Genomic DNA, 144,179 nt, shown 5'->3' with positions numbered 1-144,179 from the left:
TTACATTGGGGGACCCCGAATCGGATTGTTTTCCACTTGGGTCACTTCAAAGAACATTTTTTATTTTATTTTTTTTTTAAATGCATTTTTTTAACATATAAATTAGTTTATTCAAGGTAGGTCGATTCTACCAACTCGGCAAAAAATCAGCCAAGTTTTTAAAATACTTGAATCAGCTTATGTTTTGTTTGGTTAAGGGACCGACTTTATCTAAATCAGCCAATTCAGACCAATTTTGATAACATTAAGTAGGGGTGTCAGCGGGTCAGGTTTGGTTCAGACCCAGGTGGAACCATACTTGGAGCAGCTTTTTAGGTATGGTATTAGGTCCAGACCCGGGTCTAATCGGGTTCATTCTAAGAAAAACTATACCCCGACCCGATAAGAAGTACATGAACCAAACCCGAACCATACCTTGTAAAACCATATTTTTTTATCATTTTTACATTGAAAATTTGCGGGTCTTAATTGGAACTTGAGTTGGGTCTAGGTCTAGTATAAAATTTCACAAACTATATATACCCGGGTCCATATATTAATCAGACCTTCAGGTCTAGACCCAGGTCTTAATCGGGTCACTTATTTATCACCATACCCTGACCCTATATAGGGTTTGATTCGGGTCAGGTCTGGGTAAACAAGGCCCGTTGACACCCCTAAGAGAGAGAGAGAGAGAGAGAGAGAGATTGGTTTTAGGAAGAGGGTGTTGGTAGTGATTTGCATGTCAGTTCCTAGGGGGGCATGGCGAGTAGCTTGCAAATTACTCAGTTCCGATTACTGGATCTAGGGAGAGATGATAAGCAGTCAATTCCATCTCAACTTAACCCACTTGAAATTTATTTGACTCGAACTTGCTTTAAACCTGGTCCAATTGGCTGGTCCAGTAGAGTTATCGGTGATTGTTTCTTGTTGGTGGATCCACAGTTAAAAATCACCGTAACTTTTTAGTTAAAAATGACAGGTCTAAAGTCATTCCTTCATTTATGCAGCTATTTTATGAAATCAAATTTTAATTAGAAAAAAACAACGGCTTATAAGTAGTAAAAAAAATATCCAAAAGAGCTCGGCTTATTGCTTATCTGGTGGGTGCCACTCGATAACATAATCAAGTAAGTTTTTTGGATGGTGGCAGGGCGATTTATAACCCCCATAAAAATGCACCCGATGTGAAGGGCTGGTAGCACCAACTCGACCTTCCATACCTCTGGTGGCCGTCATGCTGACGGCATAAAACTATAAAGACAGATCCAGGTCCACACCTAAATCCACACGGTGGAGAGGGCTCCCATCAGCAGGGCCCACACGTTGAGAAGAGACTTACTGGGCCTAACGTTGAGAAATATTCATATTCCACTTATTCCAAAGATTAGGGACTCCATAGAGAACAAAAACTCCTTTCTCGTAAAGAATCACAAGCCAAGAAGAAAAAAGACTCAAAGACTTCAAATCAATGTAAACAAAATGAGTTATATTGTAATTGGGTCACCTCATATATGAAGAAACCCTAAAAAAGTATAAAAGGAGAAGGGACCTCCTCTCTGAGATGTGAAACCCAGAGAGAGTGAGAGATCTCTATAGTGGATGTAGGTCATATTTGGACCGAACCACTCTAAAATTGTGTGTATATGTTTGTGTGTGTTCTTGTGAGATTGTGCGTTCTTAAATTTTATATGGTATCAGAGTATGTCAGTTCTTTCGACTAAGTATTATCATCAGGCGCACCTCGTTTCCAATAAAAGATGGCATCAAGTTTGTCCTCACTGGTAACCAAAATGGAATGTGTTTTCTTCCCTAATGTCCATAAAATTGGATAGAGACAACTATTTGTTGTAGCATTCATAAATAGAATCAATAATGTATAGTCTAAGATCTCATCAAGTATATGGATGGATATTTCCCTTCTCCTTGCCAGTATGTTATATAGAAGGTGAGCAACTCAAAATCAATCCTGAATTTGTTACTTGAAAATGGACACAGATCAACTCACATTGAGTTGGATCAAAGCTACCATTACTCAAATTTTTCTTAGGCAAATTATTTGTATTTCTATTGCTCGGGATACATGAATTGCTTTAGAACAATCATGTGCATCACACTCTAGTCTCAGATTTCTCTAGCTAAAACGTGATCACCAAAACGTCAAGAATGACAAGAGTATGTTGAAATATTTAAATTATGTCAAGTTCCTTGCTGACTCCCTTTTGTATCATTGAAGAATCGTTTTTTTATGTTGATTTGGTTCAATACACTTTGAATGGTCTGTCTCGATAATATGAGAGCTTTATTACTACTGTCACAATGTCCTCTCTAAATACGCTCATTAGTTTCAATGAAATTTTTAATCTCTTGTTGAATCAAGAGAAGAGATTGCAGATGTTGAATCCTAAACCTTCTCAACAAACTAAAACGTCTACAATTATTTTCTTTACTCAAAGAGGCCGTGGTCGAGTCCATGGTGGCTGGGGTGGTCATGGAAGAGGGGCTAGTCTTTTTAATCCCTTCTTCCAAAATTATCAAAATAATCAAGGTTAAGCCAAAACTCTTCAACGTGATGTGGGTCCCAAGGATGACTAAGTTACATGTCCATTCTGTGACCATAAAAATCACACAACTCTCACATGTAAAACCCGAGATTTTTCTTTGATAATTAAAATGAATAAATGATGAATTATCGGTGCATTCATGACTATAATTATGAATTATTGATTTTCTTGATTTTAATTAATTATGAATTTTCATCTTAAATTATGAAGAATATTTCAAGAATAATTAAAAAAGCTAAACTATGTGGACTAAATAAGAAAGTAAATGATTTGTATATTTTAAAATTATGGATTATGGATTATGGATTTGGATATAATTTCATTGGATTAGACCAATAGTATTAGACATCATTATTGTTTTGACAGAATTTTTGGCCGATCAATGACTGATCTATTAAACCGGATTCAATCTTGACATTCATCATTTCAAAGGCATTAAAATAAATTATTTACATGTCAGGCCAAATTGGTATTGATTTGAGCATTTTATCATCGACCAAAGTTCATGCATAATTATAAGTCAAAAATAAACATTTTTCAACATCAACTAAATTTTCTTGTCATTCTGTATGCAAACAATTAAATCTAAGACTGTCACGATGATTTACATTTCAAGGGCTATCAAATCGACTATTTAAACATCCAATTCTGATGAGTCTCTGGGTCTGTAGGCCTCCCAAAATGTTAACATGTCACTAGAGTCCAAGCCAAAGTAAAAAGTTCCTACTTTTCTTTTATAGCTTAAGTAATTTTGAAATTTAATTAATTAGGTCTCATAATTTATTTTTTTATTTTGTTAATAAAATAAATTAATAAATATTAACTTTTTATATTATAAATTGGACTCTTGTCTAAGCCCATTTATAAATAAAGGCTCTCATGAAAATGATTAACAAAGTTAGTTCTCTCTTTTTCTTTCTCTCTTCTTTTTTTTCCTTTTATTTTGTATTTTCTCTCTCCTTCAAAATGTGTAGGAGCTTTGGAGAACCCTTGTACAGCCATTAGACCTACACTTAGTTGTTGGGTGGTGGAATAGGAGTCAGATAATTCATTTCTTCATTCTAACTGTGAAAATCGATCGTAGACAGGTAAGATTTACATAGCTAATGTTTTTACACCCTTGGAGCATGTATGATTAAAGTATTTTGATTTTCAACAACTTTTAATTTATTTTTGATCAATTTTACATGTTTTCTTGGTGGAAAAAAAATATTTCTTGAATTGAAAAATATAAATATTATGCTTTTCTCCAAAAACAATTTTGAGAAACATGCGAAACTAAGGCTTTGTTATTATTTTAGATTAGATCTAATCATATTATGATTCTTTATGGTGTTATTCATGTATTAACCTGTATTAAGTCAGATCAAACAAAAAAATAAACAGATTCTAAAGGTTTTATAATATCAAAAAAGGTTTTTACAAAATTATTTTTTGAGAAACCTAAAGATGTGATGTCTGATAAAATTTTCCTGACCAGTTTCAGAAACAAATTGATAACTCTATGAATACCAATCTGAAAAATCTAAATAAAATCACTACGATCATCTACATATTTTAATTTCGAATTTCGAATCTTGTTTTGCTCATTTTGGATCTGTATTGATATAGATATGCCTATTTTAACAGAGCTCTAATTTTTGGCTCTGTTTATAGAATGATTTTAACCCATTGTTGATAAACATTATAAACGCCTATGAAAAATGACTCCAAATATTTTATAAAAATTTTGGGTGAATATTAATACCTAATATCATACTGTGTAAAAAGGAGTTTGTCAAAAATATTCTAAAAAAATTCAAGAAATCTCTTAATCTGATTAAAATCCTGTAGATTATAGATTCTAGACCAAAACTCTGTTAGAATAGGATTTTGTAAAAGCTTTTTAATTATTTGTGTATTTATTTGTTTTGGGAACTGTTTGTTGGGTTGTATTCTTGACAGGTACAGGTAACCATGGTAAAAATATCATAATTTTATCAGTGTCTGTTATTCTTGATAGATTTTGTAAAATCAGTCAGAGATCTGAATTTATCCTAGAAACTTATACTTGTTTTTATTTAGCAATGTGTTAGAGACTTATGATTTTAATATATTTCTGATATGTATTACATACTATTAGTTATTAAATATCATATTGCATCAAGATTAATGAGTTAGCCATGTGAGAAGATCTGATTGGGTTGTTTATGTGAATCGTATGTATAATACATGACTCCTTTCATACTATTTTGCAAATATATTATTCTGATTGATTCTGAAGGCATATTCCATTGAGATATGAATTGCTTATAGTTTGAATAGCATAAACTAAGTTTAAGTAATGTGTAATATGTACGTAATGTGTGTCATTGTACTTTGGTTTGTGCATACTATATTATTTTGTATATTTATATGAATTTGATACATGATGCACATATAACTACTTTTGTCATGTCATATGTTGGTCAATGAGATTTTGACATACCTTTCTTATGCAATTATATCTAATGTAATATATCAATTCATGTGGTGAAAAATGTATATATGAATTCTATCTTGTGTGCATAACTCAAACTACATAGGAGTTACGAATGTTGAGGTTTAGTTGCTTTGTATTATAAAATATGCATGTTCACATATGCATGCATAAGACTCGTGTTTTGTTTGCACATGCTTTGAGGTTCAATTTACGAAAATACAATATTTCTTATGGTGATGATTGATGTGTAGGATAATATTCTTTTGTATGATATGATTTAAATGTCATGTGATATAAAATTATGAATGCATGCAATAAATGTTTAAGTTCAATAGTGAACTATGATTTATGAAACTTTATTTAGTTAAATGTGTGATTTTATGATTTAAGTGCCATATGAAGTGATGTATGAATGAATATTGATTATATGCATGCTTGTGCCCGTGTTGGTGGCTATCGACCTTGAGATTGGTCAATTGTATTGATGTATGTATCATAATAGATTTCACTGGATATGGTACCCATTGAAGAATTGTTCCTAAAAGATTCTCTGTGTGGGTGTGTATGACCAGATTAGGTAATACGCTAGAGCGATAAGTCATTGTGAGGAAGTGCATTTTTCAAGAGCGAGTAGCCCACAAAGACGGTATATTCCTATGAGAAAATGCATTGTCCAAGATCAGATATGCCATCAGTCTAAGGCACTAACTCCTTGTGAGGTCGTACATTTCTCAAACCAGGTGATCTGGCGTGGATCTCATAAATCTTTATTATGAATAAATGAAATATTGTGATAAATGGTGATGATCTTTTGAGATGATTGAGATAGCTAGGTATGAATCTATAGATTTGACTTTTTTGTTGTAGCATGATTATATATTGAACTCAGATATGATAATCAATTACTTATTGATTTTAGATCTTGATATGAGGTTATGATTGTGATGCTTATGTTAGCGTATAGGTGAGTGACATATCACGCTTATAAATGATAAGGTTGACTTATTAGGTTATAAATGACGCATCACACCTACATAGTTTTGTTACAAATGATTGAATTATGATTGTTTGATTCGAATATATCACACCTATATATCATGATTAATGTATATCATGAATATCTAACTGATTTACTTAGAAAGTATGTGCATGTGTTTTACGCTAGAATGACCAAATATGACTTGACCTATTATTTATAAGAATTATGAATGCATATAAAAATGATACAATGATTTCAATATATGAGAGCAGAAATGAATGATCGTGGTCATCGTTGTGATGTTGGTGTCACGCCCTCGAATATAGTTCTCTCAGAGTGGTCGTTTCCTCTCACGGTTTTGGGCTCCGTCCTTGGGGGATACGACTTAGGGGGTTACTCATGCATAATAAAATACATAGCATAATGAACACCTGAGCTAGTCAGCCTGTTTCGGGTTGGTCTACGCCATACCCAGGTAGACCGAGAAATTCAAGATAAAACATAAATTACTTGCTCACATTACTTTATTGCACTTTGCTTTACTTTATTTTATATTACTGAAAGTTGGTGAATTCATGCTCATTGATATATGTCTTGTTATTATCTGGAGTTTGATGTTAGCATATTTAAGATTATTATTCCATATTTGCCTTGTTGATAGTTAATGCAAAATTCAGAGATACACATATCATGCAAGCTTTATGTGTTGTACATTGCATTAGCTGTGTGAGTTTTACTGAGACTTTTTAGAGTCTCATTCTTTCAAAATAAAATGTTTTTCAGAAAATATGCAATGATCTGAGCAAGTGCAGGAAGTTGAAGGGGGTTGTGCATACTGATGTTTTCAATGATCCCAAGGGCTTCTTTTATTTAAATTTTAATGCTTTCTAAATTGTTAAAGTATTATTTAATTAGAGATTTGATTATTAGTTAAATTCTTAATTTTAATTACTCAATTTCTATTCGGGTATGTGAGGGTAGTAGTTCTCGTAATGTAATGTATCTGAAAATTTAATCAAGAAACCAGTTTATGAAATTGATTTAAAAAATTAATATTTTTCCATTGTGTTTACTCACCTAATAATAATATAAGAATTTTATCATTTGAATGCTTTAACTTAGATCCTTGTTCTATGAAGCGATTAAACGTTGGTGCATGCGCAGACTGACTCCCTAGAGCTTGATTCGATTAAGGTGAAACCAATGATGAAAAACTTGGTATATTAATAAAATTTTTTATATAATTGTTCAATCGAAGTTGCTAATGGATGGTTCCGTATTGAATCTGATACTAAGAGGCTAAGACACACTCGCGCTCAGGCATGTTGTTTAGTACTTGGTACGGTTATAATGAGTTTGTTGATGAGACTGTTGCATTAATATATTTTAGAAAAAAAAATAACAAATAAAAGAGAAGAATAAATTCAACCTTATAAAAAAAAAATTGCCATTTTTTGTTTGAAATTGCTCGGGCCGTTACATCACATGTTATGATATCTCAAAAGCTTTTGTAGTCATGGCTCTTAACAATACACATGATTTTTTTGGTACTCGAATATAAGAGCTACTCATCATATGACTTCTTACGATCAATTTATCGGAAGTAAGTCAGAATATCAAGGGAGTGATAGCGTTATGGTAAGTAATGGTGTGAATCTTCCAATATCAAACATAGGTAATATTTCTTTACCTTCTTATGGTAATCAATTTGAGCTTTTTGATATTCTATATGTTTCATATATAAAGAAAAAATTGTTGTCACTTGCAAGATTTTATCATGATAATAATTATGTTTTTTAATTCAATGTTGACAATTTATGTGTTAAAGATCGAAGAAAAGGGACTTTTCTCCTAAGATGATCGAGTAGAGAAGGATTGTACCACTGACCGACTCAGAGTATGAAGGAGAATCATGTAGTTGTTGTAGGTAAAGCCATTTTTGTTTGTAACACTTATACATTTTTTAAAAATGTTTGGCATTGTCGATTGACTCATGTCAATTTTAAAATTTTAAATTAGCTTGAACATAATGGTTTGATTTCATATGATAAACATAAGTAGTCATGTGATTATTATTTATGCTCCAATTGTATTATAAATAAGATCCATAAACTTTCTTTTGAAAGAGAAAATTTTTCTACTAGCTCGCCATTAGTAGTGTATGCCGACCTGTGGGGGCCTACTTCCTCTCCCTCCATAGAAGAATATGTGTACTACTTGCTTCTGGTAGACAATTTCTCTTATTTTTCATGGAACTTTTTGTTGCTTAGAATACATGATGCAGTGTCATGTTTTGAAAATTTTAAAGTCATAATTGAGAATCAATTGAAAAAAAATTAAAAATTTTCATAATGATGGCGGTGGTGAATTTATAAGTGGTGCTTTCTATGAATTTTTAAAAATAAACATGTGTTAAAAAAGTAACTCACTTGTCCTCATACACCTCAACAAAATGGCATTGTTAAGCCTAAATATAGGCATATCCATGAGATTGTGATGAGTCTCTTGGTGCATTCATCTTTGGATAATAAGTTTTGGCTTGATGTTTTTTGTACTGTTATTTTTTTGATTAATAGACTCCTAAGTTCAAATTTGGGTGACATATCCTCATACAAGTGTGTTGAAATGTGTGCCTAGGTATGACCATCTAAAAAATTTTGGTTGCACGTGTTACCATATCTGAGACCTTATGTTAGATTCAAAAAAAAATTCAAGGTTCAAAGTCTGCGTGTTCATTGGGTATGGTACCAATTACAAGGGTTATATTTGTTATGACCCTACTACAAGAAAAACTTTTATTTCAAGACATTTTTAATGAGTAAAATTTTTTGTATGACAAAAGGGAGAGTACCTATCCTAGACAAAGAAATTGCCTATTGGGTTCAAACCTTAAATCAGTCTCAGTTACCCCTGGACGTCCTTGGTAAAACAAATCTTTGTGTTATTCTACCTGGACCGTGCTATAGTCCTCTTCGACAACTGGATATCTCCCATGAAAACCAAGAGAATGTGAACTCTAATTCAAATATGTCCACATCTTCTACACAGTCCCAAGATGTGCTTAGTCATGAATTAAATCATAACCCAAGTCACCAAGTTACTTAGAAAATCGTTGATACACAGAATCATGTTAGAACCCATCACATGGTAATCAGGTCCCAAGAAAGAACGTTAAAGCCACAGTTATTTTCAGCCATGAAATATCATATACATGTAGAACTCTTGTCTGAAGTATTACAAGAAGAAAATGAACCATACATGTTTGACCAGGACCCAAGGTGAAAACATGATATGGAAAGGAGCAATAGATGTCCTACACATAAACCAAACATGGACCCTTGTTCCACCTACAAGTGCTCATAACCTTTTTTTGCTATAAGTGGATATATAAGATAAAGTGTCATGCTGATGAATCTATTGTCAGACTAGTTGCCAGGGGTACAATTAACATGAATGTTTAGATTATTTTTAAACCTTTAGTACTATTATTAAACTAACTTCTATTAAGATTATTTTGTTTGTTGTTGTTAGTTGTGGTTGACAAATTCATCAGTTGGATGCTAATAATGTGTTTATTTACGACTCTCTGAAAGAGAAAGTCTACATGTAGCAATCTCTAAGATTTGAAGACAACTGCAAACACCATCATGTATACAAACTCAATCGAGCCTTGTATGAGTTGAAACAGGTTCTACACACATGGTTTGAAAGATTAAAAGTATACTTGAAAAAACTAAAGTTTGATGAATCCAGTGTTGACTCATCGTTGTTCATCTGTCATGACCATGATGTAAAACATGAAGCTCTCATCAAGAAGTCAAAAACGTCATCCAAGCATATAAAAAGGAAAGGGCATGAATCGGATCCTCTCACGATCCATTATTTTCCTTTCTTTCTTTCTTCTATTTTCCTCTTTTGTTTCCTCTCTATCTCTTGTAACAGGGCTCAAGAGGATTTTATTATGGTATCAGAGCTTAGGCAAGGATAAGACCCTGCAGAACAGATTAATACCACTGATAAACAATCAGGTTTGCCCATATTCCATCAATCTTTCTTTTCTCCCAAACATACTCTTCTTCTTTGCTCTAATATTCTCCTTAAACCTAAAAATCATTTTGTTATTCATTGTTGGGTTGATTTACTTTAATTTATTTCTCTTTCTTGCTTATTTTACCCTTCGAATTCTAGACTCTTTATTTGTTCAACTCCGTTCATATTCCCTTTTCTTTCTATTGCTTATATTATAGAAGCAAAAAAAAAAACCTAAAACAAAAGAGGCAAGAAGACAAAGTATCTTTCTACACAGGTTTGGGTTTTGATTCTGCTCCATCTGCAAAAAAAAAAAAAAAAGAAACTGCAATTGTCCTTTTCTTGGGTTCCTCTTCTTCTGTGTGCTTCTGCTTTTATTCTATTATCTGCCGTTCTTGCTTTTCAATCTAGTTCCCTTATTTGCCATGGCTTCTAGTCACATCAACTCTTCTTTTGTAAGTCAGTTGGTCACCAATAAATTGCATGAGACCAACTTTATTACCTGGAAAAAACAAATAATACCCTTCATTAGCCGTCGTGATTTGATGGGGCACCTTGATGAATCTGAAACTCCGCCTCCAAAATTTGTCTAAAATACAAGCAGTAGCTAAAGAGGGTTAAGTTGTCAAAATGTCTCAATCAAAGAATCTAGCATACACTTCTTGGTGAAAGAATGATCAAGTTATAGTGGCATATATTATAACAATCCTATCACATGAAGTTCTACTACATATCCCTACGTGGGTGTCTACACATGAATTCTGAAAGATTCTTCATAAATGGTTTTAGCAAATATCAACCCCCAAAATCTACCAACTCAGAACAGAATTTGGTTCATTGCAGAGAGGTGACTCTAGTGTTCTTGACTTCTTGAATAAAGTTAAATACATTGTGGATCAACTGGAAGCTATAGACAGTCCTATGGAGGATCTCAATATATGTACTCAAGCTCTAAAAGGTCTGGGTCCATAATATAATACCTTCATTGCTATGTATACGGGCCAGAAGCCCAAACCACCTTTTGATGAACTCAAGTCCTCAGTTCTTGAATATGAATCTATGCTCAACATATCTGGGAAACGAGACAATCAATCAACTTATCATGAGGTAATGGTGGCCTCTAGTGTTGGTCGTGGCTTCAACAATTTAGTTAGAGGAGTCCGAGGTAGAGGACATGGCGGTTATACAGGTCAAGGAAGAGGTATTCTTCCTAATCCAGCAAGCGGGCAGCATATTAATACTATGTGTCAGATGTGTGGCAAGAAGGGACATACGTGTATAGATTGCTACTGGTGGCATGTTTCGACATTCAAGCCGCCAACCATCCCAACGGTCCTTCCAGAGCAAATACTCCAGGGCAGCAACATGATATAGAGTCTCTTAGTAAATACTCCAGGGCAGTAATTCAGGACTCGTCACATATTGTCTTGACCCAGAGAGAGTATATTGCAAACTTGTTACTAAGAACAAACATGATAGACGGTAAAAGTCCAAACATCTAGCTGTCCAAATATATTAGAAAACTTTTGGAGAATCCTACTTAGTACATAAATATTGTAGGAGCCCTTCAATATACAACATTTACATGACTATATATTGGTTTTGTTGTTAACAAAGCTTGTCAATTCATGCACGACCCCACGCAGGGTCATTAGACTCATGTCAAGCGTATCCTGCGATATCTCAAAGAAACTATTAATTATGGGCTTCACATTAAACAGTCAGATAACCTCAGGCTTGCAGGGTTCTTTAATGCAGACTGAGCAGGTAGCCCAGACGATAAAAAAAATAGTTAGTGAATATCTAACTTATATGGAATCCAAATTGTTGTTATGGAGTTTCTCTAAACAACAAACTGTGACACGATCTAGTACATAAGCCAAATATAAAGCCATAGCTGGTGCAACCTCAAGCTGATGTGGCTTAAATAGCTTCTAAAAGATATGGGGTTCAAGTCAAATCAAGCTCCAATTTTTTTGGTGTGATAATTTGAAAGCTACTTATTTAAGTTTTAATCTAATGTTTTATGTCATAACGAAAAATATGGAAGTTGATTACCACTTTGTTAGAGAAAAGGTTGCTCAGGGTTATTTAGAAGTACAATAATTGGAAGATCAGATATCATATATCCTTACCAAAGCTTTGCTTGGACCGAAATTTCAATACTTTTGAGACAAGCTCAATCTTGGAGACATTGACTCGAGGGGATGTGTGAAGACATATCCACATGATGGAGAGGACTCCCATCAGCACGGCTCACACGTTGAGAAGAGTCATATTGGGCCTCACTTTGAGAAGAAATCATATTCTACAGAATCTAGAGATCAGGTTCTCCATGCAGAACAATGACTCCTTTCCCATAAAGAGTGAGAAGCCAAGAAGAAAAATGACATCATTCAAGAAGATGACTTCGAATGAATGTAAACAAAAGGAGTCACATTGTAATTGGGTCACCTCATATATGAAAGAACACAAAAAACCTGTAACACTTCTGGCGTTCTATAAAAAGAGAAGGGATCTCCTCGCTAGGCGGTGAAACCTAGAGAGAGAGAGAGAGACCTGTAGTGGGCCTATGCCATATTTGGATTGGATTGAACCACTCTAAAATCGTGTGTACGTGTTTATGCCTGTTTGCGTGAGATTGTGCGTTTCTAAATTCTAAAAAACTCTAAAGCTAGAACCCCTGCCCTTGGGACCTATGCTTGGTATCGTCTTATGCAGAGGGATGACACCATGAAAATCAAACCTTCACTGCTCGTCTAGTGGGGAAGGCCCCACCCCAAGTTGATGGGATGTCACCAAATTATAACCCACAGAGAATATCTCTTGCCATTTAATTTGCAAAAGATACCATGCGACATCAAACATTATTGTTGTCCCTACTACCATAAGGACGTTAGGAGGAACCAAACATTATTGTCATAAAATGCAAACAGTGCTAATATTTTATATATTATTATTATTTAAATCTTACTTTACTGGTATGTTTAGCGTGGTTTGTTTAGTAAGTATCAACTTTTGGATATCCCAATTATGACCCTTAAGGCAAACTTTTGAATGACTTCAAAAATCAATAATCTATAAGTTTTTATATCTTTAAGGAGTGGGGAGTAGGTGCCTACCAAAGTTAAGAGCCTATCTCGAGCTAACAGAGGTTTTTGGGCTGCAGATGCGTTCGGCATGATCAATTTGCTAGAAATTGATACTTGTTCATGTTTTTTTTATGAAAAAAAACGTGAATGCTTCGGTCTGAATATTTATGAAAACTGTAGACCGTCTTCAAACCTGACAAAAACCAACCCCTATAAAATCAAGCGGGTAGAACACATCTCTATGATCAGATTTGATAAAAATATAAAGGAAAAAAAAAACCTTTAAAAGACCGATAACTGGCGGTAGGCACCGATCCGAATAAGCAGCTACCTCTACTCACTTTTAAGAGTTAAATGACATATTTTTAATAAAAAAAACACAATCCAAAAGTCGATTTATATGAAATGAACATGTGGAACACATTTTTGGGGTTTGATTTACAAAACTTGCCTCAAAACACCAAAAATTATTACAGTTTGCACCTTATCCTGACATTCATAGGGTGTGGACAATGCTAGTTGTTGTTCAAAAGAGTGTCAGACGAGTAGGAATGGGTCCGGGGTTCGAATCCCGTAGAAGTCATCCCCTTTTACTTAAAAAAACAATAAAATTCTCCTACGCTCTCTCCCATTTGCTGCTCATTACGGTTGAAACTTTGGCTGATGTGTAACTACATGAGCATTCCCTTATTTATTAGGGACGTGTTATTTTACTGGTCCCTACTTAAAGCCACTGCCCTAATTAATTGGGGATGTCTTTTGTATATTTTTGCAGGCCCTCCTGCGTCAACATCCCTTGGCCCGCATTTCACTTAGAAAAAAAAGAAAAGAAAAAGCTGAAATAAATATTATTCTTCTTTTGCCAAAAATGACCTCCAAATTTATACCAGCTCTGAAAGTCTGAACTAAGCTAGGGAGTTGGTCCCTACCAATCAGGTAAGTCTCATGATGGTTGGACCCTAGACCCAGTTTGTGTACATTTATCCAGAGTGTGGATCAGGTCAGAGCTAGGTCACCCTGATGCCGTTCATCCATGCGATGGCATCCAAAACACCATGGTTGGACTCAACATCTCCTAGATAGTTATCACAGTTTTTTTTTTTCAGAACCATTGATGCCCTAGATGAACGGCATCTAGAGTTTGCAAAGTGAACGGCTGAAAACATAGTAAATAGGATATATATTTGCCAGTTGTACCCACTCAATCTCACCATAGATATGTTCAGTATGGTTGGTTAGTTAGAGATGATACATTGGAATATATTTGTTCGATGTACAAATATAATTTTTTGGGTCACGGAATTTTGGTATATTGTAGGATGTTGATTTTTGAAGCTCTTGAAAAACCAACTTATATAATGCAAAACATTATTTTAAACTTGTTTTCTACCAAGGAAATTATATAGATCCCATCTATAGAGTTTGATTTATAAAAAACTGGAAAAAATGTGTAAAAAAGTAGTGTTTTCCACTATATTGCATGTACAAATAATTGTATATAATTTACATTAAATATAGAATCCATGTTAGTATCATTATTCTAATAAGATAATCCATTTTAAAATCAAGTGATTTTGTAGGGGCTTCTCCTTTTTTTTTCAGGAAAATACATATAAATCTTTTGTGTGGTTTTTGGAGTGTTTGCCTCAACAAATTATGTGAAAAGGTTGGAAAAGTTTTCTCTTTGGTTTTTATTTATTTACTTTATTTTTTGTTTGTAGGGAAGTTTGGAAAATGCGCCCCACTAAGGGTACGTTCAGCCCCTCAACTCGGTATTTCAAATCCCAAGGCAAAATATCTCACGGGTTGCCGTGATTTTGAATCAGAATGATACTATGCAGAAAATTGATACGATACTAACCTGAATCGGCTATTTTTTAATAAATATAAAAAATGCTTAAAATTAAAAAAATTAGTATTATTTTAATGGTTCTAACAGTGACACAAAACATTTTTAATTATTTTTAGTCGATTCAGAATTATTCACTTGAGAATCGGTATGGGCCTCAATAACCTGAATCATTGGCCAAACAATTCAGGGCCGATACCGATACTGATAACATTGGTGAACACAACAAACTTATCCAGACCACTGGGAATGCTGGGAAATTGCACAACTTATCCTATTTTTCTGGATAATTGGATATGCACATCTTATCCAAAGAATTAGGAGAAGCTTGGAAATTGCATTATGATGTGCATGCAAATGCCCTCTAAGAGTAAGGAAGAGAACTGAAATTAAGAGCATTAGGTAGTCACTTTGGGGTTCTATCATTTTAAATGAAACCATGACCAAGTCTGCATAAAATCCATTGTAAATACTATCAAGCCAGAAAATGGCTATATTCTTATACATGTTTTTTTAATTAAAACCTGAATCAAAATAGTGAAATTATGACTTATATGCAGGTTTTTCTAAATTTTCAAAAAAACCAATGGCCTACATTATAACATTTTTTTATAATAAAATATAGTCATATTTTTACATAAAAAAACATAATCCAAGCTATGATCCTTTTCAGTGAAGCAGGCTGAACACATATATGGGATCAGATTGTCTCAATACAGCTTTCATGTAGATTTTCAATTAGCTAGGACAGTATATTTGACCTTAAAACATATTTACCTAAAGAAAAAAGAAAAAGAAAGAAAGAATGTAAACAGGTTGGATTGGGTTCAGATCTAGCATAACCTAATTTAGACTCCAAGCCGGATAAGAATAAACCAAAACCAAATCCAGATACGACTAGCTTAAAAACCAACACTTACATGTATTCAAATTTGGATTTTAGTTGGATTCATATTTTGTTCGGATTCGGATACAGAACTCGATATCAAGCCTAGGGCCAATTATTATTCAGATTCGACTCTCACTACTGAATCCAAAACGAATTCGGATTTGATCTGACATCCAACCCATAACCGAACCGGTTACATCCCCGAAAAGGTTAGAAACACCAGCCATCAATTGACAAAAAATATAATTGATAGGAACAAGATACCCTAGAAATTGACTCAATGAAAAGTCCTTTTTCGTCCTTGATCCTCAGGATTATGCCTGTTTCGGTAATTTCATCTATTTTTTTTTTATTTTCTTACGGAAAACGCTTCGGCCCGTGAGAAATGGAGGGAGGGAATCGTCTTCTCCGTCCTTCCTTTCGGGAGACTGTGTCACCGCACGAGTGGCGTGGCGATGGCACGTGAGAGGCGCCGTTTGCTCTCCGTGGAGGAAGGAGTTTATCTGCGTCGTCTCCCACCATTTCTAGGGTTTTCACTGATCCTTCGGGTTAGGGTTTTTCTTTCTTTTTTTGGTACTTCTTTTGCCGCTCGTTTTCTGCTTCGAATTTGGGGAAGAATTTAGGGTTTTTTCGGTTTGTGATGGTGTTGGGTTTGGAAATCTATGATTTGTTGAATCTGAGTTTGTAAAGTTTCGATCTTTCGTCTTCTTTTGGCTTCGATCGTCGGCGAGCGCCCCGTTTTCTGGTGGCAAGTTGGGAGTTTTGGGGTTGATTTGGTGTTTCTGGAGAGCTAGGTTTTGGTTTCTCGATTTTGATCTTTTTCCTATTTGGGGTTTTAGTGGATTTGGTGCGGAAAAGATGGGATTTTGTGTGAATGGTTTTGTTCGTGCGGATCTCCTCATGTTCTGGTTGAGGATTTGAGGATTGCGCTCTTCTGATGATTTTGTGCCAGCGAAACTAGGGTTTTGAGGGCGTTTTCGGACTACCATTTTCTGTTTTAGTTGTCTTCCCTACTATGGCTTTTTGAGTTTTTTTTCCTACTTTATGTGCATGAGGTTGCCTTCCATTCTGAAGTAGATTGCATTTGCTGGTTCATGTTTCAATTTTTTCTGGGCAATCCAATTTCTGCCCTTCCGATCAGTAGCGTTGCGAGATTGCGTCTTTGTAGAGGTTTCCTTGCGAACTTAAAGATTGGAACGGATCTCGCTCGTGCCTCTGTTGAATCTCGTCGTTGTTGTGGTGTTGGGGTATTAGGTTAAACGAGATAGATTTCCTCTGGTTTTTTATATTGGATTGGGTGGACTTAGAATCGTTAGAAGGAAAGAAGTCATCTAGTCATCCTTCTATCTGTCTTTCTTCTTGACAGCCATGGAAGGGAATTTATCAGGGGGGAACATGATTTCTGGTCCATCTTATGGTGTACTGGAGCTACAAGGATCATTGCATCCCCATGTTCATCATCAGCACTCACACCCACACCCACTACATCAAAACCATCAACAGCATCAGCGTTCTGCTGGTCACCAACCTCACCATCTTCAAGATATGTTCCCTTTGTCTGTTACGCCGCACCTCGAATGTGACCAACCATTGGTGGCCCCTGATTTTAGGAGCACCATTAATAGTGCAAAAGTGTGTGCTAGTGATGAAGATGAACCCAGTTTTAATGAGGATGGCATCGATGGCCACCCTGATGATGGCAAGGGAAAGAAGGGGTCGCCTTGGCAGAGAATGAAATGGACTGATGGTATGGTGAAGCTCCTGATTTCGATAGTGTCGTACATTGGAGAAGATGCTGCTTCCGAATGCAATAGCGGGAGGAAGAAGCTTGTGATTTTGCAGAAGAAGGGGAAGTGGAAATCTATCTCTAAAGTTATGGCAGCAAGAGGATGCTATGTTTCTCCGCAACAGTGTGAAGATAAATTCAATGATCTTAATAAGAGGTACAAGAGGCTTACAGATGTGCTCGGCAGGGGGACTTCATGTCGGGTTGTCGAGAACCCAGCGCTTTTGGATACCATGGATCTATCAGAGAAGGCAAAAGAAGATGCGAGAAAGATCTTGAGCTCTAAGCATCTGTTTTATGAAGAAATGTGCTCTTATCACAATGGCAATCGGCTGCACTTGCTAGATGACCCGTCGCTATTTCAGTGTTTGCAGTCTGTTCTCAGAGGAAGAGATCGAAGGGAGATGGGCAAGTCGGCAAGAGATGAAAACGAATGTGAGGATGACGAAGATGAGACTGATGAAGGTGAAGATGATGGGGAGGATGACTTTCATGGTGAAGATGGGGGGTTACTTCAAAAGAGGCCCAAGATTCAAGGAGGTATCGAAGACGCAAACTTGTGGGCAATGCCTAATGCTCATGAACTCTCCAAGCGGGTTGGTTGCGAAAACCTTGTTGGGGAGGTGAACGAGATGACGCAGGAACAAGCGGCTTGGATGCAGAAGGAATGGATAAAAAACCGTATGCTGCAGCTGGAAGAGCAGAAGCTGGGCATTCAAGCTCAAGCTCTGGAGCTGGAGGCGCAGCGCTTCAAGTGGCAGAGATCCAGTAAGAAAAAGGACAGGGAGTTGGATAAACTGAAGCTTCAGAATGAAAGGCTGAAACTTGAAAACGAGCGTTTCTCGTTGGAGTTGAGGAGGAAGGAATTAGAACTGGGGTTCAGTAGAGCAGATGCTTCAATGCCCCCCACTGCTCGTGCCTTAGGCCATTTGCAGCAAGGGAGAGAGCAGAATGAAATTGAAAGAACACAGTGCATCTGATGAATCAGGCCTCTGTAGGATCTTGAATTTTTTTTTGTATGCAGCAACTTTCACAAGAGGGAGGCTTCTCTTACTTGGAATTGGGGATCTCCATTGTTACTGCTTTGAGCCAGTTTTGATAGCGCGTCAGGGTAGCATGTAAACTGTCTTTTTCTGTGTGTAATGTAAATGAACGATACCATTAAGCAAGAAATGGCTGCGTCTCTCTCTCTCTCTCTCTCTCTCTGTTGATAGTATCGTTGAATTGGCCGATTCAGGCGGCCAAAATCGATTCGCAACAAGCTGATTCAAAATGTTGGTAATATATGACTACTGAAGCCACTTATCAGTTCAGCAGCACAAGTGCTTTCCTCATCCAACCAAAATCTGGTAGCTTTGATTCCTCCCAAATATTGTACGTGTTCTCATATTGTTAGAATCATAAGCCAGTGGAGTGTCGAATTTTTTTTAAACTAGTGATGTGAGAAAAACTTGCAATTTTATTTGAAACTGTGCCTCTGATTCTCAGAACCTTGAGTACATAAAGGAAGAAAGAAGGCTGGAGGATTGGTCGACATTCTCTCATCTTCTCACTTGCACTTCATGCATGAACCTTTGTAGGTTATTCTTTTATAGATTCGGAGACATTTCTCCCTTAAGTTTAGCATCCTGTGATAGAATAACTTCTATAATGGGTGCTACTTTGGCTAGATGGTTGCCACATGTCATGCAACCACTTACGCCACTTCTTGCCTCCCTACTTTACAGGAACCAGCAACCACTTACGCTACTTCTTGCCTCCCTACTTTACAGGAACCAACAACCACATGGGTGGCTACCATGATGAAAACTCATTTATATATATCATTTTCAGTTTTACCTAACTTGCAAGTCAGTTAAAATGTGATTTTTTCTTCAACTTGCACAAGTTGTGCAAGTAGGGTGAATATTAAAAAACTTGCATAGTGCAAGTCATGGTTAAAAGAGAGCTTTTTACCTCTTTACTACAACTTGGAATGATAGTCTATGTGGCCATAAACCGCATAGACCGGTTTCATCCACGAACAAGGGCCCGTTCGTGGATGAACAGTGGACCATTTTTCTAAACTATTTTTCAAAAGCATGCTTATCAAAATCCTGGTCCTTCGAAATCCTCTCCCAGCTGGCGCAATTGCTCGCCGAGTCTGAGAGAATCCAAGAGAGAAAGCAGCCTATAAAGAGGTGTGCTCGGCATACAGAAATAGAAAAAGAATATGAAACTCTCTTGAAGCAAACCCCCAAAAGGCATTCCACCTTTTTCTTTCATTGTCCTTTTTGTTATTCTTTCAGGCTGTTGTTGCGAGATTCCTCCTTCAACAGAGGTCCAACAGTGGTATCAGAGCGAGGCTAGGTCCCGAATCGTAGCCTGCGGTCTGAAGCAGTCAAACTCTCCTCTGATCCCTGCATATCAGCGTCTGCAAAAACCAGGTAAGATTTTTTCCTTTTGGGTTAAAAGGATTTTTTTAAAGGGGTTGTGTGTGCGAAATAGCACACCAAAGCTCATCTGAAACTGCTCAAATCTCTATCAGGACCTCGACATACAGAGGCCATTTTTTATAAATTATCCTGTATATATTTCAAGCATGTCAATTAGCTAATGTTAGACATAAAATAAACATATATATATATATACATACATATATATTCTGTCGGTAGAATACATTCAGGTCGACACTGTTTTCTAGCATCCACCTTGAAAACTCTGCCCTTTTTTTTATGTTCCTCTCTCTGAACGCCTGGTTGGTAGACAACCATCGGCGTATCCATAAAACCCCTAAGACCGGCTGGAAGATAACCACTGGCATACTGAACCTTAACCCACAACTGGGAAGCTCGTTAAAAGAAAAAATAAAATAACAACACAGAGAAACATAGGCAGACGTGAAACAAGGTTTTTACCGAAGTCATCTAAGGTTGGGGCTCAAAAAATAGAAGCTTGCAACCGGATCTACAAACCTAAAACCTCTGTTGAGATGGAGTGTTGCCGAAAAAATCTTCGGCAGACCTGTACCTCTGAGAAATTGAGAGAGGAAAGAGGAAAAACATCAAAACACTAAGAAAATAGAAGCCTGCAACCGGATCTACAAACCCAAGCCTTCAGCAAGCAGGAGGGTCGTTGGGATCGGTCGGAAAGACCACCGACAACCCTATCGCCCTGAAGTCGGTCAAGAGAGGAGAGAGAACCAGCGAAAAAAAAAACTGAAAAAAAAAATCTTGAAAAGGTTTTTTTTATACCCGGTTCTAAAAAATTTCAATTTCACCCTGAAATTTTCGAGTATTTTAAAAATCGGGTTAAAGTTTAAAACATTTTATCCCGCATTCTTTTCTTTTCAGAAATTGCAAAACGCGGTTTGCAATTTTTTTGAAATTTCAAAAACCATTTTAGTTTTTTAAGAATTTACTTCTAAGTACCTATTTTTTTCTGAAAATCTCAAAAAGAGGTTTATCGAAAATAAATAAATAAATATATATATATATATATATAACAAAAATTATACGTAAAGGGGCGGTTTTTTCTAAGAGAGTGTATTCTTCTAAGTTTTCTTTTAAGTCATGGATTAATTCATTAATTTTCTGTTTTTCTTTGTCTGAATTTGTTGAACTTGTCAAAATCAATAGTCTTAAGAAAATGGTCAGTCGAGTGTGTGCTTCTGAACTAGCCAAAACTGACAAATTGAGTGGATCAAACTTTTCCATCTGAAAAAGACGTATACCCTTAGCTCTTACCTTAGAAGGTCTAGAGTACGTCCTAAATGCCCCTGTACCTAAACCTGAAGAACCCCCAACTAAGGATGAAAAAGACAAATATGAAAAGTTTTTGAAAAATGACTTAATGACTAAGATAATCATGCTTACATACATGGATGACGACCTAATTAGGGTGTTTGAAGACTTCACCTCAGCAAAGGATATGATAAAAGCAATTGCTGCAAAATACGACACAACATCTGAGGTTCACATCCAGCTACTGTTAGAGCAATATAACTCATATAGAATGAAAGAAAATGAGAGTGTAATGGACCATGTAAATAGGATGTTAGTCATGGCAAAAGACCTAGCCATAGCCGGGAATGTTATCCCAGATCGTATGCAAGTATCCACTATCCTGAACAGCCTAACATCCTCCTGTAAGATGGTAACTACTGCCCTTAGGTTAAACTCCAAAAATCTTAACCTAACTGAGTTGCCCCTGCAGTTAGCTATAGAACATGAACACATGAACAAAGAGAAAAAAATTGAGTTGTTGATTGCCCAAGAGACACCCACTAGTAGTCGAGTACCTTGTAAAACCAATAATTTTAAGAAAAAAGGAAATAGCAAGTTCAACAAAGGATAGAGCTTAGGGTTTCGTAAACCTCAAAGGAACAATGGCTCCCAAGTCAAATGTTTCAAGTGTAGAAAATTGGGCCACATCCAGGGAAACTGCAGATCCAAGATTTCAAACAACAAGACTTATGAGAATAATCGGTACAACAGCAACAACCATAAGAAAAATGACAATAAAGAGATTGTTTGTGTTGTGTCGAAATGCCACTTTGCAAATGAGGAGCTTTCAGGGTAGTGGGTAGACTCAGAAGCTACTCGTCACATAGCCAAGACTGCCGATGGTGTTGTGGATCTAAAAGAGCTGAAACCTGGTGAACATAAAGTCTATATGGGAAACAATTTCTATTGCGATGTGCTAGGATTTGGATCCTATAGGTTGAACATTGGTAGAACAAGTGTCATGTTTAATGATGTTCTGTATGTACTTTCTATGAAAAGGAATCTAGTGTTTGTGCCAGCCCTCACTGGAAAAGGGTTTGAGGTTAGGTTTGTCCCAGAAAAGGTCATTGTGCGTAAACATGGAAGAATCTTATTTGAGGGTAAATATGTAAAAGAACATAATATCTTCAAACTATGTGACAATAAAGAAACTCTTTCTGTTTATATTGATTGTGCCTTTAGCATTGATATAAATACATGGGATAAAAGATTAGGTCACATAAGTATTAAAAAGATGAAGAAAATGGCCCAACAAGGCATTATTCCTGCTTTTAATGAGTCTCACTTTGAAAAATGTGAGTCTTGTATATATAGAAAGATGGCAAGAAAACCCTTTTCATCAAATGTTGTGCGAGCTAATAAACTATTAAAAATAATTCATAAAGACGTTTGTGGACCATTCAGGGTCCAAACTCACAGTGACATATTATATTATATAACATTCATTGATGATTTCTTGAGGTATGGATACTTATATCTTATCAGACAAAAATCTGAAGCACTCGAAAAATTCAAAATATATAAAAGTGAAGTTGAAAGACAACTTGGTAGAAACATAAAGAATACAGATAGAGTCGATGAATACACGTCTAATGAATTCAGTGAGTTCTGTAAAGATCTTGGCATTGACAGGCAAAGAACCATGCCAAGAATACCTCAACAAAATGGTGTTGCTGAAAGATGTAACAAAACACTTTTGAAGATGGTCAGATCTATGTTGGCAGGTGCACAGTTACCCAAAGTATTTTGGGGAGAAGTTGTGAGTACAACTATGTATACAATGAACTATGTGCCCTGCAAAGTTGTTTCAACCACACCTTACAAAAGATGGACTGGTATGAAACCAGACTTAGCTCATCTCAAAAGATGGAGATCTGTAGCACATGCTAAGATTCTAGATCCTACTATGAATAAACTGGACAATAGATCTGCTAGATGCATTTTTATTGGTTATCCTAAAGGATCAAAAGGCTATAGGTTATATCATCAAAGGTTGGGACTGATCGAAAGTAGAGATGTAGAGTTTCTTGAAGAACTCAATAATGAATCCAGTGATCAAGGTGAAGACTTGTTTGATTTACTGGATGATGATGAGCAGTTAGGCAATGAACCAACTGCAGAAAAGTCTGGTAATGAACCAACTGCAGAACAGTCAGGCAATGAACCTACTGATTTTGATCCCTCTACTTCTCAAAGAATGAGTGGTCATAAAAGTTCTAGAGCTCCTCCATCCTATTTGGATGATTACTATGTATTTTTGTCGGAGGCGCTATGTTACTTATTAGACCTGGATGAAATGACCGATAACTTGTCATATTCTGATGCAATAAAATCACATGAAGCTTTAGAATGGAAGAAAGCTATGGATGGGGAAATATAATTTATTGAAAAAAATAAGGTCTGGGAATTGACCGATCTCCCTGAAGGAAGAAAACCTGTTGGATGCAAGTGGGTCCTAAAGAAAAAATACAAATCTGATGGAACCATGAAAAAATTTAAGGCTAGACTGGTTGCTAAAGGTTTTTCCTAAAAAGAGAGAATTGATTACACTGAAACCTATTCACCATTGGCCAAGTTTGCATCCATAAGAATAATTTTGTCCATAGCGGCTTTCTTCGATCTTGATGTATGGCAGATGGATGTAAAAACTGTCTTCTTGAATGGTGACTTAAAAGATACTATTTATATGGTCTAGGTAGAGGGGTATGTCACAGATAGCGACAAAGTATACAAGTTGAAAAAATCCTTGTACGGACTTAAACAAACACCAAAACAATGATATTTGGCTATTCATAATGCAATAACCAAGATTGAGTATGTAGCCAATCAGTTAGATCACTGTGTGTATGTTTGGAAAAGTGGGAGTCACTTTTGCATTCTATCATTATACGTAGATGACATATTATTAATCGGAAATAATAGCCAACTCAAAAAGTTGGTTGTATACTAACTTTGAAATGAAAGATATGGGTAAAGCCTCGTATATTCTAGGCATTAAAATTACCCGAGACAGAAAATAAAAAATTCTCAGCTTAAATCAAGAAAGATACATTGACTATATCTTAAAGAAATATAGAATACATGACTCAAAACTCATTGGTATTCCTGTTGCCAAAGGAGTAAATCTAAGTAAAAGTGACTGGTCATCAGAAGGCCAACAGAAACTGGACGTGCCATACGCTCAAGCTGTTGGAAGCCTAATGTATCTTATGTTGTGTACAAGACCGGATATAAGCTTTGTTGTTGGTCTTGTAAGTAGATATCAAAGTAATCCTGGTTGACCTCACTAAAAATCAGTGAAAAAAATATTCTGATACTTAAAAGGCTCTAAAGGCCTACAACTAAGCTTTCAAGCTAACAACCTTGATTTAATTGGACATTCTGATGCCGACTTTGCAGGATGCAAAGATGATAGCAAATCTACCTCTGGCTACATCTTCCTCTTTGGAGGAGGAGTTGTTGCATGGTCCTGTAAGCAACAGGGTTGTGTGGCTCAGCATACTCAAGAGGCTGAGTATATCGCGTGTAATGCAACTGCGACATTTGCAGTGTGGATCAGTAGGTTCATAAATGATTTAAAACTAAATCTAGAAGTTGAACATGTGCAACTATTTTGTGACAGTCAAGCTGCCATTTTCTTAATGAAAAGTGGAGCTGATAGCTCAAAAAGCAAGCATATAATGGTAAAATACCATTACATACATGATATGATTGAGCAAAATAAGATAATTGTTGATTATATACCAACATCAGACATGATAGCTAATCCTCTAACAAAAGGAATCCCTGGTGATCTATTTTCAAAACATGTTGCTCATATGGGTTTAAGATATTTATGATTACGATGAAAACCCTTAAAAAGGAAAAACCGTAATCTTCAAGGAAAAACCCATAAAAGTGGGTGCAAGCCCAACAAATTTATGGCCAAGTGGGAGCTGATAGTCTATGTGGCCATAAACCGCATAGACCGGTTTCATCCACGAACAAGGGCCCGTTCGTGGATGAACCGTGGACCGTTTTTCTAAATTGCTTTTCAAAAGCATGCTTATCAAAATCTTGGTCCTCCGAAATTCTCTCCCAGCTGGCTCAACTGCTCGTCGAGTCAGCATACAGAAATAGAAAAAGAATCTGAAGCTCTCTTGAAGCAAACCCCCAAAAGGCATTCCACCTTCTTCTTTCACTGTCCTTTTTGTTGTTCTTTCAGGCTGCTGCTGCGAGATTCCTCCTTCAACATAGGTTCAACATGCAAGAGGTCACTTAAAATTATAACTTTACCGTAACTTGGATATGTTATGAAAGTTAGGCTTGGGTTGCATTTACCTCAACTTGTAAGATGGTAATGCAAGTTGAAATTACAATTTAACTTGCACGTGTTGTGCAAGTGAGGTTTTAATTTATTTATATGTTTTTTATATTTAATTTAGTTATCATCCTTTTCTTTTTGGTGCAAACAGTTTGGCCCTGGATTTGTTTATGTTTGAAAGTAATTTTAGACATGAAGAAATCACATTCATTTAGCCTCATTTTTTTTGCTAAATGAATGATTTTTGTTACTTTGGATCATGGATTTGACATAGGTTCCATTAACAATTGGATTTGAATTCAGAATTGGTTTAGATTTGGATTGAACTTGTTTTTGGATCTGAGGTGTTGGATCTAGATCCATTTGTGTCCCTTTTTTGGTGAACTGGTTCAGACCAACTAGGATTTCCTTTTTTTTACAAGGGTAATAACCTAATAGATAAGAATTGGCCAAGCCTTCATTATTTAACCTAATTAGGACTCTTCACAAAAGTTTTGCCTCACGTAGGTTTCTTATGTTTTCTAGTTGGTTCTTTTTCTTTTAAGGCATATGTTTGGTAACTAAGACTTTCTGTACCTTTAAGGCTATGTTTGGGAGCACTGAATAGAGGAAGCAGATCAGGTCATGCTGAACACGAGTTTTTTTGCTCATGCCAACATCGTGGCCCTCCGTTTTGTATTTTGAAAAGTTAAAAAGTCAATGGAACAGTTATATGCTACGTGGCATTCATCCAAATTGCAAACAGACGGTCACGATGTTGGCATGAGCAAAACGCTCATGTTCAGCATGACCTGATCTGCTTCCCTGAATAGAAGTTGTGTTGTGGTTTCTGCCATGCTCCCATACTCTCTTGCTGTTTGGGAGCAGCAGGGTTGCTGAAACAATGCGTTGGGACTGGTGTTGGCAGGCCCAACACCTTTCACAAGATGTTTTTGGCAATTCCATCTCAACATCATGCATTGGCAAAATGATATTTTGACAACACAATAAAACCCGTGTTTCCATCCCATTGCAAGGCTCCCAAACATAGCCTATGTTACCAAGTTGGATAGAAAGAAGATTCTCTTTTGTTTTTTTATTAGTTAGGATCACGCCATGCTCTCCCATCCATTTGAGGAAACCAATTGGAAGCTTGTTTTCAAGGTTTTCCAGCCATTAAAATGTCCCTGCTCTACGTTTAGGTTGTTGGCAGACTTGCAACACCTTCATCATCAACGTTGTTAGGCTTGGCTGCATAAGATCACCTCCTTTTTTTTTTTACTGGAGATGCATCTTGCATGTGTGTGAAGTGTTTGGGGCTTCATGTACATGCGGATCATCATAAACCTTTCTCACGTTTTGCCATCATGCACATAAAGAGAAAATATAAATCTCTCTATGGTGCAGAGACCACCTTCTTTTAATGGTTTTCATTCATGTAAGCCACATGGTCATGGGTTTGTTTGCTGTGATATTTTTTTTGGTTGGCTCTATTGTTGGTGGCTGCCAGCAATCCCGAACTGCCATCGACTCTTAGAGATGCTGCAACTGTGACGTTTTGGCCATAGCTTCAAAGGCAATAGGTATCTATAAATCTTCAGCTTCTGTTCCTTTTTCTTTTGGTGTCTCAATCATGCACATCATGATTTGTTGTGCCATATGTAGGTTGAAATCCCCCTTCTCAACTTCTTGCTCTATTCATACTTGCAGCACCTAGTCATCATCAATGATATATTTTTAGGAAACCTTGTTTTGAACGGGCTATGTTTTGCTAAAAGAACCCAATCATTGATTTTTTCTTTTTATGAAAAGACTCCTGTAGCATAGCATGCAGATGTTCATCACCTTTGGATGAAACCAGAACTGCACAAGCTGTGTGCAAGTCAGGGATGGTATTAGATGCATTTTTTTTATTTCTGGGTTGTGAAGCCAATCAGCACTCTCAGTCTTTTTGAGTCAGGATCAGGTGCCATCAGATGGCACACTTTTGAGTGTGCCGCTGCACCTGGTGCCCTCCATCTTTGGCTGACAGTCTGACAGTTGTGGCTCCCAAAAGCAGATGGAGGGCAGCCAGGTGCAAAGGCACACTAGTGTGCCATGTCATGGCACCTGATCCTGACTCCTCTTCTTTTGACTTTTGCTCAAGCAAAGGATACTGTTGTTAACAAACACTGCTCTGAAGTAGCATTGCTGCTTGTAACAAGGGGCGAGTCTAAAATACTGACAGATATGACCTTTTTTTTTTAGGTCCAGAACTGGCGTTGTACATTGAGGAAGCAAGAATATTTATCTTAAGAGACCCTAAGCCCATTGGAATGGTCTGACCTATATCCATGTGCCTCAATGCCATGTCCAATGATTTCTTTTAATTTGTCCTGCCAAAGCCAATATCATCAAAATGTCCACTATGATAAGGCAAACTTCATAGCTGGGATCGATAACTTGATATGGGCCTTCTTTGTTCAGAAGAGTAAGTGTTGTGATTGAAGACACTTTGAAAATATCATAAACAATCACGAACCATAGCACTCTAGTAACTTCCAAGCTTGTCTCAGGCTTCTCTTTTCATTACTGTAAGTTCAGTAAAGTCTCCAATTATCAAGGATGAGTCCCGAGACACACAGATTGAATGCCAATGAAGTCAATTTTGTGTAGGAATTGTGCATGCTGTTGCTGTGCCCACAGAACCCACCAAAGCATGCGGCACCTTGATCATGGAGTTTAATTTAGACATTGTTTTCATGAGTTGTACTGGAGCTTGTAAAATCAATTTCTTTGATTGTCAAGTGCTCAATCTGCTACTAACCCAGTGGTTCATGTCTGGTAAGGGCTTGTTTGATGGCTTGTCCAGGATTGGACGAAATGAACAAAAAAAATGGGATAGAACACTGGTTCTGTTTGTTCCGTAACAATTGTACCAAGTCCAACGTTTGTTTGGACCGTACTCGGATGCTGTGTTTTAAATGTCCGTTGTTTGATGACGAGGTGCAGACAACTTGGACAGACATGGATAATGGGTTGGATTACTGGGTTTTGGATCGTATAACCCGATTCGCCCACTATTTTACATGTTTTAACAAGTTTATTATGGATTTTTTGCCCAAATATGGATCTAATTACGAAGGTTTGTCTAAAATCATGGATTTTTGCCCCAAATGTGGATTTTGAATTGGATCCAAATACCAAAACATAAAAATACATATGTAAAACAAATATGCAACAATTGTTCAGATATCCCGACATTATAATTGGTATCGAATATAGATCCAATTACAAAGGTATGTATAAAATCATGGATTTTTTATCCGAATATGGATCTCGAATTGGATCCAAATACCAAAACATAAAAAAACATATGTAAAACAAATATGCAATAATTTTTTTGTCTCTATGTTGTAAGATAAGGAGTGAAACATGGGCATACAAACTCCCTGCTCCCTGCAATAGTTTGAAATTTTTAAACCCACCAAGCTTAGTAGGACTTTTGTGCTAACATGAATAACACTTCAGAAACCTTCCATTATTAACCAAGTTGAGTGCTATAATGACTTGCTTTGTTTCTTATTTATGTGCTTCCTGTGGGTCTCTTGCTTCTCTATTGTTGCAATGCAATGTTCGGTTGGATAGAAATTGTTTTCTCCTACTGGTAGATATTTCAGTTGTACACTGCGTTGGTACTATTTTGAGTATTGTAATGGTTGCTTCATTTCTTATTTATGTACTGCCTCTAGGTGCCTTGCTTCTGCTATTGCTGCCAATGCTATCTCAGTCCTACTTTTCTTCTATGGATCACTGTTCCATGGATCAGAATAATAAAACTCGAGCAAGAAGAATAGTCATAGCCAAAAGCAGTAGAAGCAGATGAGAAACAATCTAGCAGATCAGCAAGGGCATTTTACCCGAAGAATAGAAGTGGAGTAGGGTATTCAAGGCTCTAGGTATACGATAAGCATAAAAGCTTAAATAAAATTGCAAAAATGGTATAAGATATACAATACTAATTAAGCATTTATAAGCAGAAAATGTCAAAGAGCATACAATCAGATACATCTCAAAGATGTACAATACTAACACGAAGACTTCAACTTGTTCTTTATTTTTTCTAAGGTAAATTCAGCCCCAAACTTCTCCTTCATCCAACTCTCCACCACCCTCATGGCCTTCTCTTTCAATCCCCCCCGAACATTTCATTCCAAGTATTTTAGACTGCTTTAACATAAAGTCAAATAAGAAGTCTACCTGGGGTGTACTCCATTGTATTTACCTCACTCATTACAGACATTCTAGATTCTAATATACATGCAAAGAAAGGAGATATTGTATGCAAACTCCATTCATTCAAAAATCAATAGATTGCAAAAATAACATTTAAAAGGCAAGCCTAGAATATAACCGAATAAGAAAGTCATTTATAAGTTCTAACAACAATCAGGGAGACACTGTGAAGTAGTAAAGAAAGCCAAGTCTCAATTCCACAATACGCACACATACAAAATGCCAGAGAGGTTGTAATCAATTTAATCTCCTAACAATGCTAAACATCGACAAAGTGTGCAGGTCTGCTTGATTTGGAATTGGTAGGTCCTAACCAAATTAATTTCCTGTGGTTAGGAAAGCATAGTTGTAGGTATTTGCTTAATTTGGAACTTGTATATTCATTCTCTATAACTTAGCATAAAACACATATCAGGTTATGTATTTTTCATGTTCATATGTGTTTTCAGAGAGATAAAAAATCAACAAAAATGAACAACTCATGTTGAGCTAAGACTTTGTGATGAAAAATTCAAAATGTTCTCTAAATTAATTCAAACCAAATCACTTCAGTCTATAAGCACTAACCAACACATTTACAGACTTGACGAAGAAAAAATAATTCTTGCAATGATAATATCATCAAGGTGTTTATAATTTTACATAGTTCTTTTTTATATCACATCTCAAATCAATTAAAAGGTTTCAGATAGCAAAAAAATAGCAGAATCAGACAATTATTGTAGGCAAGCCTAGAAATGAAAGCATAAAAGAATATCCAAACACTAAAACTAAAAAGAAGTAAACACTATGTCCATCTAAAGCCAAATTTTCAAAAGCACCATATATCTCCTCCTGCACTAGAAGAGATAACACTAATAAAAGGCACCTCAGGTTCATTCTTTCATATTCAAATAGGGAACCATGAAAACAAAATTCATAAATAAAGAACGGTGATATGCACAAAAATCTACAAATTCCTAAAATCTACTTACAAAATCCCTAAAATCTATGCTTATTTGAAACAAAGATAACTGATCAAGCATGCATTCACCCAAAAAATGAAAAAAGAGGGTTTAAGATATAAAATCCCTACAATCTAAGCATGAAAAAAAAAAGGTTTAAGAAACAAAATCCTTAAAATCTATTGGATTTAGCATGTATTCACTCAATAGATTGTAAAAATAGCATTTAAAAAGCAAAAACCCATGAGCATACTAAAAAAATTGAACCCTATAATCAGGTTAGGGTTAATTCTATCTATAAGAAAGAGAGAGGGAGAGGAAGGGAGATCACCCTAATCCTACAAAAATAGCGTTTAAAATGCAAAAACCCCTAAGAATACTAAAAAAAATAGATTGAATAAACCCTAACCTGAAAATTGGATTAAGGTTAGTTCTACCCATGAGAGAGAGAGAGAGATAGAGAGAAAGGGAGAGCACCTACAACACCATAGAGAGCGTGAGATATACATACGTCAGATTACTTCGTAACAACGTCAGAGGTTCGTCGCTCACTGGAGAGATGTTCACGAAAACACAGAGAGAGTGAGGGGAGTAAAGTGGTTGGGGGCCGAGTGGAGAGACAGAGCGTAGGGGCGAGAGAATGAGGAGAGGAAAGTGGTTGGGGGCTAAGTGGAGAGAGAGAGAGTTTTTTTTTGGGGGGGGAGGGGGGAGGGGCGGTGGAGGGTCATTCACTTTTTAAAAAAAAAAATGGTTCCCCCATCCCTGTTCTTTTCATAACAAGAGGTGGAACTGAAATAACACCTAAAAATAGACGCTGCAGATGCCATTCTGCATGTCTGTCGCATCCGTCGTTTGTGGATTACACTGTCCCATTTTGTGTGGGGGACGCTGCATCAAGCATACCCTAAATATACCATGAAATTAAACTTCCAACTTGAAGTAGGCTGCATGATGACACATGTTTACATAGGCCTTGCCACGACGGAGTTCATCCAGCTTCTCAGTAGACATGAGAGGGGCATGTAGGAAACATGTTCACTGGTATGTCGAACCCTCCAATATCGAGTACATGTTATTACAAACCTCCATTTAAGTGGTGTATCTTGTTTCCTTTTGACTCTGGTAAATGCCTCATGCATATATTGCAATAGTATCACACTTTTCACGGGTGAGAGTTTTCTCTTTTTCTTTTTTCTTTTTCTTTTTGGTCATAGGGTTGCTGCATGTTTCTTACAAAACTTCATTTTCTTGGTTGTGCTTATGATAACAACCATTTCTTTTGGATAACAATCAAATGTAGGTCTGAATGCATCAGATTTTTTTAAGGGTCTTCACACATCTTGAGACCATTTATGTTTTGTATGTCTCAATTCACACATGGTTTTGTTGTTATTCCAGCTTTAACACGCCTGAGCATAGCCCTTCTCCAACTGCTTTCATTAAATCATCATCACATCAAATCCATTGGGTAATGGATCTTTTAAAACTTTGCAAACCAATATTGGGCTTTTAAATCCAAAAGTGGTGCCCAATATTATAACTACTAAAATATGGATTTTTTTCTTTGTATGGTTTTGAATCCCTTGTTTACAGATCCTTTTTTATTTTTGGAACCAAAAAGATTTGGTTTGGATCTTCACTCACTTCTCGAAAGAGCATGAGTTATGGTCGCTTTACTTTTTGAACTCAAGAAGAATTGAATTGGATCTTCACCCACTTCTCAAAAGGGCATGAGTTATGGACCTTCATACTTCTTGGACCCAAGAGAGCCTAGATTGGATCTTCACGCACTTCCCTAAAGGGTGTCACTTATGAATCCATTTACTTCTTGGACTGGATTGGGTCTGAATTAGATCCTCACTTACTTTTCGAAAGGGCATGAATTATGGATGAATTTACTTTTTTTACTCAAGAGGGCCTGGATTGGATCTTCACTCACTTCTCGAAAGGGGGTGACTTATGGATCCATTTACTTCTTGTACTTGACAAGGTCTGGATTGGATCCTCACTTACTTCCCGAAAGGGCATGAATTATGGATGCATTTACTTCTTTAATCTGAAAAAGTCTGGATTAGATCTTCATTCACTTCTCAAAAGGGTGTGAATTATGGATCTATTTACTTTTTGAACCCGAAAAGAGTTTGGATTGGATCTTCACTCACTTCTTGAAAAGGAATGAGTTATTGATCCAGGATTGGATCTTTACTCACTTCTCGAAAGAGCATGACTTATAGATCCATTTACTTCTTGGGCCCTAGAGGACCTGGATTGAATTTTCACTCACTTTTTGAAAGGACATGAGTTATGGATCCATTTACTTCTTGCATCTGAGAGGGTCTAGCTTGAATTTTTACTCACTTCTTGAAAGAGAGCGAGCAATGGATTTTCTTTGCTTCTTGGACCTGAGAGGGTTTGGATTCGATCTTCACTCACTTCTTGAAAGGATGTGAGTTATGGATCCATTTACCTCTTGGACTTTAGAGGGCTTGGATTGGATATTCGCTCACTTCTTGAAAGGGCATGAATTATGGATCCATTTACTTCTTACACCCGAGATGGCCCGGATTACATTTCTATTCACTTCTTGAATGTGCGTGAGTAATGGATTTCCTTTATTTCTTGGGCTCAAAAGGGCTTGGATTGGATCTTCACTCACTTCTCGAAAGGGCATGAGTTATGGATCAATTTACTTCTTAGACCCGGGAGGATTGGATCTTCACTCACTTCTCAAAAGGGCGTGAGTTATGGATCCATTTTGCTTCTTGAACCTGAGAGGGTCTAGATTGGATTTTTAAGTACTTCTTGAAAAGGTATGAGTTATTGATCTCCTTTTCTTTTTGGACTTGAAAGAACCTAGATTGGATCTTCACTCACTTCCTAAAAGAGTGTGTTATGGATCTCTTTACTTCTTGGACCCTAAAGAGCCTGGATTGGATCTTCACTCCTTGAAAGGACATGAGTTAGTGATCTCTTTACTTTTTGAACCCGAAAGGACTTAGATTGAATCTTCATACAGTTCTTGAAAGGGTGTGTAATATCAGCTTGGAGTCACCCTCATGATTCTCTTTGTGTTTGTATTTTTTGTTTGGGTGGGTTTAAATATCTCTCATATTAGAAACTTATGGATTTGATGATCCAAGTGGGTGCATAGGGTATTAGAGGATACTAAGAGAGATACAACAGTCTTTTAAGGTCAATAAGGGTTTCATGTATATTATTTTAATTGTAAGGGGTAAGGATATCCTTCTGTCAAACTCAATGCCTCACTAGGGGCAACAAAGTCTTCGTATCTAGGGGTATTGTCGACTTTTTGCTTGAGGACACAATCTCTCCTAGAGATATTCCAAGGTGGAACAGACAGGTGGGATAGGGGTCTATAAATACCTGTAAGGCAATGGTGTAAGGATTCTATTCAGATTCCTAATTAAATTGAGGTTTCTCAATTTGTCCAACTAATCTTTTTTGGTAGAATTGACTCTTTTCTTAGAAAATAGATTGCTCCCTTAGATTCTTGCCAAAGGAGATTTCCTCAATTCCATCTCCCTTCCCGAAATGTGATTGCTCTCTCTCTCACCTTCTCTAACCCCTGGGTTTCTATCATTTTGGTATCTAAGCTGGATAGAAGCTAAATTTAACATTCTCACTGTTGGATTTGTCTAAAACAAGCCTAGAAACAAAGTTCTACTTTTTATGAAAGCATAGCAACAACCAGTCTATCATCTAATCATCATCAAGGTTGGAATTCTCCTTCATAACCATTCTAGATCAGATAAATCATTGATCTATGTAGGGTGTAAGGCTACAACCATTCGGAAACAAACTTGGTCTCCATAGTCAAAGTAGCGATTAGATCTGGTTAGATCCAGCTATGACTAAACACCTAGATGTGTTTGATCCACCCCAATCTACAACATTCAAATCTAAAGCTGAAATTTTGAGTAATTATTCTTCACACCCCAACTCGTGAATCAAATTTTGTTTCGCCTAAATCGAAGTTGTATAGGCCCTAATCTGCTTGTCCCAAGTTAGACATATGTTTTAACTGATGTAGTGTAGGTATGGACAGGGGCCGAATCAGGTTCCTAGATTCCAAATAAAAATTGAACAATCCAGAGGCCTAAAAATTGCCCAAAAAATCATTGTGATCTTGTTTGCACCTATAGAAATGAGGGTAAAAATATCATACTCATATCTACTACACATCAATCCTGGTTCACTCCTTATTGCAGACGGGTCATACCTGCTCACTGAACCCATACTCGACTTCTGATCATTTCCATTCGAAGATCCTTCCAACAAAAAATCTAAAATTTTAGGATAAAATAGCCTTCCTGTTTTGAATCCGACCCAAGTTACAGTTTGAAAAAATCATATCTTAGTCCTGAGATATAGCTGAAATAATGTACCCTATCAACTTGTGACTGACGAATAATGAATCTGTCATAAAACCATCGCATGTAGTATAGTTAGTTTTCAGCCATAAAATCATTAAAAATCCCAAAAAATACTTGCACCTTAACTCATACCTCAGACATCAAGATCAACTTGTTACCCAACCTAGAACCTCACCTAGACCCCAGAACCAACATGTTATCCTTGATAGTAGTACCTTGTCCTGTGTATAGACCAGCCTAATTTGACGCAATGGTGACCCGTGGAGCCCAATAACTTGTGGAATCAATGAGGACTGACACCAAACACCAAATGAATGAACTTAACAACAAGATTAATGGTCTAGCTGCCATGATGCGTGAATTCATGAACAACCAAGCCTTTGGAAATTCTGGAGGGTTCATCCAACATGGATCGAAAAAATATGACAATCACTCGAGAAATTTAATGAGGAACAACCAAATGCAGCAACCTCGATTAAATATTCCCTTATTTGATGGTAAGGATCCTACTAGCTAGATCTTCAAGGTGGAACATTACTTTCGGGGAATGCAAACCCTAGAAATAGATAAAATATCGATTGCTTCCATCTATTTAGAGGAAGATATGGTGTGTTGGTATCATTGATTCAAAATGAACCTAGGAATGTCCACCTGGGATGCATTTTCATGTGCCCTAGTGTTGCGACTTGGGTCATTTGCCTATGTCAACCATAATGTATCTCTCGAAAATCTATCAAATGGGCAGCGTGATGGAGTACCAATCTAAGTTTGAACGACTCAGTAACTTAGTATGAGATTGGCCACAAGAGGCTCTGACAGGGACATTCATAGTCGGCTTTCGCTATGAGCTACAAATCAAAGTGTAGGCCAGTCGTCCTACCAGCATCATGGAGTGCTATCAGCAGACCCGATTGGATGAATAAAAATTGCCAAAATAGTTTAAAAAAAGTATTCAAAATGGGTTCTTCCTCCATGAGTGGATCAAGCAGGTCTAATACAACCACCAGCAGAGACGGTTCCAGATATGATTTCAAAACCTCCTTTGATAGTTCTAAAATATAAAATTTCATATAAAAAATTATCAAATGATGCAATGGTTGAAAGATAAAAAATGAGTTATGTTATCATTGTAATGAAATATGGTGTCCCGGCCACAAATGTAAGACCATGCACATGTACTATGTATCTAATAGTGAAAATAAAAGTGAGGAGAAAGGAGACAAGGAGGAAAAGGAGAATGAGGATGACCCATGAGAAGAAGTCATGGAGATATCTTTCTAGGCACTTGTTGGAGTGGAAGTGACCCAAACCATGAGGGTTTAAGGGACTCTCAAAGGCACCATGATTTCCATCCTCATAGACACGACAACGCACACAATTTCATACGCGCCCAAATGGTAAAAAAAGCTAAGTGGCCAACCACTTCACACACTCCTTTTGAAGTCATTGTTGGAAATGGCAGCAAGCTATGTTGTCAAGCCAAATGCAGCAATTTGGCTCTTGAGATCCAAATCACTACTTTTTGATTGGATTTGTTTGTCCTTTCCGTGAAAGGGGCAAACTTGGTTCTGGGGGTGCAATGGTTGCAAACCTTAAGACCCATTATGTGGGACTTTAAGTTCATGAAGATGACGTTCGAGCATGAGAACCAACATGTGGAGATCGTGGCTACTCGGTCTTCCCCAAAGATAATAGGTTCCAAACCTATGCTAAAGGCTATGCGCCAAGGTGGGCAATTGTTCCTGCTTCACACCTTAGATATAGGTTCCCAAGAAATCATTACTCCCAAATTGAAACAGATACTCGACAGATATGAGAAAGTTTTCTCATAGCCCAAGGAGCTCCCACCGAAAAGGTCCCATGGCCATCACTTACCAATTATAGTAGGGGCCCAACTGGCAAATATCAGACCTTACTGGTATGCCCAAGTGAAAAAGGATGAAATTGAAAAGCAAGTTAAAGAGATGCTCTAATTAGGCATAATCCAGGCCAACAAGAGTCATTTCTCTTCTCCGGTGCTTCTTCTAAAAAAGGATGGATCTTGGAGGTTCTGCGTCGACTATTGGTCTCTTAACAAAATCACTATCAAGGACAAATATTCAATTCCCGTGATAGAAGAGCTTCGGGATGAACTCTACGAGGCAGCCTACTTCACCAAACTGGACCTAAGATCTAGTTATCATCAGATCCATGTGGTCCAAGAAGATGTGCACAAGAGCACATTTTGAACTCATGATGGGTACTATGAGTTAGTAGTTATGCCCTTTGGGATCTCTAACACCCCTGCAACCTTCCAGAGTCTAATGGATGAGATCTTTAGACCCTACCTGTTGCGATTCATTTTGGTATTCTTTGATGATATTGTGATCTATAATCAAACATGAGAGTCACACTTGGAACATATTCAATTAGTCCTGGGTCTTCTGAAGGAACACAAGCTCTTTGTAAAAAAAAACAAGTGCGATTTAGGACAGTCACGTTCACTACTTGGGCCATGTCATCTCCAAACAAGGGGTAGAGGTTGACCCTAAGAAGATTTAGATCATGGTTGCTTGGCAAATTTTGTGGATCCTCAAGGCCTTGAGGGGATTTTTGAGGCTCATTGGGTACTACCAAAAATTTATGCAAAACTATGCCCAAATATCTTGTCCTTTAACTTGTCTCCTCAAGAAGAATGCTTTCTCTTGGGATGACAAGGTGACTTTTGTCTTCAAAATACTTAAGAAGACTATGAGTATCACTCCAGTACTGACCCTGCCAGACTTCCAACAAACCTTTGTGGTTGACATCAATGCATCTGGATGTGGGATAGGCAGCAAGATTCTAGATGAGAGGAAGAAAGGCATGTTCACTTATGAAAGAGTTTCTGACAATCATCATGGAGGTCCATAAATGGAGACCCTACCTTTGGGTTGTCACTTCATTGTCCGTACAGACCACAAGAGTCTGAAGTTCATGGTGAACCAATGGATCTTTGCCCCTATGCAACACAAATGGATCTCCAAACTAATGGGGTATGACTTTGAGATTCAGAACCGAAAGTGGATAGGGCAGTTGATGCCCTATCCTGAAGAGAACAACCCAAATGGGAGCTACTCACAGTCTTTATGGTACAGTTTCCCTTCCTAGAAGAGTTATCACAAAAGTACCGATAGGATAAGAGCCTTGCCAAACTTAAGGCCCAACTAGAGAAGCAACCTAAGCATAACTATGAGTTGCAGGGAGCCTTTATACTTTACAAAGGAAGAATCCTATTGCGAGAAAGTCCTTACTCATTCTCTGACTTCTAGAGCACTTCCATAACTCCCTTACTGTAGAGCATGAGAGGTTTGAGAAAATGTACCATCTAGTCAACCTGGAATTCTATTGGACAGGGATGAAAAAGGATATAAAGGAACATGTGCACCAGTGTGACATGTGCCAATGTGTCAAGTATGAGATTACGTCTCTAGTTGGGCTTATGTAGCCCCTATCGATTCCTATGCAGGTTTGAGAATAAATTTCCTTGGTCTACCACCTATCCACGGTTATACCACTATCTTGGTCATTGTGGATCGACTCATGAAGTTTGGGCATTTTATTACCTTATAGCACATCCCTACACGCCCTGAACCATGGCAAAAATGTTTGTTCAACATATCTTCAAGCTCCATGGGATGACATGAGTCATTGTGAGTGACTGTAACCTTACCTTATTGAGTTCCTTCTTCATAGAGTTTTTTAAACTTCAAGGAACCAAGTTGGTCATGAGTACTTCTTACCACCCTCAAACAGACGACCAAACTGATATATTGAATCAATGCCTAGAAACATACTTACGGGCTTTCGTGGGTGACCAACCCAAGTAGTGAGTCAAACTACTTCCATGAGATGAGTAGTCTTATAACACTAGCCAACATTGCGCTATCCATAATGACTCCATTCAAAACATTATATGGAAGACAACTTCCTTTCATAGTCCGTTATATAGACAAGTCTACATGAACCGAGTTCATAAATTCACTGCTCATTGAAAGAGACCAGCTCTTGAGCAAACATAGGCTTCACCTACAAGGAGCCCAAAACAGGATGCAGCAACATAACAAACACAGGCGGGGAACTCCAAGTAGGAGATTGGGTGTTGTTGAAACTACCACCCCGCCGAAAGATGACCCTAAGAAGGGCCCATAACCATAAGTTATCTCCTCAATTTTATGGACCTTACCCAATATTAGAGCAAATTTGAAATGTGCCTTACAAGCTCTAACTTTCATCAGAGGCTAGAGTGCATCCTATATTTCATGTATCAAGACTAAAGCCCTATATCAGTACATCTCCTGAGATTTTTTTAGCCCTGCCTGACTTAGGAGAGCTAGCATAACCTATTCCTTCCCACATATTGAAGAAAAGGAGAAGACGAATCCATGGTCAAACTACTACAGAGGTTCTCGTGCAATGGAGTGAATTAGGATCAATTGACGTTGCGTGGGAGGTAGAGGACCAGCTGATAGAGAACTTTCTTGAGTTCCCACCTTGAGGACAAGGCTTATTTGAAGCAGGTGAGATTGATAGCAACATGGCATCACCCTCGTGATTATCTTTGTGTTTGTATTTTCTGTTTGGGTGGGTTTGGATATCTCTTATTAGGAACTTATGGATCTGATGATCCAAGTGGGTGTATAAAGTATTAGGGGATACTGAAAGGGATACAAGAGTCTTATAGGGTTAATAAGAGTTGCATGAGTATTATTTGAATTATAAGAGGGCAAGGAGGTCCTTCTATTAGACTCAATGCCACACTAGGGGCATGAAGTCTTTTTATCTGGCTCAACGCCCCTTAGGAGCATTGCCAACTTTCTGCATGAGGAGACAATCTCACCTAGAGATATTCCAAGGTGGAACAACTAGGTGAGATTGGGGCTTATAAATATCTATAAGGCAATGGCGTAAGGATTATATTCAGATTCCTAACTCAATTGAGGTTTCTCAATTTGCCTTACTAATATTTTTTTTATAGGATTCACTCTTTCCTTAGAAAAGAGATTGGCACCCTTGGATTCTTGCTGAAGGAGATTCTCCCATTCCTTCTCCCTTCCAAAAAATGTGTAGGTCTCTATCTATCTTCCTCTCTCTCTCCCTCTCACACCTCTCTCTCTCTCTCTCCAATCCATTGGCTGTTATCCACGTGAGTTATAGATCTCTTTACTTATTGAACCTGAAAGGGCTTGGATTGGATTTTTGCTCACTTCTTGAAAAGGCATGAGTTATGGATCATTTTACTTCTTGAAACCAAACCGGTTTGGATTGGTTCTTTATACACCTTAAAAGGGTATGAGTTGTGAATTTTTTTACTTTGGATTTGAAGTTAGAAGACCACAAATCTAGACTCGAAAGAGCTCAGGTTGGAAATGAACTTGAAGGTTTGTGGTTCGCAGATCTAGATTGCATTCTCAAAGAGGCTTGGGTTGGATCCGAATCTTAAAGCATATAAATCATGGATCTGGACCTAAAGGCATATGGACAATGGATCTTAACCCAATTCCTAGAAAGGCTTAGGTGTCACCCAAAGGTGTGTTTTGAGAGTCCATCCAATCTATCAAGTATGATTGTAGTTTACAAGTTTTGTATACTTCATAAAGCCCATGAACAATCTACAATCTCTTAGTCCAAAATCTACAATGATTTAGTCCTTTAATGATTCCCCTAAACAACAGAACTTTAACTCTATTATCAGCATCCAGTGAATTTACATTATTCACGAGAAACTTTACCAAAAGTAAAAGAATGTTGTAGTCCTTTAATAATGAATGCTAGCATACCGCTAGCAACACTAAAGGCGAATTATTCAAGCCCTGAATGACCATTTTTTTTCTTTGGTGTATTCAGGCTGAGATTTTTTTATTGGTAATGGAGAACTAATACTTGCATAATTTGTTAATGCTTTCAGTTTTGTTTTGTTGTTTCCAAGGATGTTCTCTATTTCATACTTTGGATGCTTCTTTAACAAATTTTTTTGTGCTTTTTGTTGCTCATGAAAAAATCATATTAGTTATTAGGACCTAATAAGAACCATGTCGTTTAACCTCATGCAACAAGGAGGATAAACTACTTAAGTTAAACTGCAAGGCAATTTGCATGGAATTACTACATTTGAAAGCAAAAGTAAGATACTTTTTATATTATTTGATGCCCCTAGGAAGTTTATACTTGTGCAAGGCATTCCTGGAGTATACCTTCATGTAGTTTATACTTGTGTGGTAGGAGTTTTCGTCCATGTTGTTTAAGCTCATGCAAAAAAGAACATTGCTTTTTTTGAAAAATAATTCTTCAAAAAATGGCCATTTACAACAGAAACAACATATCTGCCATCTAGAGATGCCACTTTATAAGCTCCATTTGCAAACACCGCTTGCAGCATATACATTCCATCCCATTTATGTTTGAACTTGTCGTGCAAACATCAAGACAGAATAATAGGGTATCGCATAATCAACACCAAATCTCCTTTTTGAATGACCTATACCTCATATTTTGATCGTAAGCATTGGCCATTCAAGCTTGATAAGCTTATAGTGATTGATGAGCTTGCAAGTTTCTTTCATCCAAAGCATCTAGTTCAACATAACGAATTTGATCTCTTCCTTTTTGAGTTAGTGAGTTGTTGAGTGCTACCCTTAGCAATTTCAATCGGACTTCTAAGGGTTGTTTCAAAACCGTAGACGAGAATACGGTGTACAGTTGGCGATCATTATATATGTTGTCTGATACACCCAAAAAGCTTCACCCAACTTTTCATACCAATTTCTTTTGTTATCTCTAACCATCTTTTTCAAAAACTTGTACAAAGTTTTATTAAATGCCTCAACCAACCCATTTGCTAGGGGATGGTAACGCGATGAAAATTTCTGCTTGATTTTGAACTTTGTGCAAAGTTTATCTACCACATGATTCATAAATGGAGTCTCATTGTTAGAAGTTATCGACTCTTGAATTCCAAATCAAATCAGCTACAGTCGCTTTTGTTAATGTTCTGATAGGTATAGCTTCAGCTCATTTAGAAAAATAATAAGTGGCTGCCAGAATATATTGATAATTTGCTAATGACTTGGGAGCAATAGGACCAATAACATCTATGACCCAAGCAACAAAAGGCCAAGATAAGGTAGTGGCATGTATGTGGTTAGTGTATATGGTTCCCATGAATTTAGCAAATCCTACAACTCTTTGCAAACTTGATTTCATCTGATACCATGGTGGGACAATAGTAGCTCATTCTTTGCAATTGATTGCCCAATTTTGGACCCGGTTGATGAGCACTACTAGATCCTTAATGTACTTGTAAAGCTATAATAGCTCCACTTTTTGTGAGACACCTTAGAAGAATTCCATCATAGGATCCTCAATAGAGTGTGTCATTAAGCAACACAAATTGAGGGGCCATCCTTCTGATTTTAATGTGTTCTTCTCACTCTTGAGGCAATCACCCATTTTGTACATAGTCATAAATAGCTGGTTGTCAATCCTCTTCAAGGTATTATACTATTACCATATTGACAGAGGCACCTTCATCATTGTCAGGGGTTGGTGAACAACTATCTTGTGAACCTTGAACTTCTACAAATTATGGATATTGTACATTATCTTGTATGGTTTGAGGGACAATTTGACTTTGCCCTGATTGATAGGCTTCTCTATACCCTACTCGACTAACTTTGCCAGCTCCTTGTGGTGGTGCTACCTGTCTCATTACATTGCCCTCGGGTTTGATATTTCCTGGCATGTAATTGGGCATAAATGGTATCAACATAGGATTATGTATGATGAGATTATGCATAATAAGATTAAGCACAATCAGCAAGACTGCCCAATTGGGTACTTATGCTTATCTAGAATTCGCCTTCTTCTAGAATTGAGGCTCTTTTTGCATATTGTGCCAACGGTAGAGCATGATTAAGTGAGACCGGATCATTTTTACCAAAGGTTAGGACATCAAATGAATTTGCTAAATCCTTGAGTATCCTATGGTAAATGAAAAATTGAGGCCATTTAATGTCATTTAAGGCATCAATATGTGCATTCTTGACTTGATAGTCTCCATGAATAATGAGACATCATATTCTCTTTTTTGTGGTCGTTCTTAATTCAACTATCAATGCCCCATATCTTGCTGAAAGCAAATCTTTTATGGTTGCAAGGGTGAAGACATGTAAATACTTTCTTTCCTAGATAGAATGATGACAGCATATCCTCCTTGCATGCATATCACTTTGTAATACAATTTTTATATAAATTCTTCTCTAGGAATGTCACCCACATCCATGTCATCCACATAAGTAATGACATTTGTAGATGAAGTATGAACTTGTTATTGACTTGGTTTTGGAATTTTCATTTCTTGATATTTTGGTAATTTACTTCTTTGCCAATGTCAAATGATGTTGCTAACTTTACTTGAGAATTGAAACTTCTCAATATATGAGTAATGCTGACTTCATTAAAATTATTTAGTAAACCTTTTACCTTTAAATAATGAGGCACAATAGTGATATATGCCTTTCAATTGGTTGATTACCAATTGTGAGTCACCATAAATCTCAATATACTCAGCCTCATTATTAGAACAAGCAACATTGAATGTATATGCATGGGGAATTATAGTGCTATCAGGTGTAACCAATACTACGTCGACTTTGGCTTTATTGTTTTGTAAATTATCTGAGATTGGATGGGCAGTGAAATAATCTGTCAAAACTTACTCCTTGATTGCTTTTTGAAAGACAAAAGAAATGCTAAATTTTGATAGCATCATTGCCCATTTTGCAAGTCTACCAGACAAGATAGTTTTTAGAGTAGATGCTTAAGAGGGTCTACCTTAGAGACTAGTTGGTGCTGGTATGCTTCAGCTAGTTGGTGATGTCATCTTCTTGGTCGATGATGTCACCTTTACTAGCACATGAGCTTTGATTGGTTGGTGATGTCACTTTTATCAACACAGGTGCTTGCTGGTACTTTTGGCTAGTAGGTGATGTCACTTTTATTGACACAAGGATTTGGAGAGCTTTGATTGATTGATGATGTCAGCTTTTAGTTGATGATGTCACCTTTACTGGTACAAGTGCTAGTACTTTTGGTTCGTAAGTGATGCACGAGTGCTAGAATGCTTTGCCTGATTGGCAATGTCATTTTTTTAGCTGATGATCACCTTTACTAGCACAAGTGCTGATACTTTTGGCTGGTAGGTGATGCATGTGCATGGCCGGATTTGAGGTTTTGAACTCTCAAGAGGCCAAGGCAAACCATGGCTTGAGGAGCCGCTTTTGTCTTTTTGCTTGCTTAGGTGGAGGCCTACTTGGCTAAGATGATTGATCAAATAAAATTTGTCTTATTTTTAAATAGAAAATGGGTGTAATGGGTCTTTTGGGGATAGGATTAGGGGAGCTAAGCTCCAAGGTCCAACTAGGGCCTTATAAATGTCTTTTTATGACTTGAATGAATACATGAATAGTGAATACCCAACTTTTCTTTACCTCTTCTTCTCCTTGTTTTCCTCTCTTCTCTCTTCCCACTTCTCTAATTCTCTATTAATCTTCGTCCCTTGGACGTGGATCTTCCAAGGTTGTGCATGAGAGCACCTGCCGGCATGGTTCTCCGGCTAGTGCTTCTACAAATTATGGTGACCTCCATTAGTCCTAACCAATTTTGGGATGCTGGACTACGACTCTGGAGGTCCATCTGAGCCTTAGTTGTAGCCGATTAATCGTGGAACTGCAAGGGTCAAAACCGCAGGGTATTTGCCTTCCATCTCCTTCCTCATATTCGGTGAATTGGCTTAATTACCTATGTTAGTCTTCCTACTTTTCCCATTTGTGTTTGTGCAGCTTTGGTAATCCACCCTTGGGCAAAGGATTGAGCTCTTAATCGAGTTCCCCATTGCATAAAGTCACTTGGGCTTATGCTTTATCATTGGTCGCTTTCTTGATTATTTCAGTGAATGCCTTATAATTTTTGGTCATTCTCAGTTGGTGGGCCATTGGAGGCAACTGTAAGCTTCTCTAGGCTCCTCGGCATCCTCTAAGCCCAATTGAGCATGTGTTAGGCTGCACAAACTCACTATGTTCGTGTGAGGCATTGCAGCTCACATAGAGCCCTTATCTTTCAACATTAGGACCTTCTGTGTGATGCCACCGCCTGCTACTCGCTGGCGGTCATGTGCTAGATTCGGTGAGGTTCATGTTTCCGCTCTCCCAAGCCCTGCTATCCTTGCAACGGTGCCAAAATTCTCTTCGGTGATGGCCGGTGGACTCCCATTGTGGTCGTTTGACACCCTGCGTGCAGAGTCCCTTACACATAGCATTGGCCTTTTGACCCCTTGTGTGCACGTGCCATGACTTGTGCCACAATCCTTGCACTTGCCAGCCATGTGAGGGCCTTTTCTATGTGCACATGAGGTGCTTTGTTCCTGCGCACACACAACTGTGCATGTCACCGCACATGTGCGAGCGTATCAGCATGCATAGCCGAGTTGTTGCTCCTACCACCCTTGGCCGCAGCTATCGCCGCTGCCACCACTGGTTCACCTTCGACCATCTAGCGTGCAGACCTCTAAAGTGTTGAACGTGTCTGGCGAACTCACCAGAATTGTCAACACTCTTGGTGTTGCACCTTGTTGTGACAGCCCTTGTTGCCGCCTTGACATTCACCCCAGAGCCAACTTTGGTTGGGTCCCTTGTTGTCTCCCAGCCACTACTTCTGGCATCCTTGGGTTCGTTGTTTTCCCTCTATGTGGTGCTTCCAACTCACCAATCATCGCCAGAAACACACGGGCCAATTCATCGATGTTTGCACCCAAAGTGGGCCATTCAATCACAGTCGCAAGGATTGTGCCACCACACGTGCACCTACCAGGAGAGTGCCACCTGCACGGCTTGGCAGTCGTGGCCCATGGTGCAGCCCACGCTCTCGATGTCGAAATGTGATACATATTTGTGTGAACGGTTCCCTAGGGCTTTGTTTGGTGCATGCGGCGGGACATCAACCACGTATTAGGGTCGCCTATCAAATGTGTATGAGGTTGGATCTACAGAGGAGAGGGCCTAGACAAGTGGATGGTGACCTCTAGACTCTCTAAAAATATCAGCAAAACCGTCCAACACCTTTTGGAATTCTGGTAAAACTGACTCATCGTGCTTGCCTTGATCAGGTAGGGCAACCGGTTGCATCACTAACCAAGTTGCCTCACCCGACCGTCTTAACAACTTTAGGGCTCTCTTGGCTAAAACATCTACCGGTTGCATCACTAACCAAGTTGCATCAATGTGACCTTGGTGTTACCCTTCTGAAAAATCATATGCATTTGGCCAAAATCCCAAGTCATTGTTCCCAACGAACGAAGCCAACACATGCTAAGAACAACATCCACTCATTGCATCGTGAGCACATAGAGGTCAACCTCAAAATCGGCTTCTTGGAGCCTCAATATAATATCATAGCACACTTTAGAACACACTAGTTCATCTCGGATGAAGTTATGAGTCAAGCCCGTATCTATAAGTACTTTAATACAATGCTCATTCATAACCCCATCAAACCTCATGTAATAGGAGGTTGTCATACCAGACAAGGCATGGAAGGAGATCCCCAAATTTGGGTAATCAAGGCCTTCGAATTTGGTCTCCTCACCGCCCTCATCGTTTCCCTCTTTGGCCTCATCCACCATCATGCATATAGTTTTACATTTGTGACTCAGCTCTCACTTTTTATCACAAGTGAAACATAAGCCTTTCTTCCTATTTTCTTTCATGGAAACCTCTTTTCCTCCATAGCAACATGACTCAAATGTTCCACCCTTGGAAGCATGGATCCCTGACCAGTTTGGGAGGCCGCTCGCAAGGATGGGTGCCTCGGGTGTCGAGGAGTCTAGTCGGCTTTTGCAAAGTTGTGAGTTTTTTATTCCTCTCCTTGATGCATCAAGAGAGAAAGAAGAAATCCCTCAAAGTACGGGGGTTGTAAAACAACTCCACCCGTATCTCCTTAAGTGTACCCACATACGCACCCATGAGTGCGTTCTATGCCCAACCGTGCATCATGCTACTAAGATCTTCGCATGGAATTCTTGCATGGTTTCGTTGAACGGTGGTCTATCAGGCACCTCAAGCCATCTAAAGGGTGACTCGGTGTGTCGTAGGGGTATATCAGCATACCCAATCCATGAGGGGATGTCTGGCCAGCCATGGAAGGCCCCTGCAACACCTTATAGAGTCGCCCTAAGAATCAGAGTCCTGAAAGACTCCTTGTGTCAATGGGAGGGGACGGCTTGTTGCTCGGGCATTTTCTTGAACACCAAGCAGTTAGAGGTTGGCACAACCCCCATGTGGCCGTGTTGTGGCCTCTTCTCTTGTTGCATACACCACCTCTAAAGGGTCGCGGTGTGAATCTCATGGCAGTCTAGCCATTTCTCCAAGGAGGCATGCATCTCATTTATGGAGGTGTGCAATTCACTCATCATATGAATCATATCACCCAAGTTAAGGGGGGTGTTACCTTGCCTGGCTGAGGGGGTGTCCTGATACCAAACTGGTGCATTTGTGTGAACGCGAAGCAGGTTATATGTTCCCCCCCCCCCCCCCCCCCGAACAGGGCAGTTAGCTACATCTCATGATCGGGGGTCCCAAAGAGCACCACGTATGTAAGCATGTGCGTCTCGTATCCCCATGTTTGTCAGCATTAATTAGCGTTGGAGTTTGATAAGATTGCAAAGACTTAAGTACCCTCTCCTCCATTGGTGCAAAAAAAAATGACGGTTCTTGAAAAGGAGTGGTTGTAAAGACTTAAGTGCCCCGAAGATGATTATTTAAGACCCAGTCTCTGCACTGCAGGATTATCCGAGAAAGAAATCTCCCCTGGAGGAGGCCATGAACATCAACCCTCTCACTCTCTCTCTCCCTTCTATTTCTGCTTCTGTGCACATCCATTAGAAGATCATACATTGCTCCATCAAGCACCGACTGACCTATACATTGACTCTTGTGAAGCCTGATTCAGAGTTTTTACCCTTACAGGAGGAGGGTTTGGGGGCTCCTCCCAGCGTGGGTATCATCATTCAACTAAATGAGTTGTAGATCCTGATTCAGAGTTTTTACCCTTACAAGAGAGGGGTAAAACCTCATCTCACTCTCTCTCCCTTCTCTCTCTACTTCTATGCACATCCAACAAACGATCCAACATTTCTCCATCAAACACCGACTGACCTGCACATTAACTGTAGCATCGTTCAACTTGATGAGTTGTGGACCCTGATTTAGAGTTTTTGCCCTTACAGGAGGGGGGTTTGGGGGCTCCTCCCAGCGTGGGTAGCATCATTCAACTTGAAGAGTTGTGGAGTCTGATTCAAAGTTTTTATCCATTCATATTTTAAGGCATTAGATCTCATTTTTGAACATCCACGCATGTGCAGTTTGCTTTCATCATATTCAGTTGCTTTCTAGATTATACTTTGAATTCTTGTGCATTTTAGATCTATCGATTTGTATGTAAACAGAGCTCATTTTAACTTGAATTTTTTACTGCACCTTCATGCATATGTCTTCATGCTCTCCACCAAAAATCAGATCATTCTGAGTTTGTTTAACCCACTTTAAAAATCGAGATTCAAAACTTGTTATTTTGTACCGTCGGGATTTTAGCAGAATCAGGACCAACTTGCGGAAGTGATTTCTCCCTAACCAGAGATGATTTTTCCGATCCGTAAAAAGGGTTGTTTTCTAAATTAAATCTAGTTTGTTCATACCAAATTTCAGCGATTTCTATGGTGTTTTCGTACCAGTTTCAGGTCAAAAACCATAACCCTGTCACCCTGTGTCATTTTAACGGCTCAGATTTTGATCCATTTTTTTTGAATTTTATTTTTCTAATGAAAGATCATTTTTCAATTCTGTAAAACGGGTTCTCTTCGTTTCTGTGTCTAGTTCATCCCTGTAAATTTTTAGAATTTTTCATGGTCAGTTACTATTTTATTTTGATTAAATACCAGAACCTTGTATCCAGATTTTATAAATGTTCTGATTTTAGCCCCCATATCATGACTGTTGTAGCACTTCTTCAACAAATCGTTATTTGATTGGAAATATTCTTCAGCAAATTATTGTTATGATTTTTTTGAGTCTCTACTATGATTTGTAGTATTTTTGGGTCTCCAACGAGCCTCATAATGATTTATAGTGTTGTTCGATCTTTTAACTATGATTTATAGTGCTTTGGGGTCTCCAACGAGCTCCACAACGATTTGTAGTGTTTTTTGGTCTTTTAACTATGATTTATAGTGTTTTCGGGTCTCTAACGAGACCCACAGCGATTTATAGTGTTATTGGACCTCGCTATAGCGATTTGTAGTGTTTCTCGCTAAACACTACAGCGATTTGTGATACAAATCGCTATCTGAATCAAGATCAACTTGTCAGGGTCATATCTCTCTAACCAGAGATCGGATTTCAAATCCGTAAAAAGTGGTGTCTTTGTTATGAAGTCTAGTTTATTCCTGTAAATTTTCAGCGATTTCTATAGTCATTTGATACCTCATTTGGATCTAAAACCAGACCCCTATCAGTCTGCCTTATTTGAGTGACATAGGTTTTTATTTCATTTTGTAAGAGTCATATCTCCCCAACGAAAGATCATTTTTCAAATCCGTAAAAAGGGTTTTTTTTCTCTATGTGTCTAGTTTATATCTGGAAAGTTTTATAACTTTTTATGCTCATTTGATATTTCAAACCTGTTAAAAACCGAGACATGTTATAAAATGTTATAAAACTTAAAAAGTTTGAAACTTCCTCTATGTGTCTCAATTTTTAACAGGTTTGAAATATCAAATGAGCATAAAAAGTTATAAAACTTTCCAAATATAAACTAGACACATAGAGAAAGAAAACCCTTTTTACGGATTTGGAAAATGATCTTCCGTTGGGGAGATATGACTCTTACAAAATGAAATAAAAACCTATGTCACTCAAATAAGATAGACTGATAGGGGTCTGGTTTTAGATCCAAATGGGGTATCAAATGACCATAGAAATTGCTGAAAATTTACAGGAATAAACTAAACTTCATAACGAAGACACTACTTTTTACGGATTTGAAATCCGATCTCTAGTTAGGGAGATATGACCCTGACAAGTTGGTCCTGATTCGAATAGCGATTTGTATCACAAATCGCTGTAGTGTTTAGCAAGAAACACTACAAATCGCTAAACACTACAGCGATTTGTGATACAAATCGCTATCCGAATCAGGATCAACTTGTCAAGACCATATCTCCCTAACCAGAGATCGGATTTCAAATCCGTAAAAAGTAGTGTCTTCGTTATGAAGTCTAGTTTATTCCTATAAATTTTCAGCGATTTCTATAGTCATTTGATACCCCATGTGGATCTAAAACCAGACCCCTATCAGTCTGTCTTATTTGAGTGACATAGGTTTTTATTTCATTTTGTAAGAGTCATATCTCCCCAACGGAAGATCATTTTCCAAATCCGTAAAAAGGGTTTTCTTCCTCTATGTGTCTAGTTTATATCTGGAAATTTTTATAACTTTTTATGCTCATTTGATATTTCAAACCTGTTAAAAATTGAGACACATAGAGGAAATTTCAAACTTCTTAAGTTTTATAATATTTTATAACATGTCTCGGTTTTTAACAGGTTCGAAATATCAAATGAGCATAAAAAGTTATAAAACTTTCCAGATATAAACTAGACACATAGAGGAAGAAAACCCTTTTTACGGATTTGAAAAATGATCTTCCGTTGGGGAGATATGACTCTTACAAAATAAAATAAAAACCTATGTCACTCAAATAAGGCAGACTGATAGGGGTCTGGTTTTAGATCCAAATAAGGTATCAAATGACCATAGAAATCGCTAAAAATTTATAGGAATAAACTAGACTTCATAACGAAGACACCACTTTTTACGGATTTGAAATCTGATCTCTGGTTAGAGAGATATGACCCTGAGAAGTTGGTCATGATTCGGATAGCGATTTGTATCACAAATCGCTGTAGTGTTTTGCGAAAAATACTACAGCGATTTGTGATACAAATCGCTATCTGAATCATGACCAACTTGTCAGGGCCATATCTCCCTAACCAGAGATCGGATTTCAAATCCGTAAAAAGTGGTGTCTTCGTTATGAAGTCTAGTTTATTCCTGTAAATTTTCAGCGATTTCTATGGTCATTTGATGCCCCATTTGGATCTAAAATCAGACCCCTATCAGTCTGCCTTATTTGAGTGACATAGGTTTTTATTTCATTTTTTAATAGTCATATCTCCCCAACGGAAGATCATTTTTCAAATCCGTAAAAAGGGTTTTCTTCCTCTATGTGTCTAGTTTTAATCTGGAAAGTTTTATAACTTTTTATGCTCATTTGATATTTCAAACCTGTTAAAATCGAGACACATAGAAGAAGTTTCAAACTTTTTAAGTTTTATAACATGTCTCGGTTTTTAACAGGTTCGAAATATCAAATAAGCATAAAAAGTTATAAAACTTTCCAGATATAAACTAGACACATAGAGGAAAAAAACCCTTTTTACGGATTTGAAAAATGATCTTCCGTTGGGGAGATATGACTATTACAAAATGAAATAAAAAACCTATGTCACTCAAATAAGGCAAACTGATAGGGGTCTGGTTTTAGATTCAAATAGGGTATCAAATGACCATAGAAATCGCTGAAAATTTACAGGGATAAACTAGACTTCATAACGAAGACACCACTTTTTACGGATTTGAAATCCGATCTCTGGTTAGGGAGATATGACACTGACAAGTTGGTCATGATTCAGATAGCGATTTGTATCACAAATCGCTGTAGTGTTTAGCGAGAAACACTACAAATCGCTATAGCGAGGTCCAACAACACTATAAATCATTGTGGGTCTCGTTAGAGACCCGAAAACACTATAAATAATAGTTAAAAGACTGAAAAATACTACAAATCGTTGTGGGGCTCGTTGGAGACCACAAAGCACTATAAATCATAGTTAAAAGATCGAACTACACTATAAATCATTGTGAGGCTCGTTGGAGACCCAAAAATACTACAAATCATAGTAGAGACTCATTAGAGACTCAAAAAAATCATAACAATAATTTTCTGAAGAATATTGTCAATCAAATAACGATTTGTTAAAGAAGTGCTACAACAGTCATGATATGGGGGCCAAAATCAGAACATTTATAAAATCTGGATACAAGGTTCTGGTATTTAATCAAAATAAAATAGTAATTGACCATGAAAAATTCTAAAAATTTACAGGGATGAACTAGACACATAAACAAAGAGAACCCGTTTTACAGAATTGAAAAATGATCTTTCATTAGGAAAATAAAATTCAAACAAAATGGATTAAAATCTGAGCCATTAAAATGACACAGGGTGACAGGGTTATGGTTTTTGACCCGAAACTGGTACGAAAACACCATAGAAATCGCTGAAATTTGGTATGAACAAACTAGATTCAATTTAGAAAACAACCCTTTTTACGGATCGGAAAAATCATCTTTGGTTAGGGAGAAATCAGTTTCGCAAGTTGGTCCTGATTCTGCTAAAATCCTGACGGTGCAAAATAACAGGTTTTGAATCTCGATTTTTAAAGTGGGTCAAACAAACTCAGAATGATCTGATTTTTGGTAGAGAGCATGAAGACATATGCATGAAGTTGCAGTAAAAATTTAAAATTAAAATGAGCTCTGGTTACATACAAATCGATAGATCTAAAATGCACAAGAATTCAAAGTATAATCTAGAAAGCAACTGAACATGATGAAAGCAAACTGCACATGCGTGGATGTTCAAACATGAGATCTAATGTCTTAAAATATGAATGGGTAAAAACTTTGAATCAGACTCCACAACTCTTCAAGTTGAATGATGCTACCCACGTTGGGAGGAGCCCCCAGACCCCTCTCCTGTAAGGGCAAAAACTCTAAATCAGGCACATAAGTAGAGAGAGAAGGGAGAGAGAGTGAGAGGGTTGATGTTCATGGCCTTCTCCAGGAGGAACCCTTTACCTCCCTTGATTTCTTCTCTAGAGAGAGAGAGGGTTTTACAGTGTTTTACGAAGAAGGAAGAAGAAGAAGATGACGATGGAGCAATGTAGGATCGTCTGTTGGATGTGCACAGAAGTAGAGAGAGAATAGAGAGAGAGTGAGAGGGTTGTTGTTCATGGCCTTCTCCAGGAAGAACTCTTTGTTTTCCTTGATTTCTCTAGAGAGAGAGAGGGTTTTATAGTGTTTTACGGAGAAAGAAGAAGAAGACATGTTTGTCCTTTTTTTGAACAGAAAAAGAAGAAGACTTTGAAGAGTCAACATCATCCTTGACTTTCTGGATGGAGGACATGTTTGTCCTTTTTTTGAACTGTTTGTTTTTTCTTTTTTGAATGAAGGGCATTTTTATCATTCTCAAACCATCACTTTATGAGAAGAATAGCAAGAAAGGGTACTTAAGTCTTTGCAACAACACCAGAGTCCGATGTAAAGTTATGTCAACATACACGGGAATACGAGCCCCATGTGCTTGTATACGTGGTGCTCATTCAAAGCCCCGAACACAGACGTGGGATTCAGTGAATCATCGGGGGCGAACATACACAACCCTCTCGTGTGAACGGGTCACCTGTGGCTTTGTTTGACGCTTGCAGCAAGACATCCATTGTGTGTTTGAATCCCAATGCCTCTCAAATGTGTATGGGATGTTCGATTTACTGTGGGGTGGCCTAGACATGTGGATGGTGACCCCTAGACGTCACCCACAAGTGGAGGGGCATACGTCAATTGGGAATGTGCTTATGATACACTCAATACATGCGTCGGAGCCCCTAAAGTCTTACTGATTCCCCAGGAAGTAGTCAGGCCCTCCATTGACCCAAGCAAACCCATGGTGTGTTACTGCACCCTCTTATCAACCTTTGGGAAGTCTAATCTGATGTGGGGAAGTCTTTTACACGCTGATGGTGCATATCTGGATGCCCAGCACGAACAGAGGTGGCAGTCTCCATGGACCGCTACTGGCACTATCTACGCGCAAGGCAGAACCTCCGAGAGGCTTACGATGGCATTGTAAGAGTACCCCAGCCCTCATGTCACCCCTGAGAATACCTTAGGGTGTTGCAACTACAAGGAAAAGAGAGGCAGATATAAAAAAGGAGAAGGGAGAGAGGCGTGAATGAGAGAGGGGGAAAGACAACTAGAGAGGAAAGAAAGGGCGCCCATGGGAGGAAAAGGGGAAGAAAGAGGGAGAGGGAGGAGGCAAGTGAGAAAGAGTGGAGCATCCTAAGGGAGAGAAGGAAAGTAAGAGAGGGAGAGAGGAAAGAGAGGGGAAGAGAGCTAATTACTAAAAATAGTCCATTAAATTCATAAGCATGCTTGGGCTTTCTCATAAGGTCCTTATATAGGGAGACAAATGCCTTAATTAGATCCAGGTCTCCACAAGTTGGAGCTTGGATCTTATTCCAACTAATCTAAACCCATAATAAAATAATTTAAAAGAATAAAATCCAAAAGTTAGGCCTAATGGCCTAAGGTGCCCAGTGTCTAGCCGAGTGAGGGTGTGCCTACAGTAGGGGCATGGGTGCATGTCCCTGGGCTTTATCAACCGATGCCTAGTGTGTGAGGCCTTCTTCCAAGTGCCCAGACCCTTCAGTGGGGTTCTTCTTTCTTTGACCTTCATCCTTTATCCTTCCACCTTCTGCCTTACCTAGTGACTCCTATGTAAGGCCCACGCTACACACCACAACTGCAACCATAAGGAGACATGTGAGGCAAGCTCTCCGGTGGCGAGACACCCCTCAACAAGCTCCATGAGGCAAGTCTGCCAGGTCAATCATCTACGAGAGTTTGGCCTTGAGCTCGTTCATCTTCTATGATTGGCCACTTCTCTTGCAAGTGGAGGCTGAGTTGCACTAGCCACATCTTGAGGTCGCACCACAAGTGCTGATACATTTTGGTTGGTAAGTGATGTTGCTTTTATCAGCAGAGGTGATGGAACATTTTGGTTGGTAGGTGATGTCATCCTTACGAGCACAGGTGTTTTCTCTACTTGCATCATTGTAGCACTAAGCACTAGCATCATACTTTTCATAAGTCTTTTTCGCAAAGAGTGCACTTTTTTAGGAAGACACATTTTGGTATCTTCTCCTGAACGTAAGAGTAACCTTCTTTTCTTTAATGACATATAAGAGCCTTTTGGCATCTTATTTTCAAGAGAGCCTTTTAATATTTCTTCTCTTGGTAAAGGTGCAGAGCCTTTCGGCATCCATCTGCCTCTCATTTTTTGGTGAAAGGGAGGAGCCTTTTAGCATCCTCTTTACAAGAGAGCCTTTCGGCATCTCATTTTTTGCTAAAAGGAATGAGCTTTTCAGTATCCTCTTTGTCGGAAAGCCTTTCGACATCTCACTCTTATTTTCAGTGAGTGTTCAAAAAATTTTGAACACTCAAATTGTTTGCTTGTGACTTACATTGTAAAGTTGCGTCTAGAGTCTGTTTTGCTTTTGTTGAGTCTGATGTAAGCTTCCCGGTTCAGGTGAATCAATACCCCAAAGGGGCAGCCCGTATACTTGAACTGTAATAGCCTGTGGGCAAAATTGTGAATGAATCAAATGTGTTGAGTTTTCTTTTGTTCACCCTCGTTGTGATTGATTCTTGTGATTGCAATTCTTCTCCCTCTATTCTCTCTTGCTCTCTTGCACTCTAATTACAAGCTTTTGCGACTGGCAAGCGAGCTGACAAGTAGGCTTGCGGCGGTAAGGAAGGACCATCGCGCTGCGCTGGCCTATTAAAGAAAATAAGCTCGTGACACAAATAGTGATGTGAGAAAAACTTGCAGTTTTATTAGGAACTTTTTGTCTTTACAACAACCTCTAATTCTCGTAACCTTGAGTACATAGTGGGAAGAGAGAAAGGAAAAAGAGAGATAAGGGGAGAAACAAAGCTGGAGGATTGGCTGACTCCTTGTGTCTACAGCTCTTTTGGATGCACCGACACTTGGGTAGATTCTCTCCTCACTTGCACTTCATGCCACCTTCGTAGGTTCTTCTTTTATATATTTGAATTCCCACGATGGAAAAACTTTCATCATAAGTGCTACTTGGCTAGATGGTTGTCACCTGTCATGCAACCACTTTCACTACTCCTTACCTCCCTACTTTATGGGAACCAACTACTGACATGGGTGGGTACTTGGGAGTTATAATAAGCAATAGATCATTGCCACATAAGGTAAAGGTCTTTTACTTTTACCTATCTTTCATAGTGTTTAAGTGCAAGTTAAAGACAATTTTTACCCTAACTATCACAAGTCATGCAAGTTGGAATGGAACCTTAGACTAGCCTACCATGATTGAAGCCCATTTACATATCATTTTCATTTTTATCCGACTTGCAAGTCTGTTAAAATGAGATTTTAACCCCAATTTGCACAAGTCGTGCAAGTAGGGTGAATATCCAAAACTTGCATAGTGTGTTTTGTTCTTTGTTGAATCATCGTGGTTCTAAGTCATGGTTAAAGGAGAGGTTTCTACCTCTTTACCACAACTTGCAAGCAAGGTAAGTGAATTAAAATTATAATTTCATCTTTACTTGTACATGTATGCAAGGCTTGAATTGCATTTACCTTAACTTACAAGCATGATAATACAAGTTGAAATTATAATTTTATGTAACTTGCACATGTGAAAAGTGAGACTTTAATTTATATATATTTTCTAATGATATTTAATTTAGTTATCATCATTTTCTTTTTAGTGCAGTCAGTTTCAGCATCTTTGCCTACCAATCTCTCTCTCTCTCTCTCTCTCTCTCTCTCTCTCTCTCTCTCTCTCTCTCTTGAAGGAAACTAAAGTAGTGGAGAGTTCCAAAATTACAAAACCTTCATGTGCACATTAACCCCACAATTTTGAGTGCATAGAAATGGAAATTTTGTTTGCCCTTAGCAGGAATCACTTCATCACTAAGGGCATGTTTGGTATCGTCTCATGAGATTCAGATTCTCATCCAAATGAGAGAATGAATCTCATTTGCACAAGAAACCAAACATCAGAAAATAAGCTATGAGAAATGGACTCTTATTTGCCGTTCTCATTTATGTGAGTTCAGAATCACAGAAGACCTCATGTAATTCTGAATCATATGACTCCAAATCAAATTTGATTTGGAGTCATATGGGGCCAGCAAAACCAAACGTACCATAAGAAGCTCTCTTTGTTTTTATTAGTAGAAACTACTTCAATAAACCGTCGGGGGGCTCCGCTTGTCTGGCACGAGCAGTCAGTGCAGGTCACCTTCATCAGGGTCTCCACTTGTCTGGCAGGAGCAGTTAGTGCAGGTCACCTTGTGTTGGAACGTTGCAAGTTTGAACCCCAATGGTTTGGTTGTATAACTGACTAACCCCAGCTTTCTCGGTCTAAAAAAAAAACAAATACATCAATAAGATTCATGAGAGAGACCTCGATACTGTGGTACGAAAAAACGCTCAATAATCATGAAGGCAGTGGTTTCTCTCAAGCCAAGCAGCATAAATGGCACTCTCAAAGCAGGATGACTAGCAATTTATTTACATAAATATTTGATTAAAAAACCAAAAGACAAGGCCGAAGACTGATGCAGGCACTAATGGCACGTTTGATGCACCATCTCCCGCCCGGTCTCCCACCCGAAATGTGATGGTACAATCCACAAACATTGAACACAGTGACCACACGAAACACCTTCCACTGCATCTATTTTATGATGTTAATTTTGTTCCACCCCCTGTTACGAAAAGAACAAGGACGAGGGAAACCGATTTTAAACAAATATCTCTTGCCATCGACGCTCTCTAGCCCGTCGGCCCCCGATGTTCTCTCTCACCTGTCGGCCCCCTATCACTTTCCTCTCACTCTCTCTCTCTGCACTTCCATCCCCCCGACGCTCTCTTCCCATGTGCTCTCCCTTCCTCTCTCTCTTTCATGAATTAACCCTAACCTGATTTTAGGGTTACATTTTTAGGGATTTGAAAGATTTTGGAGATTTTAATGTTAGGGTTTATGATTATTTTCTTGTCTTCATTTTGTTTAGAGATTTTAGTGTTAGGGTTTATGATGTTTTGATCCAATTCAAAATCCACATTCGGAGCACAAATCCATAATAAACTTGTTAAAACATGTAAAATACTGGATCAGGTCATGTGATCCAAAACTAATTAATCTGACCTATTATCCATGTCCGCACATCATCATCAAACAACAAACATTCAGAACACAGCATCCTAGTACGATCCAAGCAAACGTTGAACTTGGTACAGTTGTTACGGAATCTGTTCCGTCGAGACCATTCATTTCGTTCAATCCTGGACAAGCCATCAAACAAGTCCCAAGTGTCACATGATCTTGCCGGAAAAGGAGAAAAGAATGCACTTTTTACATGGAAAAATTTACTGTGCTGATTGGAAAGCTAAACCTACAAGATTAGTAATCATTCTACAAAGTAAAGCCAAGCAGATTCTCTCACACTTATAAACTAGGAAGACTTTCCCGATTTAGATGGGCTTGTGGAGGAAACATGGTCGATGTCTTGCTGGATCTTGCTTCTCTTCATCTTGGCTTTAACCCTTGATTTTGCCCTAAGAGTCTGAAGCGTGTTTACAAAATTCCCCACTGCCATTACAACCAGCAGAGTTCCACAAGCAACAACCTGAATGGCAGCACGACCATCGATGTTAAAAGTGCTACTGAACGTGCTCCATACCTGCTAAACAGGTGTGTGTGTGTGTGTGGGGGGGGGGGGGGCAGGCATGTACTTACCTGCCATTCAGAAGCAACACCAGCAAATGTAGTCTGAAGCAGCAATAGTCCAACATATGCCTCAGAAATCTGAGAATAACACGCGGTTAGAAGTCTAACAAATTCATCATCAATGACAAGAAGGTATGAAAGGCCGAAATTCAAGTTAATGTCAGCATGACATGCCACCATATGCCTCAAAAGTTCAAGAATAACATGCACTTAGAAGTTTAACAAGTTTGCTGATTCAGAAACAATGATAATAAGGTGTTTAAGTCCAAACATCATGTTAATGACTGCATGACATGCCACCATAATGCTGAACCATTGCATAGTTTAGCAATCCGTGAAATGGCAAAAAATTGTTAACATTATTTGAAAGGTTTCTCATTCAAAAAGATGGCTGAAAAAAATGACCTAAAGCAATAGTTGCAAAAAAATCAGCAAACAATACATATAGGTTTAATTAGGTTTTATTATAAAACTGGATCAATGAAATGGACATAGATATGAAACTTTTCCTTCAAAATCAAGTTAGGATACAGGAAGTCTGAGATTTAGATTCAAGAACTATTGTGATCCCACCCAATTGGATCCATAATGGAGTTTCTCTGAAAAGTACTTTTTTTTAATAAATTTTTCGTGTTCTAAACATTTCTCTCGAGATTATTTTTTAAACAATTACATTTGTTTTACCTATTTTCAAAGTTTTATTGAAAAAAACATGAGCTGAACGGAATTTTGCTAACTATGATACATCATCCCCAGACACACTGCAAGCCAACCCACTTGTAGAGTCAATTGTGTAGGCAGATTCCCAGCCTGAGATGGTGGGAACAACCAAGTAAATGGTGCCATTTGGATAAGGAACTGGACCACCCAAGATCAGTCAGGTGTCCAGAACTTTTATGCAGTCCTATCCGTTTCCATGTGTGTAACATAAAATATAATGAAATGATTGAATGAGATGAAAGATGTTCGCATTTAAGTCCCATTAACGTTACAGTGATTTAGGAAACATGCTGCAGTTTTAATTACCTGTAGTATAAAAAGGATAGGGTATAAAAGCCACAGTTGACCTTGCACACCAGCAGTTTCACCCCATACAACATCCATTCTCCTAGACTGCAAAAGTGAGATAAGCCAACTACCAACACATCAGACTGTGAAACGAAGAGGCAGTAAAATACTTCATAGCTTCCTGATATTCTACAAGCGATGAATCAGTAAAAGATATAGTATTAGATAACTTGATACGTGGAAAACCTTTACTTCAATCCTAGTAGAGTCCTAAGGAGTTGAACCTAGCATCAGCAAGCCAATATGCCATAAGTATGGCAAGAAGTTACAGATCTCCTACACAATATCAAGTACCGACTAGATCACCACTTACTGAGAAGATCAGCGTCAAATATAAGAAATGGATTGGAGAAAATCTGCACAATTTCCACCAAACACTAAACATGCATAGCAAAGGTGAATAATTTGGACCAGAGGACAAATAGAACATCTGAAAACCTACATTATATAGATGGATGCAGATGTCAGTGCTGGACATGGGTCTCTCTCTCTCTCTCTCTCTCTCTCTATATATATATATATATATATATATATATATATTCAAACAAAAGATACATGCATTAATGTATAAATATTTGTAAATATTCAACGTAGTTACATAGAGCTCAGAACCAAAACCATTAGCACGATCTTAGTGCTACAATTACAGTAAGAAGGCTAATGTAACACCACAATGAGTAAATTGAAACTCAGTCTTTAAATATAATGTTCCACGGAGGAAAAAAATCAAGCCAATCAATTGTATATCAAGAGAGAACTACCTTTCCTAATGCAATACGAGTATACAACCTTTGGCGTTGATATCTGTTCTGTAGAAGCATTGCAACACCTTGCATCATTGCCGATACTAAAAAGAGCTGAACTCCTCTCTACACAAGATTCGATTGGGAAAAGTAGTTGAAATCAATCCAATAATGAGCAATTAAGGTACAAGAAGAGTACCTGTTTTTGTGCACAATCAGGTTCTCCCTTTATCTCCCATGTGAGACTGATGACAGCCATTGCCATAGCACAGTAATGGTGGTATATCCACCTATCCAGGACAAACAAAAGCATATAATAAGATGACATCAGTTTTTTCATAATATATATAAGATATATCAGAAAGCAAATAATATATTGAAATAAAGCGAATAACAATCACGACGGAATGCCACTGAGGGCTACAAGAGATCACAAATGTACAAAGGCCTCTATTGGGTCAAATACAATCTCACAAAGGAGACACAAGATCACAATCTCATAAGAACACGATATAAAAATAAATATTTTTTATATCACCACACATATGCTTGTAAAAGGCATAAGAATGCATGAAGAAGTGAGGCCCTATTTATAGAGCCCCACAAGCAAGAGAAGGAGGCAATCCGACTAGTTGGACTGCTTCCAAACAGTCATGTTGACTTACAATTAAAAAAACAGAAAAATAAAAATAGATAAAAAGACTCTTCTAGTTGCTTCACCTGCTTCTTATTATGGCGGCTATGTTGGCGTGGCGGAAATGCACTAAAAGCGAGATGAACGTGATGGAAATCAATTGATAAATTGCATGATCTGTTCTGGTAGATCGAATTAGATAGTGCTCCATGGTGCAATAGGGAATAAAAAAGAATGATTTTTTTGTCCATAAGAAAGAGAAATGGTTCGAGTCTACATCGTACATAGAGCGCCCAAGCGTTTTTTGGGCCAATGATTAAAGATTGAAAACTAAAACTGCCCATTCCTTGTCCACAAAGTAAGCTGTTAGAAAAACGAATTATCCAAATCTTGAGAACCATGAAAATCAGCATTACAACCTAAGAAATGCATGAAAGAAAATTTTTACCAAAAGAGTTAAACTGAGTTACACATCCATGCTCCAGAAGAAACATAATGGCAAACAGAGTGAAGCCAAAACTAGAAAAATATAATTTACCAAGGGCGAATATCACTCCCATTTACTCTTAATATATTCTCCCGCATGGCTAAACGCGTATATAGAAAAAGCAGCCAGGCCTGAGAAAGAAATTATACCTTGTATCAAGTTTTTGATGAAGAATAAATCCTAGCAGAAGATTTAATTTTTTCTTTTTAAGTATCTAACAAGGAACAGATGATACCTGGTATAACTGAACCGGAAGTATAGGAAAGCATCCATTCCACATCCAATTTCTTAAAAGGAGCAGTATGCACGGGAATAGCAGAAACAAAATGGCTGTTTGGTCCTGCCCACAATAACTGATAATACCATCAATACAACTACAGAAGTATTAACATTTCATCATGTATACATGTGACATTTACATGCAAACTTGGATAAACAACCGATAGCAATGGACATGATACATAAAATGGACAGTTTGAAATAAAACTGTACACATTAGTGAATATGGAAAAAAAATGAAAGGGAAGTGAAACAAGAGTATGAATTGGCTGCCAATAAGGAATGAATAGAACTTATGGATTGATCCCTTACTCTATTGTTCATAATGCTCTTTTGCAGTTATTTGTGGAATATATCATCGGGTTGGAATAAATCAAACTATAAAATATTCTCAACTAGCTCATTCCTAACCAACCCACTCAACAATGAGCATGGAGATCATCATGGACGTTTGTTTCTCAATCTACAGAAGAAAATCTGTGAACAAATCTGCAATATGACGCTCAATCTACCAAAGCAAGGTTGAATCTCAATGTCAAATTTCATCTGAACAAAACTTTCCCCCAATTCAACATGCTTATTTTTCAATATTTAACTTGATTCTTAAAAAAGGGAAAAATCTATAGGTCTTGTTTTCAAATTTCACTAAATAAAAAGGTTTTTGACTATTTTCCTTTGCAGACCAAATAAATGGTGAGCTTATGAGACTTCAGCACTAACAGCTCCCAAATCTAGGTATTCAGCCCGTATACCAGATTGAGGGACATTACTTTGCTTCTTGTTGGACTCTCGCACCAAATGATTACCAAGACATGTGAGCCTACACATAGAGGGTTCTTGATGCAGTGGTGATGGTCAGCTGCAACGTATTTGCTGGCTGGAAGAGGGAGTGTGACTCTCACGATCAACAATGGGCAGAAATAAGAGAAACAGTCACCCAAAATGATGGTGACTGGGTTAACCCTCCTTTTATTGAAATAGAGAACCCCAATGAACAAGTACAGTGTTGAACGATAAATGAAATAACAAACAATGCAAAGGAATGAGACAATAGGTAAAGAAAGTAAAAAAAAATGCTGGAACGAAAAAAGGCTGCTGCCCAAAAAAAACAATCTCTGCCTTCGTAAAACCCTAGGAGAGGGTTTTAAATATTCAGCTGGCGGATCCGGGTCTCGGGTCCAGTCATGGACGCGAGACGAGATCCGGGTCTTCTTCTTGATGGATCTGGATCCAGGTCATGGGTCTTGGGGTAGGGTCTGGGTCCATCCTGCCCTGCATCATTCTCCCTAGGTGGGAAAGAAGTCAGCTCTGACGACTTGTTGTCTCCACAGTAAGCATATAGATCAGACACATTAGATGTAGGAGAAAGGTGTCAAGTTTCGGGCAGCCCAAGGAGGGAAGATCGGTCAACTAGGCCCGCTAGCCGGGGCAACCCGGTCTCCTTGGTGGGAAGGAGAACTATCCTATGACCCTGAAAGACAAATGTGTACGTATTCCTACGGCCATCATGGATGGTCGTACGGTCAAACTGCCAGGGACGTCCCAATAGGATGTGACACGCACTCATGGGCGCCACGTCACACCACACTTCATCGTGGTAATGCTCCCCCATAGAGAACTGAACTAGACAACGCAGGGTAATTGACACCTCGTTGCCTTTCTTGAACCATGCCATTTTATAAGGTTGGGACAATTTTTCTGTTTTTAGGTTCAAGGTGGACACGACACTCTCGGACACCATATTCTCGCACGCTCCAGTATCAATGATAACATCACATGCACGCCCCTCACAGTTACACCAGGTTCTAAAAATATTATTTCGCAACCATTTTGTGGGGGTCGACTCTCGGGATGTGGTCAACACATGACGAATGGTTAACAAATTTTCGATGCTGCCATCGAACTCTATGACTTTCACCTCGTCATTCCCCTCAACAAGCGACTCACCCTCGCTCTCACTATCGGACGCAGACTCAACAATGCCCTCTGCTAGATGAGTGTTCTTATTCATGGTGGGACACTTGGATGCAATATGACCTAACTCTTGACACCTAAAACAACGAAAAATGGACTCATTGGGCTTACCCTTGGATCTGGTGTGGTACGCAGGTCCAGACTGATCGGGTTTGCTAGGGTCGACCCCTTGGACGGACTTTGAGTCTTCTTTCCTAGGGGAGCTCGCTCCCCTGATTGGGAAACTCGACTTTGGTTGACTGGACTGATCACTACGGGATGTCCTATGTTCCTGCCTCCTTTTCAGTTTCTCCTCTATATTCATAGCATAACTACTTGCCTGATCCAGTGACTCGACTGTGATACAAGTGAAGTCGTCAGAAATAGCAGGACGGAGACCAGAAATATACCTCGTGACCTGCTGACGGGCGGTCTCCTCGATCTGCACTCATAGGGAAAGACGATGGAACTCCGCAGTGTAATCCACCACAGTATTGGTGCCTTGACGCAGGGTCAGGTATTCCTTGTAGGCTCTCTCGGCGTGATCTGACGGCACAAACTTAGACTGCATCAACCGCTGCATCTCTTCCCAAGTCTGTACACGCTCTAATCCCTGTCGTTCCCTCGACCGCTGCATCTCAACCCACCATGTCTGTGCTAGGCCTCTCAACCGAGTAGAGGCTAGGGAGACACGACGGTGCTGGGTGACATCGTGGTAGTCGAAGAAGAATTGGACGGCATATGACCAATCAAAGAACTGCACTGCATCGAACCAACTTGCGAACTCTGAAAGCTCTAACTTCACCCCATACGTGGAGGGGCGCTCTGGTGCTCTCTGCTGACGGGCCTCCACCATGCGTGCAGGGTATTCATCCCAAAAAGTATCGTCCCACACTGCTCTATCATCGCGGTTATGCTCACCTGGCTGTTGGCGTTGTGCTACTCCAATGACGTGTGGGGGGCGCTCAGGTCGCGCCGGTCCCTGCTGAATCTGCCTCGGTCTGGCTGGCCCATGGGCGGGAGCCATCTGTGTCCGACGTTGGGGTACCGGTATGACAGGTGGTCCTGCGATAGGCAGAAGGGTTGGTCGGGTCTCGAGCTCTAGGTGGGTAGAAATTGGATAGTATGGGTTTGGGTTATAGGTCGGGTTAGGATAATGGTATTGGGTAGGGTATGGTATTGGGTTTTGGATCTGGGGTGGGTTACCGGGTTGGTTCTGGTTCGGGTATCTGGTTGGGTTGGTATTGGACTGAGATGATTCGCCCGACTGGATATCGATCGGGCCTAATCCTAGACTATTCGTCGGACCCAAATTTGAATAGGTTGAATCGGGGATCGAGTTGTGGGGGTAAAAGGCTTGGTTTGAACTCGATCCACGATCCCTACAATTATGGGTCTGGTTTTGACCCGGCTCAACATCAAACTGGAGCTCCGTCCGGGTCCGATACAGGTTTGGGTCGGTATGGGGTCCCATTTGGGGTTCGAAAATAACGGGTTGGGCCGGATTCGTAGTAAACTGCAATCCAAACCCAACTGGGTAGGCTGGATATGGGTTTGCAGGACCCATACCCGCCACCGGGAACCCAAAGAGTGGTCCCTGGAAATCGGGTATGGGTCCGATCCTAGTGGGATCTCGACCGGACCCTGCTGGAGCAAGTCCGGTCCATAGGGGTTCAGTCCCCTTGGTCTGCAAATGTGCTGCAACAGCGCCCCCGCGCACAGGTGCTGGGAAAACTGACAGACCCACCCCAGTCTGGGCTGAGGTGGGTGTGTTTGCAGCTTGACTCGGCATCAGGTTCGGCCCACGCAGACCGTCCCAATTGGCAGCCCCTGCTGCGTGGGTCGTTGCTCTACTTGCGCACCCACGTTGCTGATGGGCAGGCTTTGGGGTAACGGCTGGCCGACGTCCCTGCATAACTCCTTCCTGTATCACCAGATGGCACGACTAACGGGAAGTGTTGTTGGGTCACAGCCACATATTCGACAGGGACGACACCAACCTGCTGAGTAGACGCTGAGGGTGGTACTGATGGTGAATCAGTCGCTGCAACTCGACTCTCCACCCCATCCAATCGCCGTGATATACTTGCCACGTCCCGGCTGACTCGCAATACGCTTTATTGCATCTTCGTCATCATTTCCATCATCCGTAGTATTGGGTCCGTATTGCCGACATCCTCCTGCTCGATCTCTGTCACCGGATCGCCCCCCACCTCCGAACTCATCTTGTTGTCGGGGAGAAAAGGCGTTGACTCTGATACCAACTGATGCAGTGGTGATGGTCGGCTGCAACGTATCTGCTGGCTGGAAGAGGCAGTGCGACTCTCACGATTAACAATGGGCAGAAATAAGAGAAACAGTCACCCAAAATGATGGGGATTGGGTTAACCCTCATTTTATTGAAATAAAGAACCCCAATGAACAAGTACAGTGTTGAACAATAAATGAAATAACAAACAATACAAAGGAATGAGACAATAGGTAAAGAAAGTAAAAAAAAATGTTGGAACGAAAAAAGGCTGCTGCCCAAAAAAATCAATCTCTGCCTTCGTAAAACCCTAGGAGAGGGTTTTAAATATTCAACTGGCGGATCTGGGTCTCGGGTCCAGTCATGGACCCGAGACGAGATCCGGGTCTTCTTCTTGATGGATCTGGATCCAGGTCACGGGTCTTGGGGTAGGGTCTGGGTCCATCCTGCCCTGCATCAGTTCTCCTGCCTAGTCTAACTGTAAATAAACTACCGCAACCACTGGCATTAATCTTCTATAACCAGTAACAGTGAGGCATTTCACTTGTTCTGGTTTCACATAAACCAGCCCATCTGCAAATTGTTTTCTTGACATACCTTAGCATTCTAACCTCCATGTGAATTTGTCTTGGAAAACCTTTTTGCCACACTCAAACATTTTCACATGGAGGTTAGAATGCTAAGGTATGTTAATACCGTTCTTAATGAAAAATTTCACAAAAAAAGGTGTGCCCTGCATCCTTTTTCCCGTGTCTTTGTGACATAGATCCTCATCAATATGTTAATTGCATGTTTATGATGAACTAAAACAAAATGTAAACTGTAATATATATATATATATATATATATTATATTTTCTTTTATTATTTTCTTTTTCTATTTTTCTTTATTTTCTTTTTTAGCATCTAGTTCAATAGAAACTAGATATTTGATCCAGTCAAGTTCCTGTTGGAACTTGACTGTGCAAATAGCTGTTGGACTGTAGTCCAACAGCTATAATAAATGTTGTTGGACTGTAGTCCAACAGCTATAATAAGAGACGTTGGACTGCAGTCCAACGTCTCTTTTGGAGAGCTCAAAATGAGCTCTCCTCTCTCTTCCACTTTTTTGTATATATAGGGGTGAACCCCTTCAATGTAAATTACTATGCTTCTTAAGCATTTTTGTTCATGAATAAAGTATTATTTATTTTTCAAGTGTTCTTCCTTTTATACCCTTTCAAGGGTCATGCTTGTAGTGTCTCCAATAGACACTTGTTTGTGAGTTATTCGTGCATTTGTTGAAGACCATCATTTCATTACATGGTATCAGAGCTACGAAATCCTTAGATCTTGAAGTGCTTCCGCCTCGATTTTTGTGCCACATTTACAAAAGGTGTTTCATCACCTTGTTCTTGGCTCAAGAAGATTTGTTTGAAGAAAGGCGAACTTGTGCTACAAAAAAAATTGGTTTTGTATCCTCTCTTATTCCCTTGTCTACTCTTTTTCTTTTCTTTTTATTTTTTTTTCTCTCTCTCCTATTTATTTCTCTCTTACCCTTGTAAAAGTTGGATGACAATGATAAGATCACCATCATTCCTATGAAGCTAAATGATACTAACTATGTAATGTGAGCTTCGATTATGAAGCACCACATTTGGGGAAAAGGTTTATGGGGTATAGTGGATGGTTCCGATTTGGAACCTAAACTATCTCTTACCAAGAAAGAGGGTGATAAAGAGGTTCCTCTAACGGAAGAAGAGAAGAGTAAGGCGTTAGCCACTTATGAAAAGAAATTGAAAGAGTGGAGGATAGGGCATGCAAAAATTATGTCATGGCTCATCAATAGCATAGACATTAAAAAATGCTTTAGTCTAGCTAAGTTTGAGCATGCCGATAAGGCTTGGGAATACCTCAAAAACATGTATTCCCTTAAAGATATTGCACATGTATGCAATTTACAAGACAAGGTTCGGACAATGACTCAAAAAGATAAAACTATTCGAGAATATTATAATGAGTTGTCCGAACTTTGAGAAGAGTTTGCTCTTCTTGAGCCCAAATGGCATTGTACCGAAGATATCGAGCTTCGCCAAAAGCAACTCGATATGGAACATTTCTATCAATTTGTGAATGGTCTAAGGCCGGAGTTTGAATCCACCAAATCGGCCCTATTACATCGTGGAAAAATTCCTTCTATTGTTGATACTATAGAAGAGCTCACTACGGAAGAAAATAGACTTAGAAAAAGTACTTCAAAAGTTGATGATGACTCAGTTTTAGTTGTATCTAGACCGGGGAATCATACTCGTACTTACAAGCCGCCTCATTTTGTGAGGCAAAACGGCGACTTTGATAAAAGAAAAGTTATTTGTCATCATTGTCATGAACCGGAGCACTATAGGCCTCAATGTCCAAAGTTAAAAAGAAGAGAAGAAAAAAGAGTTGCATCTGTTGAATCTGAGTCAAAAGATCAAGATGCACCTGTGTCTATGGCTCAACTGATGGAAATCCTTCAACCTCTTCTCAAAGGGGTATCCTCCTCAACTGAAGCCTCAACTGGAGCGGCAGTTGCATCTTTCTCCCGTCCAGGTAACTTTCCTTGGCTTTTAGATTCTGGTGCTTCTTTTCACATGACCCCAAATGTTAATAGTCTATCCGAATGTCTTAAAAATAACTCAAGTGTGTCAAAGGTTTTTACAGCCAATGGCATATCTCTTGAAGTAAAAGGAATAGGATGTTTTGAAAATCTTCAAAAATCCAAAAAAAAATTTATCCCAAAAGTTAGATATATCCCTAAACTTAATTTAAATCTCTTATCTGTCTCGCAAATATCTGATTATGGATGTAATATCTCCTTCTCTTCTCATGCTTGTTGGGTACAGGATCGTCAGTCAGGGAAGCTGATTGAGGAAGGCCATAGAGAAGGAGGACTCTATTACATGGACTTTTTGGAATTACCCAAGAATGCATTTTGTTATAATATTCAGAAATTAGAATTGGATTTATGGCACAAAAGACTTAGCCATCCTCGTATCTCTAAAATTCAATATTTTCCAAGTTTGAAAAAATTTTGTAATTCTGAAAATTTTTCTTGTAAAGACTGCATTCTTGGCAAAATGAAAAGGTTACCATTTCTTAGTAGAACTTTTGTTTCCTCACGACCACTTGAGTTAATACATTCGGATGTTTGGGGCCCCGCACCAGTTATTTCCAAAGGTGGTTATACATATTATGTCATTTTTGTTGATGACTTTTCTAGACATACTTGGATTTATTTTCTTAAACATAAATCCGATGTCTTTGCTAACTTCCAAATATTTCATAAAATGGTTAAAAATAAGTTTCAAAATGATATTTCCGTTTTTCGCACTGATTCAGGGGGAGAGTTTATGTCCAACGAATTCAAAGACTATCTCAATTTACATGGTATTACACATCAAAGATCATGTTCACACACTCCACAGCAGAATGGCCTAGCCGAACGCAAACATCGGCACATTATGGAAACTACTAGGACATTGCTAATTGCAAATCAAGTTCCAAAAAGGTTTTGGGCTGAAGCGGTCCTAACTGCCACCTACCTCATTAATAGGATGTCATCTTCCTCATTAAAGAATACAACTCCAATAGAAAAGCTTGTTAATTTAACTCCAGATTATTCTAGATTAAGAGTCTTTGGATGCAAATGTTTTGTTTTCACCAACAAAAATGACAAACTCTCTCCTCGTGCAATCCCATGTGCCTTTTTAGGATATGCTGATAATCAAAAAGGCTACAGGTGTTTCGATTTTCAAAATGACAAATTATATGTGTCAAGAAATGTATCTTTTTTGGAAAAAGAAAGCTTCTTTGAATTTGAAAAATCCAAGGATGCCACTGAATACTCGTTTTTAATTGATCCAACTTCAAAATCCAATGAATGTGATGTTGGATGTGACCTTGACAATGATCAAAGTCCTACTGTTGTTAAAAATGATGATAATAAAGAGCAAATCCATAGAGATGTTAGTCTACAATATTCAAGACGTAGAGAGCAAAATCTTTCATGTGCATTACAAAAATACTCTGAAGTCTCGCCTAGAAGAACGTCTAGAATCTCTAGACCTCCAGAAAAATTTGTGTCTTATGAATCTTTTTCACCCACGTATAGGGTACATTAATACAATCATATGTTGAACCATCATCCTATTCTCAAGCCAAAAATCATATAGAATGGATAGAAGCCATGAAAATAGAATTGAATGCACTAGAAAAGGCCAATACTTGGACGATCCAAGATATCCCTCCAGGTAAAAAACCTATAGGCTGTAGGTGGGTATACAAAGTCAAAACCAAAAGTGATGGGACCCTGGAAAGATATAAGGCCCGTTTAGTAGCAAAAGGATATGCCCAAGAGTATGACATCGATTATGAAGAAACATTTGCTCTTGTGGCCCGTATGACCACTGTTAGAACTTTAATAGCCTTGACTTCCATTAGAACATGGCCTATCTTTCAATTAGATGTCAAAAATGCTTTCCTGAATGGGAATCTCATTGAAGAAGTATACATGGAAGCCCCACTTGGTATTAGTATCCCTAAGGGTAAAGCTCTTCGTCTAGAAAAAGCTCTTTATGGTCTTAAACAGGCTCCAAAAGCCTGGTATGATCGATTTAGTCATGTTATGCTTGATATTGGTTTTCAACCTTGTTTAACTGACACTGCTTTGTTTGTTAAAAAATTTGATGCAGGCAGCATTCTTCTTCTTCTCTATGTGAACAATATGATCATCACCGGAGGCGACAAACAGGGAGTTGCAAATATCAAATCTCTTCTTAAAACTCACTTTGAAATGACTGACTTAGGTTTATTAAGATATTTTTTAGGCATTGAAGTTGCTTATTCCCCTCGGAGGTATTTGATATCTCAATCTAAATTTGTTCTTAATATTGTTTCCAGGTCTGGAATTACAGATGATAAGAAAGTAGACACTCTAGAAGTTGTCAATGTTAAAATGAAAATTGATGATGGAGAACTTCTTGATGATCCTACTCCTTATAGACAGCTTGTTGGAGCTCTTTCTTATCTTTCCATTACTAGGCCAGATATAACTCATGCGGTTCATACAGCCAGTCAGTTTCAGCATGCTCCCACCTCCGTGCATATAGGAGCAATTTTGCGTATTATTAGATACTTAAAATCCTCTCTTTCACGAGGACTCTTCTTGCATGCTTCATCTTCATTAAATTTAATTGCATATACTGATGCTGACTGGGGAAGTGATCCCAATAATAGACATTCAACTACTGGTTTTTGTGTATTCCTAGGTGAAGCCTTAATTTCGTGGAGGTGCAAGAAGCAACAAAAAGTCTCTTTTTCCTCCACCGAAGCTGAATACAGAGCCATGGCAACCACCACTATGGAGGTTGTTTGGCTCAGACGATTGCTAGCGGATATGGAGTTAAAGCAACGCAAGCTTCAAAGATGTGTTGTGACAACAAAAGTGCGATCTACATTGCAAGCAACCGGACATTCCATGAGCGCACTAAACACATTGAGATGGACTGTCACTATGTGTGAGAGGAATACTTACATGGAACCATTGATCTGCCATATGTTACATCAGAATATCAATTAGCATACTTCTTCACCAAGCCTCTCGCTGCTCCCAGATTTCACTTCCTCTTAGACAAACTTTCACTCATTGTACCGTAAGTTTGAGGGGGAGTGTTAAAATGTAAACTGTAATATATATATATATATATATATATATAATTTAATATTATTATATTTTCTTTTATTATTTTCTTTTTCTATTTTTCTTTATTTTCTTTTTTAGCATCTAGTTCAATAGAAACTAGATATTTGATGACTGTGCAAATAGTTGTTGGACTGTAGTCCAACAGCTATAATAAATGTTGTTGGACTGTAGTCCAACAGCTATAATAAGAGACGTTGGGCTGCAGTCCAACGTCTCTTTTGGAGAGCTCAAAATGAGCTCTCCTCTCTCTTCCACTTTTTTGTATATATAGGGGTGAACCCCTTCAATGTAAATTACTATGCTTCTTAAGCATTTTTGTTCATGAATAAAGTATTATTTATTTTTCAAGTGTTCTTCCTTTTATACCCTTTCAAGGGTCATGCTTGTAGTGTCTCCAATAGACACTTGTTTGTGAGTTATTCGTGCATTTGTTGAAGACCACCATTTCATTACAGGAATAACTTCAACAACCTTAAATCCTTCAAATTCACAATGAAATTACTTTCAACCATGAACACAAGAATACATTTTGGCAAATGTTTTCCGAATAAAAAATGAGAATAATCCACAGACTAAGATAAAAGCCAAAGGATCGCGAATTCATAACATATTACATAAGGTGTCAAACCTTAGCCTGAAAGTTTAGTCCAGAACAAACATATTGCCGGAAAACATGATGCCAACAGAACACCTAACCTGACAGCCTTCTCACTGTTCAATCTGGCCAACGAGAGAGCTGGCTTAGGCCATATCACCATTCACAGCTAACTGTTGGTTGTGTATGGCACTCCTGGCGGGTAGTGCCACCCCTTATAACAGCCGGCAGGCCTTCAAGCAAGCAAACCTGCTGGCCAGCCCCTTATTTTCCAAGTAAATCTTGCACTGGCGGAAATCCAATCAGCGACCCACTGCTGGCCAGATGTCTCCGGCAGCCCCCTTCCTAGCCGACCACAGTGGTGGCCCTGATGATGACTCCGGCGGTGGGTGGGTTTCCTAACTCCAACCCACCACTAACAACTCCCCACTCATGGGTGGAGGACCCATATCCCACAATGGTGTCTGAATCGATTCAGCTCCAACACTCATGGCTCCTTTGCTTCTTAATCCCTTTGAGCCAACACTGGCAACAATTCAAGGGTATAGAACCAGCTCAACACTCATTTAATCCATCTAACATGATTCCAAATCTAGTATTGTTCTCAAATCTACCTGATTCAACCCAAATCAACTAAAATACCTGCATAAATCCTTCGAATCGAATCTAAATCCAGTTTTTTTCATTCACCAATTCCAATTTGCTACAATCCAAATACTTTGTTCAACCCACCAAGACCTGCTCAAACCCATGTAGATCTTGTTAAACTTGAACTGGATGCAAGGGCATCTTCAGTTGGATCATTCTAGCTAGGTCCAGTTACTGTATGCAGATCCTTTTGTATCCTTCTTCATCAACCACCCAAAAATAGGAGCCATGTAGTCTTCAGACGGGGGACATCTACGAGACGAATTTTGCCATTGACATATGCTCTTGATCCACACATAACATATCTATATTCACAAGAAACTGCATCAATTCAACGGAAGGGTCGAAAGAAACTAAAAGAGGTGCAAGCAACAGTCTACACCAAGGTTGTTTGTATCGTGCTGTATCGTACGATACATATCATTACTTTTGGGGTTTACGATACAATACACACTCGTATCGCGATACAAGTGTGTATTGTACCCATATCAGGTGTATCGTACGATATACCCCTGTATCATGCCGTATTGTACAATACACCCTTGTATCATATGATACGGGTGTGGTGCACTTAAAAAGGACCCGAAACTTGATTTTTTTGTTTTGGGTTTAAAAACCTCTTAAGGGCCGAATTCTACATATGGGTTAAGGTAAAAAAATCTTTATTATGAGTAAAATTACAAAGCTACTCTCCAAAAAAAATTCTCTTACAACCCCCCGCCAACTTACCGCAAAGTTGGATCCGCGAAAATTAAATATTTATATCGAGGTAGAAATTAGGCTCCACACTCATCCAACAAAGATGACATAAGATGATCCGGCATGCCAATGGCGCACTCAAGTAATGAGTGAAAACTGATTGAAAATCGAGGGAAACTATTGTCATAATATTTTTGTTTATTTAATATGAAAGTATGAGTCTTGTGGCATGTTCTTATTTACAAAATATTTAATATTTTGCATTGTTCTTGTAAGATTTGCATGCAATATTATCTATGATTCTATATTAGTTGATGTTTGATGATGTCTTATGCGGCTCATAGAAACATAAATGATCCATATGTGATTTTTATGGTTGTATTTTGTGCAATTCGTCATTGTTTCATGTGATGTGATTTTTTTCATAATTTTTGCCAATTTTCTTAATTTTTTTGGATTTTTTGAAAAAAAAATATTAAAAATTTATTATACAATATGATAGCCCAACCGATATGGGTAACAATACAATACTTACAACCTTGATCTACACCCAAATGTGAGTCTTTGTCTAACCCCTAAAAGAATGATGCAAATAAGGAGCAGGATGCAACCCAGGTACATAGGATCCATATGGATCTATTTTATTATTTGAATTTTTGAGCCTTTTGTCTTAAAGTTGATCCATATCTAAAATTAAGTAGCTTATTTGAATTAGGAAAGTTTATCTTAAATGGAAAGATTATCAATATTAGGAAGTTTGAGCAGAATCAAAATGCTTCCATCTATAAATAGATGAGAGATGTAGAAGTTTAGTCTTGGTTTTGTTTTGAATCTGCGGGCTTCAGGAATGACCTTCTTGCAAACCTACATCATGCGTTATACCCTTTCAACTAGACAAGTACATAAGGCATAAAAAATTAAAGGCCTGTCCTATGCATGCTTGTAGGCTCCAACCTTGCATATTAAGAAGTCTCTGTAAACAGCAATAAAGCAAGTCGATAAACTGCACAACAAAATTAGGTTACAAGTCGAGGAAGGTTGAAATTGGTACTTGAGAAAGGCCATCGGCAAAGGATCACAAGTATATGACCAAACTGGCCAAAGATCAAAGATAGTCCTATATTATATTCCAACAAAGCCCCTCTTTGCAGTCAACTCAAACCATCCAAGACTGGTTAGCCAATTTTGTAGCTCAACTTGCTTGACTTGCCTTTTTGTTGCCTTTTTAAGCCATCTTGTTGTTCAAGGCTCCACAAATCACATACATTTTTGACATCTCCAACAGCATATGCATGTTAATACTGACTGGCAAGTTATGTGGTTCCTCGTCTCCACATTTTTCTCAATTGTTCTATCATACCTTAAAAATGCAATAAGCTAGGATATAATTTCCAAGTTTGCCATGGTAACCGCACCACAGGCAGTGCAACTACTTGTTGGCTCACTTCATCAAAGTCATATAGACTTAGACATCTTAGCATATGGCTTCACGTCTTTCTGTTGCGAGAGCCCACTACCATCATCTTAACACGCTAATGAACAGTGCCATAGGCACACTAAACATAACAAAATAAAGTACCATCATATAAGGTTTAAAGAATAAGATCAAATAAGAGAAGCAATATAATTAAGTACCATCCAATTGTCAAATTATGTTACGAAACTTTGTAATCTTATATATTTTATATATATAAAGGATGATACACATATATATGATATATATATATACGTATTTATCCATTTATATATATAAAATATATATTTTCTTATTTTAGTCATAAAGGTAGTTTAGTCATTTCCACTGTTTTACGCACATTCACTTTTATGAATGTGATTGTAACTTATTTTTATTTTTTTTCTTTCTTTTCTTTTAAGTACCAAAAGGTACCTTGGAGGGGGGGGGGGCACTCAAATAGACGTTGGGCCCCTCCAACGGTCACATTTGTGACCGTTGGAGGGGCTCCAACGTCTATGAGTGGAGCCCCTCCAAGGCTCCTTTTGGTTGTTATAAATAGGAGCTTTTCCCTTTGTATTTCTTCATGGCTTTGGGTCAAAGCCCAAGCATTCAATAAAGTTTCTATTCATTTTTTAGTGCATTTGTGAGATTGTTTGATTTGTGCTTTTGTGCACAAGTGTTCTTTGTGTTCTTATTGTGCATGTGTGCACTTGTCTTTCATCAAGAACATTGGGTCTTGATTATAGTATCTTGTTGGAGATACTTTTACATGGTATCAGAGCTTGGTTGAAGAAGAAAAAAAATTATGCATTCTCCACTTTCTTGGGTGCCTCGAAAAGTGTGCCTTCAAGACATTAAAGATTTGAGTGGATCATTTTCTTCGGCCAATATTTTAGAAGTCTTCTTTGTCAAGAGAGACTTAAAAATCTATTGAGGTACGTGTTTTTTCTTTATTTCTATCCTCTCTAATGAGCGAAAAAGACTCCTACTTCTCCCTCGTGTTTAAACTCAATGGTTCGAACTATCATATTTGGGCCGGTAATATGGAAGCCTATATTAAAAGAAAGGGGTTTTGGGGGTATGTTTAAGGTTCGATACCGAAACCCGAACCAAAAATTACTATTATGGAAAAAGAAGATATAAAGATTCTTGAAGGAGAAGAAAGGCAAAGAGCTCTTGAAGATTATTCAAAGAAACATGACGAATGCGAAATGAAAAATTTTAAGATCTTATCGTGGTTTTTCTCATCTGTTGTGTAGAAGGTAGATGATATGCGCAGACACCTAGGTAGAGAGAGAGAGAGAGAGAAAGAGACGGCTGCAAAATTAAGAGAACTCGTTTAAGTGTTATTAGGGCTAATCTTTATGTTAAATAGAGAGGCCAAAAGAAGAAATTACATATAAGTCCATCATTAAATTAAATTTTCAAATAACCTCTAATCTAAGAAAACTTAAACTTAAAACCTCATAATCTCAACACTCTCCCTCAAGCTAGAGCATAGATATCAATCATGCTCAGCTTGTCACAACATTTTGAGAAATTTGGTCTAGCAAGAGGCTTTGTAAACATATCTGCAACTTGGTCCTCCGACTTTAGATATTTGGTAGAGATATAACCAGCTTGAACCATATCTCTTACATAGTGACAATCAACCTCAATGTGCTTTGTTCTCTCATGAAAGACAGGGTTGTTAGCTATATATGTGGCAGCCTTGTTATCACACATCATGGTCATAGGAGAGGAAACCTTCACCTGAAGGTCATGAAGAACAGTACGAACCCACAAACAGGGATATTCTCCAACACAGCAGGGAATCACGCCTGCTGTTTCCACGACAGAAAGACAACTGATACTAACATCCTTCTTTCACAGCACGCATGTTAAAAAAAACACGACACAGTAGGGAATCACGACTGCTGAAATCCATATTCTGAAATAAAACCAACCAACTGAAATAAAACAACCAACTAAAATCCAGGGAATCACGACCAACGATAATATGCAGAAGCAGAAAAAAAAATCACGACAGCTGCTGCTCCCAGACATATAAAGCTCGACAGCCAACAAGAATCTCAGTTCTTCAGGGCACAGTTAAACAAATCAGTCATATCTCGATCACAAGCAACAACACAGGAAATCGCGGCAACAAGATTGTCGCTGCTCCCAAACAGCAGGAACTTACGGCAAGAAGAAATTCAAAACTCAGGGGCTCGAGGGTTACAACTACTAGACCAAAGACACGCATCCATATCTGCTCCCTTAGATCTGATGACAGATCTAGGTCATGACGTTAGTCAGATCCCAGATCTGTTATCAGATCTTACACAAAGAAAAAATTGCACACCTGATTCCAAAAAAAAAAAATCGTTGGTGTAGATCAATCACTATCGATCACGCTCCCGAGATCAGAGGCTCTGATACCATGTAGAAGGTAGATGATATGCGCAGACACCTAGGTAGAGAGAGAGAGAGAGAGAAAGAGACGGCTGCAAAATTAAGAGAACTTGTTTAAGTGTTATTAGGGCTAATCTCTATGTTAAATAGAGAGAGGCCAAAAGAAGAAATTACATATAAGTCCATCATTAAATTAAAATTTCAAATACCCTCTAGTCTAAGAAAACTTAAACTTAAAACCTCCTAATCTCAACACGTTGAAACTAAGATCAATGTCAACATCATCAAGTTCAAGAAAGCTTCTGAAGCTTGGCTATATCTTGAAAAAATGTATACATCAAGAGATTTATCGCACAAGTACTACCTTCAAAAGAGGGCATTAACCCTACAACAAAATGAGATGACTATTCGGGAATACTTTGCCGAATTGTCTTCCATTTGAGACAAGCTTGCTATGCTTGAACCCAAATGGAGTGGTGAAGCTATCGAGCTTAGACACAAGCAACTTGAGGAAGATCATTTTTTTAACTTCCTAAATGGCCTTAGACCCGAATTTGAACAAATTCGGTCATTTCTTCTTTCTTCTTTCACGTCTCCCTCCATTGAAGATGTTATCACTAAATTGAGTAGGGAAGAAACCCGTATGGGTATTAGTAAGAGCAAACCTATCATCCTTGCTACCTCTTCTATTCAAGAAGAAAGTGAAGGAGTGAATGTTGTTTGAGGACCGGGTAACAATGTAAGAACTTACAAACCTCCTCACTTCAAGAATCAAAATCAAGGAAGAAATGGGCAAAATGGAAAAAGATATTATAGCAAACTTACTTGTCATTTTTGTAAAGAACCGGGGCATATCAAACCTATTTGCCCAAAATGGAAGAAATTGCTTGCAATGGCTACCACATCTCAACCGAGAGAACGGCCATCCTCTTCCAATGGGTCTCTCTCTTTACAACAAATTATGGATGCTCTGCAACCTCTTCTCAAAGGAGGAACTTCTGGAGGCGCTATGACAACATCTTCACCCCCCGGTAAGATATCTTGGCTTTTAGATTCCGGTGCATCATTTCATATGACTCCAAGTGTTTGTTCTTTTTCCGAATATTCTAAAAACTCTTTTTCATCTTTTGTCTCAACGGTGGATGGAACATCTCTTGAAATTAAAGGAACAGGCAATTTCAAAAAACAAGATTTTTTTATTTCAAAAATTAGATTCATACCGAAACTAAATTTGAATTTGATTTCGGTTTCTCAACTCTCGGACCATGGTTGCGATATAAAATTCTCTTTTGATAAATGTTGGATACAGGATCGCCGGTCCGAGAGGTTAATTGGGAAAGGCTCTAGGAGAGGAGATTTCTACTATGTTGACTCTCTCCAAGTTTTCAAGAATCAATTTTGTAATGTTGTCCAAAACAAGGATATTCATATATGGCATAAGAGACTTGAACATCCCAACATTGTTAAAATTTCATATTTACCTTTTGTTAAACACCTTTGTAAAGGAGATTTTGTATGTAATGAATGTATTCTTGGGAAAATGAAAAGTTTACCATTTTATCAAAGATCCATGTTTACAACAAAACCTTTTGAAATCGTTCATTCTGATGTATGGGGTCCGGCTCCTGTGATATCTAAAGGAGGATTCTCATATTATGTGATTTTTGTTAACACTAGGTATTGATGGATATATTTTCTCAAACATAAACATGAAGTTTTTTCGATTTTTAAAACTTTTCATATGATGATTTTAAATCAATTTAATGAAAACTTAAAAGTTCTTAGATCCGACTCCGGAGGATAATACCTCTCAAATGAATTCAAGAGTTATCTTGAAAGTTGTGGTATTCTCCATCAAAAATCTTGCCCAAAAACTCCTCAACAAAATTGATTAGCCGAACGAAAGCATAGGCATATTATTGAAACGACTCAAACTTTGCTTATTTCTCAAAACATTCCAAAAAACCTTTAGGCTGAGGCAACCCTTACTTCGGTCTATCTCATAAATAGACTTTCATCAAAGAATTTGAACAAAATTTTCCCTTTTGAAAAATTATACGAGAAGAAACCTGACTATAGTAGGTTAAGGGTTTTTTGTTGTAAATGTTTTGTCCTGGGTTTTTGGTTGTAAATGTTTTGTCTTTACGGATAAAAATGATAAGCTTTCTCCAAAGGTCATTCCTTGTGCATTTCTTGGTTATTCGGAAACCTAAAAAGGTTTTAGGTGTTATGATGCTAGGAATGACAAATTATATGTATCCAGAAATGTGAGTTTTTTGGAAAATCTTAGTGGTTTCGAAAGTCTTAAAACTCATAATGAGAATATGGATTATTCCTTTCTATTTGAATTATTAGCTAAAGATGATGATACAAGTGATGATGAGTCAACTCAAAATGACTCAAGTGATAATGAAATTGAGGAAACTATCACCCCTCCGTATTAACATATCGATGAGGGAACATCTAGAGATCCCATCACCTATGTTCATAGAAATAAAAATACCTTTTGAAGTGCTCTTGAAAGATATGATGAAACCAGTAGGACTGTCTCTCTAAGAGAGGAGAACCTGCGAAGAACCGAAAGACCTAGAAAAGCTCCCTCTAGGTTTATCTCATATGACTCTTTTTCACCTAAATACAGGGCATGTCTTAGTGTCATTCATGCTTATGTAGAACCTAAAAATTTTGAGGAAGCACGAAAATGTTCTGAATGGATAGAAGCTATGGAGAATGAACTTGGTACTCTAAGAAGAGCCAAAACATGGGAGTTTCAAGATCTCCCTAGGGGTAAGAAAGCAATAGGATGTAGATGGGTATTTAAGGTAAAAACTAAGAGTGAGGGATTTCTTGAGAGATATAAGACTCGATTAGTAGCAAAGGTATATAGTCAAGAATATGGGATTAACTATAAAGAAACTTTTGCCCCTGTAGCCCGTATGGTCACTGTCCGATGTCTCATCACCGTTGCCTCAATCAACAAATGGAACATCTATCAAATGGATGTTAAAAACGCCTTCCTAAATGGTGATCTGAATGAAAAACTATATATGGATGCTCCACCAGGAATGAAGACTCCCAAAGAGAAAGTGTTTCGCCTTCGTAAAGCACTTTATGGTTTAAAACAAACCCCCAAGGCTTGGTATGATAGGTTTAACTCCGTAATGTTAGAAAATGGTTTTTCATCCTGTTTCACTGACACTGCCTTATTTGTTAGAAAAACCAATGCAGGGATTGTCATTCTGCTTTTATATGTGGATGATATACTTATAACCGGAAGTGATTCTAAATGGGTTAAAAGTATAAAATCAATTTTGAAGGATAAATTTAAAATATCTGATCTGGGATTCCTAACTTATTTTTTTGGTATTGAAATAGCATACTCTTATAGAGGGTATTTTTTATCTCCAACTAAGCTTGCCTCTGAGATTATTGGCAGGTCAGGTATTACAGATGATAAGGTTTATGAAACTCCTGCTATAGTAAGAGCCAAAATGAAGATTGATTATGGTATTCCTCTCTCTGATCCCACCCCCTACAGACAGCTTGTGGGATTTTTAATGTATCTGAGTATTACTAGACCAGATATCTCTCATGCAGTTCATATTGCAAGTCAGTTTCAACATGCACCGACATCTGTCCACATGAGTGTCATCTTACGGGTCGTAAGATACATAAAGGGCACACTAAATAAGGGAGTATTTTTGTCCTCTTCTTCTAAATTAAAATTAATTGCTTATACTGACTCTGATTGGAGAAGTGACCCAAATAACCGTCACTCCACCACTGGTTTTTGTGTGTTTTTAGGAGACTCGCTGATCTCATAGAAATGTAAGAAGCAGCAAAAAGTGTCTCTATCCTCAACAGAAACTGAATATCGTACCATGGCAACTACTGCCATAAAAATTGTATGGATTCACCAGCTATTAAAAGACATAGGAATCACAATAGAAGGGCCCACCAAACTATGTTGTGATAACAAGAGTGCAATATACATTGCCAAGAATCATACTTTTCATGAGCGGACGAAACACATTGAGATGGACTGTCACTATGTTCGAGAAGCGTATCTGAAAGGAGCTATAGATCTTCCATATGTAACTTCAGAATATCAGTTGGCAGATTTTTTTACCAAAGCTTTGTGTGCTCCGCGGTTCAATTTCCTCCTTAGCAAACTTTCGGTCATCCTACCGTAAGTTTGAGGGGGGGTGTCAAATTATGTTACGAAACCTTTTAATCTTATATATTTTATATATATAAAGGATGATACACACATATATATATATGATATATATATATCCATTTATATATATATAAAATATATATTTTCTTATTTTAGCCATAGGGGTAGTTTAGTCATTTTCACAATTTTACGCACATTCACTTTTATGAATGTGATTGTAACTTATTTTTATTTTTTTTCTTTCTTTTATTTTTTCTTTCTTTTCTTTTAAGTACCAAAAGGTAGCTTGGGGGGGCACTCAAATAGACGTTGGGCCCCTCCAACGGTCACATTTGTGACCGTTGGAGGGGCTCCAACGTCTATGAGTGGAGCCCCTCCAAGGCTCCTTTTGGTTGTTATAAATAGGGGTTCTCCCCTTTGTATTTCTTCATGGCTTTGGGTCAAAGCCCAAGCATTCAATAAAGTTTCTATTCATTTTTTAGTGCATTTGTGAGATTGCTTGATTTGTGCTTTTGTGCACAAGTGTTCTTTGTGTTCTTATTGTGCATGTGTGCACTTGTCTTTCATCAAGAACATTGGGTCTTGATTATAGTATCCTGTTGGAGATACTTTTACACCAATAAGTCTTAAAGCACAAGATCAAATATGAGAATATCATGAAGTGACAAGCCAATCATTTATGTTAGGAAGTTTCTTTGCAAGAGAAGCTCCAGTAACACAAATATGCAATGTCTATCTGCATGTGCACTAAAAGGTAAAACCCACTTTTCTTCCTGCCAAAATTGTACTACAACCTGTCTAAGGCAACTAGTTTATTTGAAAACAAAAAACACCAATGTTGAATCTGATAAGGACAACACAATAATTGCATCTTTTAATTGTGTAACACAGGTAAGCATAATATATACCATATGGATCAATATGCAACCTACAACATTATTGACAGTTTCCTAGCCCATGATACTTTACAAAACCAAATAAACTCTATCAGATACAACAGTCAACTCATCTCTCCAATAAGAAAAGTCATATAATACCAATAAATCCATGATTTTAAAAATAACGCTAGTGGAGTAAACACTTGCCCGGAAACTGTTGTACTCCTCCTTCACTTTCAACTGAACATCCTTTCTGCTCGCCATTACATTAATAGGACCAAGAAACATTCTAAGAAATGTACCTATACATCAACAGCAATATTAATCATAAAGATTTTGATTACAAATAAGAACACCTACCATCATGTAACTCCCAATGCCATTATGGCACCACTATGACATGCATGCATGCATGCAAGCATACATACATATATATGTGAAACTGTTTTGTACTAAAGAAGGTACAGAACTCTTGAGCTGGAAATCAAAGGTGCAAGCTGCATCGACTCAATCTAACCACATAGACATGTGTTCAGCATGGTTTGTTTGCTCAGGATCAAACCTTCAATTGTGTTTTTCACATGTAGGAACACAATTTTTTGAGTTGTCATATTTTGGCACATTATGGAACCTTTTTACATGTCACAATCACATTATTCAAGACCCATTTCCTACTAAGCAAACCTTGCAGATCACATCTATGGGGTCTGATCTACAAAAAAATCAAAAGAACATAAGAAGGTGATTTCTAGTAAATAGTTTCATACCTTCATTAGTACCACACATTTACTATATATATATATATATATATATATATATATATATATATATATATATATATATATATATTGGTTTAATTGGTCAGTCCTCCCTAATTTGATTATGGACATGGTATCCACCATATTGTTTTTTGATGTTATGCAACATGTTTTTATGAAACAAACCCTACAAATGAGTTCTTTAGTTGAAAAAGTGGAGAACATCTACTGGATGAGGAATTTCTCAAGTTAAGATAGGTTTCTAGAAGAATCTAAAAATCAAAGACATATTACACCGATACTTTGTGATGAAAAAAACAAGCTTTTTTATCAAAACAAATTTGATCCAAACCATATTTTTCTAGTAAATAAATTGATGATAAACACATCTATGGAATTAGATTAAGCAAAAAGCTCCTGCAGCTAGTCTTATAGAAGTGGACCATACCAAGTCTATACTTGAATTAGGGAGGACAGAGTATCAAAAATATTCCCGTAACAGTTTGAACAAGGGAACTAGTAGAGTCCCCTAGTGAAAATGGCACTGAAATGATGCTAAAATTAAGAGGGAACAGTATTTCCTGTCCACTGGTTCAAAATGTTATAGGAAAACTGCTGAAATCACTAGGTGATGCAGTTTCTTTCCATAAGCCCCCATGAGAATATAATGTGTGTGCTGTATGTTCCTTAAGACCCCATTCTCATTAAGACCCATTAGGTCCACTTACGAACACACACACACACACACACACAGATATATATATATACACACACAGAGAGAGAGAGGTTTTGGGATGAAGGCGTAGTTGTTGTTGTTGTTGTATATACAGAGAGAGAGATGTGTATCTTTTAGACCATTTATCTCCCAGATCGTCCCAGACCCCTTTAAAAAACATAGTTACATGTGTTTTTTGTTCAATCTAAACCCATAGATGTGATCTATATACTTGATTTAGTAGAAAACATGTATTAGTTTAAACATTTTTCATATTTAGATGTGTTTTTAGCTCCATAAAAAATCAATGGTATATATTATAGCGAAAATTTGATTAACTAAAAATCAAGATTTTTGTTAAATTGATTTGATCCAAAGCATGATTTTTAGTAAATAGGCAATAATAAATACATCTACAGGTTTGGATTATGCAAAAAACTCATGCAAGCATGTTTTTTAATGAAGTCTAGGATGGTTTGGGAGATACACATTACTCTCTCTCTCTCTCTGTATATATATATATATGAAATCATAGTTGTAGTTGCATCTTCTCAATTAGACCTTATAGGTGTACTTGACATGTTTTATTTTATTTTGGATCATGTTTTTTGGACATCAAAATAAGTTTTTTTTAAGTCATGAAATTTTGGTACATTGTGAGCCGTTGATTTTTGAAGATCTTAAAAAACCTACATGTATGCCATAATCATATGATCTTAAACTTTTTTTCCACTAAATAACGATTGTAGATTATATTTATAGGGTCTGATCAATGAAAAAAGCACTCAAATTTTGAAATTTTGAAGCTTCTGTTAGGTGGGAGTAGGTGCTCCGGGAGCACCCTATTATTACTATATATATATATATATATATGAAAAAATCGTAATTTCTCAATCCATAGGTACTCAACCCGCACTCAATCGCGTATGCGTGATGGACGGTCAGCACGCAAAAACAAGCAAAAAAATGCAAAAACATGTTTTTTTTTGCTTAAAAAGCCCTTTAGCGGCATTTCGAAACGCCCCTAAAAGCCCAGCGGGGAAACGTGCGGGATTAATTTTTTTGCTTTTATGGTGTTTTGAAGCGCCACTAAAGGGCTTTTTTTGCCCGTTTTTGTGTTTGCACATTTTTTTGTGTTGTTTGTGCGTTGTTCGTCCATCACGGGCGCGATTGACAGTCAGCACCAATGTTGTGAAAAGCATTGAGGCATAGCAAAGCGCTCTGCCAAAAATTGTGGCAAGGCGTAAGCCTCAGGCGTAAAGCGTAAGCCTCAAAAAAAAATTAACTTAAAAAAAACTTTTAAAAAATATCTAAAAATACAAATAAATAAAAGAAATGTTTTATTGATGAAGCAACAACCAATAAGAAGTAGAAAAACTCAAATAAGAAATGCTTTATTGAATTATATAATATATATGTAATATACACCTGTCCAAACACAGAATATATATGTATATAACTAAAAAACAGATTATATAACTGAGTAGAAACAGATTATACATGAATTATATAATATATATATATATATATATATATATATATATATATATGTAATATACACTTGTCCAAACACAATATATATGTATACAACTGAAAATGAAAAAAAGAGAAAAGGAAGGAAAAAAAAAGAAGAAGAAGAAGACAGAAACTGAAAATGGTTTCCCAGAATAATCACCCACTCTTGGCTGCTATGACCCAACCAACATTCTTCCCCTCTTCCAAAAGTACTTTATGAGGTAGAATCCACATAGTCAAGAAGGGACAGCAAATAAAAAATAAGTGAATCAAACCAAAGTTGTACATACAAAAACAAACTGGGAAACCATTGCAAATGCAAATTCATTTTCAGACTGTTACTCTATCATCTGAAGCAAATATAGATAGTTAGATGCTGCATACATTGCCAAGAATTGTGACTCAAAGAGAACCAAATGTATGCAGACCATCATTACTTAGTTGGAAAACCTTTATCGCATGTATAACCTTAGACGGAAATCTCAAAGCATAGCATCGCACGTATTCCATGTCCAGCCATGAGTTAGAGAGAGGGAAGAGCAGTGGTCTATGTTGCAAACATTGCCAAGAATGCGATATTTTTCCACAAAAATCTCAGGGCTTGAAAAAAAAGTAAAAAATATATAAAAATAACAAAAATAAGTAAGAAAATATCATGTTTAGATAATAAAATACATATATGATAAAATAAATAAGTAAAAATTCAAAATAAAGAAAAAAAAGTAAAAACACATTTAATATGTAGAAAATAAATAAAAACAATAACAATAATTGATAATATCATGATATTCTCGTGATAATATCAAATTGGCAATATTTTCAAAATATCATGATATTTTACCTATAATATCATTTGCTGAAAATACAGTGATAATATCATGATATTTTCAAAATATCATGATATTTTACCTATAATATCATTTGCTGAATATATATATATATATATATATATATATATATTATAGTCACAAATATCAGCGATATTTTCAAAATATCGTGATATTATCACTGTATTTTCAGCAAATGATATTATAGGTAAAATATCATGATATTTTTCGCAAATCTGGCCCTGCAAATGAAAACATGTACTGTCGAACGAGCTCGGATGCGTCAAAAAAATTTCAAAAAATGAGTTTTTAGCAGCGGTTTTTTACCGCTGCTAAAAACTGTAAAACAAAAAAAAACGTCTGTTTTGTGACGGACGACTTACCTGTTTGATGATACGGGTTACTCTGCCTAGCACTTTTCTAGCCTACCGCAAGCCAATAGTGTTTTCGGGTTGTTTTTCGCAAATCTGGCCCTGCAATTGTGTTTGGCATGGTCGATTTGCTACGAAACGATACTTGGATCATGTTTTTCGATAAAAAAACATGATTTTGAAGCCTTGAATATTTATGTAAATCTTAGACCGTTGATTTTTAAACCTTATAAAAACCTATCTGTGTACCAGAATCGGATAATCCAAGAGTTGATTCCTATAAAATTAAGCATGTATAACACATATGTACGGTCAGATTTAAAGAAAACATGGAAAAAACCCTTCAAAAGCTCAGTAGGCTGGTTGGCTGGTAGGCTAGAAAAGTGGTAGGCAGCTATCACCTACTCATGAGTGATATATATATATATATATATATATATATATATATATATATATATATATATATATATATATATATATATATATATATATATATATATATATATAGCTAAAGGTGTGTTTTCATTAATTTGAATTCTGAACCTGTGGATGTCTTTATCATTGCTTATTTACTAAAAAACATGCTTTGAATCAAATTGGTTTATTGAAAAATCTTGAATCTTTTATCATCATTTTTTAGCGCAAAACAAGCCATTGTTTTCTTATCTCTCTGAAAACACATCTAAAATATCAAAAAGACTAATCTACTACATGTTTTCTTCCAAACAAACTATGATCAACACATCCATATGGTCATATTAGGCACAGAACAACTGCAACTGCGATTTTGTTAATGGACCTAACAAGACTAAAACGAAAATGGGTCCTAAAGCTCAGAAAACGGTACCATTGGTTTTGGTGGGGAGAAACAAAGAAACATCGCCATCTCTCATCACACACTTGGCTTTGTACAATTCTTCCTCCACCTTCAACAACATAAATAACACAAAATTAAAGAAGGAAAATGACCAATCACAATGCATTAGATTGAATTGAAGGGAAAGGAATCCCATCGAATTAATCGGCCCGAAACCCAATGGAATTACGAGAGATTCGCCCACCTAAAGCTCAATCGACAACGAAAGAAAGACGATGATGATGACAAAGAAGAAGAAGAAGAAAACAGCCGGAGAAAAAACGAAGCCGAGAAGCAACACCTTATCGACGGCCACCGGGTCGACGGCGCCGCTCTTCTCGGCGGCGTCGAGGGATCGCCGGAGCCTCTGGATGTCGGAATCGATGGCGAGGGCTCGCTGGCAGAGCGATTTCTCCTCCTCCTTGGCCCTGGCGACGAGGGACGACGCCGAGTCCTGCAACTCCCTCGCCAGCTCCAACACCCGAGCTGCCTCCTTGATCAGGCCGCCCTCTCCGGCGGACTCCGCCATTCCTCTCGCCGGAAATGCGTTCTTTTTTTCTCGCCGGTGATCGGAGGAAGGGAATTCGATCACGCACCTTAGAGGGAGAGGAGAGGAGGAGAGAAGCCGAACCTCCTGGGCTGTCAATATTTAGTGCTGCCGTACATTTTTCTTCCTACGGTAAAGCGTGGTATTTACTCTAGTGTGCAGGCGGCGGAGGTTTTTAACCGTAAAATAGCGGAGTTTAACTGCTTGAAATCGGGTATATCGCTCGGTGCGCGTTCACATCGAAGGATGCCTACATGGAGACACGAGTCGGGCACGCTGACATGACTCTAACAACGAAAGAATATTATTTTCATATTATTAATAATATATCAATAAAAATACATTTTTATATATTAAAATATCAAATTTTATTTTTTATTGATTACAATTTTTTTATTTTTCAAACGCTTCAAAATGGTGTTACGTGTAGGACGCAAGGACACGATTTTTTTTTTTAATCAATAGAAAGCTAATTTTTTATATTTAAATGTTAAAATGCATTTTATTACAATAAAACATTAAAATACTAAAGAATAATAAAATAAAATTAAAATATTGTCAGTATGTGTCGGTGTGTCCGAGCGTGTCCACTTGTGTCACCAGCGATATGCCACCAAAATGTGGTGAGAGAGTGTATTTAGGTTGGTAGTTTATGCCTATAACTGGAAATTGACATTTGGATCGTACGAATATCCGAAATAAATCCAACCAGGTCACTAACAAGTAACAACCTACGTACATGACAAGGGGTGACCACCACTCAATCTTTATTTTCAAATTCAAAATAACGTTATATTGAAATTCAACATGGTTAACCCTATATATATTTTTAAGATCAAGTTAGCACATCAATAACAGTGTCAGGCCTTGGGACGAACCATATGTGTAATCTGGTCCAACTTTGCAGACGCTACTGGACCTTATTATTTGGTTGAGTGGATCCGAGTCCAAATCTCATGTTCTCTACACATAATAAAGGAGCAGAATCTCATTCCGGACAGGAATCTAACTTATAAATATGCCCACATCCGCCAACCTGAATCAATAAACCTGGGGTCCCACTTAGGTTGGTCCAGTTCTGGTTCATAATCATACTCGTAATTAGGGGTGTCAATGGGTCGGGTTTGGTTTGGACACCCAGGTGGTACAGATTTGGACCTGGTTTTTTGGTATGGTATCAGGTCCGGACCTGGGTCTAATTGGGTTCATTATAAGAAAAAACATACCGGGACCCGATAAGAACTTCATGAACCAAGCCCAGATCATACCCCGTAAAACCATTTTTTTTTATCATTTTTACTTTGAAAAAAATTGCGGGTCTTAATCAGAACTCAGGTCGGGTCTGGGTCTGGTAAAAAATTTCACAAATTATACCCAGGTCCATGTATTAATCAGACCTTCGGGTTTGGAGTCGGGTCTTATCATCATCATACCCGGACCCTATAGGGTTTGGTTCCGATCCGGGTAACTCAGACCCGTTGACACCCCTACTCATAGTATTCTTTATTAGCACCTGTCATTTCCGAATCCATATGAATAACATGCAGGTCGGGTTTGAGAAAATGGTTTTTGTCAGATATCCAATCCAACCCGACCCAACATGAGTATCATATATGTATTTTAAAGGTAAAATGTGCGTTTTGATCATTTCTTTTTCTGGACCCAATATACCCCAAATCCAAACCCAACTGTATGTTATATCTAGGTGGATATGGGTATACCCTAATGGGATGGATATCCAACCCGTTGACAGACCTGAGATGCCCCTCGTTGGTGTGTTTGTCAATTAAGCCAAAAAGTATTTCAATTGCTTTAAGCTAAATAGATCTTGTATATGAATATGGATACCCAAGGTTCCCTAAAAAAAACAGAGAAAAAATGGACACCCTAAGAAGTAACCAATTTGAGTATAGGGTGAGATTGTGAGAATTCTGTATGGATATTCCAGCTCCATCCAGATCCAAATTGCACGCATTGTTGGTCAGTTGCATGAAACAATAGTATGTGTCTTTATATGGATTTTACAGTCAGATTATATGATTATAGGAGACGCAAATAAAGTTGCTTGGACAATGCAGATGCTAATGTCTCATTTTACAAACTAACAAATTGGATATGAATCTCCACGAGGTCCATGCTTCATGTTGGTCAGTCCATGAGAATGTATACGCGTCTTTGGGACCATCTATGGAGCCAATCCAATGGATCCGTATATGTACTGCCATTGTAACTTGGATATAGATTACTTTGTAATAAATCATACCTCCATATACTGAGAATGAAAGCATCAAAAAATAAGTGGCGGTGGTTGGCCCAATGGCCCACTAACTTGGTCCACTCCCCACCATAATCAAACATTGGCGCTCCACTACCTATAGCCGATCCAATCTTTCCTCAAGACATTCTAAATTTTGAAAAAACCAGGATGATATATATATATATATATATTAGTTTTTTCTAATTTTGGCGTGTTTGTTACATGCGAACCTGTGAAAAGTATGGTGTCAAACATGCACTTTCGTATGAAAAGTCATTCTCCAGGGCATGCAACCTCTTTTCGTATTAAAAATGAAGGCCCACAATTTAATTTGTGGACCCTGCACCCATTTTCCCACGGAAGTGTTCAATTCGCCCTGCAAAAGAGACCATCTTTCATATGAAAGGGGTTCAAACAAAAACCTGTTAGAAAATCATGTGGGTCTACATACGTTGAACCACACATCGTAAATATGTCTTAGGTTCAGGCCTAGTTTATGTGGTCTAATCCGGATGGGCCCTGTGGTATCTCAAATGATATAAAATACTATGTGGAAAGACCTGTCATGTCTAAAACTTTATAATGAGTTAAGTTGGAGACAGATTTCTAAATGCATTAGGTTATGATTCCCAAACCTTATATAAAAGTTTTCCTTTTTCAGATTCTCTATAAGTAAGAAAGAGATTGAGTTCCTCTTATCAGGTCTAGAGAAAGGAAAATAGCCAAATATATAGGTTTTGGAAGATCATACCTGTCAACGATCAATCAGAGCGCTATGGATTCAAGTATAGCTTTCGCTTTTGGTTTTATTTTGTTCATGATTTCAACGGTTTAGTGAGAGCATGTTATCGTTTTAGTATTCAGTGAATTTAAATCTAACAATTGGTATCAATTGGTATCAGAGTCTTGAATCGTTGAAAATATATGATTTTATGTAATTTGTATTTTTTTTTGTTTTCCGGCGATGATCCATTCTAATCGATGGATCGTAGTCTCGCGGCATGGGGTTTTATTTCCCATTCAGATTGCCGAGAAAGAACGGCCATTGGGCCCTTCATTATGCTGATGATGTTATGGTGACACCGTTTTTCCCTGATCATCGGACCATCGTCAGGTGAAGTAGGGGTTTGCTCCTATCCAGTCCACCAGACATGTGCTCGTCCGGTCTAATCGCCGGATTATTAGAGATAATGCCTATTCAGGATTCGCATAAGGGTTTTTTTCCTTTCTCAGTTCTCAGGTAGGTTGTTATCGGATCTCATTGCCAAAATCGTATCGATTCATGGCCGGATTCGGCGTCCGCCGAACTCGTTGGAGTCGTTGGCACCCAGACCGGATTTGATCATCATCGGCTAACAGGAAGGTGAGCACCTGGTAAGCCTTGTGTATGCCGACATCCGGGGTTGATCTAGACCATAGTCGAATATGTTCTACTCACTGGCTTTTCATCGGGTTCCTCTATCGCCCTCCATCGACAGCAGTCAGATTCTGGTTTTGGTCTTCCCCCCTCCCCGCCGGTAGGTGATCGTATGAGGGATCACACTTTTTTCTTTTCCAAACGACCAGATGGCAAAGGTTCTCCCTTTGATTTGTACATCGAACGGGGTGTCACCCGATCTGGCCATCGAACAGGCGGTTGGTTGTCCTGTTCGCCGATCGCAGTGGGTCACGCAAGGCCGAATGACATTAGCCAGTGGTTTGGGCATGCGGTTTTTGCCAGCCATTGTCGACGACCATTTGGGGATTGTTGTGTCCGGTGACGGCACATTGGGGCATCCGGCTCGCCCCAGCCACTATTGCCAGGTGGTTGAGAGACGCCTGTGCCTTGTGAAGGTCAGCGGAAAGTGACATCGGGTTCCACTCTTCGTCGTCGGCATCTCACCATCAGCTGAGTCATTCGGGTTCGCTCAGGCATCAGGCGTTACGAAGAGTCGGGTGATACAGTAAAACATATCACTGTGTAGGCCGGTTCACCTTTGGCATGGGACAGTTCAGGAGTGCCTGAACTGGTTCAGTTACCTGCATAGGGGGCGGTTCGACAATGTGTTTTACTTGATCCAGCTGGTTCGGCCTTCTACCTATGTGACCAGTGCGGTTCAGTTACATTCAGGACTGATTCAGCTGTCAGGAATAGACTATTTCGGTATTTTGGTTTTGGCTGGGTCGACCCTAATACACTGGACCAGTTCGATCCAGTATGCAGTGGGCTCTGGTTTCACTGGCAACATGAGCCAGTTTGATTCCTAGTCAGGGTCCGAACTGGCTAAGGTTGCATTCGGAGGGTGCAAACTTGCAACCTCGTTCAACCCCATTTGGTTATAAGGGTTGAACCGAGTCTAGTGAGCCCAGGTTGAGCCTTGTTTGATGTCACATTGCGGAGGCCAACACACGGACCAGGTTCATAGGGTTTGACCCAATTCAGGTCAGACCTACTTCAGGACCTGCAGGTGGGTCCGGCCAGGCCCGACTGGTCGGACCCGTGCACTAAGACTTATAAAAAAAATAAGGATTTTATAGAGCTATTTGGCATGCATTATGGGTCACTTTGGCAGGCCTGTTTTCGGTTACCCTACGGCCTATGCTTGTTATGATTATGCTTGATTATATTCATATGCATGAGTAGACATATTTGGGCATTATTTCTGATTATGGGTCCAATATTTTAAATTAAATTAATTGAATCAATATGTTGTCAAAGCAACCTCTGTTGTGTAGGTTAGTTCATTTTAGAATATTGTGATGGCGATATATTTGCGGTTCATGGAAATAGTGATCGGCCCAAAGGAAGATTACTATTTGGCTGAGCTCAAATGTATACTTTCAGTAATAAATATGGGGTAATCATTCAGTTTTTCATGTGAATAACGAGTCGGTCTAAAGAAAGGCTCGTTGTTTGACAGAACTGGCTGTCCATGTTTTGATTACTATATTGAAAGTACCACTTACAAGTTGACACTTCTGTTTAAAGACTAAGTGTCAATGTTATGTTGGGTATCTTGTAATGAGGTTCATCGTTGTTTAATATGTCATTTTATGTCATTGCATATGAAAATATATATTAATCGTGAGTTTGTTTGTTCTTTATTCAGTTAATACCTCTGCTTCTATGATATCTGTAAACATTAATTTTATCCATATTTTAAGCGATTCTAATTTTAAGAACAAGGAAAAAATGTTATGATTGTGCTTGGTTGTATGGAGTTGGACCTTGCACTACAAGAAGATCAACCACATGCTCTTATGGATAAGAGTTCTGCTGAGGATAAAAAGAACTTTAAGCGATGAGATCGATCTAATCACATGAGTCTCATGATTATAAAACGTGCAATTCCAGAATCCCTCAGGGGCACCATGTCCAAATAGGCCAATGTCAAACATTTTCTTAAAGAAATTGAAAAACATTTTGTGAAAAATGAAAAGGCTGAGACAAGTACCCTTCTTTCGAGTCTTGTCTTAATGAGGTATAAGAGCAAAGGAAACATTCGGGAGTATATCATGGAGATGTCTCATCTTGCTTCAAAACTTAAGGCACTAAGGTTAGAGTTGTCTGAGGACTTACTCGTGCACTTGGTTTTAATAACCCTTCCTGCACAGTACAACCAGTTTATGATCAGTTATAACTGCCATAAGGAAAAATAGATTCTTAATGAGTTCATTTCTTACTGTGTGCAAGAAGATGATAAGATGAACAAGAGAAGACTGAAAGTGATCATCTGACAGTAACCTCTAAGGACAGGTTTAAGAAAAAGAAGAGGGCTAAGAAAGCTGCAGTTGACCCTCAATCGCAGAAGAAACAAAAATGACATTAGGACCCAAAGTCTAGTTGTTTCTTTTGCAAAGGAATGGGTCACATGAAGAAGGACTGTACCAAGTATCATGTTTGACGTGAGAAGAAAGGTATGCTCCTTACTTTGGTTTGTTCTAAAGTTAATTTGACTTATGTGCCCGAACACACTTGGTGGATGGATTATGGTGCTACCACTCAAATAAGTGTATCTTTGCAGGGTTTTCTAAGTTGTCAACCGTCAATTGATACTAAAAGATTTATCTATGTGGGCGATGACAAAACAATTGACGTTGAGGCAATAGGGACATTTAGGTTGTCATTAAAGATAAAAAATTATTTAGATTTGAAAGAAACATTTAATTTGACATCTTTTAGGCGGAATTTGGTTTCTATTTCCATTTTAAACAAATACAGTTATTCTTGTTTATTTGGAAATAATGAATTTAAATTATTTCTTGACTCAAATCTTATTGAAACCGGCACTTTATCTACAGTTGACAGCCTTTATATGCTTGATATTATTGTCTCATTTAATAAAACCTTGTAATTAAGTTCTCGTGGTACAAAACGAAAATTAACAAATGAGAATTCTGTTTTGTTATGGCATAAGCGCTTAGGTCATATTTCTAAACAAAGAATTAAAAGGATTGTGTCAAATGAGATTCTTGGTTCCCTTGATTTCACTGACTTTCAGGTTTGTGTTGAATGTATAAAAAGAAAATAAACAAACATAAGAAAATTAAATGCCGAAAAGGAGAACAAACATCTTAGAACTAATTTATACAGATATTTGTGGACCCTTCTTTACGGCTTCTTGAAATGGTCAACAATATTTTATTACGTTCATAAATGACTATTCTCATTATGGGTACCTATATTTAATTCATGAAAAGTCTCAATCCTTAAATGTGTTCAAATCATATAAGGCCGAAGTTGAAAACCAACTTGACAAAAGAATTAAGGTCGTCATATCTGACCATGGTAGTGAGTACTATGGCAGATATGATGGATCAAGTGAACAATGTTCAGGGCCTTTTGCTAAATTTCTAGAGGAATATGAGATTGTCTCTCAGTATACCATGTTAGGCACCCCTAGCATAAATAGTGTTGTTGAAAGATGAAATAGGACTCTTAAGGATATGGTAAGGAGTATGATTTCTCATTCTACCTTACCAGAGTCCTTTTGGCGAGAAGCATTAAAAACTGTAGCTTATATTTTGAATAGAGTACCATCTAAAGCAGACACTAAGACCCCATATGAATTGTGGACAGGCCGAAAGCCTAGTATGAAACATTTTCATATTTGGGGATGTCCAACTCAGGCTAGGCCCTATAGGCCATATGAAAAAAAACTGGATTCCAAAATGGTTAGCTACTATTTTGTTGGGTATTCTAAAAGGTCTAGAATCTATAAGTTTTATGACCCTACGAATAAGTCCTTTTTCGAAATGAGAAACGCTTGTTTCTTTGATAGTGCTGAGTTTGGAGGGAGTGATAAAGTAAAAGACATTCTTTTAAAGAAGAGTCTCTTTCTCTTCCTACAGTTGTGGATGGCAATAATTAGATTCTCATTCCTGACATTGTTTCCACAATTTCGGATCAAGGTAATGTTTCAGATCTCCTTATCCAAAATCAAGTTTTTACTTCTGAAGTTTAAACTCAACAACATCAAGAACCAGTGCCATTAAGGAAATCCACTAGAGAGAGAAGAAGGACAATTTTGGATGATTATATTGTCTTTCTACAAGAACATGAGGGTGATACTTGAAAGTGTTGTAAGATCGAGGCAACGAGCACTAGAGGGAGGCTAAATAGTGCTTTTAAATATCGTCTACAGAATTTTGAAGGATTTTGAGATTCGCAAAGCAATTATACAAAGAACACAAGAATTTATTCCGGTTCGGTCTTTCAGACCTACATCCAGTCCCCAAACAAAACTCGCTTGAGATTTCCACTATCAACCTTGTGTAACCACAAGAACATATAGATCAAATCTGGTCCCACTTTCAGTAACAACTCTACTGAAAGCAAACAACTCCTTTAAACTAAAAAGTCATTTCCTTTTATAGAAAAATATAAGTAAGCAAACTTGCAATCAACCTACGAGCCTTTTCTTATAAATGCAGATGAAATGTAATTGGCTTCTGAGGTTGTTGAAATACTCAACTCATAAATTCACTATCTCTCAAAGGAATTTCAGTAAAAAATTGGAGTGAAAATATCAAGTGAGTGAGAAAACAAATACTTGAATGAATAGGAGTGAAAAACAAAGAATTCAATCTTTGTAATTCAATATAATTTGATTAGATTTGATGTTTTTGAGTGTGGAATGCACTCATATTTATAATTGAAAGATTCCATACGTTGAGGGTATGAAGAGGTGTCAAAACAGTCACTTTTGAACGGTCAATTCATTTAAAAAATGAAGACATTTTAAAAGTTACAGAAAATGACAATATTAGTCAACTGGAACAGTAGTTAGTCGATTGAAATTAAATATTAGCAGACTGACAATTATCGTCAGTCGACTACTGTGTTTAACAGAGCCGTTTTAAAATATGGAGTTTGAAACTTAGTCGACTAAAGAAAAGTTAGTCGACTGATGAAAATCATCAGTAGATTGAAAAACCTTTCAGTCGACTACTGCTAAAATTTCAGAAATCAAACATTCTGTCTGGTCGACTAAGAGTCGATTAGTCGACTAATTCAGAAAGTTGACATTTTTGCTTTAAACAATTGGCTCGAGAAAGTTGGTTGACTGGTGAGTCTGTTGGTCGACTAATAAACATGAAAAATTAAGTAAAGAGTTTTTTAAAACAATTTTCATGAAGGGTTCTTTTAGAAAAGTTTTTTTAAAGTCTTTTTCGGTGAAATGCAATTAAAATATGCACTCTAAGTAAGGCTCTTACAAGAATCTACGACATTTAATTAAATTTATATTTGCACATATGTCTTCAAAGATTCTTCATTGAATTCTTCAATTCTTGTCATCTTTCTTCATTGCCTTAGCTGAAATGCAGTTGATTCACTTATTCATCATAAAAATCTAGTTCTAAAAATGTCATATACGGCTTCGTTGTTGTAACAATCTCACCATTTTTTATAATGACAAACTAGTCAAAGATGGATCATTTAAATGCATAGATGGAGATTTTACTCCCCCTATCAATATGTTGTAAAACATAAGAAGTTATCACAATCAAAGCATATATATATATATATATATATATATATATATATATATATATATATATATCACATATTGATTGTTTTGCATATTCATTATTACTTCATGCATTGCAATTTTCTTTTTCTCCCCCTTTGTCATAATCAAAAGGAGTAAGTGCAGTCATAGCATAAGCAAAATGCAAATTCAAGTCCAAAATATTACAACCCAGGAATTATCAAAGTTCATGAAAAGAAAGGTTGCAATAACTGTAAACAAAGTTCAAGAGAAGTGTTGCTTGATCATCTCTTTGAGTTCAACAATATCATTCTGAATTGACAAAAGTTGTTGAGTCACATCCTCACGAAAAGTGTGTTGATGTAGCTTCAAAGCTTCTATTCGTTGTAAAACTTCATCATGATCTGGATCAATAGTGACTTTCTTTCGTTTTACTTGAGATGGGGGTGTCATAGGAGACGGTGATGGTTCAGAGGATGTAGGAGATCTAAAATTTGCAGGAGGTAGATAGGTGAGTTTCATTCGTTTACAAACAGTTTGATCAAAGTATTCATTTTATTCAATATATTTTTCATTGGTTAGGGGTACTTTGAAATATTTGAAAATACGGGTAATAAGACATCCATACGGAATAAAGAGTTTTTGTTTCCACAATGTAGTAAAATACACATTGGCCCAATTTACAGAAATATTTCTAAATAAGACGTAAAGAGCCGTAGAGAGATCTGTGGAGTAGTAATCAAAAGATCCAGTTTTAGGTAAGACATTATGGGCAAGAATTCATCAAGCAATGCGAGCGCGAGTTTGAAGATTGGTATTCTTGAAGGGAGGACAATGAGGTGTACCGGAAATAAAAATTTGTTCAAAAATTCTTTCATCATTAAGTTTAATAGTGTTGAAAAGAGTTTCTAAAGGTGGAATATCTAGGATTTGTCTAAGAAGTTTAGAATCAAACTTAATTTCAACATCGCGAACAAGAGAGAAAAGAAATCCAGTTTTATGATCAATTTGTAAATTAGTGTAAAACAAATGGATCAATAAAGGATAATAAAATTGGTCAGAACCGGCATCAAAAAGATGTGAAATGCCTGTGAATAGTTCTTTTATATTATAGCGAGAAAATAGGTGAAACAAAACATTTCGATCGGGTAATATAGGGAGTGTAGAAATCCATCCAAAAGTATTGTATAGAATGGGATTTCTGAGTAGTCTAAGAGAAAATCCATGACGTGCTTGTGGTGTAGATGAAGAGGAATCTTGTGCAGAGGTTGTTTTCTGAGGAGGCATGGTTGTGAAGAATCAAAATGAAACAGATGAACCTGTCGAAGAGAATCGTTGTCGCAAAGAGTAGCTGATCGACGAGGTTGAGACGTTGTTGATGATGGCTTCTGACGAGGCAGTGAGGATGTCAGACGAGTCAAGAAGATTTTGGTGAGTGGAAGATGGTAACTTGTTGTTGAAGAGACTAGAGTGGCCTTCGTGCAATGCGAACAATGCTTCGTTGATTGCCGGGGAGAATATGATGGATAGTAGGTCGTCCACGATCACAACCTCCGTTAGTGGCCAAAACAAGCAGTGAGGGCAGTCCACCGAAAGAGGGATGTCAATTTTTCAAGGGTTTTAAGAAAGAGGGAAGAGGCGGCAGAGGGTTCGGCAGTTACAAAGATCGATGAGTCCTCAGAGAGGAACAAGCAAAGATGCTATGGATGTCGGCTTTCCAACGCTGCAATAGATGTCATCTGGCACATGAATGAGAACAAATGTTGCTGGTGCAGAGAAATGGTCGTCTGGCATCACAGACGTGAGCTATTGTAGAAGCACTCTGTCGCAGCAAGAAGGTTCCAACAAGGAGGAGGAGTTCATCCGACAGGGTATTTGAACTCCTAGGGTTTGTAGAAGATGGACAGAAATGACAGAGAAGAGGGAGTGTGTTCGGCTTCTAAAGAGGGAAAAACACACGGGCATAAAAAAAATATCGACTGCCCTTTTAAACAAAACCAAGGGGTATCAACAACAACCATCAGTCGACTAATCGATTTTTATCGATCGACTAAAAAGTTTGATTTTAAGATTTTTCAAAAATAAAACATTTTAAAAAATAAATTTTTAATTTTAAAAATAAGCAAATGCCTAGTTCTCTCCTAATTCTCATAAAATCTTCATTTTTAAGTGGTTTAGTGAAGATATTGGCATATTGTGCATTAGTGGGTATAAAATTTAATAAAATATCTCTTTTTAACACATGATCTCGTAAGAAATGATGTCTTACTTCAATATGCTTAGTTCTTGAGTGTTAAACAAGATTTTTTGAGAGATTTATAGCACTAGTGTTATCACAATAAATAGTTGTTGTGGAGTAATTCAAGCAAAATCTTTTAAGGTTTGTTTCATCCATAGTACTTGTGAACACGCTAAACTAGCCGTTATATATTTCGTTTCAGTTGTTGAGAGTGACACTGAATTTTTCTTTTTACTAAACCAAGAGACTAAAGAATGTCCTAAGAAATGACAAGTTCCACTAGTACTCTTGCGATCAGATTTGCTTCCAGCAAAATATGCATCACTATATGAAACTAAATCGAAGGAAGATGATTTCGGGTAAAACAAACCAAAGTCTGAAGTATCTTTCAAGTATCGAAGAATTTGTTTTACAACAATTAAGTATAATTCCTTCGAATTAGCTTGAAATCTAGCACACATACAAACACTAAACATTATATCAGGTCGACTAGCAGTTAAGTATAATAGAGATCCAATCATACCTCTGTAGAGCTTAGTATCTATATTTTTACCATTTTCATCTTTGTCAAGAGAAGTAATTGTGCTCATAGGATTTCTTTTTGATTTCGATGAGTCCATGCCAAATTTTTTAAGAAGTTCTTTTATATACTTACCTTGGTTGATGAAGATTCTTTCTTCACTTTGCTTTATTTGAAGTCCAAGGAAGTAGTTCAATTCTCCCATCAAGCTCATTTCAAACTCTTCCTGCATAGCTTTAGCAAATTCTTTACAAAAAAATTTATTAGTAGAACCAAATATTATGTCATCAACATAAATTTGTATAATAAGAATATATGAATTAAGATTTTTAATAAATAAAGTAGAGTCTACCCGACCAATGAAAAAACCAGATTGTTTTAGAAAATTTTGTAGTCTTTCATACCACACTCTTGGTGCTTGTTTGAGTTCATACAAAGCTCTTTTTAATTTATAGACTTTTTCTGGATATTTCTCATTTTCAAAGCCTGGAGGTTGCTTTACATAAACTTCTTCATTAATGTATCCATTTAAGAATGCACTCTTAACATCAATTTGATATAACTTAAAATTCATGTAACTAGCAAAAGCAAACATCATACGAATTGACTCTAATCGAGCCACCGATGCATAGGTTTTATCAAAATCTATGTCTTCTTCTTGATTATAGCCTTGTGCTACTAGCCTTGCTTTGTTTCGAATGACTTTGCCATTTTCGTTCAGCTTATTTCGGAAGATCCATCTTGTTTCAATTATGTAAACACCCCAAATTTTCCTCATCCATTCTCAAACAACCCTCCTCGTGTAGTGCCAACCCTGTTAGGTCAGTGTAGGAGTCAAACCCCGAGTCAGTTTCAGAAAATCACCATTTTACCCATTTTTATTAGGAAAATTACCATTTTACCCCTAGGTCATCCCGGACCCCAGTCAGTCGGAGTCAACCAAGCTCATTGGTCAGTTCAAGACAGTTAGAATATCAGTTATCTCAAGCACATCTGAGCTCATAATGAATAAACCATTTTCATTTCTGACCATTCCTGCCAAAATGGGATCATTTCTTCAGAAATGAGCTCATTTTTCACTCAAATCCAAGCCAATTGTCTCCAAGTCAGTCATTTACAGTCAGTCATGTTCCCCAGAGTCTAACTTGAGCTCACCAGGAGTTCAAGCGCTCCAGTTTCAGTTCAAAACCATTTCCAAGTGTCCAGGAGCCCATTTTAGTCCGTTTCAGCTCTTTCAGCTGAAACTGAGCCGAGTTTAGTCAGTTGAGCCAGTATTTGAGCCTCGATTTTAGTTCATCTCAGTATTACTGACCTTTGTTTCAGCTCAAACCCAGTTCAGGTTCGTAATTCACTTCATTCCAATGATCATTCCATACCATTTCTCTAAAAATGATGGCTTTTCTTGAAAATTCAGTTGGAAAGGTCAGTTGAGTCAGTGCCTAGTCAGTTCATTTGAGTTCTGAAACTCTAAAACCCAGCTCAATCCAGTTCATTTCAGTTTAATCTAGCTCAAACCCTAATTTCCAGTGTCACTCTAGCTTGGCAGAGCTCGAAAATCATTTCTTCAACCATTTTGCAAATTTTATCAGTTTTTATGCTTTTTGAACTGGTACAACTGTCAATCGGGGTCTAACATCCAAAATTCTTCATTCAGGGTTAGCATTTCGCATAGCATTTCATGTCATTTCTCATAATTTCATATCATTTCTTAGCATTTCATAACATTTCATCACATTTCATTCCATTTTCGAAGTCCAGAACTCCAGTTTTATAAATTTCAATCCAGATTGAGTTTTAAAAACTTTTTAGAAATCAATTTCAAACCCCGGGTTTCCAAAATTGACATTTTTACCCCCGGGAGTCTAAATTTGGAAATATTTTCTCAAGAACAATAATCTGGATTTATTTCAAACTCAAAATTTTCAAATTCTACACTCGATTTGCTTTGCAACGAGCTATTAAACTTCAAAATCTAAGCTCGTTTCAAAAACTGCCAAAAATAGCTCATTTCGTTTGGAAATATTTTCTCGAGAAAAACAATCTGGATTTCTTTCAAAATCAAATTTTCAAATTCTACACTGAATTTGCTTCGCAACGGGGTATTGAACTTCAAAATCCGAGCTCGTTTCAAAAACTGCCAAAAATAGCTCGTTTTGTTTGGAATTTTTTTTTGAAAAGACTATTTTACCCCTTTAATCGTCAAAATGAATTTCAAAAGTGGAATTTGGACCCGCTCTGAGATGGCCCATCCATTTGCATTTTCTTGTTTTAATTTATAAGAAAAGAAAAAAAAATTTCTTTTTCTTTATTTTTTTGGTTTGTTTTATTTTATTTATTTTAATTTTTTTTTAATTATTTTATTCTTTCTAAGGTGGGACCCACAAGGGGGTCACCCAAACCTCCATCCCATTTCCTTTCTTTCTTCCTCCATTTTCTTTTTTTTATATATTTTTTTTATTTTTATTTTCTTTTCTTTTCTTCTTTATTTCTTTTCTTTCTTTTTCTTTCTTTCTTTCTTTCCTCTCCAGCACACTCACGTAAACCCCTTCTTCTTCTTCTTTCCCTCTCCTTTCTTCCCCTCTTCTTTCATTTTCCTTCCCTTCCTTCTTTCCCCTTTCTTCTTTACCTCCTTTCCATCTTTTTCAAAACCCAAATGGCTACAACCAATTCACGTAGGCTGTTTCATGAGACAATATTAGAAACTTAGGTTTTGATTTTTATCAAAACCTAAGTTGTCATAAGAAGAAAAAAAAAAGAACGGCTGCCAAGGATTCCGATCTCACGTCTTTCTCCCTCTCTCTCTCTCTCTCTCTCCCTTGAACTCTCTCTTTCTCACCCCTTGGCTGCAACTTCCAGCCATTGAAACCCTATTCTTGCAGCCCTTACACAGCCACCAGCTGGGCCTCCATCATAACCTTCTTTGGTGGCAGCAAGAGCCCAGCCACCAACAGCTTTTCTTCAGCCACCACAGCAACCAGCAACCTCCAGCAGTGCAGCAGCAAGCCTCCTTCAGTCCCTTTGCTTCAACCTCCTTCAACGTTGGCAACATCATACGGCAGCAACCTCCAATGTTTCAGCCCACCTCCAGCAAGATCAGTAGGCCCCTTTGAAGCAATCACCACCATCGTCATCACCTTCAGGCCTCCATTGCTGCAGTAGGAGCAAGATTAATTTCTTCATACCAACCCTCACTGCCACAGCTCCTTGCTGCAGCTACTACCTTCATATCAAAGCGGTCGTCAAGCTCCAGCCGGTGCAACAAGGCAGCCTCCTCATCGCTGCAATTCCCTCCAAGGCTGTACCACTGAAGCAAATCAACTCCCTTAGTGCATCCATTTTCAACTTCCCTTTTGTTGCAAAGATTTCCAGATTCCTTCAACTAATCCAAGCAAAACCTCCATCTTCTTCAAGCTAGCAGCAACACCATTGCTATAGCTTACCTTCAACCAATCCAAGGTAAGATCTTCATTTTTTTTCTTCTTCTTTTTTACTCTTTTATTTCCTTTATTGTCATGCTTAAGGCTACATGGAGTAGGGAATCCGTCCAATGAATGGACTGGATTTTTCCTTTTCACAGCAACATCAAACATAAGAGTTCGTGTACCCCCTCGTGATGGTTTTGATTTTCATGTTTTATATAATTTCATATTTAAAAATTGCATTTTCATTATGCATTTTTTTGATGTAGAATCCATAGAATTTCAGTTTTGCGCAAAGTCTATACGTTATGTCATGTGAGTTATTGCACCAATAAATTCTGTAAATTTTAGAGTAATTGGGTCTACATATCTTTGTTTTACTGCCGAAAATTTGATTCTATTCGGGTTTTGGAACCCTTCTAAATCAATCAAACCCTATATCGGGTTTTCTGTCCCTCAGAATTTCCAGTTTGCGCTTTAGCGGACAAGAACCTCCGGCACCACCCTCATGGGAAATCCAAATCGTCCTTCAAAAATCACAGTGGATTCATAATGGAATCTACTAGTGATCTGAAAATTTTGAGGTTTTTCCAATTAGTTTTGATCTTTGTAAAAAATCAGATTTCTCAGACCCCTGGGAAAATCTCGATTTTCTTTCGTTAGGGTATAGACAGACTCTAATGCATCAAGTCCACCCAATCCGTAGCCCGTCTGCAAAAACTTTCAATATGAAATTTGTTCCTAACATGTTTTCCTGTCATTTCTCAAAATTTGGGAATTTTTTGATGTGTTTCATTATTTTTCCCGAATTTTCCATTTCTGTCTAACAGATTCCAATGTCCAGAAATTCCAGAGATTTAGGTCTCTAATAACAGTATGGCCTTTTTCAAACCGTAACCCGACTCCCAAGGATGTCAAAATATCAAATCTTTATCTGTTTGTTAGGGACATTTTCCCATGCTTTCAGCCATTTTCCCATCCGTCTTTCATTTTTCCCACATTTTCTACCGAAACCTGTCTGTTTCCCCTAAATCCTAGAGTTGCCGGATTCCGATCCAACTTGCCGGAGTGGTACATCTCCGACCGTAGGTCAAAACCAGAAAGTGTTAAAGTAAAAAATCCTTGGATTACTGTCCTCTGTCACCCCATAAAATTTGGGAAATTTTTATGGAAGTTTGATATCCTAAACCCCCTTTAGAATCAACATTTTAGGCAAAAATCACAAAATTTAGGGTTTTTATTTGAATTTCCATATTTAAAAATATAGATTTTCGAGATCCATTATGTTTCTAGGGTTATTTTAGGTGTCCATGCCAAATTTGGTTTAATTCCAAGTTCATTTGCTCCATGTGTTAGTTTATCTTTAAATTCAGAAGCGAAAATCAGGCAAAAATTAGGTTAAATTTGATATTTATGATATTTTCGCCATTTTAGGGTTTTTATCATGTACATAAGCATGTAGAATCATATTAGGGTTAATCTTAATGTCATTTTCATTTCATATTTTTCAATTTTACAAAATTTATTTCAGAAAACCCTGGTTTCAAGGCCATAGTCTTGTTATCGGGGGTATTTTGGACATTTTGGCCTAAATTTCGAAATTTCAATTTCTAATTTTCCAAAATTTCATGCATATCATCATATTTTATCATATTATGTTTGATTTATTTCATTTGATTTTCAAAATTCCAAAATTTACAAAAATTCTTTCACAAAACCCTGATTTCAAGGTCATCAGGGGTATTTTGGTCATTTTGAACCTCAATTTCGAATTTTCAAGTTTTTTTTCAAACTTTATTCATTATTTATTATGTTTATATCATAGGGTGGTATGAATTTGGGTTTATCTCTGAATAATATCCGATAATTTCTCATATTTTCGGATAAATTCAGAATAACCTACATTTTTGTGCTAACCTTGTTTTCTAGTTTTGCAGGAACATTAAAAAAGAAGACTTAGATTTTATTTTTTTTATTTCAATTCAATGTAACCTCAAATGTAATAATTTGGAATAAGAGTTACTTTTCTGCTTAGAATAGGGCTGCATTGCATATAGTTTAATTTATGCAAATTTCGATATTTGATGTATGATTCATGTGCATTTATTTCAAATCCACTATGGTTTACACGAATGACACGTGCACAAGCTTTTATAGAGTTTATAAACTCAGTGGAATTCGTATTTATGGCCATAGTCAGAATACGAAGAAAACCAAGATTTATGATCTTTATATCAGCCACATTCAGCCTACACTCTTAGGCTAACTTCAAAAATGCACTGCATTTCTCAAAGTTTCAAAAGTAATTTTCAAAACAATTTTCAAAACTTTGGTCGAGTTTGACTCGCAAATTCGTTTCTCTCTCGCAAGGGAGGGAAATTTTTTTTTGCGATGATAACAGCTTTGGCGACCGAGATGGGACCTGTCTTCGCCTGATCAAGTACGTGCTTTAACTTAGCTCAATTATCAAAATTAGGCTCTATGGAATGTCAGCTTTTAATTTCTGATATCATGTGAACCTAGGAGCCTAGACTTGAACCCAGCTGACATGGATTGCATGTAGACTAGGCATGGTTTGGTAGGACCATATTGAGGAGAATTATGCATGCTCACATAGACTTAGGTCTGAAATACAACACTCCTCAATCTAGGACTGGTATGAAAACAATGTTTGCTTCTTCAAAAGTTTTCAAAATTCTATCTCTTTAGGACTTAGAGCCCTCTGTTTGCCTGCATGTGATCATATTTTAAAAACCACCCCACCTATGTCTACCCGGTCTTCACGTTGCTGGGCTCTCTTCCAGAACCATAGTTTGGGACAGAGCCTCACAACTGGGCCACTTATTTGGGCTAACGCCCCCCTGCCACGTACCAAGGGCCATAGTTCAACGTATATCGGCAGGCGCTCAAGAATGTTGGGAAAACACAAGCCTAGACCCGGAGATGAGTTTTATGCCACGTACATCGAGCCTCGGCTCGAGTATATCGGCATAGCATGATTGGACACAGTTGATCTAAGCCTAGAGTCAGGATTAGGGTCCTAAAGCTCTTTTTAAATCAATGCATTTAGAGTCAGCTTCTTAGGGATTGTTGTATGTGCATAATTGTTTGTGATTGAATGTATTCATTTTCGTCTTATTTTCTCATATTTCTCCAATTTTTCTAAAATATCAGACAATTTTCCAAAATACCTCATTTTCCATCTTTTGTGAAATATCTCCCTTTTCTCAAAAAAAAAAACCTAGGCGATTTTTCCAAATTATCCACCTTTTCTTCAAAACTCCAGGAGATTTTCCATTCTTTCGTTCCTCTGGACTTCGAATTTCCAGCTTTCATTTTATCCTGCCTGCAATTTTCAAAATTCTTGCATTTTTCCAAAGTTTAATTCCAGTCTTCTTGTCTTTCAATCCAATGGCATCCAGTCAGCTCGATTCTGTTTTTCCTGAGGGTCACATCTTCTACAAGGTGCGACAAAGTCTTCTTGAGCATCGCTCTCTTAGCACCGGACCCTTCTTCCCCCGGTGGTACTATGTCTGGTTCAAAAACTTCTCTCATATGTTTCCGGACCACTTGAGCGATTGCGGCTTGGAATTGGCATCTGCAGTGGGAAAGTTGACAGTCGACGACAATCTGATTCATGCACTGGCAGAGCGGTGGAATCCGCGCACTTGCACGTTCTGGTTCCCGTGGGGCGAGATGACCCTACTGATGGATAAATTTTCAGAGATTATGGGACTGCCCGAGCCAACCGGTCAGCCTGGAGATCCATTAGAGCAACAATTTCTGATCAATGTCAAGGGTCTAGACCCTAAAGATGTCGTGGCTCGCATGACAGGGCGTAAGTCTTGGCCACTGATTGAAGAAAATGAGAATGAGTACGTGAGCCTGATCGAGATCTACCGACAGTATGGAGAATTCGCAGAAGAAAGCACGCTGTCCAGAACAACTCGAGAAAGAATCCAGCATGCAATGGTTCTGTGCACTGAAGGGCTCGCCTTCTTCCCAAATATACATATGTGTATGGCAAGCAGTTCAAGCTACTTAGCCCATTTTTCTGTACCTACTACTATCCAGAGTGATGTGTCAGGCAATTTTCTCAGAGACAAAAGCGCGTAGAAGCTCGACTACTATCAGGGGTTATGCTAGAGTTCAACCTTGTATCAGCGCAGTGGTCTGGAACATACCATTTTGCCAGATATGACTGGGATTATTTCATCATTCTCACTCTTTTCTCGGGTCCTCGTGTCTCTGCTGATCATTAAGAGTGGTGGCAGACTGTCTATATGCTCCCTCTTTCTCAAGTCCACTAGTGATGCAATCATATTTTTTTTCTTCAATAAACAAAAAAATTCCTTCAACTTTCATTCTATCATGGTTTGACGACCTCGCCTAGGTGACAAGGCATATTTGCAGTTGTTCGTTCTCCTTGCAAAGAATGGCAACATAATTGTCGTGACTCCAACGGCGACCCAATCCCTAGTAATGGGATATTCTTTCAATTATCTACCAAATTCTCATCAAATATTCTTCTTATATTCATTTCTATCCTGAATCTTCATCATCAAAATTTAATTATCCATCTCATTCTGCAGAGAATATCGGTATTTCCAAGTGGTTCAGGTCAGATCAAGCAAGAAGACACCACTGTATCAGTGCATCAGTGATCTTAGAAGCAGACAAGAAGAAATGGATCCTCCAAGATCTGCCAGAAGATAGATTCTAAATGATAGGGATGACATTGATTCTACTGTATATCAGATGTTCAAGAAAATGATGATTAGGATGATGTTTGAGCAAGCTGAAGACAGTCTTAGAAAGGCTCCCATCAAGGAGATGACATATGTCTCATTCTCTCAGAATATCACTGGCAAGAGTAACGAGCGATTTGATGCGTGTCTGCCCGATATTTTATTCTCGCTGATGTCCTCTATCATCATGGATTCAGTTCTGAGTATTCTAGATGTCTGAACGAAGAAGAAGCCAAAGAAATTATGCGATAGGTACACTAAGGCATTTGCGGTGATCACGTCGGCTACCAAACTCTTATCAAGCAAATCATCCGGACATGATATTATTGGAAGACTATGCAGCAAGATTGCTACCATTTTGTGAAGAAGTGTGCTCTATGCCAGATACATGCACCTTCTATTCATGCGCCAGCAACATATTTGCGAATCGCCATCTCTCCATGGCTATTTTCTATGTGGGCCCCATCACTCCTGCTTCAAACAACTACAAATATTTTCTTGCCGCAACAGAATATTTCACTAAATGGGTCGAAGCTATCACTTTGCGTATAATAGAAGGTCGACACATGGTCTTATTCATCCACAAGAATATCCTTTGTTGTTTCGGCATACCGCACGATATCGTGTCAGACAATGAGAGTCATTTCAAGAATAAGAGAATGAGGACATTTGACTTAAAGTTCAGAATTCAACATCATTTCTCCGCTCCCTATTATCCTCAAAGGAATGGTCAGGCAAAGGCCACCAATAAGATTCTGATTCGAATCCTGGAGCGAACTTTGGAAACAGACTACGATTGGCATGAGAAGATCCATGATGCATTGTGAGCATACAGAACCACCATTCGAACTCCAATTAATGCTACTCCGTCAGAACTTGTCTACGGAACTGAAGTAGTGCTGCCTCTACATGTTCAGAAACCTGCCTTGAAGTTCGCATCACTGCTGGAGTTACCGCTTGATCAGTATTAGCAGCAGCGACTGATACAACTTGATTTGCTCAATGAAAGAAGGCTCCGAGCAGCAGAGCACGCTCAATCATATCGTCAGAGGATAGCCAGGCAATATGCAAAATTTTTTATTAAAAGAAAATTCTGAGTCAATGATCTAGTGATCAGATCAACTACCTATCTCAAGCACCGCCTGGGTGGCAAATGGTCGTCGAATTGGGAAGGTCCCTATGTTGTCAAAGAGGCATTACATCATAACTCATATCGGCTCGTCAATGCCGACGGAGTGGAATTATCAGGCCCCATCAATGCTCAACATTCGAAAATTTTCTATACTTAAATTCCCTATTCCATCCTTTGTAATTCCTCAATATATTTTCTTCAAGAATGGTCAAATTCTTCTTTCCCAGTTACACTGGGGCATTATTTTGAAAATTGTTTTCAAAACATCTTGTATGCAGGCAGGATCAAACAAATCTCTCATTTTGCATGCATGTGCATCATTTTGCATGCATGTGCATCATTTCACATTCATTTGCATACATTCGCATTCATCTGCATCAATTTGCATTTGCATCGAACTTCCTCTTCAGGTTAAGGGATAAATCCTGAGACCCCGACAGTTGTCCAAGTCGTCGTGAGGGTGAAGACTGAAAATCTTCTATCAAAATCAATTAGTAAATTCTCAAAAATCCAGTGTTCGTGCTGGTAAGATTTTCAAAATACAGTATTCGTGCTGGTAAAAATTTTTCTAAATCAAGTGTTCGTGCTGGTAAATTTTCAAAAATCCAGTGTTCGTGCTGATAAGATTTTCAAAATCCAGAGTTCGTGCTGGTAAATTCTTCTAAATCCAGTGTTTGTGCTGGTAAATTTTCAAAATTCAGTGTTCGTGCTGGTAAATTTTTTTTAAAATCCAGTGTTCGTGCTGGTAAATTCTTCAAAATCCAATGTTCGTGCTGGTAATTCTTCCAAAAACAGTATTCATTTTCAAAATCCAGTACTTATACTGGTTCATTTCCAAAATCCGGTATTCACACTGGTACATCTTTCAAAATCCAATTTTTATTGATCAAACTTTCTAAATCTGGTTTTACTGGTTAATGTTTTCAAACCTAATCCATGCTGATCTAGTCTTCTTGCGGGATTCGAGTTTCGACTCGAATTTTCTTTCCTCTGGGATTCGAGTTTCAACTCGAATTTCTTTTCCTTCTGAATTGGTCTATAAGATTAGAGTTCTGACTCTAATCTTCTTCCAAATCCAATTCAAATGTCCTAGAATTGGTCTAGAAGATTAGAGTTCTGACTCGAATCTTCTTCCAAATCCAATTCAAATGTCCTAGAAATAGTTTAGAAGATTAGAGTTCTGACTCGAATCTTCTTCCAAATCCAATTTCAAATACCAAATTTTAAATTTCTAATTTCCAATTTCCAATTTCCAATTTCCAATTTCCAATTTCCAATTTCCAATTTCCAATTTCCAATTTCCAATTTCCAATTTCCAATTTTGACATCCGGGTCACCCAACTCTCTATTTCAACCTTCGGGTCACTCGATTTATAATTTTGACCTTCGGGTCATTCAAATCCTCAATTTCGACCTTCGGGTTATTCAATCCTTCAATCTCAACCTTTGATTTCCCATTTTGACCCCTTGTGTCATTTGACTCCCAATTTCGACCTTCGGGTCATGTAATTCTCAAATCTTGACCTTCGGGTCATCCAATTTAATCAATCAGGCCTCTGGGACGTCCACTCTATCAAATTCTCAATTCAAGCTTTTGGGTTACGATCTTACCAACATCAATCATTCTCCTGCCTTCGGTTTACAACTTTGTCAATATCTATCACTTTTCAAGCCTTCGGGTTACAATTTCATTAATGTCAATCATTTTTAAATCAACAAAATCTTGCTTTCGAGCTGGTCGGTCAACAAATCCTGCTTTCTAGCTGGTCGGTCAACAAATCCTGCTTTCTAGCTGGTCGGTCAACAAATCCTGCTTTCGAGCTGGTAGTTCAACAAATCCTGCTTTCGAGCTGGTAGTTCAACAAATCCTGCTTTCGAGCCGGTCGGTCAACAAATCCTGCTTTCGAGCTGGTCGGTTAACAAATCCTGCTTTCGAGCTGGTCGGTCAACAAATCCTGCTTTCGAGCTGGTCGGTCAACAAATCCTGCTTTCGAGCTGGTAGTTCAACAAATCCTGCTTTCGAGATGGTAGTTCAACAAATCCTGCTTTCGAGTTGGTAGTTCAACAAATCCTGCTTTCGAGACGGTCGGTCAATAAATCCTGCTTTCGAGCTGGTTAGTCAAAACAAAACCCAACTTTCAAGTTGATCTTTCACTGAGTCTTTTCAGGACTCAATTTGGTCATGGATGTGTCAATTAGACCTCAAGCAATTTCTTTCACCAAGGATTTCAAGAACATTTTGCCAATTTGCCATTAAATATTTGTTGATTTCAAAATTTTTATTGCACAAAAACATTACCTCAGAATACCTTCAATATTATTTTCGAAAGGTCAAAGCTTTTGTGAAAAAGGATTCAAAATTCAAATTCTTTCTATTGGCCAACCAAAAGGATGAAGAATAAATCCTCGATATAGCCAGCAAAAGAAAATTCAATGTTGTTGCAAAGCCATAAGTGATCGGTATTGATCGCAGTCAATGACACATTTTTAAAGATCATTCTTGAAAAATAAAGCAGTCGAAATATCATGGGTGATACAGAAAAATCTATTAAATCCCTATATCTCCTCAATCACCTAAGCTGCAATTAAATATCTGCAAAAGTGATCTCTCAATTGTCGTCAAGATGAAGGCGAATTAGGCGAGTAGACCCCCGGGGCCAAAGAAGATTTGAATCATCTCCAAGATGACGGAGTTTGTAACGGATCCTTCCAGGGAAAGTTCAGAGCACCGTCAAGATAAAGGCGACTGTGATGAGCCTCCCGACAAACCCTAAAGGATATTCAATTTCCGCTATCATCAAGAGATTTCCAACAAATGAGCCAATAACCATCGATATAATCCCTGAGAGAAAAAGAAGAATCGGAACATCTCCAAGATGAAGGAGTTTGTGACGTACCCTTCCAAAAAAAAAAAGAGAGAGAAAAGTCAGGACATCTCCAAAATGAAGGATGATGTAATAAAATCCCCAAAAACCTAAGAGAGCTCTAATTCTGTCAAAAAAGAAAAAAAAAGTGGGCAGAAAGATCATCATGAGGAAAGAATCCCAGGATATTAGACTGCCAAATTTGCCAAAGAATCTTCTTTAATTTTGTGAAATTCTATTATCAATATTCTTTCACCAATTGCTCTCACAATATCAAGAATACTATCTTTTCTGCTCATATCAAGGAAATTGATAGCTTCCTTGAAAAAAAAAAGCCAATTGCAAGCAATTTGAATTCGAATCTTGATTCTATAGAGTTAAGTCCAGTCAGAGGTAATACTTCAGGTAGAAAAGAGGAAAGATTTTCATACCAATATACATCAATTTCAAGCATTTTGAATCAACAAACAATTTTTAACATTTTGGCAATATTTTCTTACTATCTTGACATGAAGTGAAGAGCTCGATGTCCATCTTGACACATCCTGATATCACCTTTTACCTCCTTGAGAGAGTAACCTTTATCATCTTTCGCGTTGTTGAAAGATTAGCCTTTTCTATGAAAGGATCGCCTTTGTTATCTTTCGCGTTGTTAAAAGAATTCATCTTTTGCGTTGTCGAAAGAATTCATCTTTTGCGTTGTCAAAGGAATCGCCTTGCTCCTTTGGATCGCCTTATCATCTTTCGCGTTGTTGAAAGAATCGCCTTGTTCCTTTGGATCGCCTTTTTCCATATTTCGCGTTGTTCAAAGAATTCATCTTTTGCGTTGTCAAAAGAATCGCCTTACTCCTTTGGATCGCCTTGTCGTCTTTCGCGTTGTTGAAAGAATCGCCTTGTTCCTTTGGATCGCCTTTTTCCATCTTTCGCGTTGTCGAAAGAATTCATCTTTTGCGTTGTCAAAAGAATCGCCTTGCTCCTTTGGATCGCCTTATCATCTTTCGCGTTGTTGAAAGAATGACCTTGTTCCTTTGGATCGCCTTTTTCCATCTTTCGCGTTGTCGAAAGAATTCATCTTTTGCGTTGTCAAAAGAATCGCCTTACTCCTTTGGATCGCCTTGTCGTCTTTCGCGTTGTTGAAAGAATCGCCTTGTTCTTTTGGATCGCCTTTTTCCGTCTTTCGCGTTGTCGAAAGAATTCATCTTTTGCGTTGTCAAAAGAATCGCCTTGCTCCTTTGGATCGCCTTGTCATCTTTCACGTTGTTGAAAGAATCGCCTTGTTCCTTTGGGTCGCCTTTCCCATCTTTCGCGTTGTCGAAAGAATTCTTCTTTTGCGTTGTCAAAAGAATCGCCTTACTCCTTTGGATCGCCTTGTCATCTTTCGCGTTGTTGAAAGAATCGCCTTGTTCCTTTGGATCGCCTTATTATCTTTCGCGTTGTCGAAAGAATTCATCTTTCGTGTTGTTGAAAGAGTCACCTTATTCCTCTTCAAGAAAATTGTCTTATTCACCATCCAACTTACCATTTCGTTTCCAATCAGGTTAAGGGTATAAACCTGAGCCTCCTTTGATGAGGTATTTCATTTTCTGTCCAATCAGGATAAGGGTACAAACCTGAGCCTCCTTTGATGAGGTATTTCATTTTCCGCCCCATCAGGATAAGGGTACAAACCTGAGCCTCCTTTGATGAGGTATTTCATTTTCCGCCCAATCAGGATAAGGGTACAAACCTGAGCCCCCTTTGATAAGGTATTTCATTTTCCGCCCAATCAGGATAAGGGTACAAACCTGAGTTTCCTTTGATGAGGTATTTCATTGCCCAATCAGGATAAGGGTACAAACCTGAGCCTCCTTTGATGAGGTATTTCATTTTCTGCCCAATCAGGATAAGGGTATAAACCTGAGCCTCCTTTGATGAGGTATTTCATTTTCCTCCCAATCAGGATAAGGGTACAAACCTGAGCTTCCTTTGATGAGGTATTTCATTCCCCGGTCAAGTTAAGGGTTAAACCTGAGCTTCGTTTCTACATGAGGTATTTTTTTGTCCCATCCAGGTTAAGGGCAAAACTTGAATCTCACTTCCTTTTGAAGTAAAATTTTCTTCTTTATTCTTTAGTTCATATCTACCATTTTCATCAGGGCTAATTTCTTCATACCTAGTCAGATCCTTCAAACTGGGGCATTTTTATGGCCAAAATTTGGTGTGTTTTTCTTTGCCACTAAGCCCGTCTTCAAGCCGGCTTAGTAGCAAAGAGGGGCATCTGTAAACACCCCAAATTTTCCTCATCCATTCTCAAACAACCCTCCTCGTGTAGTGTCAACCCTGTTAGGTCAGTGTAGGAGTCAAACCCCGAGTCAGTTTCAGAAAATCACCATTTTACCCATTTTCATTAGGAAAATTACCATTTTACCCCTAGGTCATCCCGGACCCCAGTCAGTCGGAGTCAACCAAGCTCATTGGTCAGTTCAAGACAGTTAGAATATCAGTCATCTCAAGCACATCTGAGCTCATAATGAATAAACCATTTTCATTTCTGACCATTCCTGCCAAAATGGGATCATTTCTTCAGAAATGAGCTCATTTCTCACTCAAATCCAAGCCAATTGTCTCCAAGTCAGTCATTTACAGTCAGTCATGTTCCCCAGAGTCTAACTTGAGCTCACCAGGAGTTCAAGCGCTCCAGTTTCAGTTCAAAACCATTTCCAAGTGTCCAGGAGCCCATTTTAGTCCGTTTCAGCTCTTTCAGCTGAAACTGAGCCGACTTTAGTCAGTTGAGCCAGTATTTGAGCCTCGATTTTAGTTCATCTCAGTATTACTGACCTTTGTTTCAGCTCAAACCCAGTTCAGGTTCGTAATTCACTTCATTCCAATGATCATTCCATACCATTTCTCTAAAAATGATGGCTTTTCTTGAAAATTCAGTTGGAAAGGTCAGTTGAGTCAGTGCCTAGTCAGTTCATTTGAGTTCTGAAACTCTAAAACCCAGCTCAATCCAGTTCATTTCAGTTTAATCTAGCTCAAACCCTAATTTCCAGTGTCACTCTAGCTTGGCAGAGCTCGAAAATCATTTCTTCAACCATTTTGCAAATTTTATCAGTTTTTATGCTTTTTGAACTGGTACAACTGTCAATCGGGGTCTAACATCCAAAATTCTTCATTCAGGGTTAGCATTTCGCATAGCATTTCATGTCATTTCTCATAATTTCATATCATTTCTTAGCATTTCATAACATTTCATCACATTTCATTCCATTTTCGAAGTCCAGAACTCCAGTTTTATAAATTTCAATCCAGATTGAGTTTTAAAAACTTTTTAGAAATCAATTTCAAACTCCGGGTTTCCAAAATTGACATTTTTACCCCCGGGAGTCTAAATTTGGAAATATTTTCTCAAGAACAATAATCTGGATTTATTTCAAACTCAAAATTTTCAAATTCTACACTCGATTTGCTTTGCAACGAGCTATTAAACTTCAAAATCTAAGCTCGTTTCAAAAACTGCCAAAAATAGCTCATTTCGTTTGGAAATATTTTCTCGAGAAAAACAATCTGGATTTCTTTCAAAATCAAATTTTCAAATTCTACACTGAATTTGCTTCGCAATGGGGTATTGAACTTCAAAATCCGAGCTCGTTTCAAAAACTGCCAAAAATAGCTCGTTTTGTTTGGAATTTTTTTTTGAAAAGACTATTTTACCCCTTTAATCGTCAAAATGAATTTCAAAAGTGGAATTTGGACCCGCTCTGAGATGGCCCATCCATTTGCATTTTCTTGTTTTAATTTATAAGAAAAGAAAAAAAAAATTCTTTTTCTTTATTTTTTTGGTTTGTTTTATTTTATTTATTTTAATTTTTTTTTAATTATTTTATTCTTTCTAAGGTGGGACCCACAAGGGGGTCACCCAAACCTCCAGCCCATTTCCTTTCTTTCTTCCTCCATTTTTTTTTTTTATATATTTTTTTTATTTTTATTTTCTTTTCTTTTCTTCTTTATTTCTTTTCTTTCTTTTTCTTTCTTTCTTTCTTTCCTCTCCAGCACACTCACGTAAACCCCTTCTTCTTCTTCTTTCCCTCTTCTTTCCTTTTCCTTCCCTTCCTTCTTTCCCCTTTCTTCTTTACCTCCTTTCCATCTTTTTCAAAACCCAAATGGCTACAGCCAATTCACGTAGGCTGTTTCATGAGACAATATTAGAAACTTAGGTTTTGATTTTTATCAAAACCTAAGTTGTCATAAGAAGAAAAAAAAAGAACGGCTGCCAAGGATTCCGATCTCACGTCTTTCTCCCCCTCTCTCTCTCTCTCCCTTGAACTCTCTCTTTCTCACCCCTTGGCTGCAACTTCCAGCCATTGAAACCCTATTCTTGCAGCCCTTACACAGCCACCAGCTGGGCCTCCATCATAGCCTTCTTTGGTGGCAGCAAGAGCCCAGCCACCAACAGCTTTTCTTCAGCCACCACAGCAACCAGCAACCTCCAGCAGTGTAGCAGCAAGCCTCCTTCAGTCCCTTTGCTTCAACTTCCTTCAACGTTGGCAACATCATACGGCAGCAACCTCCAAAGTTTCAGCCCACCTCCAGCAAGATCAGCAGGCCCCTTTGAAGCAATCACCACCATCGTCATCACCTTCAGGCCTCCATTGCTGCAGTAGGAGCAAGATTAATTTCTTCATACCAACCCTCACTGCCACAGCTCCTTGCTGCAGCTACTACCTTCATATCAAAGCGGTCGTCAAGCTCCAGCCGGTGCAACAAGGCAGCCTCCTCATCGCTGCAATTCCCTCCAAGGCTGTACCACTGAAGCAAATCAACTCCCTTAGTGCATCCATTTTCAACTTCCCTTTTGTTGCAAAGATTTCCAGATTCCTTCAACTAATCCAAGCAAAACCTCCATCTTCTTCAAGCTAGCAGCAACACCATTGCTATAGCTTACCTTCAGCCAATCCAAGGTAAGATCTTCATTTTTTTTCTTCTTCTTTTTTACTCTTTTATTTCCTTTATTGTCATGCTTAAGGCTACATGGAGTAGGGAATCCGTCCAATGAATGGACTGGATTTTTCCTTTTCACAGCAACATCAAACATAAAAGTTCGTGTACCCCCTCGTGATGGTTTTGATTTTCATGTTTTATATAATTTCATATTTAAAAATTGCATTTTCATTATGCATTTTTTTTATGTAGAATCCATAGAATTTCAGTTTTGTGCAAAGTCTATACGTTATGTCATGTGAGTTATTGCACCAATAAATTCTGTAAATTTTAGAGTAATTGGGTCTACATATCTTTGTTTTACTGCCAAAAATTTGATTCTATTCGGGTTTTGGAACCCTTCTAAATCAATCAAACCCTATATCGGGTTTTCTGTCCCTCAGAATTTCCAGTTTGCACTTTAGCAGACAAGAACCTCCGGCACCACCCTCATGGGAAATCCAAATCGTCCTCCAAAAATCACAGTGGATTCATAATAAAATCTACTAGTGATCTGGAAATTTTGAGGTTTTTCCAATTAGTTTTAATCTCTGTAAAAAATCGGATTTCTCAGACCCATGGGAAAATCTCGATTTTCTTTCATTAGGGTATAGACAGACTCTAATGCATCAATTCCACCCAATCCGTAGCCCGTCTGCAAAAACTTTCAATATGAAATTTGTTCTTAACATGTTTTACTGTCATTTCTCAAAATTTGGGAATTTTTTAATCTGTTTCATTATTTTTCCCGGATTTTTCATTTCTGTCTAACAGATTCCAATGTCCAGAAATTCCAGAGATTTAGGTCTCTAATAACAGTATGGCCTTTTTTAAACCGTAACCCGAATCCCAAGGATGTCAAAAGATAAAATCTTTCTCTGTTTGTCAGGGACATTTTCCCATGATTTCAGCCATTTTCCCATCCGTCTTTCATTTTTCCCACATTTTCTACCGAAACCTGTCTGTTTCCCCTAAATCCTAGAGTCGTCGGATTCCGATCCGACTTGCCGGAGTGGTACAGCTCCGACCGTAGGTCAAAACCAGAAAGTGTTAAAGGAAAAAATCCTTTCCTTACTGTCCTCTGTCACCCCATAAAATTTGGGAAATTTTTATGGAAGTTTGATATCCTAAACCCCCTTTAGAATCAACATTTTAGGCAAAAATCACAAAATTTAGGGTTTTTATTTGAATTTCCATATTTAAAAATATAAAAAAAATAAATTTTCGAGATCCATTATGTTTATAGGGTTATTTTAGGTGTCCATGCCAAATTTGGCTTAATTCCAAGTTCATTTGCTCCATGTGTTAGTTTATCTTTAAATTCAGAAGCGAAAATCAGGCGAAAATTAGGTTAAATTTGATATTTATGATATTTTCGCTGTTTTAGGGTTTTTATCATGTACATAAGCATGTAGAATCATATTAGGGTTAATCTTAATGTCATTTTCATTTCATATTTTTCAATTTTACAAAATTTATTTCAGAAAACCCTAGTTTCAAGGCCATAGTCTTGTTATCGGGGGTATTTTGGACATTTTGGCCTAAATTTCGAAATTTCAATTTCTAGTTCTCCAAAATTTCATGCATATCATCATATTTTATCATATTATGTTTGATTTATTTCATTTGATTTTCAAAATTCCAAAATTTACAAAAATTCTTTCACAAAACCCTGATTTCAAGGTCATCAGGGGTATTTTGGTCATTTTGAACCTCAATTTCGAATTTTCAAGTTTTTTTTCAAACTTTATTCATTATTTATTATGTTTATATCATAGGGTGGTATGAATTTGGGTTTATCTCTGAATAATATCCGATAATTTCTCATATTTTCGGATAAATTCAGAATAACCTACATTTTTGTGCTAACCTTGTTTTCTAGTTTTGCAGGAACATTAAAAAAGAAGACTTAGATTTTATTTTTTTTATTTCAATTCAATGTAACCTCAAATGTAATAATTTGGAATAAGAGTTACTTTTCTGCTTAGAATAGGGCTGCATTGCATATAGTTTAATTTATGCAAATTTCGATATTTGATGTATGATTCATGTGCATTTATTTCAAATCCACTATGGTTTACACGAATGGCACGTGCACAAGCTTTTATGGAGTTTATAAACTCGGTGGAATTCGTATTTATGGTCATAGTCAGAATACGAAGAAAACCAAGATTTATGATCTTTATATCAGCCACATTCAACCTACACTCTTAGGCTAACTTCAAAAATGCACTGCATTTCTCAAAGTTTCAAAAGAATTTCTCAATTCCTCAATGAAATTCCCTTTTCAAATTCATATTCATTCATTCATATTATTCAAATTGCATTGTTTTCAAATTCATTTTCCAATTTCAATTTAAAAAAAAAAATCAAGTTTTCTCAAGAATTTCCAAGTCTTTCTCAGGATCTGATTTTCTCAAAATCCTAAGTTTTCAAATGACATTTCAAAGCATTTCCCAAGTTCAAATCAAGATTTTCCTATGTTTTCAAATTCTCAAATTTCAAAATCCCAAGTTTTCAGAAATCGATTTTCTCATATTTTCCAGTTTTCCTGAGAATTCATTTTCCATTTCAAAAGTCATTTTCCAATGAATTTCTTAGATTTTCTCAGAATTCTCAAATCCATTTTCTCAGAAAAGCAATTCCAAATTTCAAAATCGATTTTCTAAAGTTCAAATTTTCTTGAGAAATCACTTTCCAATGCAAATTTCTGTTTTCCAATAAAATTCAATGATTTTCCCAGGAATTCCATTTTCAAGCATTTTCCAGTCCTTGTCTAAATGCATTTCAATTTTCCAAAGCAAACATCATATTTTCTCAAACTTGCATTATTTTCAAAAATTCATAGCACAAGCCTGATTCTTTGTGCATTCTAGGAAAAATAGAGCATAATTTAGATATTTGAGTCAAGTTAAAGCACGTAACTGATCCTTGGTTCAATTACCCCTGGTAAAGGCACCAGGAACGGTTGAACCTCGTACCGACAGGCGGATCCCATTCCACGGAATTTTCCCGCAAATTTTCAAAACGGAGGCGAGTAATTTTCAAAACAATTTTCAAAACTTTGGTCGAGTTTGACTCGCAAATTCGTTTCTCTCTCGCAAGGGAGGGAAAAAATTTTTTGCGATGATAACAAATTACCGGATGATCATTTGGTCTATCAACTAGATGTCATACATCATTCCTAGTAAATTGGTTAAATTCCTCAGACATGGCTAAAATCCAAAATTCATCATCATAAGCCTCATTGATATTCTTTGGTTCTATTTTAGATATGAAAGCAATATTTGCAACATATTGCAATTGCCTTCTAGTTTGGACACCACTCTTTATTTCTCCAATAATCTGCTCATGTGGATGATTGGGAACTTCTTTTCAAACCAGTGGAAGAGGAATATTTTCTTGAGAACTGCTCTCTATCAAAGGTTCTCCTTGAAGTATGACTTCTTCTTTTTCGCTTAGATGTATAACCTGCTCACAATTCTCATCAAATGCAACATGTAAAGATTCTTCAATGCATGATGTTATTTTATTAAAAACACGATAAGCTTTGCTTCTAGAAGAATATTCAAGAAATATTGCTTCGTCTGATTTTGAATCAAACTTATCAAGATTATCTTTGGTATTTAACAAGAAGCATTTACTACAAAAAAATTTGAAATATGAGATCTTTGGTATACGATTATAATATAATTCAAAACATGTTTTATGTAAGATTGGTCGAATAAAAACACGGTTTAAAACATAACATGTTGTATTTATTGCTTCAGCCCAAAAGTATTTTGGTAAATTTTTATCTTGAAACATGGTTCTAGCACATTCTTGCAAAGTTTTATTCTTTCTTTCAACAACTTCAATTTGTGGAGCCGCTCTAAAAAAACAAAGTTGTGAGATATACCATGTAAATTATAAAACTTTAGAAAAGATTCATTTTCAAATTCACCACCATGATCAATATGAATTGTAATAATAGATGTAGATTTTTCATTTATAATTCTTCTATAAAGTTTAGAAAATTCAGAAAAAGCATCATTTTTGTTTTTTAAAAAAATCAGAAAAGTAAATCGAGAATAATCATCTACTATAACAAAAGCATACTTGCTACCATTCAAACTTTGAATTCTAGATAGTCCAAAAAGATCTAAATGTAAAAGTTCAAGAGGATGCTTTGTTGAAACTATATCTTTTGCTTTGAAAGAATTCTTGATTTGTTTACCCATTTGGCAAGTATCATATAAGTGATCCTTCTTATATGGTATTCTAGGTAGGCCTCTAACAAGATGATTCTTGGATAACTTAGAAATTAATTTAAAGTTAACATGTCCAAGTCTCTTGTGCCATAATCATTGAATTTCATTTGAAGCAATAAGACATTTTTCATTAAAAGTGGATAACTCATCCAGATAAAGTTTATATAACATTATTCCTTCTTTTACCTTTAAAAATGATCTTTTTAGATTGAAAATCAGAAATTAAGCATAAATCGTGTTCAAAAGAAATGAGAAAACCTTTATCACATAATTGACTAATGGATAATAAATTCTGCATTAAACCATCTACTAAAATAACATTTTCTATCAAAGAAAATTTTGGATTATCAATACCAATTACTTTTCTCTTGTTATTGTCACCAAAGGTGACGGTTCCTCCATCCTTACTTTAGAGGGTGGAAAATAACTCCAGCCTTTCAGTCATATATTTGAAACAACCGCTGTCCAAGATCCATTTGCTGCTTATATTGTGTACCTACAACAAAATTAGAAGACAAAGTATTTGACCCCTTTTTATTTTTGGGTCTATGAGCATTAGCCTTAGGAACCCATATCCATTTGGATTTTGGTTTCCTTTGAGAATAAATATTATTTCTATAAAAAGATTTAGCATTTCTAGAGTAATCATGTCTAGGCTTATAAGCTTTATAAGTACCATGATTAGATGCATTTCTATTATGACTAAAAAATTGAGTTCTTTGAATCAATGATTGAGAATTTTGTCTTTGATTCTTCACCGCATAGTTTGGTCTATTTTGAGTATCAAAGAAGCTATATCCCAATCTGGTTTTGTTAATTGAGCATCTTTGAGAACCAAGAAGTCTTTCTAGATTATCTTGGTCATTAGTAAACTTAGTCACTATAGAAAGAAAATCATTTGATTTTTCTTTTAAACTTGATATTTCTTCTTGTAAGATATTGGTTCTAATTCCAATTTTTTTTATCTCAGATGCTTGACAAGAGTTTTCCTTTTTGAGATCTTCTATCTCTTGAAGTAACACTTTGTTTTGAGAGTCAAGAGTTGAATTTTCAGTTTTTAACTCTTTGTTTTTAGAATTTAGATTCTTAAATTTAGCCTATAAATCATTAAATGCTTCTAATAAATCATCATACTCAAATTGACTTACCGAGTCTTCTTGTGCTACAAAGCATATATTGGTGACTTCTTCATTTGTTTCTTCATCGAAGGAGGAATCACTATCATCCCATCTTGCTTGAAATGCCTTTTTCTTCTTGAATTGGTCATTGGGCTTGATTTTGAGAAGAGGACAATCTTTCTTAATGTGTCCTGCCTTTTTACAGTTAAAGCACTTGACTTTATTAGGATTGGAAGAATCAGTTTTCTTTACCTTCCTTTGAAATTTTTCCTTGTTGATGAATCTTTTGAATTACCTAGTAATGAGGGCAATATTTTCATCTTCTTCTGAATCTTTAGAGTCAGAAGTGGCCTTGAAAGCAAGAGATTTCCTCTTGGGTTTTTCTTCTTGTCTATCATAAAGTTGGACTTCATATGTCATTAAGTTACCAACCAAATCTTCAAGAGAAAGGGTGTTTAAATCATTTGCTTCCTCTATTGCTGTGATTTTTCTCTCCCATTCAGAAGTTAAACACCTTAGGATTTTTCTAACTAAATTCAGTTGTGAATATTCTTTTCCAAGGGATTTTAGAGTGTTAGTAATATCAGTCATTCTTGTTACTATGTCTGATATAGACTCATTTTGTTTCATTTTAAACAATTCAAATTTATGAACTAAAGAAGCAATCTTAGATTCATTTACCTTTGACGTACCTTCATGAGTAACGAGAAGAGTATGCCAAATTTTATTTGTTGTGAAACATTGAGAGATGTGATTGAACTCTACCGTGTCAATGACATAATACAGTGCATTCATAACTTTGGCATTGAGTGAAGCAATCTTCTTTTCTTTATCGGTCCATAGGCTGAAATCAGTTGATGGTGTTTGGTATTTTTCTGAAATAACTCTCCAAATTTCGAGATCCATGGATTATAGGAATATTGTCATTCTTACTTTCCAATATCCATAGTTTGTTCTGTCGAAGAGAGGAGGACGAACAAAAAAGCATCATTCTTTGTGCTGAGATGATGTGGTTGTCATGCTAGATGATGGTAAGATCAAAATATAATAAATCTTCTCTGATACCAAATGAAAGTGTTATAGGATCGAGGCAACGAACACTAGAGGGGGGGTGAATAGTGCTTTTAAATATCGTCTATAGAATTTTGAAGGATTTTAAGATTCGCAAAGCAATCACATAAAAAACATAAGAATTTATCTTGGTTCGGTCTTCTAGACCTACATCCAGTTTTCAAGCAAAACCCACTTGAGATTTTCACTATCAACCTTGTGTAACCACAAGAACATACAGACCAAATCCGGTCTCACTTTCAGTAACAACTCTACTGAAAGCAAACAGCTTCTTTAAACTAAGGAGTCCTTTCCTTTTATAGAAAAATATAAGTAAGCAAACTTATAATCAACCTACGAGCATTTTCTTATAAATGCAGATGAAATGCAATTGGCTTCTGAGGTTGTTGAAATACTCAACTCACGAATTCACTATCTCTCAAAGGAATTTGAGTGGAAAACTTGAGTGAAAATATCAAGTGAGTGAGAAAATGAATAGGAGTGAAAAGCAAAGAATTCAATCTTTGTAATTCAATGTAATTTGATTGGATTCAATGTTTTTGAGTATGGAATGCACTTATATTTATAGTTGAAAGATTTCATACGTTGAGGGTATGAAGGGGTGTCAAAACAATCACTTTTGAATGGTCAATTCATTTAAAAAATGAAAAGATACACATTTTAAAAGTTACAAGAAAATGACAATATTAGTTGACTGGAATAGTAGTTAGTCGATTAAAGTTAAATATTAGCAGACTGACAATTATCGTCAGTCGACTACTATGTTTAACAGAGCTGTTTTAAAATATGGAGTTTGAAACTTAGTCGACTAAAGAAAAGTTAGTCGACTGATGAAAATCATCAGTAGACTAAAAAACCTTTCAGTCGACTACTGCTAAATTTTCAGAAATCAAACATTCTGTCCAGTCGACTAAGAAAACCTTCACTCGACTGCTGCTAAATTTTCAAAAATCAAACATTCTGTCTGGTCGACTAAGAGTCGATTAGTCGACTAATTCAGAAAGTTGACATTTTTGCTTTGAAAATTTGGCACGAGAAAGTTAGTCGACTAATAAACATGAAAAATTAAGTAAAGAGTTTTCTAAAATGTTTTTTTTGAAGGGTTCTTTTAGAAAAGTTTTTCTAAAGACTTTTTAGGTGAAATCCAATTGAAATATTCACTCTAAGTAAGGCTCTTACAAGAATCTAAGACATTTAACTAAATTTACATTTGTACATATGTCTTCAAAGATTCTTCATTGAATTCTTCAATTCTTGTCATTTTTCTTCATTGCCTTAGCTGAAATGCAGTTGATTCACTTGTTCATCATCAAAATCTAGTTCTGAAAATGTCATATACAGCTTCTTTTTCGTAACAATATTGGCTTAATGGAAGATGATCCTATCAACCTCCATCAAGCCACACAAAGTTCTAACTCTTAAAAGTGGATTGTAGCAATGCATGAGGAGATTAAATCCATAAGTGACAATGATGTGTGGGATCTTATCCCATTACCTGAAGGTGTGAAACCCATTGGTTGCAAATGGATATTTAAAACCAAAAGGGATTCAAAGGATAATGTAGAAAGGTATAAGGCTCGTCTTATTGTAAAAGGGTTTACTAAAAAAGAATGTATTGATTACACAAAGACTTTCTCTCTGGTTTCTATGAAACACTTTTAAGATTATGATGGCACTTGTCACTCATTATGACTTAAAGTTATATCAGATGGATGTTAAAATTGCATTCCTTAATGCGAACATCGATGAGATTATATATATGGTCCAACCAGAATATTTTGTCTCAGGCGATGCCAAGAAGATGATTTGCAAACTAAAAAAATCCATTTATGGACTTAAGCAAGCTTCCCGTCAGTGGTATCATAAATTTTATCAAGTTGTTCTCTCGTTTGGTTTTGAGATGAATGTGATTGATGAATGCATATACCAGAAGTTCAGTAGGAGTAAATTTATTTTCCTGGTTTTGTATGTAGATGACATATTGCTTGCCAGTAATGATATAGGCATACTGTATGAAACCAAGAGATTTTTTACAAAGAAATTTGAAATGAAATATCTTGGGGATGCCTCTTTTGTATTAGAGATTCAGATACATCGAGATTGTTCTTAGAGTATTCTTGGATTATCGCAAAAGGGCTATTTCGAAAGGATTCTAGAAAGGTATGGCATGAAGGATTGTAAACAAGAGGATACACTTGTTGCTAAAAGAGACAAGTTTAGTCTCGCCCAATGCCCCAAACATCAGTCTGAAATTAAGGCTATGAAACAAATTCCCAATGCATCTTCTGTGGGGAGTCTCATGTATGCTCAAGTATGTACGCGTCTGGATTTAACGTACATTGTTGAGATGCTAGGCAAATATCTTAGTAACCTAGGTATGGATCATTGGGAAACAACCAAACGGGTTATGCGGTATTTGCAAAGAACAAAAGGTTACATGCTCACATACAAAAAGTCATATCAGTTGAAGATTATTGAGTATTTTGATTCTAACTTTGCGGGATGCCAAGACAGTCGCAGATCTACATCAGGCTATGTTTTTTTGTTGGCTAGAGGAGCTATTTTCTGAAGGAGTGCCAAGCAGACACTCATTGTTTCTTCCACCATGGTAACAGAATTCGTGACTTGTTATAAGGCATTCAATCATGGAATATGGTTGTGTAATTTTATCAGAGGGTTGCAGATTTTGGATAATGTTGAAAGATCGCTAAAGTTATTTTATGACAATAATTCAGCAGTGCTATATTCCAATAACAACGGAGTTCATCGAAGTCAAAGCATAATGACATTAAGTTTCTTGTTGTTAAAGAAATAGTGCAGAATCGTCAGATATCAATAGAATGTATTGGCACAAACTCTATAATTGCGAATGATCTGCTTACCAAAGGTTTGCCACCCAAGGTCTTTCACAAGCATACTGCTTGCATGGGTGTTTTATCATTTTATAATATGTTGGTTTAGTAGGGGTTTGTATTTGAACATTTTATGATATAATAAAGTTCTCTTTTGCCACTTTGGTATAAAGTTAAAGTTTAAGTTGCATTTTGTACTCATTATGTTGTGATCTCACTAAATTTTTCAGGAAAGATCAATTGGAAATAGGTATGTTTGATCACATTGCATGTAATTTCTATGCTTCATATCCATACTTGATCCATGTTATTTGGTTGTGTCAATATACGTGATCATTGATGGGTTCAATTATGTTATATGTAATGAAGACCGCTTTGGTTTTATGTTGACATGATCAATGGACCAGATTGGTAGAGATATCAATTGATAAGACAGTATTTTTGAGCTCATAAAGCTAAAATGTGTGATTATAAGGTTGTGTATATGGCTCAAGTGTGAGATTGCTAGAAAATTGTGTGGGCCTACATACATTGAACCACACATCGTAAGTCTATCTTATGTTCAGACCCGGTTCATGTAGTCTAATCTGTATGGGTCCTGTGCTATCTCAAATGGTATGGAACACTATGTGGAGAGACCTGCTCTGTCTAAAACTCTATAATGGGTTGAGTTGGAGATAAACTCCTAAATGCATTAGGTTATGGTCCTCAAACTTTATATAAAGGCCCTCCCTCTTCAGATTCTCCATAAGTCAGAAAGAGATTGAGTCTCTCTCATCAGGTCTAGAGAAAGGAAAATGGTCAAATATAAAGGTTCAAAAAGATCATACCCGTTAATGATCAACCGAAGCACTATGGATTCAGGTATAGCTTCCGCTTTTGGTTTTGTTCTGTTCATGATTTTAACGGTTTAGCGAGAGCATGTTATCGATCCTATTTTAGTATTCGATGGATTTAAAATCCAACAAAATCATTTTAATAAGAAGATTACATAAGCTAATAGTTGGGGGCATCAATTGGCCTGGTATCTGATCCTTCATAGTGCATCCAAACCATAATTACCAGGAAACAAAAATGGATACTAGAAGTGATGTGTGAAGCTTGAGCGAGGAAATGAGTGTTAAAAAAATGGAATAAAGCAGGAAGCAATATACAATTATAAAGAAATTATACAAGTGCATGAAAAATGAAAAGGGAACACATAGAAAACAGTACGAAGCATGGACAGAAGCAATTAATAAATGGCATGAATACAAATATAAAACTATACAAAACCAATATACAAGCTTGTTATAAAAATATTTATAATTTTATATACGAAAAGCATAAGAAGTGAGAGGTAAGCAAGTAAGAAGTGAGAGGAAAATGTTAAGGAAACTAAAGTGAATCAATTAAAGGAAGCAGGTTTCCCACTAAAAGAAATTGAGTTTTTCATATTTCAGAAGCAAGTTTCTCAAAGTTTTCCCTCCTTTCAGGGAAGCAAGGAGTTTCACCCTTCCGAAGCGAGCTTTCCCATTTATTAAGAAACTTATGGTAACTATGATCCAAATAAGCCAATTACAAGCACCTAGGTCAGGGTTTGGGTTTAAGTTATGTCAAGTCTAGACAATAAAGTCTCAAATTTCTCTATAATTTACAGTATATATATAGTTTTTACATGAGAATATATTTGAAAACGTTGAGGTTAGCAGGGCCAAGTTGGTTATCTAGCAAAAAACACAACTCAAATCCAACCTATATGTTACTCAAAATGGGTTTTTCATCAACAAGAATATCATTCCAGCCAGCCTCTTTTATTAACATGCGCTCGAATTGTCCAGGCCCATCGACTGTCCTAAGCAATACCATGCTCAACTTTATACATGACTTGATTATTACAGGTAATGATTTTAAGCCACACAACCACCACGAAACCATAAGGTTGGTTGGATGATCAATTAAGAAAAAGCTATATGTGTTGTTCATTGAAATCTTGGTTAAAATGGGCAGGGGTTACTTTTTCTCTTGCATTTATGATCCAATGAACATAAGCATCTACTGTATTTATTGAAGAATTCATAGCATCTAATTCTATTCTAACCACCATAAAGCACATAAAATATAGAATGTATGCAACCATTTGAAGCTATAGACTTAGTACGGAAGAAAAATGAAAAAGAACATGTCGGCAAAAGCTGGGCATACAGTGAAATTAAGCTGAAGGATGTCAAGAATACCATACCCAGTGGCACATCCCTTATTGCAAGGCCTAAGCAATGGGGAAACTTACTTGTGAGCAAGAGAGGGATACATGGAGGTTTTACATCCACGAAGAGAGATTGGAGAAGGGATGGTGGAAGCCGTGAATCCTTTTCCAACCACGCTGTGTGGATGGTTTTTTTAATAATAAAAAATTTGAAAATGACAATTTTGGTTTAGAATATGAGGGGGTGCTTGATTGCTGGTAACGCTGATTCGTATGATTAATGTTTAAATAATTTTTATTTCATTTTAATAATATGTCAATATTTATGCAGCTTTGTTTGGCTCGTCTACCAGCCCTACCTACAAGGTAAACCTTGGGTTGGGTCCCTGACACCCAAGCTCTTACACAGTCCACCAAATAAACGCACCTGCACACCCAACAGAAGTTGAACCTGGGACGAAAGTGTCAGCACCTTCTTCATATGATAGTTACCACTAGGACAACCCAGACAGGTGTAAGTGGATTTATTACGTGCATGTCCAGAAAGCAGATCAGGACATGTTGTATAGTATCTAAACAACTCTTGGGTCTTCACCACACCTCACATGATGAGGATGTGTGTGGGACCTACTCATAACCATTGTTTGGTTGTACACAATATGATCTTGAACTGCAGAATACGGATCCCATCAATTGAAATAGGATGAGTTCCATCATAAATTTCAATCCTAACCATCAAATCAATTGGTGACCACCAGAATATTGCAGGTAATAAAGGAAGTGCTTAGGTTGGCCAACATTGCACCCACTATATTCAGAAAATCATTAGTTGATATCAACATTGCAGGTAATATATATATGTCAGCCATGTTTTTCAGCAAGATAGGCCACTCTTTCACTTTTCCTTGGCTTCATGATGAGAAGTGTTTGTTGCAGGATATACAATTCCCAAAGGTTGGACGGTTGCAGTGTGCACTCTTGCAGTACATATGATCCTCTTTCCTTAAAACCATCCAGATGGGAGGTAAAGTTGCTAACAAGAATGGTGCACATTGCGCCTATACAAACCAAATTTACCAAACATTACAAACGGATTATGTTGGCTAAAAAAAATATATAATAATAATGCAGGGAATGAATTTAAATGTTGTGAGGAAGAACTTCATGGCTTTTGGTGGGGACTCTAGATTCTGCATCGGCGCAGACTTCAGCAAGCTGTTGTTGACAGTCTTCCTTCACTACTTGGTCACCAAATACAGGTAATATTGTGGTAGATTTGTAAGAAATTTTCTTCATGTCATAAAAATTGAAATAGCTTTGATTGATGCTTCAATAATTCCAAGATCTATAATCATGATTCACATGTCCCTAGAAAGTTGGAATCATGGAGAGTTTGATCTTGGCCCAGGTTGAGTGCCGGTAGCATGCAATAGCATGCTTTAACACGTGCAGGTCAGATTGAAAGATCATAAAGGACAAAAATGTTCTTCAAGAAGAGTCTTAGTTCTCTTTAATGAATTAAAGGAGAGTGGATTGGACCATGATTTCATCAAACTAGGGCCGACAACAGGTCAGGCTTGTACCAAGTACCCGACCTGTCCCAAACCTAAATTCTCGAGTATGAACATAAAAAGTGCTGATCCAATAATATTGGGGTCGACCCAAACCCAACCCGAGCAATATGTGGCTGGGTTTGGGTTATGATTTTTTACCGAGCACCCTGTAAAACCTGTAAATTTTTTGAGTTTTATAAATGAATAAGGAATTTTTTTTCTAAGTTTTATGTGTATCTATTTAATGTATTTCATGCTCAATTGCTCATTTCTGGCTAACAAAGTTAAAATTGGTATTTTCAAAACTATTTCAGATATTTAACAATTAATTATATTACTTCTGATCAAAATCATATTTTTAAGATGTTTGTAATATATTGGTGTGATCATTAAAATTTTGAATTTACTAGATGAATTTAGTCAGTTAAAATCTTAATTTTTAACCAAGAGGCATTTTGGTTATTTTAATCAAATTATTATTTAAAATATTTAAATTATCATTAAAACTATTTCTTTTAGTGAGTTATGACTCATCAAGGTGTTCTCAAAGTGTTATGACTCATCAAGGTGTTCTCAAAGTGTTTTAAGCTAAACAAGATGTATTTTGGTGGTTTTCGAAAGAAATTCTATCAAAGAGTATTTTGGTCATAAAATAATTATCAAGAATATTTTAATCAAATAAATTATTAATTTAGAAAATACTAAAACCATAAACTATATATAATTAGCATAGATATTTTTACTTATTAAGATGAAAAGTGTTTAGAAACACTTATCCATTCATTTATAATAGTATGAATGCTTAGAAATATATATTGCAATCTACGAATTGTCATGCAAGTACAAAATAAATGATACTTAATATTAAGTATGGCTCGCTGCTAGAAAAGCCATGCACATGAAATGAAATGCAAAGTATTGTGCAAATCAGTTAAATACGCGTGATAAATGTAAGTGATGCAAGTGCATTATATCAATAAATATGTGGTTGTATGAAATATAATTTGTGCACACACACCACTTAGTTGTGGATATTAGGACTTTCATAATTAAGTTTGGAGATCAGGCTAAGTATATTTTGAATGTATGAGAATAAAAGTGGTTTTCTTGTTGTAATTCAGGAGATTATACTTGTCATGATTTTAGATAGCAGAATATGAAGTATTTTTTGCAGATATATGTGTGCATTGCATGATTGAATTGAATAATGTGTGATTGATATTACTGCATGGCTAAAATTGAATATTTGTGTAAATATTGCATATGATGTATGTCATGTATGCAATGAATGTGTCATGCATATACATTTTGAATTGAATGATTCATGCATATGAGAATGAATGAATCATGACACGTATCATGCATCAAAGCATATTTGTTTGAATTATGCATATGGCATAGATTGTTGAATAATGCATGAGGGTATAAGAGGGTTATCCTGTGAGATAATAACACTTGAATGTGCCCTATGACTTAATAATAAAGATAAGCCTGTGATCATGAGTCCAACTGAGGTGCTGGTAAAGTTAGGTTTTCATAGATAGTTGGATTCGTCTCGATCTCAACGAGATGGTTGAGTTCATTCTGATCTCTTATCTTTCTTTGAGAGGGAAAGACAATGCAAACCTCGTGGGGTATTTTGAGAGTTGAAGAACTACATGTGCCTCGTCTCCCGCCTCATGAAGGTATAAGAGATAAGCCTACTTAGAAGATCTACAGAGTAGAGTCAAAAGCTCTATAGAGTAAATAAAGATATTTTATTTTATTTTTAGCTCAGGCAACATATGTAGACGTAGGCCAGTATGAGGACTCTGTGTTTATCTCTCTATCGCTGCATTGCAGGATTGATCGTCTTGGATAAACCCAGTTAAGCCATAGAAAGGAGAATAAAATACATAAAATAATAAATACTCTTATGATTGTTTCTGAGTAGCTATACATTCTTTTATACCAGATAAGTCTGAATAATCAAGAGAAATAACGCATTAGAATTTTAGAATCACTACAATTATGTGCATAAACATATAGATATAAACATATAGAGTTTGTTAATATTAATATATGTTATTGCATATGAATTTACATATGAATGAAAAATACATGTTTAAGATCATGTGCCATAGACACTTTGTTATTTGGGCTAGTTCGGATACAATCTGATGAGTCGGGTACCCAACTCATTGATAGCCTTACATCCAGCAAGGGGCTTGCGTGCATATGCCTTGTTCCAACACAAGTGAGAAGTAGTTGTTAGTGGCTATACATGGCATATATTTGAATAGCATTACATGTAAACGGTATATCTGATTAAACTTATCAGATGTCCAGATTCCATATTATTTTTTTTTCATTTGAATCTAAATTCAACCCTCAATCCAATTACATAGGATATATATATATATATATATATATATATATATATATATATATATATATATATATACACACACGGTGGTCCACCCTCTTGTGATATAACAACCAAACCATAGATGTAGCCATATAGATGTGTTTAGCATGAGTTGTCTACCATGTTAAAATGTTTTATCATGTTTAATAACCTACAGGATTCTATTTTCATAGAGTGAAAAATTAACGGCTCACAATTTATGAAAATAAGGATAGATTAAAAATATTATAAAATATCATATTTGAGTCAACCTTAACCCATGAAAATAGTAAACTGAATATGCTAAACATGATCCAATGACTAGATTTTGCATTTGGCACTTAGATCTATGCAAATCAAGCGTGTGGCACCACTGTTGAAGCATATATATATATATATATATATATATATATATATATATATATATATATATATATATATATATATATATATATATATATATATATATATATATATATATATATATATATATTTATTTATTTATTTATTTATTTATGTGTGCAGTGATGCTTACACCCGAACCGAATTCTACCCTTTCAAGTCCCTAGGTTTTAAGACCAAATGGGATGTTTGTCAAAAGAGAATAGGGGTTCAAAAATAGGTGCGATTGGCTGCTTTCTCCGCGACCCAGACAAACATAGCATAAATTTATCACAGAAAGTTGTCATTTTAAGGTGTTTGATGGAGATCGATTTTTTTTTCTTCAGAGAACTCGCCATAACCATGCCTTTTAGAAAGACCTCTTTCACATCAAACAAATTTAAAATGCCCTTGTATACAAATTGCGCTCATTGAATACAGGGATGCTATGGGTTATTCCTGTCTTAGCACAGTTAGTGGATGGGTATCCGACCCATCAGGGTGAACCCAAACCCACCCAAATAACAAGGCACACGGGTCCTGGGTTATATCGGGTTTAAAAAAAAATATCCCAAACTTGATCCAGAAAATTTAAAAGGTTTCTTTTTGCATAAAAATATATAATAAAACACACGGGCCAGCTGGGTTGGGTTGATTATCCAGCAAATATCATATCCCATACCCAACCCACATGTTACTTGGGTAACGTTTGGTTTGATGTGATTCATGTGAATAATGTTGGGGCAGCATCTTTTATGCCCAATTGTCCGCACTCGAGTATGCAGGTTTGGCTTATATATATATATATATATATATATATATATATATATATATATATATATATATATATATATATATAGAGAGAGAGAGAGAGAGAGAGAGAGAGAGAGAGAGAGGTGTGCTTGACGCTTTTTTTTTTACCTACCGTGCCTACCAAGCTTTGAAAATATTGTTTTTATTTTTTTTTTAATTTAACCATACAGATGGGATCTACATGCTTCATTTTGTCCGAATGGACTTTTGGATCGTCCTATTCAAGTTTGGTTTTTATAAGATTCAAAAATCAATAGTCTACACTTTTAAATGAGTTTTTCAGTCTGTTTTTATTTTATTTATAAATTTTGAATGTAGAGATGTGATCTATGTACTTGATTTTATAGGAATCAGCTCTTGAAGCGATCAATTCTGACACGTATGGGTTTTTATAAGGTTCAAAAAATCAACAGTCCAAAATCTTTGTAAATTTTCAAGGCTCCAAATATCATTTTTTCCATCTAAAACACATGATTCAGGTGTGGATTTCTTATAAATGAACCATGCCCAACACATTTATGGGGTCAGAGCAACTACCAATCTCTCTCTCTCTCTCTCTATATATATATATATATATCACAGAACACCTATCCTCTTTTAATGGCCCATGGATCACACAATAGCTTCATGCTTTCCAAATTCTCATTAAAAGATAAATGGTAAGGGCTTATTTTAATGCTAAACATTTGGATTCGGTTCTTTATCCAGAACCATTCCAGATTGCCATCCAAACTCATTTTTTGTCAGTACATTGTCATCCACACTCACTTTTAGTTCTAAGTATTTTGGATATGGACCTTACCTTTCAGTCCAAGGTTGTATCTAGACTCAACTTGTCGTTTGAACTGATTCGGTCTAGATCATATCCAGTTCAGTTATTGCCCTAGTTTTTTGGATACGGATCCGATCCAAAGCTGGGTGTCATCCAAAGTAGGTTGTCGTTCGTAGTGTTTTGGATCTAGATTAGAACCAATCTGAGTTAGTGCTTATACAACATGAGATGTTGTCCCAAGATGTGGCACTACAAGAAAGATGGTAATTAGCGACGAAAAAAATTCATCACAAATTTGCTACGGATTAGCGAGAGAAAGATATTCGTCGTTAAAATTTCGCATATTTGCAAAATTCACGACGGAAAACTTTCTGTCGGTAATTTGTCGTTAATTAGCGATAGAATTTATTCCATCTCAATATCCGTCGTAACTTAGCGACGGATCAGCGGCAAAACTTTTTCGTAGCTACGCCATCGCCAAGTAGTGACGACCTAGCAACGAAATTAATCCGTCGTGAATCCGTCACTAATTTTCCCGTAAATCCCTAATTTGAACCCCTTTCTTTCTCTTTTTTGTTTCATCTTTGTTGCCCGTCGCCCGCTGCGTTTCATCTCCGCCGCTCGTCGCCCCCCGGCCTGCCGCCCGCCGCTCCTCTGCCGTCGCTCGATGCCTGTCGTCTGACGTCCTTCGCGCGATGCTCGACACCAGTGAAGCTCTCGTCGGCGATGAATCATACAAATCACCGAGGAATCTCGATCCTCGCTTGGGATGATTCAACGATGCAGGTTTCTTTGAGAAATCAGTGGATCGTGAAAATCGGGAGGAAAAGCAAACGATGAATCGCGATTCATCGGTATGGCTGTTGACCAGAGAGAGAGAGAAAGAGACCTGAATGGTGTCTATGGCTTCAATATAAAATGTTAAAAAAGAGCTAAACATCATCTAGCTATTAATTGCGGGGGGAGAAAGAGTCTCGAATCTTTTTATCTTTACCAATAAAGCATAAAAGATATGGATCATTTAAAGAACTGAATATATTAGGCTCCCTTTTTTAGTTAGATCTCGTGTGGCCTTATAATTTGATGTATTTTATGATAGATCTGAACCGTTAGATATGTTTATCATGCTAGATTTAGTAGGAATCTGCCCTTGGATCATGGTTTTTCTACAAAAAAAAAAATATTTTTATGAGTAGAGAAAATTTGATGTTTTCATAGCCATTGATTTTTGGATCACTGGAAAAACCTGTATACAGGTCAGATTCTGACGTTCCGAAAGCCGGTTCTCACTAAACAAAACCTATAGATCGCATCTATGGTGTTAGATGTGAGAAAAAAAAATACTAAAAACTACAATTTTTGAAAGGACCTATAGGAGCACGTTACTCTTTAAAATTTGTAGACATGTATATAAGTGAGATCTAATATCATACTAAAATTAACAAAATTCAAATTCACTTTTTTTAGATAAACAAAGATGTATCACAAATTTTCTTTTTGTTCATTGTGGATTTTGCATGATGAAATTATTAGATGTAGACATGTTATTTTCAGTAAAAACAATTACAAAATTTTGATATAAACTATAACACTTACACTATCTAGCGGATCAATCATAATTAGTTTATGAATTGACCTACTAAAGCTAACTAATTATCTTTGTGATTAATCACAACTTGGTGAAGAGTCCAAACTTCGAGATTGACCGATTTTTTACCGATTAATCGTGATTTGCCGATGAAATTTTAAGCACTTCGCGAGGACGAGTTCGGCTAGTATGCTCCTCACAACCATACGAACTGTTGTCACCTTCTTTTAATTATCATACTGATTAGAAATTTGGACACAGATATATGGGCCAATATTTAAGACCAACTTGGCGGGCCGGCCAATAATCGTCTCAACGGACATAGACTTCAACAATTTCATCTTCCAGCAGGAAGGCCGGTCTTTTCAGATAGCATACCCGGACTCATTCAAGGAGATCCTTGGTAAACAGAGCATTGGTGAACAGCATGGTTTCATTTTCAAGTATCTCAAGGGCCTCGTTATGAGTATCTATGGACCTGAAAATCTCAGAGAATTTCTGCTTCCTGAAGTAGAACAGGCTATTTCTAGTAGTCTCCTTTCATGGCTCACACTCCCCAGTCTAGAACTCAAAGAAGCAACTGAAACCGTAAATTCTATTAACAACCCAGTAAACTTTCCGCTTTTGATTCATATAAATCAAGTTCTCTAACGAAAAGAACCTTTTCTTTTCTTTTCTTTTTCCTGTTTACATTCACCTTTTGACAGATGATGTTCAATCTGGGTGCGAAAAAGTTGATAAGTTATGACCCCTCCAAGGCTGCAGAAGATCTGAAAAAGTGCTTTGATGATTTCATGGATGGCTTGTTTTCTTTTCCTTTCAATATTCCTGGTACTCCTTACTACAGATGCTTACAGGTATACCAACAAGTGTTGAGGATGCTATAAGAGTTTGATTGAATTGGTTGCGTAACTTTTAGGTTGAAACATGGCCTTTCAGATTAGATGGGGCTCTTTCTGGAAAATCAATCAGATTAGTGGTCAATTTTCCCTTTTTTGTCTCCTTTTACCCAATATTGCAAAACAGAACCGTATTTTGAAAGTTTTAACTTTTCATGACCCATGTTTTCAAGAAAAGACAAATAGAGACCTAAATACCACTTCATGAGTTTATTATAATTTAACCATGCATTACCAATAGAAAATTTACTATACTGCTTTTGTATTCGAGTATGTTGGTAAAAACCGTCTTTTCCAAAAGCAAGGTTGGGTCATTAAAAAAAAAGGTTGGGATATTACAGTATATAAGCATGTTAATGATGAAATCAACAGATAAATTACACAGAAAAGACCAATTCATCACATATTTGCACAGTGCCACCAAATTTTGTAATTATAAAATGAACCACCTATATTTAATTTTTTTTTCTGCCATACAGATGTGCCCGGTCCTAAAATAAATCATTGACCATGGTTCAGTCAAATGAAATGAAAATCTTCCTGATTCAGTGATCAAAACAAAAGAACGTATTATGAGCTATTTGTTAATTAAAGTAAAAAAAACAAATTTTTATACTTCAGGTCGGTATTCGAAATGCATTACCAAAGGACAGAGGATTGAACGTAACTACTGAAAAACTGGCTAGCCTCTTGCAGAGGAGCTAGTAACAAGTTAAAAGACTGTTTTTGCAGTTTTATTTGCATCTGCCTGTTCCTTTATTCTAACTAATGTGGCTAGCTCGCCTGATTTATTTCTTTTCCAAAACAAGGGGACGGTTTTGTAATGTAGGGGGAAATATGGTTCTATGTTTGAATTTTTTTTTCTTTTTTTATTAACTCGTCTCTTGATGATCTTCATGTGAAGATATGAGTTTCGATTCCTGCTTTTTAAAGAGATTGGTTTTATCCATCAGACCTTCATTTCTTGGATAGGGTGGAAAGAAGGTGAGAAAGATTTTGAAGAGTATGCTGGAAGAGAGACTTGCTCAGCCAAGGGAAGAACAGCAAGATTTCCTTGACCTCCTTGCGAAAGAGTTGAACAAGGAAGGATCAATGTTGACACAGGGCATTGCCTTGGATCTCCTCTTTATCCTACTCTTTGCGAACTTTGAGATCACATCACAGAGTATAACATTCTGCATGAAGCTTTTAACAGACCACCCCAAGGTGGTGGAGGAACTAACAGTAAGTTGAAGAAGCTTCTCCTGTTGGTTCCATATTGTGGTTCACTGATGTCTGATCTTTTTCATCATGATCAGAGGGAACATGATGAAATTATCGGTAGAAGGAAAGCTCAAAACTCAGGGATTTCTTGGGAAGAATACAAATCCATGACCTATACTTCTCAGGTGAGATACGCAATAGAAACTATGCAATCCCGTTACCTTTTTATTTCTAATTGTCATGCATCTAGAGCTATATATCTCACAGGGACACGCTACATCAGGTACCCTCTGTCAATCAGACACCCCATGACACACGGGCACAATCACATGAAAGCTATAACACGCTCAAACTTTATAATTTTTATTGTTTATTGATATTTTTTGTTATAACCCGAAGAAACCTCGTGCTTGGCATGAAAACCTGGCCGCACTAGCTTGGCCTGCCATGCTTACGGTCGTCGTACCATGGCATAAAGCTATGAGGCTAGAACCCTTACCTCCAGGGCATCGCGCAAAGAGAGATGTGTGGGGTATCATGGAGGAGCATACACATTAACATGCATGCATAACACAACATAATACACACATATAAGAAGGGATAGGGCCACATACCTGTCCCCGTCATTTCGCTGATGTGAGAGACGGACGATCTTCTTAGCCGAACTGCTCTTGTTGATGAGTACCGACCTTCAAGCAGTGGGTGAGCAGAGACCGATCTCAGTAAGCCTTCAATTCCACTTTTTTCTTATACAACTACTCATAATTGTGATATATATATATATATATGTATCCAAGAGATACCTCCGAAAGGTCACCATGCATCATACCAAAATGTATGATGCATGAGAAGAGACACATACAAAGGGACACACTATTTCTCAACATTCTTCCACTTGACCCGAGTATGTGAAAGTTCATGTGGATAGGTCTTAAGTCCACTTTATCAGTCCAAATTTATGTTAAACTCTTAAACTTTATGAACAAACTTGATGCATAACCAACAAAAGAAAAGAAATAGAAAATCATATCTTTATTACCAAAATGTGATCACATAAAAGTCATTATACATGATTACAAGGTTTCAAATAAGCTCATCCTCTTAATATGTTGGGCATATAATCTCGGAATCAAACCCTTAGTAAGAGGATCAACTATCATTCTCTTAGTCCCTATGTTATCAATATACACCAAAAGATTCTTTGTCCTCTCCTTTATAACAAAATACTTCAACTCCATATGCTTACAAGACGTAGTACTTTTGTTGTTATTTGAGAAGGATACATCGGCTTCATTATCACAAAATACTTTCAGTGGTCTCCCAATGGATTCAACCACTTGAAGTCCTGAGATGAAGTTTCACAACAAAATGGCTTGTGAAGTTATCTCAAATAGAGCTATGAACTCAGTCTCCATGGTGTGGGCAACAGTAGTGGACTGCTTCTCACTCCTCCAAGAAATCGCACCACCGGCTAGCAAAAATATGTATCATGTGGTAGACTTTCTACCGTCAGGATAACCTCCCAGATCTACATCTGAATAGCCGATAACCTCAAGGTGGTCCACCTTTCTGTAGGCTAACATATAGTTCTTTGTCCCTTGCAGATATATAGCGCATGACTTTCTTAGCAGCCTTCCAGTGAGCTAGACCAAGATTCGACTAAAATCTGCCAAGAACCCTGTCTGCAAATAATATGTCAGGGCGGGTGCATGTCTGAGTGTACTGCAAGTTGCCGACCACTTATGCATATGATATCATGGTCATCTGTCATTTTTCTTCTTCAGTCTGTGGGCAGTCCTTAAGGCTCAATTTATCCCATTTTAATATAGGTGTCGTAGTAGGAGCACAATACTTCATCCCATATCTCTTGAGAACTTTATTAATATAAGCTTTCTGAGAGAGACCTAATACACCTTTATACCTATCTCGACAGATCTCAATGCCAAGAACATAGGCAGTCTCTCCTAGGTTTTTTATTTCAAAATGAAAGGATAAAAATTGCTTAGTTTCTGTCAGCATATCTTTATCATTGGTTGCAAGTAATATGTCATCCACATAAAATATCAGAATTATGAACTTACTCCTACTTATCTTGAGATATACACATCGATTAATGATGTTTTCAATGAATCCAAAGATCAAAATGACTTTGGTGAACTTCATATACCATTGATGGGAGGCCTGTTTAAGTCCATATATTGAATTTTTCAACTTGCAAACCAAACGGTCTGACTTACCTTTATAGAAACCTAGAGGTTGATCTATGTATACCTCTTCACTTAATTTACCATTTAAGAAAGTTATTTTTACATTCATTTGGTATAGCTCTAAATCAAAATGAACTGCTAGGGAAAAAATAATCATCATTGACTCCTTAGTCGAGATAGGAGAAAATGTCTCTCTGTAGTGAATGCCCTCCATTTGAGTGAAACCTTTAGCAACCAGCCTTGCCTTATACTTTTTGATATTGCCTTTAGAGTCTCTTTTAGTCTTTAAGACCCACTTGTACCATACATGCTTGACTCCTCTAGGCAATTCAATAAGGTCTCATACTTGATTTTTAGCTACAGAGTCTAGCTCTTCTTTCATGACCTCTATCCAAGATGAAGATTGCTCACACTCAACAACTTTCTTAAAAGAAGATGGATCCTCAATATCTATGAAATCATTAGGCTCCTATAGATACACCACATAATCTTAATGGATAGCTGATCTTTTAATTTTTGTGGATCTTCTGACAGGTATACTAACTTGATCAACCTATGGATGCTCTTCAGCATGATCTATAAATGGTTCTTCTTGAGTTGGTGCATTACTAACTGGATCAACTTCTATTTCATCATTCGAATGAATAATGAAAGAAAGTTTTAAATTTTCAGGTAGAGTAACTTTATCCTGAATTTCTTCATAAAGGAGATTTTGTAATGCATTTATACTAACAAAACCATCTTCTAAAAATTTAGCTTTATCTGTTTTATATTATTTATGGTGTATGAGATGGACAATAAAACATGAATCCTTTTGACCTTTCTAGATAACCAATGAAGAAACCACTGATTGTCTTGGGGTTAAAAGCTTTAATGTGAAGATTGTATAATTTTGCTTCTGCAGGACAACTCCTTATGTGCATGTAACTTAGACATGGTTTTCTATTGTCCACAATTCATAAGGTATTGTTGAGACAACCTTAGTAGGGACCTTGTTTAAGACATATACGGTTGTTCGCTGAGCTTCACCCCACAGGGTGATGGAAAGGGTTGAGTAGTTCAATATTGCACGTACCATTTCTTTAAGCGTACAATTTCTTCTTTCAGTTACACCATTCTGGTATGCACTTTCTGGCATGATGTACTGAGGGATTATTCCTTCTTCCCTAAGAAATTGCGCTAATGATCCTTTTCATTGTCTCATCTCAGTGAAATGCCCATAGTACTCGCCACCTCGATCTGATCTAACTATTTCTATTATGTCTCCTATTTGTTTTTCTACTTCTTTCTTGAAGTCTTTGAAAATATTATAGACTTCAGATTTTTCAAATAACAAGTAGAGATACATGTACTAGGAGTAATCATCAATGAAAGTGATGAAGTACCTTTCTCCTGTATGGCAAGGAGAGAAGGGTCCATGTACATCCGTATGAATAATTTCCAACTTGTGGTTACTCCTTTTGGCACTTTTCTTGTATGTGTTGGTTTGCTTGGCCTTTATGCAATTCAAACACGGTTCCTTAACTATGAAATCAATGAATTTAAGAATCTCTTTTTTTACAAGTCATTGGATCCTACCTTTAGAGATATGACCCAAACGATCCTATCTATAGAGATATGACCCAAACGATGATGTCAAAGCATATAGGATTATTCATCTAATAAGCCACATTTATTGCCAATCAACACATTTTTCGAAGAAAGGGTCTCACAAATTTGGACATTAGTTTTCAGATGATACAATCCATCACATATATTCGCGGAACCAACAAGAATTGAATTCTTAGAGATAGTTATTTTTTAATTTAAAATAATATCCAATAGAATCCAATTTTGATACATAAATGAGGTTTCTGTTGTATGTTGGTATATAAAATGTATCAAATAAGTTCAAAATAAACTCATTTCCCAAAATCACTCTGCAGGTTCCAATGACCTTAACATGTGAGTGCATCTTGTTTCCTGAGAAGATGCTTCTTTTATGATCTGTTAATTCTTTTTTACTCAGGAAGACTTGCAAGGTATTGGCAATATGAACAGTGGCACCTGAATCAATCCATCAACTATTAGTTTGAATATTGATCAAATTATATTTATGAGAAACGAATGAAAAATTACCTTTTTTTGCCAGTCATTTCTTGTGCCTCATGCAGTTTGCCTTTAAATGTTCCTTCTTCTTGCAAAAGAAGCACTTGATATAAGATTGTTCATGGGACTTGGCGCCTGACCCATTGGACACAGATGCATCTGAGTTCCTCTTTGCCTTTTTCTTAATGACATTTTTCTTTGGTTCATGCCTTTTATGACATTTATGAGAAGATACGTGAGCATTATGTATCTTCTCTCCTTTCAGTCTCACTTCTTCCTCGACACACTTGGACATCAAGTCATTAAATGTTCATTCATCATTATGAGTGTTGTAGGAGATCTTGAAAGGTCCATATTCACTAGGCAGAGAAGTCATTATTAAGTGGACCAGAAAGGAATCAAATATGCTGACCTTCATGTCATTTAATTGAGTTGTCATATTTCTCATTTCTAGAATGTATTGTCAGATGTTTCCCCTACCAGTATATTTCATAGATATTAACCTTGTCATCAAGGTGCTAGCCATTGCTTTATGTGAACTTACAAATTGTGCCTCTATAGCTTTCAGAATTTTTTTTACTGTTCTGCATGTGGGTATGACGCTCGTGATATTCCTTGCCACACGAGATTGCAGAAGCAGTAGGCTAAGTCTATTTGAGCGCTCTCACTTATCAAAATCAATTTTATGTTTAGTTGTGCTATTGTCAGTTAACGATGCAGGCTCAGGCTTGCACAGGGCTAAATCTAGACCCATATAACCTAATATGAATTATACATTTTCTTTTCAATCATTAAAATTTGAGCCATCTAGAAAAGGAATATGACTTGGACCATTAGAAACCACAGAATTGAACATTGTAGTGACAAAAGGACATTCATAAATATTCATGCACATTCAAGATTTGAAAAGGTAAATGCAATGATAAGTTCTCTTTATCATTTACACTTTTTTAGGCAAGTGCTAGGGGTCATTATAGTCCCACTTTGGTGAGTACCCATAACACGCAAATGCACTTCGACTCCTACTATTTGATAAAACTA

The 144,179-nt window shown here is 37.2% G+C and overlaps 3 protein-coding genes across 4 annotated transcripts in view; 2 read left to right on the top strand and 1 right to left on the bottom strand.

The window, feature by feature from the left end:
• Positions 1-16,228: 16,228 nt before the first annotated feature.
• On the top strand, positions 16,229-18,801 carry LOC149836192 (uncharacterized). Its single transcript, XM_090010822.1, has one exon. The coding sequence runs from the start codon at positions 17,211-17,213 to the stop codon at positions 18,606-18,608; it is 1,398 nt and encodes a 465-aa protein (XP_089866948.1). The 5' UTR covers positions 16,229-17,210; the 3' UTR covers positions 18,609-18,801.
• A 39,885-nt stretch (positions 18,802-58,686) lies between these two features.
• Positions 58,687-90,536, bottom strand: LOC149836191 (uncharacterized). 2 transcript variants are annotated; one of them, XM_090009045.1, is made up of 10 exons: positions 88,418-90,536; positions 88,108-88,186; positions 83,282-83,376; positions 62,259-62,363; positions 62,075-62,154; positions 61,102-61,192; positions 60,921-61,028; positions 60,118-60,204; positions 59,101-59,169; positions 58,687-58,990 (listed from the first exon to the last, which is right to left on the bottom strand). In XM_090009045.1, exons 1-10 carry the CDS (start codon positions 88,643-88,645, stop codon positions 58,817-58,819), a joined length of 1,116 nt encoding a protein of 371 aa, XP_089865171.1. In that variant the 5' UTR covers positions 88,646-90,536; the 3' UTR covers positions 58,687-58,816. The 2 variants fall into 2 exon arrangements, 1 of the variants encoding a protein (XP_089865171.1); XR_016432403.1 differs by lacking the exons at positions 58,687-58,990; positions 59,101-59,169 and adding an exon at positions 61,623-61,899 and having other exon boundaries at positions 60,178-60,204.
• A 45,343-nt stretch (positions 90,537-135,879) lies between these two features.
• The window catches only part of LOC149836190 (cytochrome P450 87A3-like), an 11,012-nt gene continuing 2,712 nt past the window's right edge, over positions 135,880-144,179 (top strand). Inside the window, exons 1-5 of the mRNA XM_090009722.1 lie at positions 135,880-135,939; positions 137,003-137,329; positions 137,449-137,598; positions 138,613-138,864; positions 138,939-139,028. Of these exons, the coding sequence (XP_089865848.1) occupies positions 135,880-135,939; positions 137,003-137,329; positions 137,449-137,598; positions 138,613-138,864; positions 138,939-139,028 (879 nt within the window). The remainder of the gene's footprint in view (positions 135,940-137,002; positions 137,330-137,448; positions 137,599-138,612; positions 138,865-138,938; positions 139,029-144,179) is intronic.

This window comes from Nuphar pumila, chromosome 6, assembly GCF_984573655.1.
Source record: "Nuphar pumila chromosome 6, dmNupPumi1.hap1.1, whole genome shotgun sequence".
In the NCBI taxonomy this organism is placed as follows: domain Eukaryota; kingdom Viridiplantae; phylum Streptophyta; class Magnoliopsida; order Nymphaeales; family Nymphaeaceae; genus Nuphar; species Nuphar pumila.
Note: the sequence above shows the minus strand (reverse complement) of the source record. Positions and strands in the feature narration are given on the sequence as shown.

Bases quoted from the DNA above. Each gene is read 5' to 3' on its own strand.
- LOC149836192 (XM_090010822.1), top strand. From the start codon at position 17,211: ATGGAAGGGAATTTATCAGGGGGGAACATGATTTCTGGTCCATCTTAT.
- LOC149836191 (XM_090009045.1), bottom strand. From the start codon at position 88,645: ATGGCGGAGTCCGCCGGAGAGGGCGGCCTGATCAAGGAGGCAGCTCGG. The intron at 61,029-61,101 runs GTACTCTTCTTG...AATCTTGTGTAG, and splicing joins CTGATTGTGCACAAAAACAG to AGAGGAGTTCAGCTCTTTTT. The intron at 58,991-59,100 runs GTAAGTACATGC...GCTGCCATTCAG, and splicing joins GTGTTGCTTCTGAATGGCAG to GTTGTTGCTTGTGGAACTCT.